This window comes from Parasteatoda tepidariorum, chromosome 2 (genome assembly GCF_043381705.1).
Source record: "Parasteatoda tepidariorum isolate YZ-2023 chromosome 2, CAS_Ptep_4.0, whole genome shotgun sequence".
Classification (NCBI taxonomy): Eukaryota; Metazoa; Arthropoda; class Arachnida; order Araneae; family Theridiidae; genus Parasteatoda; species Parasteatoda tepidariorum.
In genome coordinates, this window is record NC_092205.1 from 65502832 (window position 1) to 65639192 (window position 136361).

Below are 136361 nucleotides of genomic sequence, written 5' to 3' on the forward strand. Positions count from 1 at the left end.
AATTTATTAAAGTAATTTAAAGATGAAATTCTATTTTTAAAGAGAAAAAATGATTTGTGCAAATTTTGTTATTTGGAGTTTAATAGGTATGGATAATAATTGCTGGATTACAATTATTGCAATTTTAATTTTTTGTAGATTTGATGATAATTGATAAAACTTGGATAATTCAACGCCAAGTTTACAATTTATGGTGCTTTAAATTTCGGAAAGATACTACGCAATCTTTCTTCATAAAAAATCTCAGACTACATGTATTATTTGGCAAATAGCCAATATAATTAATCACAATTTAATGTCTTACACTACATGTAGAAACACTTTTAATTTATTTTACGTATTTCAAGCAAAGAAATATAATTTTTTTCTTTCTATAACTGTTACGCTTTTACTATGCAAGCCTTTTTCTTAATCATGCAATTTGTATCTATTTTTAAAAAATGAAAAAAAAAAACGATTGCTAAAAACTATTTTAACTTATTTAAAATTGAAGGGTTTTGAAATAGGGTTCAGAAATAATTAATCTTAACTTTATCTAGACTTTAGACAATTAAGTTGGTATGAAACTTTGCAACAGAAATGTCCAATATTTTTTAACAATGAGAATGCCTGAAATTATAATGTTTTCTCAATGAATATATTCATTTTAATTTAAAAAATATTGCAATTGATTTGACATTGAAACATTACAATTGAATCCTTCATAAATGTAAGTGTGTGAGCGGTTTATGAGATTGGGTAACAACTACGGTATTTTGCACTCCAAAATAGGTATTTCTTTCTTACATCTTTCTTATTCGTTATAATTTTATTATATTTCATAACAAGTGTTGAACAGCCGTCCCAATTCTGAGTTTATGACTATCATTGTTAAACTGTTTAGCCTTGTAATTTTGAACCAAACCCAGGAGACAAGAATACTCCTTTGACAAGTATGGAAATGATCTAGCGTTCGTGGAGGACTTTGTGATGGAACTTACCTTCATTTGCATCACTTGAAGAGAAAAAATTCGAAAATCTTCCTCGGTTAATCCGATGGTAAGGGGATTGTTACTCATCCGTTTACCACTGACTATATTTTTATAACAGCACTTTGGTCGGTGCGAGCAAGGATCAGAATTCGTATCAACGAGCAATCGCTTTAATTCAGACCTGGTTCACTTCACTGGGAGGTGAATGCTCTATCGCTGGAGACATCGTGGTTTTTTCTTGATATGGAGAAAAATATTTTCACTTTGTGAAATATTTGAATACAATTTTGCTATTTAAAATCAATAAATTTGGTAAGTGCTAGTTCATAAGATACATTAAAAATACATTTTAATGCTCGTATGTTCCCTTTTGGAACTACCTATTCAATATAAATAAATTTTGTCAATTTGAATTAAAGATGACAAGTGTTCTCTGGACAAAATTCACTCTCCTCAACAAATTGAAGGCTGCCTAAGCTCAATTTTCTGCTGATGGCTGATGAAAGATGACAACTACTTTATTTCAAAGGGAGAAATGTGTATTTCTTTTAATTTAGATTGTTCTTAAATAAGTTTTGAAGCCCTAAATGGAAGTTAAGTATAAGTTCATGAAGAAATTTCAAATCTTCGTTTTCCATTTATGACACTACCTAATAAATATTAATTTAAAATTTGGCAATTTGAATCTGAGATATCGAATTTTGCATTGTTGAAATTCAAATCCTTCATTTATGTAAAGATTGAGAATTTTCTGTCAATGACAAATGAAAGTTCCTGACAACTACATTATTTGGAGTTCAGAAATTGGTATTTTCATTAGTTTATATCTATGTGGATGGTTGGCAAAAAAATTTGATGTCTTCATTTTGAGAAATATCGAGATCATGTTTTTCAGTACATTGAAAACCAATAAATTTGATAGGTGTCAATTGTTATTTGAAAGTATTTTAATTACGCAGATCCAGTGCTGCTTAATGATAATAAAAAAAAACTATGGATGTTGTATTGTTGAAATTTAAATATTTCATTAGTTTAAATGTTGTTCTGTTGGAGTTCAGATTGTTGTACTACATTTGTAAATCACAAATTGATATTTTATTTGCTTATACCATTCAATAGTATTCAGTTTTCCTTTTGTGAAATATCTAAGCTATATTTTACTATAAGTGAGTGAACTGTCTCCTCATAAATTTTAGCTGCTACTAAAGTTTGGAAAATAAAAATTGTTTTGCTCATAAAATTTATATGAGGGCAGCTAAGTACAGTATGAAACCTTAAAATATCGTGTTTATTACAAGCATCATGTTGATTGATACGATGCTAAGAATTAATACACATTTTTTTTCCTTTTCCGTTTAAATTATTTTCAGAATATGCTGTCAGAATAATGGTTTGAAATACGATATATTAAAATAATTGAAAATATATCTAAAATAAGAAGACTTGCATTTTTTTTACCAATTTCAGTGTCGATTGCTTCAATTTTAAAGTCTAACTGACATAATAATTAAGTATTCTAAATAACAGTTAAAAAGTTCATTGTTGATTGCATTTTATAGTTAAGTAACAGATACATATGACCAATACTACAATTTGCTCTGATTTTTCACTCAAAAATGAATATATATATATAGCACAATAAAAACAAAGAGAAAAACGAAGATAATTAATAAGTTTAATTAACTATACATAAGCTGCAAGTATATAGAACTCATAAAATAAGCTAAAAAATTGAGAAAATATGGAAAAAAATAAAAAATAATGATAAGAGAAGAAAATTATTTACAATAATTTTTTAAAAGTATTTAAAAAACATAATTTTTAATACCTCAAAAAAAATTTAATTAAAATTTGGAAAACAAAACAAAGAAAAGATATAATCTCTTCATCAGCTCACACGATTATATCCGCAAAAGGAGTGCTTTCTAATATTGTATTAATATAGCCAAAGCAAAATATATCAATTCAACAGTGTGAGGAGCACTCAAAAAAATTTTAAACGAAATTGGAACACATTAAGTAAATCCTGTTTTTTTTTTAAATAATTGTTTTAATTATCAAACTTTTTAATTACAAACTTTAAATTATCCTGTATTATATTATTACTTTGCGCGCATCCATTTTCGGGCCCACCCAAAGTAACTAACAAATTAGACACGCTTCAGTTTTGCAGTAAGAACGTGCCATAAGATATCACTTTATTTATGCTTCTGTTTTCATATATTGTAATCTGGCAATCTTATTACGAAAATATTATAAATCATTCTTGAAAGATTCCGGTACGCGTAAGTTCATTTAATTCGCTCCTCACTATGTAGATTTCCTTTCGTGTACTGTTCTCTAATCTCTTTACATTTTATTTTCAGTTCTGATATTTGTTTCATATTTTCATTTTGTTCATATTTTTTACTTAATGTGTTCCAATTTCGTTAAAAATTTGTTTGAGTGCTCCTCACACTGTTGTATTGATATATTTCGCTTTGGCTATATTAATACAATATTAGAAAGCACTCCTTTTGCGGATATAATCGTGTGAGCTGATGAAGAGATTATATCTTTTCCTTGTTTTGTTTTCCAAATTTTAATTAAATTTTTTTTGAGGCATTAAAAATTATGTTTTTTGAATACTTTTAAAAAATTATTGTAAATAATTTTCTTCTCTTGTCATTATTTTTTACTTTTTTCCATATTTTCTCAATTTTTTAGCTTATTTTATGAGTTCTATATACTTGCAGCTTATGCGCAGTTAATAAAACTTATTAATTATTTTCGTTTTTCTCTTTGTTTTTATTGTGCTATGTTATAGTGATCNTAAAGAAATTTTTAATGTTTTTAAAATAAATATAGTTTAATATAATTGTAATTTGAAAAAGTAAATTACTCATGTGCAATTTACTAATTTATTAACAGTTCAAAATTTCATAAAATTAAATTATAATCAGTTCAACATCCATTAAATTCAGATCAATAACTTCCTGACCAAACACTCATTTAACTATACCTGATACTGTTTTTTCTGGCTACTTAAATACAATTATGAACATTATTATTAAGAATATTTTTACTTGGATTGCTACTAATAATCACCACATCTTAGACATTATTAAACAAGAAAAATGTAATTCTGTTGTTAACTTTGATTACCAGGATCTCTATAATTTGATTCTTCTTTCTAAACATAAAGATGTTGTTAAGATCCTAAATTGTGATTTTGAATCTTAGGAAATTCTACTTTATCTATGTATATTTAATAATTACACCGGAGATAAATTTTTGCTGCATTTATACTAATCGCCTAATCGGATCTTGCCTAATTCGGAGGTGAAGAGGTGAGGATTTCAAGTTAAAAACTAGTTTTGCTTCTAAAGAACTGAATTTTATAAAATGACATTTTTAGTCTATGTTTTGTCGAAATTTACAAGCTTAAAAACGTTATTTATAATGAAGAAGTTGTGTAAATGTTGCGATAAACTTCTAGGGGATTTAGGGAACATCACCAGGATTAGCATTGCATGGAACCTCAAGTTCATAAAGGTCATCGTACTCGACTAGGAGCTCAGAAGTACACTAAGAAACAGTTCATAATAAGGATGCTCCACTAGCCACATACAACGCATTTCCGGACACTGGTTCCTACGCAATTTAAATCATGATGATATGCCCTAACTTCCCTAAAAGATTGTAGTAACAAATACGTGACTCCTGTTGTATATAACACTTTTAAATTTGTATATTTCAACAAAAAATAAACTGAAAATATCATTCAGGAAAAAAACATTGCGGCTTGAATAAAGAAACCGATTGCAGATTTAAAATCAACGTATCTAAGTAAAAAAAAAACTTTTAAAACAGAAAAGAAATTTTTCTTGTGTTTTTTTTTGTATTGGAATTATTTTTATTCTGACTAACTTATTTTTGCACTATTATGAAATATAATATATTCAAAATATTAGATATATTAGACTTATAGAGAATTTAATAACTTTTAATTTTCTGAATTGTCTTCATATTTTCTTTGTAGACCGTTAGTGGGATGCCAGGGATCATTTGGATTCATAGACTATCGCTACATCTGTTTCTCTTGTTTGCTATGAATTTTTCTCTCTAAATGGTTCTTTGTATTTGTTGCTGTGGTTTTCTTTTTATGTCATCATTAGAAATAAAACAAAATTCTATTTATGATGATAACATTACTTTAAATGAGGACTTCCAATGATAATAAAGTATAAATAATTGACCTATACGATTGAAGGAATGATATTAGGCTTAATATAAATAAAATAATGCTAATTTTTATCAGCTTTATTTTATTAATACTATTTTCGATCGAATTAATCTGATCATTCATTATCATGATTGATCGATTATTAATTTAAATACTATTTTCGATCGAATTGCTAATAGAATTTAAACAGTTTGCAGTGATATTTATTTATCTACAAACTGAATTAACTAACTCTTCCTGAATTTAATTAAAAATGACTATTATCAAGCAAATTTAATTAAATTTTATGCAAAAATCATAAAAATAAAATGAAATGATAGATATGAGATAATTAAGTAAATATTAGATTTGTTCAAAAAATTAGTAACATGGTTTAATATAATTGTTTAATATAATTGCATTGATACCAGTAAACTTCAATAATTTTCTTCAATACACTGATAACTCAATTGTGCTTTTTCATTCTGCTGCATAGAATATCCAAGTTTGACTTTTTTTCCTTTTTCGAAGACTTGCCAAATATAAGACTAAGACATTTCCCATTAAGGAAGAGGGAAAGTGGCACTGTAATATTTCTCTTCTCTTGTCTTGAAAAGTCATTGTTTCCTTCCTTTTGGTTCTATTTTCGCGAAGATTACCTAAGAAGGTAGAGAAAAACGAAAGAATGTTACGTTTTCTTCAAAGAAGAAATCTAATAGGAATTTCTTATACCAGAAAATGTTTGAAATGGTGTAAAATATTTCAGCTAATTCAAAACAAAAATTTAACAAAAATGAACATGTAGGGCTGCCATTTTAAACTATTATTTGTAGCCTTTAATGTTCATAATAAGTTTCAAGTTTATTAATATTATTAAGGTTACTAATATTCGGTTAAAAATAGCACTGGCTTTTATTCTTTCGGATGAGAATTTTTCAGTTTTCCATGATTTAGTATGAGAGATAAAATAGGCGTTTTTTTAAAATTAACTGATTAGCACCGTCCCTCTATTCACTCCATGTCATATTGAGGATCGCTACTCATTTACAATTATTTATTTTTCTTATGAAGAAAAATTAAAGATCCTTTCGTTCATGAAATATATAATTATTTAATATAGTGTAGGAACGCTTTTTGCTGTGTTAATCGTAATGAAATGAATGATTACCTAGATTTAAAAAATAATTAACCGCACTTGGAAAAAATACTTTGGCTTAGGAATACAGAATGTGTGGCACAATAAGGAATAATAAATAAGTAATTTTACTTTTTAACCATAAAAAGGGATAACCTATTACAGTATAGGTTATTATTATAACCTGTGACTATGGACAGCTCAAATTTCAAGCAATTTTTATCTCTCCTGAGCACTTCGTATTTTTAAAGATGTCGGTATAAATGCTAAGATTCATATCTAGCAACATCTAGAATTTCTTGTTATTAGTTCTTATATTAATTTCATTTTGTCTTATTTCTGACATCAATTGAAGTAAGAGCATAGAAAAGGATCTCAAGAGATAAAAAATTTTCTACAACGAAAGATAAATAGTCCTTATTTCACCGCCCCCCCCCAAAAAAAATCGAAAATAGCTTAAAATTACAATAACTTTCTAACAAATTGGAATTCCTTAACAAATTCGCGAAAGAAAATTGCCCTTTCAGTAACCTGTAGTTTCATTCCTCTGTTGGTGTATTTCTTGTATTTCCCTTGTCTGTAGAACAACCTTGTCCTTTCCTTGGTGTGTAGAACAACACAAAGAGGTTATTCTTACTACAAGTTAGACAATCGATAATTTTGGAACTAATAATTGAATCTCAATGTTTTTTTAATTCCAAAATGTACTTCTAGTACATTTTACTTACACAACCTCGTATTTTTAATTTTACAAGCCTTACAGTTATTGAACAACAAAGCAAAATATTCCGTAGAGGTAAAAATGTGAGAAAAATGTACACGTTATTAACATTCTCCCGCTTTCCTATTTGTATCTCTAAAAATAAGCAGCACTAATTGCCCATCTTTCAAATCTCACAAAAAGTTACAAAAATGTCAAGTGAAGGAAATAAATCACCAAGTGAAAAAAATGATGATTTATCTTTTATTAAAATAAATATGCCAAATTAACAGAGGAAATAAAAAAAGTTTCTTAACTAACCATATAAATTCCTCTAACACTTATGAATTGAAAGAAAAATTGAAAACAGTTTTCAAGCTAAAATTGAAAGACATCATTTAATTCAGTGTTTCAGAAGACTTTAGACTAATTGATATTCGCAGATACAGGAATTTTACACATAATCTGAAAGCGTTTAAACAAAATTTAAAGTTTTGGTACTGCAGCAATGTTAAATTAAACAATAATTATGTTAAATTAACAAAAGAAATAAAAAACTTTCTTAATTATTCTTATAAATTTCTCCTACATTTATGAATTGAAAAGAAAAATAGTTGTCATGCAAAAAGGGAAAAATATGAGTTAATTACGTATTTCAAAAGACATAAGATTAATTAACATTCACTAATACAGGAATTTCATACATAATCTGAAGTTTGTATACAAAATTTGAAGTTCTGACACTATTTTACATACTGTAGCATACTAGATATGATCGACTTGTTTTAACAAATTCTTTTGATGCGAGGTTTGTTTTTTTAAAATCTTGTACCGTGTTTTCCCAATTGTTTGTAAACAATAACCTCATCAATTCGAGGAGTTGTGAGCAATTGTGATCAGAAAAAATTGCTAAATAAAACAATTTACTAAATTATAATTGAACTATTCTAATCGACTATAAAAACAACAAAGAATAATTAATAAGAATGAACACAATGTGAAATAATTAATAAGAAGTAATTTTACTTGTTAACATTTAACCTTTACAATAATAACCTTTAGAAGCATGGCAGTTCGAAATGGAAACAGCTTTATCTTTTTTAAAAAACTTCATATTTTAAAAAATGTCATTAATGACTAGTACTTATGAAGATATTTTCACTACCTACATGAAAAATTCTTTTTAAAGCAACTACTAAACTTGTTTGTGAAAAAGGAAAGATTTTTTTCCAATCTTACCTTAAAAGTAAAAGACAGAACAGCACCTATCAAATTCGAAAAGTTTCTTTGTTTAAGGTAAAAAAGAAATCAAGTGGTCGTGAAACATTGGTTTTGCTGATATAATTTAAAAATAAAAGATATAGAAGTTGTTCACAATTGACCCTGTTCACAATTATTCACGTTGATCCAACAGATTTAGATACTTACATTTGCCCATGAAAAAAAAATTAAGCTGTCATCATTTAATAATTTTGTATGAATAGTGCATCGCTATAAAACACGTTAATTTTAATAATTTCTGGTTACAGGGAGTGAATTAAGGGGGAAATAAGCATTAGTAAATATCAGTAAAAAGAAATGCAGTGGTTGAGTGAATGCTTTTGTAAATGAGTGAAAATAAGTAAATAATTTAAATCAATATTTCGTAAATCAGCTGTTTGAGAAGGGGCGTATCGCTTATCATTGAATGGGCAAACAGTTTAAATGCAGTTTGCAAGAACGTTTGTAAGGAAAATATAGCTTAAATATATATATAAGTTTTTAGATGTCAAAAGCATTATTGAAAAGTTCAAAAAACTTGAAATCTGCCAAGCTTGTTAGAAAGCTTATAAAGTAACTTTTTATTTTATTTTATAACCGTCGATGAACAGCCGACCCAATTTCATGGGTTTACGACTACTTACGTTCAACTCCGTAGCCTTGTAATTTTGAACCAATCTAGAAGACAAGGAAACTCCAGGATCAGTACCCCCAGAGGTATTGATTTGTTGTGGGAACATGGAGGACTTTGAGACTCGACATATATAACGTGCATCAGTCACCATTTACTACACGGGGAGTCTTCGGCCGGCGAGGATCGAACCCACGACCTCTTGGATATGGGCCCAGCGCCCTACCGACCAGGCTATCCCGGCCCTTTATAAAGTAACTTGAAGTTTTTATGTAAATCTGAAAGAAATACTTCAGCTCTTAGCGGTTTAAGGAAAACGAAGATGTCAAACAAGAACCTGATAGTCGCAAGGTTAATCAAACAATATTTTTTGATGGAATTTAAGCAAAATTTCTTCTAAAACTTTTTCCAATCAAAAGATTCCAAGAGAAGATGATAAAAACACATCAAAACAAAATTATTTGGTTAATGTACGGAAAAAAGTGTTTCGATTTGATAAAAAAAAATAATTTTATTTGAATCAGATTACACACACGAAGTAGGAAATAATGGATTTAGATAGAGGATACGGATAGAGATGGAGGGATAGGTGTATAGAATAGGTGTTTTACTAAGTACAAAATATTTAATGGCTGTTTTACGAGAAACAGCTCATGCGATATTAATTTTAGGTTGTTTTTTTTTTTGAATGAAAAGTAGGACCAAATATGAAATTTATATTTTATCATGACGGAGGTCCCAAACATGCAGGCAAGCTAATGAAAATACGGTTTGTAGCCAAGTTTAAATATTGGTTAATAATAAAGTTAAAATAATTATTAAAACAATTGTAAGATTTTAAATATTGGTTTGTTCAGAAAGCAATATTATTATTTCTTACAGATGACTTAATTTTGTTTTTTTACTGCCAACTTCATACTTATGTCAAATATATGAATATTTCAAATATGTCAAATATAGAATTCGTATTCGGCCGCTCATGATCATTTAAAATGCCTAGGTTTAATCTCTAAGCTCGACATATGGGTTCCTCATGTTTGAAGGTCGATATCTGTAATCAGCTTAAAGGAATAATTCATTTTTGAAGCTCATCTTTACTGGAGACAAGAAATAGGCTGCTTACAAAAATATTAAACACAAGAGATCATGGTGTAAGAAAGATGATAAAGCTCACAGCAAAGGAGGTAAAAATCACGCATATCAGTTTTTGCCAGTAAAAAACAACAATTTTATAAGCGTCTATCCAAACTATTGAACCAGAATGAACGTTATATTATTCAATAAAATATTTTTTCACTATAACAAAATCTTCCTCCATTTTCATAAAAATAACGAAATTACTTACCAAACAACCTACTAGAGTAAGAATTTATGAGCTAATAATAGGAAACAGTAGTCCATTTTATGCTTCGTCATTTTTAGGTATGCATGAAAGCATTATTTTTTTCCAGCAAAAAAATTGTGGATGAAGATTTAGCCTATTTAAAAACATCTAGTTGAAATATGAGCAAGTATTCATGAAATTTAGATAAGATTTTTATCCAAATAGTCAACTAATTTCAGAATAGATTAAAATTTCAAAGAAGTGCTTTGCGATCTATGTAAAACATTTCCATCAAAGAACGACAATTTTGTAAGCGTGGGATTATGTTAAAAAGATGGCATGTTAAAGAGATGAGAGAGAGATGGAAAAAGCTATTAAACCAGAATGAACTTTATATTAGTCAATAGAATATTCTTTCACTATAAAAAAAATCTTCCTCCATTTTCATAAAAATAACGAAATTACTCATCAAACGACCTACTAGAGTAAGAATTTATAAGCTAATAATGGGAAATAGTTGTCCATTTTATGCTTCCTCATTTTTGGGTACGCATAAAAGCAATATTTTCTGTCAGTAAAAAAATTGTGGATAAAGAAGATTTAACCTGTATAAAAAAATCTAGTTAAAATATAAGCAAACATTTATGAAATTTAGATAATATTTTTATCCAAATAGTCTATTAATTTCAGAATAGATCAGAGTGTCAAAAAAGTGTTTTACATTCTATATTAACTGAGTAAAAGCTTTTATAAAGTTTAAAGAAGTAAAACGACGCACGCGTATTATTTTGAATTTTGTGAAATCTCGAGAATGTGACATAGGATATATCCAGAGGATGATTAAAGACGTTTTCAAAACGTTCTAGATAAAGAACGTCTTTGGAAACATACGTTAAAAATACTGATTGTTTTAATGTTTACGAGTATAGTCCGATTGCTTTGATCTTTAATGTTATATATACAGAATGTTTATAGATGTTTATACAATCGGAAACGCATGGGTTTATCTGGTTTCAGTTTTTAAATAACAGTTCAAGAAAAAGTAACATTACATTTCAAACATTTTATTACTTTTCAAAGTAAAACTTTTGTTTATGGCATTTTTCAAATTCTATATCTTAGTTGTGCAGTGTAAGAAATCGCAGTATTCACTAGAAAATCTCAAGGAAGTTAGAATTCCTTAAACTTCTCTAGTACCGATGCAACTTCTTTTTAAGTGATGTAGACTACATTACTAAATATAACCTAGATCGGAACAAAACAATTTTAAATAATTCTAGTTTCCTAGAGATTATAGTATTATAGCTTAATTTTATAAAATATGTAGAGCACTCTGTTATAAACGTCATTAAGAAGCATAAAAGTTTTGAACCTACGTAAAAGAGGAAGATTTAAATAGTACTTGAGTACAATAAATTTTGATCTAAATGAGAAATAATGTGCTAAATCTCTGACAAATGTTTAATAAGGTGATTAACAATGCTCAGAAAGGATTTAAGTAATGAGAATAAAACGTGAGAATTTAAATAATGAGAAATATTAACACTATTGAAGAACGCTATTGAGAATTATTTTCATTCAAATTTGTAACGTAACAACTTTTACAACTTACATCTGGATTACACATTATTTGATATCCTTAATTTCTCTGTTACTCCGAACAATATCTTTTATAATTGACCATGTATATTTTTTCCCTTCTCTCTATATATTTTTGATATATTTGTTTCACCAATATTTACTTGTAATTCCTAATGTGTATATTTTTTGAACGCTTAAATGCACTAAGTATCATTATATAAAATGAGTACGAGATCTATAAATCAATATTCAGAAATACATTTCCAACACTTAAATCGTTATTGATTGTACTTAGATTTTCTCAATAATATCGTTGAAAAAATCTCATAACATTCGTTTTTCAAATGGTGAATTTGGTTTTAGCATTTTTCTATCAATTTTACTTGTTAAAACGGACTTACTTACATCATTTACTTCCGAAAAAATCATTTATTGCGAGTACTTTGCGACCGAAAGGAGAATTTTCTTTTATGGCGAAAAATAAAGTAATATTTATTTCCTTCGTTATAATGATGTCATATTTTCCTGTAACAGAGGGTGAAATGCTCTAAGTCTGCTCTACGTAACATAATGTCTAACTTATAAATAAAATTCAAAGCATAAAATTGCCCTTTTTGTATATCGTATTAAAAAATTCGGATTAAAAATAACACTTTGAGATTTTTTTGGTTTTTGTAATAATTCATAAACTTAAATGATGTACTAAACATAAAATTTATATAATGATCAAATTATCTTCGTTTTGTGATGTATGCATACAAAAGTCATGCTTATTTATTATATGCCTAATCAATGCACTATATTTTCTTTCCAACAAAGGTATTTCTTATAAGTGGTTTGGTATTATGTAGGAACAGTAAACAAGTCAAAAGATGATATATATATATATTATGCTCTAAATAAAAATATATAAATATTCGGAGCAGTTGACTACTCTTTTAGGCTGAAATATAATTTAAATTCAAATGTGAAAAATTCATTTACATTAAAATAAAAGATACTTTAAAACATAAAAAGATTTTTTACTTGATTTTATGAATCATCTTAGCTCTTTAAACTAAGTTTGTTTATTTTACGAAATATTTCTTTAAAAACTTTCTTTTCAGCTTTTTTTGTGTATAAACGTATATTTCTTTCTAAAGACTTCATAATTTAATGAGGCAGAAAGTTTTGCTTTCACTAAGGAATTGTATTTTTAAATTGAAATTTGGAATTCTGAAAAATGTTTAACAAACAAGTTTAATAAAACTTCAGACATGAAAGCAGACATTTTCAAATTCTTCAGTCTTCCAAAAAAAATTATTTACGTTATTTACAACTTTTAAACAAAAAATTTACTGTTTTAATTATGATTCATAGTTAAAAATATTACATGTTATACAGAATTATTATTGCATTTCATTTTGTAAATCAGTGTGTATTAAGAGCGTAATGTTTAATTGAAAATAAAAAGCAACGACCAATGTTCTTGACGATTGTTAAACTCCTCTTCAATGACTGTTACTTTATAATAATTTCTTTTCGTATTTATTTTAATTGAATGAGAATATGAATAGTTATTTTTAAATTTATTATTTTCTTCAAATTTTTACAATTTTATTTTGCTGTTTAAAAGTTTAGATTTAATTTGCAAATTATTTTTTGCAGAAAACTGCCGAACTTCTAACCAGTGGTTGGTAGTAGAGCACTATAAATAGTGTAACTTCTATAGTCGCTATTTTTTTCGTAGTTAGTAATGTAGTGAGCTACTTTTTTTTTGAACAAAAAGTAGTGTAGTGAATAGTGCGATACGAAAAAGTGCAGTTTGTAGTGATTCCAGGAAACTACTTTTACGATAGTTTAATAAAGAAATACAGCTCTAACGCAATAAACTTTCCGATTTTGATGGGTACAAGTCTTCGTGGGTCCGATAATGGATGCAATGAAGTACTTTTTCGAACTACTTTTACAATAGTTTAATAAAGAAACACGGCTCTAACGCAACAAACTTTTCGAATTTGATGGGTACAAGTCTTCGCGGGTCCGTCAATGGATGCAATGAAGTACTTTTTCAAACTACTTTAACTATAATTTAGTAAAGAAACACGGCTCTAACACAATAAACTTCTCGAATTTGATGGGTACAAGTCTTCGCGGGTCCGTCAATGGATGCAATGAAAATGATTCTGTGACTGCAGCTGAGCGTTAACAGGAATAACATATTTAGAATCACGTATAACTAATATTTAAAATAGCCATTACGAAAAATAGATAATTAATCTCTTTGATCACACTTTCACATGTGAATGTACACAGAAGAGCCATTACATTAAGACCACCCTGCTAATAACATGTAGGACCACCTTTAGCCCTCAAAACTGCTGGCACCCGCCGTGGCATTGATTTCACAAGGTGCTGATAGGTTGTCTGAGGTATCTGGTACCAAGCGCTCACCAACTGGTCCCGCTATTCCCTCACATTGCGAGGGAGTAGCGTGGCAGCACGAATTTGGTTTTCCAAGTAGGACCACAAATGCTCCATTGGATTAAGAACAGGTGAATTTGGGGGCCAAGACATGGCTTGAAAGTCACTGCAATGTTCCTCGAAGATTCAACCTTTATGACATGGTGCATTATCCTGTTGGTAAACACCATCCCCAGGATTAAGAACAGGTGAATTTGGGGGCCAAGACATGGCTTGAAAGTCACTGCAATGTTCCTCGAACCAATCCATGACGATTCGACCCTTATGACATGGTGCATTATCCTGTTGGTAAACACCATCCCCCGCAGGAAAAACTGTTGCCATGAATGGGTGAACCTGGTCTGCAACTATGTTCAAGTAGCTTACAGACGTCAGGGATTGTTCTAGGAGAATTATGGGTCCTAATGTGCCCCATGAATACATTGTTCCTGGGCGAGAAACCATGAAAACCTGGGGGAACCCATTGTTATAGATGGAGGGTGGTCATAATGTAATGGCTCTTCGGTGTATATTCGTGAAACATGGGTGTTATTTGAAAGGAAAGGAATGTATCTTCGATGTACTTAATTTTTTAGAGGAAATAAGAGATCATTAAACAATTTTAAAGTTCACGTATTTAATTATTTCGCATTTTATAAATTAAATATCTGCTGTTGAGAAAAATAGAAAAAGTTGAAGATCAAATGAACAAATTCGAAAATGTTTTTTAATAAAAAACTGGCTCATGTAAACGATATTCCGTAATTATTTTCTTACATTTGATGTAAGTTCCTCTACTTTGAAGTAATTGCTACAACTCCCAAGTAATTTGCAGTCACTACATTTACAAAAAAGTAGTTGTAATTAACAGAATTTGTAACAAATGGGTGTAATTCAACTACAAAAATAATGTATTTTCCGACCACTGGTTCAAACTATAGATCAAAAAGTATTTGTATTACAAAAAAAGATCGTTTTTAATGATAAGTCGGATTTTATTAAGAAAATATATTTATTTATTTTTTTGAAATTATTCTAATTTAAAAAAAATAATGATTTCCGTATTAGAAAGGGAATAAACAATACTATACGCACCATCAAAATTCAATTATTTAATGTTCATTCTTTACTGAAAGAAAAATCCTTAGACAGTCTTTTGATAGTAGAAAAACGTTACTTTAAAAAGTAAAGTTGAAAATTAACCTGACAAGTTTATTCTACAGAATGTATTACCTTACTATAAAAACAAACTCCCAGAAAATAATTAAAATTAATATCAAACTATTACTGAAAAGGAGTAATTTGAATAATAGATTTATTCCTTTTTTAATGAAAGAAATTAATTTGATCTGTCACAAATGTGCTTTTGAGTTTCAAAATCACAATTTTGGACAGTAAGTTTTTTTTATCCTCGTTTAAGTAAACAAAAATGCTTAAGGAGAGTCAGTAGGGAATATATCAATAGTGCTGAAACTTATCTTTTTCGTTGAACCTTTTCTAAGAAATAACTTATGATATCACTTCGAATTTTTTTGGGAATATTTGAGATTATATCAGTTGTATGCTGTAATAACGTTTTATAGTTAACAGAAATGCTTTTTGAGTTATGAAAGATTTTTGCTCATAAATGGCTGAATTTTTTAAAGAATAAAGAATTCTGAGTTTATAATTTAAAACAAAAATTCTGCTAAGGATATGCATTAATAGTTATCACAGTGTGAACATGTATATGTAAATAATATGAGAAAAAATGAAGAATTATCTTATTTAGATGCTGAGAAAAGGTGCACCAAAAAAGGTAAGTTTTAATATTATTGATATATGCCCTACCGTCTCCCCTTAAATAAATATTTATGTTCCTGCATATTGTTTAAGCAATTGTTTGTTTGAAACTGCGATTGATTTTACTCCCAAAATTCTAAAATCTTGCATCTTTTTATTTTATTTATTTTGCTTACATAAAATATGACGAAGACACAATTTTTTTATGCTTTTGCTAAAAATTAAAATGCATTTGTTTCTAATTTAAAAACTCTTTTATTCGATTGAGTTAACGCTTAAAAGATATCATTTTTATGAATAAAATTTTCGCTTTATTACTACTCAGCAGAGAAGTGGGTATACTTAGTAATAATTTGAGTGAATTTTAAAGAATCCTAATTGAGAAAATCTTAAAAAAATTTATGAAAACTGTTCTAAAACTGATTTTGTTTTTGAAATCAGTGACGTAAAAGTATCTAAGATTTGTCTTTGATGGAACTGAAAAAATGGAATTTCTTGGAATGAAAAAATCTAATCTCATGGAACAGAAAAAATTGCTCCTTAGTGTAATTTAATGATTAATATATTTAATGGACCTAAAACAAAAACGCAGAATTTAATGCACGTACAACAAATAAACATATTCATACAACCATTTTATTGTATTTCTAAGACACATGTATTACTCTAGATTTTCAGAAATACAATTTTATTAAATTTAGCATATAACAGTGGCACGATTTATAATAAAATGGGTATATTCAGTTTACTGAAGAACGTAGGCAAATACTCCATGAATTTTTCCTTTCTATTTCAAATGGAAATGACAACTGATTTTTCTCCAAAAAGATAGGGATTTAAATAAAAAAAAAATGCATTTTTCAGTAAAAATGTCAGTGAAGAAAGGGAACAAAAATAGCTTTCAAACAAATACATGTTATATATCGGTATCGGTTGATAAAAAAAAGAGACCATTATTTTCAGACTGTGTAAGAAAACAACTGAAAGTGAAAGGTTCTGCAAGTCAAAAAAGAAAGTTTGATTTATTGAGGATTTTAGATATGAATAATTATTTTCGTTAAAAAAGTAAATTTTGTTTAATCCCATATATTTAAGCATGTAATTTCAAATGATGGACAAAATCCAAAAACGTTTAATTGGGTATAATTTACAATCGAATACTTGTAACTCGAGATGAAGTAAAGTGATTATGCTTAATTATATGATTTAATTTTATACGTGTAATCGACGTCACGTGTTTTTGTTGCACCTAATTGACTTTTGAATCAACAAATGCCGCGATTTACCTACAATGAAGTTACTTGCATGTATTCAATTAATTAAATTATGAATTTATACATTAGTATACAGAACAAATGTGTTGTTCATTACTTTTGTACTGTACACAAATTCTGTATATGATTTTAATTAGTTTTAATGTTTTTTAAACTTTGCTTAACTTATAGGAGTTCTCAAATATGTTATTTGTTGTGATCTTGGAAGAATGTATAACAAGGAAAAAAATCCTTTTAAAAATATAGAATGTTTTATGTGCTATCTGCCGGATCGATGAGTTCTAATAACCATGTTGATGCTCTTTGGCAGGATAGAATTTACGTAAAAAATGCGATGTAATTGAAGATTATCCGTTTATAAAGGAAGTAAAATATGATATACAACTGAGTGGAATTATATTCATTCGTTATTTTGTTTTTCTTTGTAATCTATAAACTGATTTCATTTGAAAAAAACTTGAAACAAATAAAAAAATTATCTATATCAGTGCATAGGAATAATTTACTATCATTTAAAAGCATTTCCCCAGTTTTTGTCTTCCTTCTTGACCATGCATCCACTACTCTCAACTATTTCCAGCATTTACGTAAGCAAATCCTTTCATTGGTATTTTTTTTATTTTCTGAATTTATTGGAAGATGTCCACAGAAATTATAGGTGAAAAAATAGCTTAGAAACAATATTTAAAAATTAATGCAGTTGGTATGAACTATTCTCCCCACCCCCTTATATAAGGTAAAAATGCTTAAAATCAATTATCTGAAACCAAATGCGTATGTGATAGATTACTCTCTTAAGTTTTATTGAGTTGAATTAACAATTTAACTTCTAGATCAATGTGTCAGTGACATTCATTAGTTAAATAATCTGTGGCTTAATTAGTAGCAAACTTTTATTATCTTTTTTATCAGTTCTTTTATTTCAGGTTGTAACTGTTGGTTTGTTACAGTTTCTTTTTACAAAAACTCATCAATTTTAACATCGAATCTAAACTGCGTGGGGTTATGTAGAGCTTAAACTATCTTAAATTGTGCTAAATTATTTTTTTTATGATTCACAGGCAGTGTTGGAGATGCGCTCTTTGAAAAAAAATGATTTCAAATTTTTAAAAATGTTAATGTCCTTAATTTCTCTGTTAATTTGATTTATGTTAATTGGAAAAAAATCAGCATATCAACAAATCAACAAAATCAACATATCATAGTGTTGCGGATCATAGCAAGGTTAGAGAATTAAAAAAAAGTTAAAAAATAATAATTCATCATGATGTAGTTTTCGGCTGCTTACTAAAGTCAGGGTTTCTGCTTCATCAAAGGAAAATAGGTAGTTAATGTGAAAATTACATAAATAGCAATTTAAAAAGGTACACATGCTTTGCAATATTTGTAAAATAGAAAGTAATTTTCCGAATTAGAATTTTTACAGAAGTTGGATACCTACTAAGAGTCCACTATTGAAACTACATGGTGGCTCAAGAATTGTCACTTCGTAAGATTTTGCGAATGCTAGTAAGTAAACTTGGTCTGCAACCAGAACAATGGCTATTATTTACACGCTCAATTCCTTTGTTTATTAAATATTAAAAGAAGTTAAAACTTAGATTTATAATACCCCTTATTAACCAAGTGTAACAATTGTTATAGTTCCTACAATAACTTTTTAACTCTGACATTCTTCTCATGAGATAACTTCTTTTGCCGACGATTTTGTCCTTTTTATATTATGAGTTAAAGCAGCTTACGCATTTTAGTAATTTTTGCATTTTATACTTGAAATTTCAATGTCGAATGACATGCATGAAATGACCCCTAATACAAAGAATTAAAGTTAAATAGTTGCAAGGCCAATTATTTCGAAAACAATTAACTACTCCGTTTAACTGAAACAATTATCAATGCATCATTAATATTCTTGCTTCCCTATTACGAAATATTGGATGAAATTTGTATTCATTATTTCTTCAAAACGTGTGTTAAAGCTTTTATTATAGGTTATTTAAGTAGAAAAAAATCTATTGTTAGAAAAAGAAAAATTTTTGCGATGATGATTCTAAAAATAGCACCGTTTTGGAATCTTTTTACAATTTTCTATTTTAGTAAATGTTTAACAAAAGAAGGCCTATCAAACATTTTCCTGATATAGAAATTTTTTTTTTGAGCTGTGCAAAAGTTGAGAATTAATATTATCGACTTCTGTAAGCAAATTTGTTCAACATTATCCGTTTCAAAAGGGTAACATTCTTAAAATTAAAGGGCAAGAATAGCTTTGAATTTAAAAATAAAATTGTATGCTCATAATTTTTTGTTCATTTCAAAACAAAGCCAACTGTTGTATTTTTTGCTGGGCCCACATGCGCATTTATTTTTCATTACTCAAATAAATAAGAATAAATAAAAAGAAAACTATCAATAATTTATCATCATTTTTCGAAAAAAAAAGTATGCTTAGTTAAGAGTCAGCTGTTCTGCATGGAATAATTTTGATCCACAGAATACTTTTTATTTCTTAACGAGATCTAATTCTCAGCTCTCTGGCAATAATTCTAAGTTTTCTTTAAGAAAAACTTGATAATAATTTCAAAAAGGAATTTTACTTTAAAGGAAAATAAATTAAAGTACCAAAACAATTGATTAGTATATTAATGGAAAAATAATATACTACGTGGCATAGTAAAGGATAAGATTTTGAGAAATGTTAAAATTTAATTAAATAGTTGGTAAAATAATTCTGCCAAACACGATCAGACAGGTAATTAACAAATTTATTTTAAGGTTATTATGATATATAAGAAGTTGAGAAAATTTAAGATGTTTAAAAAATGTTGACTGCGTAGTTTGTATATTATTGAAATTTTGTCAATTATTGAAAGAACAAACTAAAAAATAAAATTACAAAAATCTGATGTATAATTACATTCTATCAGAAGCATTCTTTTATAAAACTCAACATTCGTTGAATAACATGTTTTATTCAACGTAATGTTTTATTCAAATCTCCTTATTAAGTTTCGAATAAATTTTTAGATATCCAAAAAGGAAACATTGTATTTTATAATTTGAAAATGAGAAAAAGTATTAGCATATCGTTATTAGCGAAAAAAATAGGAATGAAATTTTACTCTATACACGCGTAAGTCAAGGTCCTCCCAAGTTAACCCCTTTTAAATATTAATCGCCCCATTTAAATAATTCTTCATTGCCGTCAAAATGTTTTTTTAAAAATAATTAATTTTAATTTTTTTCGGCTACTAAATAAAAGCAGTGAAACAGTTGAACAGTCGAAAAATACGTAGATTAATTATGTATAAAAAATTAATACCTCATAATTCAAATTTCCTCCTCGACAATTAAATTAAATAATAATAAATAATAAATAAAAATAATTTTTTGCGTGAAACTATCTTTGGGTGATTCGTTTTTATAAGTTTATTAAGCAATAATATAAGTATTACTTGTAATTTGTATTGAATTTTTAAAATATGACTAAAAACGCAAAAAGTAAAATTATCATTAAGGGTTCCAGAATTTCAATCGTTGCCTTGACCAAACTATCAGGACCATATTTCCAAGACTGCGTCTACCTCCTATATTTTGAAGGTTAAGAATCAAAGTGCCAAAATAAATATATGTTTATTCGGAGAAAGTACGTTTTTGTGTCCGATTTCGTAACTTAATTAACAGTTAGGACTAAATAATTAGTATATTAGAAGTCACTCCCAGGAACCATTATGATTGACACTTAGTACGTGAAAATCCGTTTATTATAACGAAAGTTATGTAGGGTAATATCTTGTTCTTGCCCACAGTACGTTTATCGAAAATCAGAGCTTACTTTAAAAACAATAATGTAATTTTTCTAAAACAAAAGTATTCTATTTTAGTTTGCTTTAACATTAATGAAATCTTTTTTCGAATAATTTTTAAAATTTATTTTTCCTCCATTAAGTTTTACTTTATAATCAGATAAAATATTTATATTAATTTTGATTTTTTTTGAAATACATAGATATGGATATTTACCTGCTTTAAATTATATTTTTTCTGAATATTTTTTAAAATAATTTTAGTCTTATGTTTAGCAATTTTTTTTCTAAAAGAATTTATTTAAATTACAAAATATTAGACAATTTTATTTTATTCTCAGGATAAAATACAAATACATAATCTCTGATTTACTTAATTCTTCTTTGTGTTTTAAGTATTTTTGCATTTACTAAAACTATTATGTAAACCATCTTGGAGAACGTTAAATGTAGAGATATTTAGCTTTAAGTTGAACTCACTATCATAGGCAATTCCACGTAAAATTAAACTTGGAAAAGTGTAAATATACCTTCCTCATGCTTAAAACTTTTCCAACTCTAACTGCTGCTTTAGAACTATAAAAGTGACAATATGGCTGGATGTCATTATTGCAGTAAAGTGTACGTAATAGCCACGAATATTTTGGCCCATTAATGTAATTGCTTTTGAGAATGGAAGTTGTGACTTAAAGAAATTTCCACTGTTTATTTAAGTATGAAAATATTTAGTTTATTCCCATACTTGTTTGTTGTAAATTAATATTCGTTTTAATTTTTGCAAGAGAATGCGATTATCAAAATAGTTTATTAAGCTTAAATAGTGTTAAATTTAAAAAATTGATATAATAGTAAGTTAAGATTTATTTATTTAAATTTATAATTAAGGAAATATTCGATAATCTTAATATCGAATGAATTGTTGAGTTTGTAGACATATTTTATTAAATGCATATTTTTGCTCTATTATGCAGATATGGATGTATTCAAAAGATAAATTTTATAAATTGTTATCTTTAATAATCGTCGTTGCCGGCCGGCCTGTGTAGGGGGCGGGGAACTGTCCTTGCAACAGAAAGGTCCTGGGTTTGAATCCCGGGTAAGGCATGGATGTTTCTTTCTCTCTCTCTCTGTGTTCTATGTCCTTTCTCCTTTGTGTGTGAATGTGACCCGCCCTATAAACGGGTTGTGGTTGTGTAAATGGCGTGGCAGAAGTCAAATTCCAGACCATAGATGGCGCCACTGAAAACAGGAACAATCGCCCCCCTACTGCCTAAACAGGCATACGACAAAAAAATAAAAAATAACCGTCGTTGAACAGCCGACCCAATTTTCGGTCGATGTTTATTTTTTTATCCCAATTTCAAAAACAGTTAGCTTTTTTTTAAAAAAATATATCCTTGATCAATAACATAAACAGTTTTTTACCTATCCAGCAATTTAAGTAAAATAAAAAACTTTAAATTATAAATTTTTGAGAATGTAAAATGGTAAGGTATAGAAGCAATCATAAAGCATTTTTTAATTTAAAAACAAAAATCTGTTAATGAAATTGTGAAATTTTTAATCTGCTTCAATGCATCTTTATCAGTTTTTATTACATTCACTGTTTCGTGCTTCTATGGATTATAAAAATAAAAACAGCAATACATTTCTAAAACAAGAGAATTGCAACCAAGTTTCATTCTTGATATTGCATTTATTGACTCACTTTGAATGACATGAACGATTTTCTATCCCTTCTCTACTCTCTCAGATTGCTTTTCCTCTCTCATCTGAAGAAAAGCACTGTGACAGTTTTTGATAGGCTGAAAATGCAATATCATCCACGAAAATATTCTCTCTTGGAATTTAAGGAATTTCATACATTTAAGAACATATATCTTGAAAAAAAAATTGTTTTTATCAGTTAATTGTAAATTATGATGACAAGTGACAAATTTGACATGATTTTATTTCGTGACAAAAATTACTACATAAATAATAATTTAAAGCATAATCATCTTGGTGATAGGTAATGAAATTAATATTATGCAATTATGCCAAAATAGTATTGCTTAAGTAATTAGAAAATATTTGTGGAATTAAAGCTTTCCTGTAAATATTGATTTGGTTCAGAAAGCTATTTTTTAATTAGTCTGGAATTAATCGGATTTCAATAAAATTGCAGATTCTCTAACATGAATTTGGAATTATAAAGAGGCTCATTAGTTTCGAAAAATAATATTATTGAAATTGGTAAAATTGGAAGAATGAAAACCTAGTTTTAAATTTTTTTTCCTCTGAGTAAGCTATCGCTTACTTTTTTGCATCGTTAGTGCTTTAGGTTTTGTTTTTATTTAAGGAACATTTTGTATTTTTTATAAAGATACATATTTTTTACAATAATATAATTTTTTGTAATAAAATGTACGTTTGGGCTAGTTAATTTGTAAATAATCACAGAAATTTCAACAAAAGTGTGATAAATTGCACAGTTAGAGAAATCATATGTAACGTGCTTATAAAATATTTATTTCAACGACTCCTTATTGGTGTTCAAATGTAGCAAATAAACTGTTATTATTATAAAAACGATTCTAAAAAGCAGAATTATGATTGAACTTTATAATTTATTACTCGAAATAATAGATGTTTTCCACTAATTTTATATTGTAGGCTCTTAAATGGCGCCTTTCAAAATACAAATACTAAAGTTTCTGTGAAAGGAGAAACGTCTTAAATTAAAGTAACACTTCATAGCCAACAATTCTGTTTGTCTGCCTAATTAATTAAATTTGATGACTTATTCGAAGTAGAAATTGTAGCTTTTGATAATTTATAACTTAATACTTACATCAAAATAAACAAAATAAATTTTATATGGGATTTCAGAGCCCAAAAGAAAAGCATATGCAAATAAGAATTCAACCCGATTAACGAAAGACACTTTGGATAACTTCCTTTTAAGCTGAATTTGTATTTCTTTCCGTGGAAACTTATTTCTTCCAGGATACTAGGAGAAACTGAAAAAATAGAAGAAACTGGACAAAATCAAGGAAACTAAAACTTACCTATATAATAGTTTAGAGATAAGAGTAATATGAATCGTTTCAGTTTAAAGAAATAATTTAATATAGCAAAAGAAATTTAAATGCTTTCTCATTTATATAAAAAAATTTAAACTGACTGTTTATTATTTTCATATGCAATGCAGTTTTATATAGTATTTTAAAATTGTTTTATCAGTTTGTGATTTGGTTTTAGGTCTCATTTCCCTTAATAAATCTGTACATTTATATCAAAATCATTTGTGCTTATATTATTTTTTTGGTTTACCGAATATTTTGTCTTTTGATGGAATAATTTAAAAAAATAAAAATAATGTTAAGTAGCAGAATATTAATTTAAAAAAATAGTTCAAGAAATCCTTATTATTCAGTTAAATTTTTAAACTTTTTATTTGGAACATTCATATTCAAAATATTCATGAATATAATATATTAAATATTTATTTATGTAATATCTATAAGCTTTGAACATTCTTATAGTGTTTTTCTTAATTATAAAAATTGATAATATAAAAAATAGGGTATACTACGAGGAATTAGTCCTCTATAAAAACAATAATAAATTAAACATGTAACGTATACAAGTAGAGGAAAACAAATGAAAGAGTTGACGAACATTTTCCTTGAAATTAATGGTAGTTATATTATTATAAGTGCTCGATTAAAAATCATTTCAGTTCATGTTAGGAAGAAAGGTGCCACAATTATTAAGATATAAAAGAAGTTTTTTTTTTATACATAAAATGTTTAAGAGTGCAATAACTTATACTAGAGCAGCAAAAAAATCTTAGTTATTTATTACAATTATTGGAATTCATTAAATCATTAAATTATTTACAATTACCCTTATAATAATAGTTATACGTATTTACTATGGAATGATTTATTACAAGAACCCGAGTATTTGCAAAAGAAATATTGAATTTCTTATTATTAATATTGATTTATTTATTATACTATTGTATTTCATTTTTATAACAATTGGGATCATTTATTTAAACTGTTAAAATTATTTATTATAACTATTTTGAATTAGATACAATTAAACTTTTTGAATTATGTATTATAACTATTAGAGTTGCTTATTATACATTTTTAAAATCAGTTAATAAAACTGGTGGAATTATTTAGAATTATCCTTAAAATTATTATAATTATTATAACTATTATAACTTAAAATTATTATAATTATACTTAAAATTATTATAATTATTATAACTATTATAACTTACAATTATTATAACTATTATAACTTACAATTATTATAATTATACTTATAATTATTATAATTATTATAACTATTGTAACTTAAAATTATTATAGTTGTACTCAAAATTATTGTAATTATACTTAAAATTATAATTATTATAATTATAGTTATTTATTACAACTAATAAATAATATAATTTTTATACTAATTTTAAAAATAAAACAGACAAAAATAAAACATCAATAAAATATAGACTTTCTTATTATTTCTAAAATATAGTAGGAATTGTGATAAATTTTAATGCATCCAGGATTATTTAATTATAATCAAACAATGAATATGTCATTCAAATGGCAATTTAATTTTAATTGCACTCAAGAATAATTGAACACAAATGCTGAATCGAGTAAGTATTTAAATTAATTAGCTTCGCAATAAATCAAGCAATGCTCATATTACAAATGTTAAGAAATTTTAAAAGCAATTTCCTTTTACGCTTGCTCTTAATAACCATTTAATTTCATTAGTTTTCTCGACATTTGATATGTTTTTGTTGAATAATTTTGCAATTTGAATTATTCCGCATTAAAGTTGAAAATACTTTTGTCGTACTACAATTAAACTAAATTATATTAACCAGCTTTCTATAATTAATTTCAAAAGTATGTTTGGAATTATATTTTTCTGTAACGCATATATTTCAAAACCACGATCCTCATTTTCTGTATAAATCATTCAAATATTTTAATCGATCTGTAAACATGAAAATCTCATTGAAATCATAAAAAGTTCATGCAATTCCCATTACGGATCTTATACACAAAAAGGAGTGAAATAGAGTTTATTTTTACATTGTAAAAAATACCTTTTTGGTAACATTATAAATATATGTTTTTTTATCACCAAATTTGAATAGCTATTACACCACAGTTCTTAAACTTAGAATAAATGTCCCCATAATTGATGTTTCTTATAAATTTATGGGGTAATATTTCTATAATAATAGGTTATAATTATTTTATTTGCGTAAATATAAGCATGATGAGTAAAATAACGTTTGGAAAACTTGATGTGGTAAACGAAATTTTCAACCGAAGACAAATTAACCGAGTGTGACAAAAAATACATTTTAGTTAAAAAGTTAATTTTACCTTTATAATGCCTTTTATTTAAAATTAAGTAAGCCAACATTTGCGTGTAAAATAATGAATTCAAAATATCTATTTAACATTGATAGGCAAAGTTTAGCAATAAGTTATTGATAATAACATGTAATATGATGTTTTTCTTAAAACTTTTTTAGCAACAAATCATCAAGATTGTTCCTATTGAAAAGTAAAAAGCGAAGCGTGTGGATGAATAGAAACTATTATACATANTCTTTATTTTTCTTGGACCAGTGTTCCTGTGGCCCCACTCATACGACACGTGCACATGGCAGCAACGTACCAATCTGGTGCCGCTCTTTTTGGCTGTCTGCCAGATAATCTCATCGTAAAGTGTTTTTGAAGGTAAATATTTTGTTTCTTGAATTTCGCAGAACCATTTTCAATTTTTTAAAAAGTTAAACGGTAGTGTTACTATTTTAAGCATGTATTTATATTTGTTTGGGCATCTAAATTAAAATGTAAAATTGTTACTGTATATATATAATTTTTGGTTGTAAACATACATTTTATGTATTCACAGATTTTAATTTTATTACATTAATGCGTACTAGATCTAGCATGGCTGAAGCAAAACATTTTAATGTAAATATTCAAAATTTTACGGGAGACAGTGAATCTATCTCCTGGTTTCTTGAACAAATTTGTGAGGTAAAGTCTTTATTTGGATGGTCAGAAGAGGTGGCCCTTCTCTTTTTAAAGGGTAAACTAATAGGTACAGCAAAGGAATTTGTAGCCAATAATCCAAAGTTTGCAAATGCCAATTTCGAAACTACTTGCAAATATTTGAGGGAGTATTTTGATTCAGAATCTAATCCCACTAATAATCTTTTAACACTAAATCAATTGTTTTTATTACCCGGCGAGAACATCAAATCTTATGCTCATCGCATTGAATCGTTGGTAGCTAAAACATACACATCAGTTACTGATAGTAAAGCACTCAATCAGATTAAAGCCCTACAATTTATTAATGGAGTGCCACAAAATTTAAAAGAAGCCCTAATAATGGAAGACACTAATGACTTTAATAAATTAGTTACTAAGGCTACAAAATTCTCAGCTGCAAAGGCCACTCTTCAGACTTTTGAAATGCATAATATTTATAAGCAACCAACTGTAGTTGAAAATAGTAAATTTGATGAAATTCAAAGACAATTAGATTCTTTAACTTTAAAAATTAATCATATTAAGTGTCAATTCTGCTGTGAAGCACACAGTCTGGCTGATTGCCAAAAGTTTAGGGATTCTTTTCAACAAAAATCTGTAGAAAGTTTAAATAGTATTAATTCTACTGTTCAACCATCTCACTCTGTTGTGATATGTCATTTTTGCAATAAGAAAGGTCTTATCATGGCACAGTGTAGATCATACCCAGCTACGATTAGACCTAATTCTAATTTTCAATATCAGCACCCCAGGTATATCACTCCTAGATTTCCTTACCAAAATAGATATCCAGGCAGTCGTCCTCAAAATCAGTTTCGACAAAATTTTAGGCAAAATTTCCAACGTGACAATCAACAAGCTTTTCAGCAGGGTGGTTTCAAGAAAACTAAACAAAATTCTAATATGAATACTGTACCTAAACAAATGTATCGGAATAATTTAAACTAAATTTGAGGAATCTTGAAGGTGACCTGGTTTCCTCACGTTCACAGAACTGTTCACCGAAGAAAATTTTTCATAATTATGTGGATTCAAAAATGTACTCTGAAGAATATGCAAATGTTGGTGAATTTCTTGATAGTTTTAATAATGATAAACCCCATGAGATAATTTACATTAATAATGTTTTTGCTCAAAAACACCTTCCGATCATTAATATTAATTTTGGATCACAAACTTTTAAATTTTTACTTGATTCTGGATCTAGTGTCTCTCTCATGTCTACAGATATATACTCAATAGTTAAATTAACCAACAAAACCCGATTATTGTCAAGTAATGTAAAAATTCGTACAGTAAATTCTGAGTTGTCATTTTTGTTTTGCTCAGAAATTTCATTCAAAATTGATAAACATCATTTCAAAACACCTTCTTATGTTTCTAATTTCTCTCATAAAATGTTTGATGCAATTCTCGGCTATGATTTTATTACCAAGCATAATGTAAAGATTTGCCCGCATGAGAATATGGCAGAATTTCAAAACTTTAAAATTAATTTATCTGATATCAATGGAGAATTTTGTAATAGTATTGGTGAATCTAAGGCCATTCTCAATCAAAAGATTATTTTGGAATCTCAACAATCTGCTCAAATTTCTTTAAAAATTGATAAATTTAATAACCAACATAAAACTTTTCTTTTTGAACCCGAATTGGATAACCCAAATATTGATATTTCTGCATCGTTACATAATGTAAGGAAAGCGAGGGAAGTTAAATGACGATTAATCTATGCACCCTCAAGTTTCAACATCCAATTAAATCTTCTTTCTCTACTTCTATTTGCAAGATTTCGATAGTGTTTTTTTTCCCGCTTGAATATTGCTTTGCATCACAAATATGTAAACGTTTTGTTTTCTATTTAGATTTGAATTCTGAAATTACATATTAAAAGCGATCTTCATGAAACATCCTGTTTATTTACAATCATAAAATTTTATTTAAAAATTTTCGATTTATTTAAAGTAAAAAAGAATTCGAAAAAAAAGAACCCGTAAAAAATTATTTGCAAAACTGAAGCGTTAATATTTTATATTTTCCTTCCAATACATTTTGCTTTTATTGCAAAAAAAAAATTAAAAATGACACGTATGCAGTTATTTTTGAACATGTATATGCTAATTTTGACTAGCCTTAAAAAATATACTAACAGATTAAATTTTTTCCAGTTAGTAATAAAAAGTTTAGAAAAATTTAACTTGAAAATATTTAAAGTAAGCAATGATTAATGTTTCGCTAGTACTAACTTGCAAAACTGCAGTCACTTCGCAGTAAAAATTAAATGTCATTCTAAATTCTTCTAATTTTGTTAAAACTGGAACTGCCTAATTTCTTTCCGTAATTAGCTGAAATTCTCGTTAAAATAAATTAGTCTTTGAATGTAGTGAGGGACTCAGTATTTAACGAATTGCTTTTTCTCCTCACGTGCGTCATTTAGTATATATGTCTCCTCTATAACGTTGTAATTAAAAGTAGAGCAGGTTTCTATTTTGTCAATTAGAAACAGTTGCGTATAAAACAAATCTGAATTTAAATATATTTTTATAAAATCAATGATATTGCATCAATAAGTTTGAAAAAAAAATCAGATTTCTGGTTGTGAAAAATACTGTAATCAGGCATTTTTCGTTTTTAATAAATATTTGGATTTTATCAATAAATAATACGTTGTATTTAACTAATCTGTTAACTATGTATTTCTTAATAAAGTTTATTTCCCCACTTTGCTATTTTGAATATATCTAAAAAATGGAATCTATTAATAATATTTTTTCTAGAATATATTTTAGAAAATATATTTTAGAATTTAAAAGGACATTCCAACAATACCAAAAAGACATTTCAACAAAGCTGAGAAAAATTGGTCAGTAAAAAGAGAAAACAAAAATTTTCTTTTGCTCTCTCATATATTTTGCTAAAAATTATATTTGACATTAGAATTAATATTTTTGAAGAAACATATCATTCTACAACCATTAAGAAACTTTTCTTTAATCATTGTTCATTTTTCACTATTTTTTATTATTAGTTACACAGACAAGGTTTGAAATAATTAATTTAAAACAAGATAATAGAATATTTAAAACTTAAGAAATCTTGAATTCCAGTAAGAAAAAAAACGACAGTTTGAAAACTGGAATCGTATTTTCTCTTTTCAATTTTAGGAAGTATCACGGTTTCTTTATATCCTGTGAAATAGTTGAAGATATAAGTCTAATTATATATTTTTATTACCGGTTAATAAACTACAGAGCTAGACTAGTTGATAGTAATAGTAAAAAGAAAGCTAGACTAATTCCTATGCTAAAAAAAAAGAAAGTTGATTTACGTTTTTCATATATTATTTTTTCTTTCAGAGCAATTTTTTGACTTTTTTTTTAAATATTAATAATTTGATCATAAAATTAAGCATATGTGACATAATTTAGCAACATTTTGAAATAAGTTTCGCATTTAAAACTATTTAAAGCGCAATTTACTTTCAAAATTTGCAATGAGAGCATAATTTTAAAAATAATTGCGTTTAAAAAAAATATTATAACTTTCATGTATAATTTCTAACACTCACAACAAACAAACAGAATTTAACAAAGTGAATGAGATATAAGCATTTCGTGGAGCTTCCACTCACTTTTATTGTCTCATTAAAGTAGGGGAAAAGTACAGTTGTATTGTTTCAGTCACGATCGTAACGGTGTCATTTTCTAATTTAAAACAATTTAAAACGATTTGAAACACAACTTATATTCGAAATTTGCAATAAGGACATAATTTTAGAAATGATTTCATTTGAAAAAATATTACAACTTTCATGTATAATTTCTAACACTAACAACAAACAAACGAAATTTAACAAAGTAAATGAGATATACGCATTTCGTAGAGGTTCCACTCACTTTGACTGCCTCGTAAATGTATGAAAAAAGTTAAGTTGTATTGCTTCAGTCGTGATCGTAACGATATCATTTTCTTATTTAAAACGATTTGAAACACAGATTACATTCGAAATTTGCAATAAGAACATAATTTTATAAATAATTATGTTTGAAAAAAATATTTCTACTTTCTACATAATTTCTAACAGTTACAACAAACAAACGGAATTTTAACACAGTGAATGGATTATACTCATTTTGTAAAGGTTTTACTCACTTTTATTGCCTCGTAAAAATTGAAAATGGTAAAGTTGTATTGCCTCAGTCACGATCGTAACGATGTCATTTGCCAAAATGCTACCTATTTGTCAACGAAATAAGAAATTTCAACCGAATTCATGTGGTATAATTCTGACAATTTCGTTTTCCTAATGTATACGAAACTGAAGCATGGTACATTGAGTTAGGAAAAAATTTTATATGTGAAAACCGAGATATATGTTAGAGAGTTTGGTTAATTTTGTTTTTATATATTAATGTTTCATTAATTTATGACCATTTTTCAAATTAAAAATTTAGAATTAAAAATAACTAAGTCAATTTTCTAACCATATTTTAAAATATAATTCATATTTTTAATGTAATGATTTCTCTGCAATGTAAAGTCTTTTCAATTTGGAATTCAATATAAGCATCTCAGTTGTTTGTTTCAAAAAGCTTTACTGTACGATAATTTTAACAATATATTTAAATACTATTTTATTTTTGTTGATAGATATGATTGGGGAAAAAACAAAACATTAACAATGATGAAATAAATTTATTGCAATAACCAATAGCAGTAATCAATTTGTTTAAAATTTTTAATATTTTTTTATGCACACGAGTTTTAGTGAATATGTGAAATCGTGAATATAATAAAGTGAATATAATATAATATAATATATTATAATATAATATAATATATATGAATATAATATAATAAAGTTAAATAAAGTGAGGGTAGTACCCCTTTTAGCTGGTTCATAGGGAAGTATTCTCAAATTTCTCAGCTCGAAGTAACAGTCTGTTCCTTAAGGGTTTTACAATAAAGCTTTTTTTATGTCTTTTTAACTGCAGAATTGTTTATGTTCAAAAGCTGATATTTTAAAATTATTATATATATATTAACATAATGCTTAAAAAATTATTTTCCTACTTATAAGTTTACCTTATAAGTTTTTTTTATTATTTCCTTATAGTATTGTAAGGCATTTCACTCACAAAATTTTTAAGAGTGTCTTAAATATTACATTTTATAAAGAATTGATACATTTAAAATGTTTTGCGAAGAAAAACTGTGTTTTAAAGAAACCCAGCAATTAATTTTGATAATAACTTTCAAAGAAGAGGATTTGGATATTTCGCAAAATTTCACCGCTTTTACGATTTGTTGGTTTAATAAGCCCTCTTAAGACGTTTATCATTTTTCTAAAAAAAGGGAAAAACAGTGGCTGGGTTTAAATAATGGAGATTTTCCCAGATAATTGTGTCCCTTTCCTTCTTTTGCTCGAAACTTGCTTACTTTATTTATGTTAAACGTTGCTTGTTTATAAATGAAAAACATTTCGTTTGTAATCCATTAATACACAATTTCTTGCTGAAAATAAATGGTTTTTTTAAGTGTCTTATGCTCTCTTTTTGTGCCATAATTTCTCAGATACTAACGTTTCCATTTATAGAGAATTGTAAGTACATGCAATTATAATTTTTATACTCTTTAACTGTACATCCCGAGTTACGCGTAATTTTGAGATATTTTTAATTGTGATTTCAATTTATTCATTATTACTTTGGTTAAATCCAACACCTGAATTTTTATCACATTTGATTTTACGCAACCTTCTCGATACACTTATAATCATAATTGAGAAGAAATATTTTATTTTTATTGCTGAAAAAAATTTTAAATTACCAAAATTTAAACATTGTAACAGCATAAAACTGTAGTTTTTTATTATGATTTTTGATTTTTTTCCCATCTTTTTGTATCATGATTTCTTAGATATGAACGCATGCATTGATATATGTTTAAAGAGAATAAACACGGGAGGCGAACTTTGTATTTTTTAACACGCTTTGGTAAAATTTGAAACTCAAATTTTCAGTACATTTGGTTATCCAAATTTGTTCCGATTTGCGTATAATTATGTCTGAGAAAAATCTAAAATGTAAACTTTTTACCTATTAAAAAGGTTTGGTAGAAAACATACTTTACTTTTATAATTTAAATCGCAATAATTTAAACATTAAAAAATTAGAAAATAATATAAAACTTTATAATTTTTGATTTCCCCTCCCCCTCATTTTTTAACTTCATGAAACGAAAGAGTCCCAAAAATTATCGATAACACCTTTATTAGTGATTATATGTTCTATAATATTTCAATACTTATACAGTCCTTAATTTTTTTCTTTACTAATGCAATTCGAGCTAATGTAAATCTTCAAAAATTAAATAAAACATCATTTACTGATAACTATTTTTATCCTGTAAGGAATTAAAAAATTATTTAATTTATAAATTTCGGTTCATTTGCTCACCATTGTAGTTCATATTTATCTGACATAAGTATTCTCCTGACACTTATGTGTAAAGTAATGTGTTACTTTTTAGTTTTATATCATTGTGAATTTGTATATAAATTTGTATAAAGTATTGTATTTAATATTTCATAACTTTTGTTTTGGGAATAATTTTTATTAAAGTTCGTTTATTGATTTTACGATAAGTTATTAACCTTTATTGCACCCATTTAAATATTTTTTTAATAACTTAAAATCCTCCTAACACTTACGAACGAACTGTTGTTAAAAGAACGAAAATTCTGTGATGCTGCGATTTCTCTAAGATTAAAGTAAATATGTATTTCTTTTTACCATTTATTTCTGAAATTTCATCTAAATACACTCTAAAAAATTTCATATCAAACAACGGTGAGGGCAGTTTGTTTGCATCCTTTGTAAAATCCATTTTACCGTACATAAAATCCATTTACTGTAGCTGCAACTTTAATACTGCAACTTTGATACTAATTTGTGTAATAAAATTTTTAAAAATTTGGTTTTTTCACAGTTGGTTAGGATTAAAAATATTTGCAATAATGTTGAAAGTTTTCGGGAAGCTGTGAATAATTTTTTGAATAATTTGAGTAATAATGATTTTCCTTTTAATTTTTGTTATGTTATGATTGAAGAATTCTAGTTTTTTATATTTTTTTCTTTCAACAGGGCGCAATTCAAGTGTTAACTGAGCAGCCCCAGTTAAGCATTCTATTAATATGTTACTTATCTTTTCCTTGACTTCTTTTTTTCAATCTGCGCATTGTCATAGAGGGCATTGTTTTCTTTAGTTTAAAGTGTTTCCTTTTCATTCGGTTTGCTTGTGAAATCGCTGTTTGACCTGGTTGAAGTGAGTTTTTATTCTGATGATTTTGTTTGAGTTTCTTTTCTAAATTGGTTCTTTGTATTTCATGTTTATTCCGGNTGGACTTCTATGCAAAACCATCGGGGTACTGAGGGAGTTAATTTAAGCATTTGCTTCTCCCTCAATTAGAAATGGTTTTGTTTTTATGGCTACCGGGGCCGGTACCCCCTGAAGACGTCGGGTTCGGTGGTCATATTTTTATTTTTATTTCCTCCGTTTCCTTTATTGCTATATCTTCATTTTATTTACTTTAATTTTTCATTCTACAAATACGAAACTTCGTAACTCCTAAATCATGTAAGCATAAATCGTAATGCAGCATTAAAAAGTAACCGCTTATCTATAAGATTCATGTGTACCCATCTTCACGATATACTATTGATAAAACAAATGCTTTTAAACATTATCGATTTTCTTATTTTACAATAATATATATCTGCAATTCAGTATTTTGTTTTCCTACAAAAAGCATGATATAACAAAGGATTACTGTACTCTGCGAAAAATTCCGTATCAAACTACGGTATAAAGTGCAAACACTTTGGATGCATCACTCGTAAAATCCATTTTTGCCGTAAAATATTATAGCATAATTTCTACTCTAATATTTATTCAATTTGAGTGATTCAGTGATTTTACGGTTGTTATTACTGTAAAAATTACAGTACAGTTTTATTGTTCGGTAACATGTTCCGGAAAAAATAGATACAGATCTGGATTTTTTAACGGTGTACCATTTCGCTTTAAGACGGTAGCTATCTATTTTAAATAGTTTTATTAACAGTTAAACAGTCTGCACTTGTAATTTGTTCAGTTCCCATCTGCACTAGGATTTCAAATTTTACTTGTTCCAGCGAGTTATGGAGAATTTGAAAGTATTTAAAATTGTGATGCGCTTGTTATTATGATTGAGGCAGGGAGTTTCTATTTTTATTTTTTATTAATTAAATTTCAAAAAATTCAGATTCAAGACGTTTAATAACGAAGCTAACAAAATGTAACTTAGATTTTTTTTCGATTTGAATTTGTGTTATTTTTCAGCACTTCTTAAATATGCTAAAAAGATTCTTTAAATTAAATATACAATTTTAATTTGAACAAAATATGCAAATTTAATATTAATTATGAATATGCAAAGCTTTGTAATAATATAATTTTGAGCTAATTAATATATTAAAATTAAAACTATTAATACTGTACACATTAGGCGGTGTAATTTCATTATGTTTCAACAAATTAAATACACTAAAACAAAATAATTGAACAAAGTTTCGTAAAATATCTCAGGATCTATAGAATCAAATATCACTTTTTTATTCTTAACAAGTAACTTTTTTAATCAAAAATAATTAAATTTAATGGGTTTTAAGCCAAATTCAGTTAAAAATAAAACTAGAAGTTAAATTCTATAGGTCAAAAAACATTAATTCAATTTTAGAACAACCGTAGCAAGTAAAACAAGTAATCGACAGGAAAACCCAGAAGGCACGCACTCTTGACAAACAAGATCTGGTAATCCTCTATGTAGCCCTCAAATGTTTATCTTAAGGATTACTGAAAGCGCCTCTTGAATTCTGTTGAGGATTATTTAGAGGGTATTTCAAGATAATGTATACGCTGTTTGTCGCCTTTTACAATGGTATGTTTTTGAAACACACAATTGTAAGTTTTCGAAATAAAACTTCATAGACAGCCAGTAGGTTGTTTTAAGAAGAAGTAGGAAATTTTTAATTTTGCTGAAATTATTCTTATAAACAACTTTTTAAAAATTATTTAACAAAAAATATTGGTATCAGTAGGATGACATTCAAATGAAATTATTAGAAGGATATTCAAATTATATTATTAGAAGGATATTCAAATGATATCATTCGAATGATATTCAAATGATATCATTGGAATGATATTCAAATGATATCATTGGAATGATATTCAAATGGTATCATTCGAATGATATTCAAATGATATTATTAGAATGATTTTCAAATGATATCATTAGAATGATCTTCAAATTATATCCAAATGATATCATTAGAATGTTATTCAAAAATGAAATACTGAAGACAATAGAAATATTTTTTATCATTTGATACTATGAACAGAAATAACAGATGGACAATACAAAAGGGAAAAAATTTGAATAAATTATTCATGGATACTTTTCCTATTAACTTCATTGACGTCTAATATTTTGCTCTTAGTGATGAAACATAGGAAGATCATATCTTTGTTTCGCGAAACCAGTTCCATGTGCTTCCCAATGTTTCAAGATCATTGATGGATTCAAATAGTTTTTTGCTAACATATATTCGAAGAACACACGTATTTTTACTATGTCTAATCGACACTTTTAACTGTTCCTTGATACAAAAGGACATTATTTGCAGTTTAAACTCTATGGCGGTATGGTGGTTTGCTCTGTCTTGTTGAAATAGTCACTCCTTTAATTTGGAACCCTATGAGAGAATCTCAGAATTCCTCACTTGAACATATTTTGTATGTTGTCTACCATTGAGAAAGGCCTGACTTGTTTGTGTTTTCCTCTATTTTCAATTGTTAACCAAGGAACTGAACTCCCTCCTCCTTTTTTCAAGTCGAATAAAATTTTTGTTTATTCTTCAATACCAGTAGTTTTAATAACCATTTACCCTGAAGATCTTTAAATCTGTAAATATTTATAAAGTTCATTCTGTCGTCCTTGAGATGTTTTCTTTGGTTCAAAATAAATAGTTTGTAATGTGTGTTTGATTCAACTTCGGATGATACTTCCGCTTTTTGAAAATTGATTTTTGGATCGTTTTATGTAGTTGTAAATTATTTGCTTCGATACGTCTCCTTGACTTCTAGCTCTTGCGTCACTTTCAAAAATTCTTTTCAATCATTTGAATCCTTTCTCGAGAGACCTTAGCTTATACCCCTACTGGCCTTTTTTATTTTTTCATCCTGATAAAGTAAAGTGGATAAAGTGCTTGATGAAGTTAAATACTGTATACTTGTGTAATGTTTAAGCAATCTTACTAACACCTGTACCATCATTTTTCATGTAAAATATTTCTTATTTTGTAAATTATTTAAGTGTTTTCATTATGAAACAATGACAAAATTTTAAACAAAAGAGACTTTTCTTGACAAAATTGGCTAATTTTTTTATAGTTAATATTTCACTTGCGCAAAAACGGCGAAAAGAAAATCTTTAGCAGATATCCTCATACTTGTTTGTAATCGGTGCGACACAAATTTACTAGTTTACTTTATTAGTATTAGTGGCAGGCATTTTATTTTTACGCAGAAATAAAACGTTGTCAATAAAGCTGCATAAGTATCTGATTGTCAAGATAAAATAATTTATAAAATATCCATTATAAATTTTTCGCAATGAATAAAAAATAATATTTACTTGTAAAATTTATTAGCTCATTTTTCCAGTTTATTTAGTCATACTAATAGTTGTCATTGTTTTATAACACTAACTGATCAAAAATTGTCAAATAAAAAAGTAAGGATGGTTATTATATTTTATCCATAAATTTAAGAATTTAAATCCTTATAAATTTTTAATATTTCTACTTTTTTTTTCTTTGAAATATTTCTGGAATATTTAAGAAATTTCCCAAAAATGTAATAAACATTCTTGATTTTTCTCCGACTGTTTCAGAAAGTTGACATTTATATTTTCAAGGGGGACTAAATAATACGCCCATGCTACTTTTAAAAACGTTGTACACCTAGAATTAGATATATTTTATATTTATCATAAACGTAATTTAGATGTTTTGTGCTGTAAATTATTTTTTGATCATCAAAACGTTTTTTTACTTACATCAAATTTAGGACTTTTAATGAGTGTTACATTTGAAGAAAATAAATAAAATTCATTTTCAGAAATGATAACGTAATATTATCGAGTTAATCTACCGCTCAGGATATTTTGACTTAAACTAATGCTTAAAACTTTTTAAGCCTCTTTAAAAGCACGTGTCATTATTAATTTTTGAAACTTTTATCATCTGCTTAGCTTTCAAAACATAAATAAGCTAAATCCTCCTGATTAAATTAAAAATATTTAGTTTGAAATTTAAATTCGTTTGTTTTAATTTTATTTACTTCAACTTTATCTTTCAAAAAATATGACATTTATGCTCATTACTGAGTTTATGCAATTCTATAACAATTATAAGTTATGTTTCTTACTGAGTGATGCAATGTTATTGCAATTATGTATATTACTGAGAGCATACTATCATGATTTATAAACATGCATTGTGAAAATGTGGGATGTCTAGATTTTATTTGTAAAAAGGCCCTAATTGTTTATCTAAATAACTGTTTTGGTAATTTAGAATGTCAACATTCTGAAATAATTAAAGCAGTTCAGAACATTAGCGAAGATAACATTTACCTAAGAAAGATAACATTTCCCTAAAAATTTCAATAAGATACCAGGAATAGTATTTTTACCTTCTTTCTTCTGATAACAACTGCTCCAGTACAAAAATTCTTTTTCTCAACGATAGGTAATAGTTCAAGAAGTAGCAACATTGGGATGGAAATGATAAAAAAAAGTACTATTTTCTTCGCTATCTGCAAAATTAGAGGCAACAAAAAATATTTCCAAGGGACATTTTTCTATTAAGTATCAGTTAGAGGTCTATTAAGATAGAAAAATAATCTCCGAGATAACTTATTTTAATTTGGCCGAGTTAACTTGGTGAAAGAAAAGGCATTCGACTAATGTGCAATCGAATTCATCTAGGACATTTTTTTTACAAAGAAACTGGAATTTTGCCATTTCTTACAATAGGCGATCATCTGTTGTAATCTCGCAGGTATTCGTGAAAAGATTATCTGGCGGAAAAACGATTTTCTTAATGTTTTCACGCTTATTGTTCTTTTTTTAACGATGCTAAATTTCTTCGAATTCATTTTGATCAGTACTTTTAGTGAAATTGTTTTTATTGGAAACAAATGGGATAAGATATTCTAACTATTTAGTTTTCTCTAACCATGTGCGAATTCTGCAATTGGGCAAAGCTTTTTTACATTTTAATATATTTTATCTTACGAAATATTAATATTCAAAAGTGATATTTAATGAGTTACAGACTGCTATCAACTATTAAAGTATGTATAAAAGCATAGATCTACAAACGTGCTTTTGCATTTTTCTGACAATTTTGTATGGTAATTTTAAAGATGTAGATTCTTTTCATTAAACTGTATGAAAAATCACTGAGCTAGAGTGATTTAATTTTTAAGGTTTTGCTTTTCATGTTTAATAATTACAGCAGGACGTGATTTAAGTAAATAAAATAAATTTAAATGAATTACTTAATGCCATTAACTGAAGTAACAATAATTAAAAGTGTAGTAGGGGATCGGTTAGAAAACATTATGCTCGCTAAGACTTCGAAGATATTTTTGAAAATACAAATAATTACTTTTTTATCATTATAAACAAAAGTAACACTCGAACTGACAAGCTTAAAAACAGCGCGCTACTTATAGATTTGATTTTTAGTTTAACAGAACTTTAGTTCAAGACCAAATGCATTTTCGCTGAATTGTGAACTGTTAAACATAGTTGTGCGTCAATCTAAGCACTAAATAATTAATTCCAAACCAAACTGTAGTAGTTTATCACGCAAATACGCGATTATTGTCTCCAGATCATCACGAAAGATGAATCCTAAACAGGCAACTATATCTCATTTATGTAGTTCTTGTGCGATGCTATCTGCCAAATCAGCACCTGTGAAAATTAGTCTGTGTTGCTCGGTTGCTGAAAAGAGTTTCAAAAGGTTTTGCCTGATTTAGCATTTAAAAGAAAATGATCTAAATTCTCTTAGAACTTTTTTTACTCCTTTAGAAATAGAACTAAAAGTGGACAAGCTTCCAACAACCTCGGAGATCCTATGTAAATTAAGCATACGTTAAAGACAGTCAATTATGAAATAAGAGTTGGTGCATACTATATCACACCTTAAGAACTGCGGAGATGTCTATTATTATCACTATGGTTTCAAAATGGGTGACTGAACCATGTTCATTCGAAAGGTGTTGTGGTCTAATTTGCCGGTAAAGGGATACCCAGTCATGGTGCTTTTGAATGAGATTAAGTGGGACTTTGAACAATACTTACTCTGTTCGTAACGCTAAATCGGTTATTTTTTAAATTTTTGCAGCGAAGCACTCAAACTATCAGCGAAACAAATTGCTTTGATATCGTACAGGGTACTCTTTTGTTCCAAAATCAGTCTTTCTATAACAGATTCAGCGTTACATCTTTGGAAAATGAACTAATCGTGTTCTCTTTTCAAAAGAAAACAACAACATTTTAAAGAACCGGGTATTGCTTTTATATTTATTATGATCGGGCATGCTCCACTCATAACGCTTTCGGTTTAGTTTACTGGTAGAGAAGCGTCTGGTCGTGGTTCTTTTGCACTAGATTACGTGACCGCTCATACTCCATTCATGACTGTATCAGTCAAGTTAATGATAACTCACTTTCCAACACCAACTTCGTAACCTTTTCAGACTTCGTAATAGTTACAGTAAGCTTATAAATTTCCTTTCACTTGCAAATCTTTAAACAGCTTTAGTTTTAAATGATCTAAAGAAATATTACTTAATGTCAGTGAATGGATATAAAGCATCTCAGTTGAATGAAAATGCAAATGACATAGATGCAGTTATTAAAGAGTTGTAAGTAAACTATTTAAATGCAAATGCAATTTTAAAAGTCGTACCATTTAAGAAAAATCGGATTTCCTAAGGCTCTATTTTAATTAACAATCTAATGGAAAAGAATTTCAATCCTGAATTTCCGATAAAAGTCTTTTTAAAGTACCAAAAAAGATATAAATTACATTCTTTAGTAAAGAGTTTCATCTATAGTCATATTTCTTAGAAGCTATCAAATATTCTTTCTTAAGAAAGATAAATTAAATATTTTTGAAGACAGAAAATCAATTTTCGTTCTTACCTTTGTGGTTTGTTTCAAATTTAATGTTAGTCTTATAGCAATATTTTAAGAATATTTTTTGTTCATCGCGAAGAAAAGATAATTTTATGGTTCGTGTTGTAATACTTGATCATAAAATACATAATTTAGGAGGGAAGATCATGGCTCTTTTTATATAATTTATTTACTTTTTCTGTTCAATTGTATGATATAAATTTTCAATGAAGCAAATTTTACTGATTTTAAATTCGCTTGCATTACTATAAAATAAGTCTAGATAGTAAATTATCCAGAACGCTTTGTTTTTATGCAATTTAGCAAAAAATGATTTTTGATATTTCTAGTTTTCAAATTAGATGAAATTAAAGTAGGAAAAAATTTCTAACTGGAATAAATATTTAAATATTACAGTCAAGACTTTTTATTTGAAGAAGCAATGCTGAAACAATTGAAAATGTGGATGGCTAGTAACAAAATTGTTTCTGGATTACTATTTCCGATTTATGTTTACTTTCGCACTATCGTTCCGCTTTTTGAGTTGCATTTGTTTTTTCCGGAGTTATCCCTTCATAAACGGTTGTTTTTTCTGACTTCTTCATTAGCTAAAATATGGTGTGAAAATAAAATTATATCTTAAAGAGGTAACTCCATGCTTAAACAAATTAATTGCCCAAAATGGGCGATAATAATCCGATGATAGAAACTCAGTTAATTTTATTGTTGATTGTAATCAATTATACAATTCATGTTATATGATAATGCGATCTGATTAAATATACTAAACCTCGAGAAGTGTCATAAATAGTAATGTAATTCCTTAATCTCAATAATGAAAATTTCCTTTAATATACTGAGTTCATTATCTCGTGGATTCTACTGGGGGACAAATTTTTTGTTGAATTCATACAAATACTTGATCTTGCCTAACTCGGGTGAGGGGATTCAAAATCTGAAATTAGTTTCGCTTCTACAGGTACCGATTTCTTATATGATATTTTTAGTCTATTTTTTTTCAAAATTTACAAGTTTGAAAAATTTATATATAACAAGGGGTAACCTAATTATTTCAGGAAACTTAATGGGGAGTTAGGATACATCATCAGCATTAAAATTGCATAGAATTCCATGGTCGGAAATGTCACCGTATATAACTATGGGTACTTTTCTATTATGAACAGTTCAGAAGCATATGGAGAAACAGTTCACAACAGGGAAGCGCCCCTAACAAAGTATGAAGACATTTCCGGGCATGGGTTCCAATGCATTTTTAATCTTCATGATGCACCCTAACTCCCCTAGAAATATATCGCTATATTTATGCGACACTCTTATAATAATGCTTTTAAACTTCTACATTTAAACAAAAATAGACTGAATATGTCATTTTTTTTTAGATAGGACAGAAAAACCAATTTCAGATTTCAAATCAGCAATGTGAAAATATCAGAATATTGAAGATGCATTAAAGATCTAATGCAACTGAAAACAAAAAAAAAATAAAATTCCCCTGCGTAATCTTCAGCTGACGTTAAAACTCTGCTATAATTAAAAAACAGATTGAAACATTTGAATAAAAATTTATCTTACTATATTTATTTAAGACACATTTCTAATCCACTCAGTGCTAAAGTTTCTAAAAGATAATTCAATAACATATGCTTATTAATAACGTTTTGTAATTTTATTAATATCATTCAAATTTCGTACAATTTATTTGAGAAAGTACAATTTTATCTATAAATAATCAGTTTCATATAAATTATCTTTGACCAACGTATCTCTCTAATAATTGAAGATAGATTTAAGTGTTTTAAATTATACCTTTTATGAGGTGTCTTGGGATATTCATCCACTTTTAGATGCACCTGATTTTAAAATTTTTTTCTGCACATGCGCTGTATAAAGCAACTACTTCAATTACTCTTATCTGGCGCAGTTTTTTATTATTTTTTTAATTTTAAAGCAATAATTTTGTTATCAGTTTAAAATTGGTTCAAACGCTTTGTTTAATTTTTTTTAAATATTTAAGCTCTAGCTAAAGTGGCACTAGACCTAGTATATATTTCGGACATTTACCAAAAGTCTAGTCACACTAGGTCTGGTTAAGTGCCATTGCCCGGTATACATTCGCCCGGTATATCCTACACTGATGTTTTTATAAGGTCAGGTGCCATTGCCCGGTATACATTTGCCCGGTATACCCTACACTGTGATTTTTTTTAAGGTTCAGTGCCACTGCCCGGTATACATTTGCCCGGTATATCCTACACTGATGTTTTTTAAGGTCAAGTGCCACTGCCCGGTATGCATTTACTCGGTATACATTTCAAAAAATAAAAATAATTGGATTTGTTGGCGATGATCTCGTAAGGCGATGAGGAATCATGCATAGTACAGGTGAGGAAGGTATTAACCTCGAGGGAAAAGTGGATGAATATCCCAAGGAACCCTTTTATGAGCAGTCCTTTTCGGAGAAACATATCGAATGTTAACATTATTATGACTAAAAGTCGTAAATAAGTGTAATCAAATATTTAAATTTTTTATGATAAGATGGTGTCTTTATTAAAAATTAGATATAAGTGTTCCACAGCANGGGGATTCAAAATCTGAAATTAGTTTCGCTTCTACAGGTACCGATTTCTTATATGATATTTTTAGTCTATTTTTTTTCAAAATTTACAAGTTTGAAAAATTTATATATAACAAGGGGTAACCTAATTATTTCAGGAAACTTAATGGGGAGTTAGGATACATCATCAGCATTAAAATTGCATAGAATTCCATGGTCGTAAATGTTACCGAATATAACTATGGGTACTTTTCTATTATGAACAGTTCAGAAGCGTATGGAGAAACAGTTCATAACAGGGAAGCGCCCCTAACAAAGTATGAAGACATTTCCGGGCTTGGGTTCCAATGCATTTTTAATCTTGATGATGCACCCTAACTCCCCTAGAAATATATCGCTACATTTATGCGACACTCTTATAATAATGCTTTTAAACTTGTACATTTGAACAGAAATAGACTGAATATCTCATATTTTCATTTTTTAGATAGGACAGAAAAATCAATTTCAGATTTCAAATCAGCAATGTGGAAATATCAGAATATCGAAGATCCGTTAAAGATCTAATGCGACTGAAAACAAAAAAATAAAATTCCCCTGCGTAATCTTTAGCTGACGTTAAAACTCTGCTATAATTAAAAAACAGATTTAAACATTTGAATAAACTTTTATCTTACTATATTTATCTAAGACACATTTGTAATCCACTCATTTCTAAAGTTACTAAAAGATAATTCAATAACATATGCTTATTAATAACGTTTTGCAATTTTATTAATAGCATTCAAATTTTTTTATAATTTATTTGAAAAAATACAATTCTATCAATAAATAATCAGCTTTATATAAATAATCTATGACAAACGTATCTCTCTAACAATTGAAGATAGAGTTAATTGTTTTTAATAATACCTTTTATGAGCAGCACTTTTCGGAGAAACATATCGAATGTTAACATTTATGGCTAAAAGTCATAAATATGTTTAAGCAAATATTTAAAATTTTTAGGACAGAAAGGTGTTTGTATTGAAAATAAGATGTTAGTGTTTCACAGCAAGAAAAAAACTACTTTTCTACTTTTTTAACTTCGTTCAAATTTTTAAAGGCATTTCGATTGAAAAAGTAACTTTTTATGGTACGGAATAAATTTTAAAAAAAAACATGACAAACTTTGTTTTGTAATAATACATCTTAATGATGCATTTTATTTTAATTTCCGAAATTTATGCTTGAAACTTCTTTTAATCGATATTCCACTCAAGAAAATTAAACAAGGTTACAATTACTTTAAGAGTATATGCGATTTCCCAAAGCAGGTATATGAAAGATTTTTTATTTTTTTTTATAGAATGCGTTCATTACGGGAATAGGATAGACATGAAAATTTAAATCAATCAAATCATGCTGATTTTAGTCTGATTCCAACCAAAATCTCAAACAAGATTTTTCCATAAACACAAGATTGTTTTTTTTAAAAATTAAATTAAAATAAATTAAAAATTTATTAAATTTAATTTTTTAGTTATGTTCCAATGATTTAATCGCTCTCGCAGTAATTTGTTCGTTTATATACAAGTTACATAACTGTAAAAATAATGAGAATACATCTGTGAGTATTTGAACTCACATTTTCATTTGTCATTCCTTAATGCCAAATATTTATAAAATTTAAATTGCTGAATCTTGATATTTTGTCCCTCTTATTTCTAAAGGAAAACCAAAAGTTTCGAATAAATATTTATTAAAGTTTACTTTGGAATTACTTATAAATTCTTATTTTTCAGTATGAAAGAATATTAGAAAAGCATCCTATTTAATTTAGCAACTGTTTTTATTTCTTTTGTATTTTTATGAAGAAAAAAATTTAAGTTTCAAATGTATATTTAAAACTTATTTTATACGATACGCCACTCAAGAAATTAATGCAAGATTGTATTTGCATATATTTCCTTAATAGCATCCAATGCAGATTAGTCTTCTGAACTTTGCGAAGAAAAGTTTTTAATTTGAACCTTAAAATTTTATCAAGTCTTAAGGATTCGAGTTCGGTTAATGATTTTCAAATCCAACCACTCTTAGCCACCCGCTCACCTGCTTGGCATTTTCTTAAATAAATGTAAGAATCACTTGATTCTTGACTTTTGTTTAACTCAGGTAATAAATTTTATAAGATATAAATATTTTCATTATAAGATCTACTAACTGCAGCCCAAAAGAAAATCTGAAAAAAGAAGACTAGTCGTTAAATGCTAGTTGTAAATTAGCTTCCAGTTACGGCTATAATCAAAACTGTAATTCTTTACAATATACAAGCTCATATGAGTTATAGCAATAAATTTTTATAATTAAAAAAATAATATGTATTTCAGAAAAATTGGCTAAAATTTTCTCATGCAATGTGCTTTATTTTCTTTAATATGAAACTTTTCTAACTGTAAATATATTGAGGATGTAGTTTCAAATGTTTAATATTATAAGTTTTGTATGTCATACCTTTCAAAAAATCTATTTAGCTTATAATAATTTTTGACCAAAAATTGAAAAAAAATTAGTGTGTGAAATTATAATAATGAAGCACATAATTAAACGCATGTATTAAACATGTAAATATATTGTGATAAAACTTATAAATAACTATTATGTAGTTTTTGTTTGATAGAAAAGCCGAAGCTCTTTACAACAAAAAACTCCTATTATTTTCATTTTTTGCTTTTAATTTAAATTTTGAAACATGTTAAAGGTATTTCGATTGCAAAGAGAACCTCTAATAGCACGGAATGGGGAAAAAATTCTCATTTAATGAAAAATCCATTTCAACGATGCATTTCACCCAAATTTCCGCAGTACATGCTTAAAACTTCTTTTAATCGATATGCCTCTTCAGAAAATGATACAAGGTTGCATTTGTTTCGTTAATAGCATCCGATACGTTTCCTGAAACTTTTATAAGAAAGAATTTTTATTTCTTCTCAAACATACGATAAATTTAATCTTTTTCCGATGTGTTTTGAGTCGTTTCAAAGGATTGAAGATCTCACAATTTTATTTAAACTTTTGTCCATAAAAAAATTCAATGATGTAAATTTTGAATTTATGTAAAGGAAAAAGAATTTCTATATAATATTGGCAGACGACTATATTACGTTTCAAAACCGTAATTTATATGTGAGATACATTCTATTTATGTGAGATACATTGTGAGATACACTGATAAAATTTTCATTCTAAAATTATGGTAAAATAACTGGCAGCGGCCTGTCCATCCGATTAACCGTAAAGTTTACGGTGAAGAACATTTTTTCCCTTTATGGCTTTGAAACTATTTACAAAAAGTATGGTTATAAAACCATAAATACAAAATTATACGGTTTTTTAACCATTTACAGCTAGCATTTTTCAAAAATGTTAAAAAAATAAAAAATTATTATTTAACTAGACATAGAAGCGGCTTTTTGTAAGGTAATAGGCATTGGAGAGTACCGGAAGCGGGAAATTCTTTTAGTGTTGAAGGAAATGGAGGAAATAGTGTGGTGTCAATGCTAGGACTCGAACACCAATTCTGCCGGTCATGAGATTGACAGATAAGCCAGCTCGGCTATGATATGTAAGCAGTTGTAAGGAACTGAGAAGCTTCATTAGGCGGTTCTAGTTGGTGCGATAAAATTTTGGTTGCTTAACCGTACTGGGTAAAAGCAGTTAATAAACAGTTTTTCTCTAACTTAACAGTTTGATTCCCATTTTATTTATGGTTATTTGACTGTTTTGTTTAAATATGGTAAAATAACCATTCAATAAGCTGTTATTTAACCATTTTTTCCGAGAAATTTCTAACAGTGTACATAATTATGTGAGATACTCCACTACGTGTTTGAGTATTAGATATTTCCATGCATAAATTTAATGGTAATCTGTGATTTATGCATCGTATGCAGGATGCTTTAATACTATGTCAGCATCGAGCAAGTAATGTTCTTAATGATATGTTTTACATTGGCTGATAAACTCTCTCTCAGTGGCGCGACAGCCCATAGAGGGCCAAGGCCTACTGTGCCCATCTCAGTTTTCTTGACCTTGGGCTCTGGGGTGCAGGAGCAGATGTTCCGGTCAGGTGGTCAGCCGAACGCGGAACCCCCAGTGTTTAGTTCCCAAGCATGCTTGGTACTCATTTATCGACCCACTGAAGGGATGAAAGGCTGAGTCATCCTTGCCCGGCCCGAGGATCGAACCACGTTGGCTGATAACTACATGCAAATACATGGTCTTCCAGTCTTCTTAATGCAAATGCATGGTCCTTAAAATTCCGTCCAGAAGGAGTTATTCTGTCTTCACTGTTTATGGGAGATTTTTAGTGAGCCTCATAGCTACAGAGATACGAATTCTTTATTTGAATCAACTCGGTCTCGTACAGCAAATGCTTGATTCGAAATTAAAAAATTCAGACATAATAAGTCCGGTGACCTAACTATCGAATGAACTGAATCACCAACGCCCTTAACTATCTGACGTGCGCCTTTTTGATTCTGCCTTCCAACTACATCCTTCCAACTTCTCTAGCTCTTACAGTAAGATATCGATAATAGATGGACCTGATAAAGCTGTGCATCAACACTGTTGTGTATTATATCAGAATAAGTTAGATGATTCTTTCTGTTCGTCTCGTTCTGTTATGTTTAGAATTTTACTAAGAATTACGTGAGGATATGATTATGTTTTTGCTTTTAATGCATCGCAACAACCGAAGCACATAGAACCTCTTATAACTTTGTCGCACTGACAATAAAATCCACTGAATCTATTTGTACAGTGTATTATAAAGGCTTATATCTAAAAGGGTACTTACGCAATTTGATTATTATGAAATCTTCTTTATTTGCTGGAAATTTACTATAACTGCAATGAGGAACTCACAACTTTCAGACCATATAAAAGATTTATTGTAATAACAGACAAAAAAAAACCAGTTTTATATAATTTCAAAGGATGAGATGAAATGTGTGAAAAAGAATACATCAGAAATCAATGAATATTTACTTTTTCGGCTCTTAATTATTAATTTTAATTGCTCTGGGATTTTTATAGATTACATCAAAATTTATTTTTTCAAAGAATTCATAAATTATTAATTTTCTTGAGTGCATAGTTGATAAATCCTTCAGACTCATTTACTAGCCTAAAAAATATCCAAATGATGCAACATTAATTGTTTTTAATCAAAATATTTCAAAAGCAAAATGAAAATTATAATTATTTCAAAATGAGAATCAGCTTTGAATTAATTCACATTACAGAAAATATAATGCAAATGATCATACAATATCTGTGATTTTTACTCAATCAGCCATGACTTTTTAACGAGCAAAAAAACATTGAAAATAGCCATTATTATTTACATAAACTAAAAGTAACATAATGCTGGAGATAATTTTAAATCTCAGACGAATAATTTTCTAAAACCAGAAATTTAACATCCATTACATTGAAATTCAGCATTGAATTTGTATTGCAGTGAAAGGATTCAAAAAACATTTCTCAACAATTTAAATCTCAACTTTCTTACAATTTAAATCTCAACAATTTTTTTTTAAAACGTTTAAAACTTGCTTCTTTAGACATAATGTTTTAAATAATGTGACAGGATTGGTTATGGCTATTCTTCTATAAAAAAAAGTAAAAACAACATAAACTGAGCATAATTGTTAAGCTCCAAACATTATTTTTTACAACTAAAAATTATATATTTTCTATACTTTTTTCTTAACCCAATCCAGTAAATTTTAAAAAAGAAGAGGATATTTTAAGAATTCATATCTATTCTATTTGAAATAAATAAGGTTAACAATTTAAAATATGGAATTTTGGATTATGGCCCAGTCGTGAAAAATTTATAATTTTTTCAAAGCTTATTAATAGCTTATTCAAGTACCATAGAACTAAAACATAAAAACGTTCAAGATTGTATGAACATTGTCATTTTGAACTGAAATTAAAAGAGAAGGGAAATTAGGAGTTACCTATCAAGATATACTGAAGAAGATATGAAATCTTTGTAGATTCAACTAACTCGTATTGGCGTTATATGAGAGAAAAAAATATGAAATCTGTGCATGGTTAGCTCGACGCGGTAAACTCTGATGTGCCCATAATAGATGATTATATGTATGAGGAATCAGAATATCACACGATTCAACTTATCAATGTATTAATACAAACCCTTGAAACACGAGTCAGTTGGCTCAGAGGATAGAGAGTCGGCCTCCCAAAGAGGTCCCCAGGTTCGAATACCAGCGATGGCTGGTTGATACGAATTCTGATGCGCGTCTTGCAGTGACTACAGTATATACATAAAATGTTCCCCGCGGTAGACCGATCATGGGTTAGAATCCCTTGCCGTCGTGCTAAGTGGGAGAGGGGAGGTTGCGTGGTTTTCCTCTCCATGAAAAGACAAATGGAGGTTAGTTCCATCAAAAAGTCCTCCACGATGACTAGTTTACCCCTATTCTTGATCTAGAAGTTCTCTTATTTTCTGGGTAGGATTAAAAATTACAAAGCTACTGAGCTGAACATTGTAAGTCGTTAACTCAGAATTGAATAGGCTGTTCATCGTCTGTAATAAAGTAAAATAAAACCATAAGTATCAATATAAAACCTGCATTACTTTGACTGATTAATATAAAATGTCTGGGTTTTTTTCCAAAATATGTATGAGGCACATAGTATCATTGATCAAAGTTTTATCGAAACAGTCAAGTTTTGTTATTTTGAGTTATACTCCTTAAACTATAAACTAATTTTTCTTTAATAAAAACTATCAGAATCGAAAACATTTTGAGAAAACAAAGTTAAAATACTCGTGGTAAAAATTTTGATATCCTCGAATTGTAGTAAATTTCAGCAACTGTCAGTTCCATAAACGAAATTCTGTCTCCGTGAGAGGGAAGCTTTTTAACCTTATCACATCATTGTGTGGAAACGAAAATTGGGCAATTACATGCGGTGAACGTGACTTCTGTGTCGGCAGTAATAATATAAAATTACTCAGAAATCTTCCACAGAAAGAAGAAATTTTATTCTAAAAGGGTTTCACTTTTAGCTAAAAGAGCATTTTCTGACTGTTGACGCTTTATAGAGAATTGAAAGCAATACATTTCATTTTTAGTACCTGAGGACTATTAAATTGTTGGGGAAAAAAAGGAAATGAATGCGTCAAACTTTTATCTCATGTTTTTCAATTATGTGATAAGTTAACTTATTTAATTATTGTCTTCATTTGTTCTGGTGCTAACTCTTTTGGTTTTATTTCAAAACTGGGTAACTTTTGTTTAGTAGATTGCATTTCTAAGAATTGAAAGTTTTTGGCATTTTTATTTACTTTTTTAAAGTACAAAATAACTTTTGCTTACCGTTTTAACACAAGATAAATTATTAATATGAAAAAAAAAAGCACGTAGGATACTTTCGCTAATTCTAAAATAAAAAGGTACAGTATGCTTATTTTTATTTTTATAACCGAGTTTAACAGCAGACCCGATTTTTAGGGTTTACGATTTCTAATGTTCAACTCCGTAGCCTTGTAATTTTGAACCTAATCCCGAAGACAGGGGAACAAGTGTTGGGGGAAAAACTTGCCTTCGTGGAGGACTTTTTTATGAAACTAACCAGTAATTGCGTTACATGGAGAGGATAACGACGGAAACCTGTCAGGGTTAGCCTGACGGTAAGGGGACTCAAACCCATGACCCGTCTACCAGTGAGGATATTCCCTTACTCACTTTTTATGTCTTTGCCATTAAACGGACAAACAAAGTCATCGGCACCGGAGTTCAACTGTTTAGAAACACGTTTTTTATATTCTAGTGTCTGTTGACGGATTTTCATCGTAAATTTCAAAGCATACAATAACGAGTAACACGAAAAGTACTGTCTTTATTCTCCGATTGATTAGTGACAATTGAGCAATCACGCATAATTAAGCTTTACCACCGATACCATCTGCGGAGCCTGTTACGTTTATTCACTTTACAGAAAAATAGTTACCTAACTTCTCAGACAAATAATGTATGCTTTACTGAATAATATTTAAATTAAAGCACCGTCGTAAAAGTTTAAATTTAAGTGGGTTATAGTGGTTTTTACAAACTTTAATTTCTAAATTATAGTTTGAAAAAGAATTTAAGTAGAAGACCTACTTTCTTATGCCAAGATTAATCTCGGTTGTAAAAATTGAGTTACTGATCTAGTTCAACACAATCTAGACATAGGTCAAAATATAAAAACATTGGCTTACCATAGCCGCATTATATGCATATTTGATGGTTTCGAAAAGTCGCTTTCTCGCTAACTCTTATTAAGTTTGAATTCTAACGTTATCTTAAGCATTGTTGTGCTACTACTAAATAGTATTTTTTCCTTTTGATACATGTACAGGGTGCGTAGTTAAATTATTCAATAAAAAATAAGCACCTTTTAAGCATTTTTCAATCACTCAAAAAATATTTTCAAGCACTTTAAAAAAATATAACTAGGTAGGGTTGGAAAGTTTTTGACAATTGATGATTTTACCGTCATGTCAAAAAAAAATGACTATTGTCAGAATCATGATATTTAGAATCATGTAAAACGAACGACATTTTCATGCGCTAGGGACTGACAATACGCCGAAATAGATTGGGGTTAAATTAATTGTGAAAACGTTGAATAGAACAAATGAACTGTGTCTTTTTGCATAATTCGTAGCGAAAATCAGCATGGTAAGGGAAAAATCTCATTTTGAAAAAGGTAAAATTAAGCACTTTTTAAAAACACCCGATGAAAAAAGTACCTTTAAGGGCTTTCAAGAAACGAAGATCAAAAATAAGCACCTTTAAGCACTTTTCAAAAACGCTACCCACCCTGATATAGTTAATGTGAATAACAAAGACTATAATATTGAGATCGGGGCTCATGGTTAAAAAGTCAGAAATGTATATGCATATGTCATTTCCCGGCAGCAGAATATGCAAATCCATTACAAAGATGCTCCCTTTAGAAGTGGAAAACATTTACTGCGAAATAAACACAATGCAATATAGTTCACCTTCCTGTTTTTTTAAACATACTTGGTATTAATATTTTTTTAAATATTTTATGAAAAATTTATTTTGCACTGAGCATTATTCCTCATAAATTTATACGAAGAACATCTTAATTTTGAAAAGTATTATTTAAAAACTAAATTCACTTTTCCATCAGCTTTATAAAGAATGCACCACATCGAAAACTTTTATAACTTTCATAACCTAAGATTTTTATTTTGACATCTAACATCACCTTAGTTTTAGAAATGATAAGTAATGTGCGAAAGGGATTTGAAACATGTTTTGAAAATCCAAGAATATTGGATTTGACAGGATGTGAGTAAAAAAAAAAAGAATCTGTTTTAAGAGGTTAGGTATCACTTGGTTTTATCCCTTTAAGTTCTCAAATGACAAAAAATATAACTTCTAAGCCTTTCTTTTCTCAGTGGACTTTCNGATGTATTCAACATCTTAGTTTTGAAAAGTATTATTTAAAAACTAAATTCACTTTTCCATCAGCTTTATAAAGAACGCGCCACATCAAAAACTTTTATAACTTTCATAACCTAAGATTTTTATTTTGACATCTAACATCACCTTAGTTTTAGAAATGATAAGTAATGTGCGAAAGGGATTTGAAACATGTTTTGAAAATCCAAGAATATTGGATTTGACAGGATGTGAGTATAAAAAAAGAATCTGTTTTAAGAGGTTAGGTATCACTTGGTTTTATCCCTTTAAGTTCTCAAATGACAAAAAATATAACTTCTAAGCCTTTCTTTTCTCAGTGGACTTTCCTCACGGATACCGTTAAAATAGTTTCTAAAGTAAGAAAAATGAGTAAGTTTAGACACTTACAGCTTGAAGGTAAGACCTCCACTTGATTTATTTGCTTTGCAAATGTTTTCCTAACACAGATAGCTTACCATATGATTAATAAAATAAGTTCACGGACTACACATTGATTTTATTCATAAGAATGACCAATTAATTATGATATCGTACGCTATTAAATTTCTTAACACTCGAAAAATATAATGAGTGCTGTACATTTCCTTCCTTTCTTGACCAAGCCTTATCATGAGTCTTTGTGGCTCAGAGCACTCTCCTCCCAATGAGGTGACCCAGTTTTGAATCCCATCGGTAGCTGGCGTATATGAATTCTGCACCCGGTTCGCGCCGACCACAGTGCTGATGCAAAATATCCTCAGTGGAAAACGGATCTCGGGTTAGAGTGCCCTTTCGATCTGTTTAGCCATGGGAGGATTTCATGATTTTCTTCTACTTGTAACGCAAATGCGGGTTAGTTCCTTTAAAAAGTCTTCCACCAAGGCAACTTCCTCCCAGTGCTTGATCCAAGAGTTTCCTTGTCTTCCGGATTGGGTTCAAAATTACAGGGTTACCGATTTGAGTATTGGTAGTCTTAAACTCAAATTTAAGTTGGCTATTCAACAAAGGTTATGAAAAAAATAACTTTATCTCAAGTTAGAGAATTTTAGTTTTTTTTCTTGTTTTCTTAAATAAACAAATACAATTTACTAGCAACTACCATGGATTCAGTTTTCAACAGAGAAAATTAATCTTCACTGCTGTTCTTAGACTCTGTTCTCTTGCTGTTTTTGAATGAAGAAATTAATAATAAAAGGGAATATAGTTGTATAATACGTTTATTAACGTCGTATTTGTGTGTTTGTACCATAGTGTTTGTTATATTAGATAAACTTTCATATCAGTGTATCTCTCATTTGGAAATCGTCAGTGAGATTTTCTATTCAGGATATAGCTCAAACTGCGTGTTTAAGGAAATGGATGCAGCTTAAAATGCGTAGAAAGTGAATCTAGTTCGTGTTTTAAAAAATAGTATTTTGACGTATTCATGCAAATAGGGCCACACCGAATTGCGAATTTATTTGAAATCATTAATTATTATTTTTTTTGAAATAACAATACTTATTAAAGAAGCTTGAAAAACGAAATCAAATTCTATGTCCATTTCCTTAAACAGCTATGTCCATTTTTAAACTGCGCATTTTTAGTTGACTGTAAGAGTTAGTTGACTGTCTTATATAATAGACTAAGTATTTTGAGCAGACTATTTTCCAGTCCTAACTTTACTGAACTTTTTAATATGAGCCTTGCGAATTTTTTAAAATACGAATTTTCAGCTGTGCCAATTTATTTCAAAGCATTTTTTAGATGTATTCATTTTCTTAAACAAGTATTTTGTGCTATGATCAGAATAAAAATCTGTCCGATAATATGTAACTTTTGCATTCGTTCCAAAAATAATGAACGCGGGTACCAATCGACAACCTTAGAATTGTTTTCCTCCGAGAAATGTATTTATTTCTTGTACTTTTGTCTAGACATTACAAATAAGGGGAATATTGGCAATATCTCCACATAGAATGCATCAGTTTTCTAATGATTTACGAAAATGCGCATGAAAATTGAAAACAATTTATTTAATTTTGCTTTCCTACCTAGAAAAGTAATTTTTTTAAGTCATTTTGTTTGAGATCATACACATAGACAAAAAAGTATTCTAATAAAAGTACCTTTTTCTTACCAGCATTACCATACAATACGGTAATTTTACCAGTGTGTAAATCATTATGTATGCTTGTCCATAGTGATAAAACGATTATTAGACACACGAATTCGGTTGTTAGAACTTTTTATGTAGTTTCTACAACATTCAAAAAATTTGCAATATACATAACCTTTTCGCTGAAAACCTTTTGTAATAAATTGAAAATTCATCTCCATAGCCTTTTCTTTAGTCACACCAATGACTAAATATTTCTTGATTTTTTAAAGTTATTGAATTTTATCTTTATCATTCGTTGTAAATATGGTTATGCATTTCATTTTTTCACGTAAATTAATTACAAACACGTAGCTTTAAAACTTAAAAACATGACTTTAAAACTTTGAAACATAAATTTAAAGCAATTTTAATATTTAATAAATGAATAATTTGAAATAATTTATTCTTAAATTTTGTATAGACTTTTTGCTGAAAATTTATTTATCATTTTACAGTTGTTGTTTTCAAAATATTTAAAATATTAGATCTCTGGGGAAAAATCACTTAGCAACAGAAATTTCACAGTTTTTATATGTTACTTATATTATAAATCATTAAAGATAAACCAATACTCGCAGTGGATTTCAAAATTTTTATTCTAAATTTATTATGACATATAGATAGATTTATAGTTGTACCATATCTGATTACACATTTTTTATACCTACTACACATAGTTTTAAAATTTTTTATTAATAATTTTAATATTCCTGTATCTCAATTGCATAATTTCTTTATGTTTTTAAAGTCATATCATGTAAAACGTAAATCGATGCAATCTTATATTAGCTGCAACATACTTTTTTTTCCAGTTACATATTACAAATAAATACTTCTTTAAAAGCAAAGAAAAATACTCTGCTACTTAGCATCGAAGTTTTGTAATTCGTCAAAAATTTCGAAATATACGTAACGTTAACCTCACTGGTTCCAATTTATCGATGCGATACAATGAGTTGAGAAAATTATAGATTTATTTAAAGACTGGTATTTTTGTATAGATAAATATAGGATTCACTTTAATATTAATTCCGATATTATTTATTAATATTCCAACACGCCCCATCATTGAAGTCGAGATTCTTGCATAAACTTCAATTTGAGTCTGATTTATGCATGTGTATTAATACCATTAACACATCTGTAACCATTTTCAAAACCCTTTCAATGGATTGTTTTTAATAAACTTAAATGTATGTGATGCATTAAAGTTAGTAATTTTAATGTATGTGATACATAAATTAAAGTTAGTAATTTTAATGTATGTGATACATAAGAACCCGAAGGTTGAAAAACACTTTAACGTTAGAATATCTCAACGGAAATAGATGCACATATTCTCAATCAAAAAAAGTTAGATATTTGGTTTTTTAATGTTCCTAACTATATATAAATAATCCTTTTACAAATCACATTGCTTGCTAAATTAAAGTAGTTAAAGTTAAATTATACTTACATGCAGCTAAAGCAATGTTATCCATAAGTAAGTTATCTTAAATATATTATTATGCATTAAGAATTAGTATTAAAAACTTTTATCCTTAAATTCGTAGCGTATTATGCTTACTTTTTAATAAAGTTATTTTCACGTTTTGTCATGTTACTTACTTTTGTTATGTTACTTACAATTTTAGTCAAATTTCAAAAATATTTTACTTTCTAAAAAAGCTTTAGATTTTTTTACATGATTTTTGAAAGCCTGGAGAATCTTGAAAATATTACATTTTGCAAATAAACGAAACGTATATTTGGTATCCAAAGGAAGACGGAGTCAATTTTGTGCTATGTGCAAATCAGAACAATGTGATTTTATTTCTTTGTCAACCAGTTTGATTGCTTTGCATCAATCCGGTCATTTTTCGCCTTTAGTTACGCGAAAAATATTTTATATGGCATATTAAATGTTAAGCTATTGCAATGTGGTATAAAACAATATTTGTTCTAAGTGCTTAGAGTTATATTTTAAAAGTTTTATCAATACTAGGTGCGGCAGGAGCTTTCATTGTATTGGAAGGTAATGGGTTGTATTGCTCCTATATTCTGACGTCATCAGCCAAACCGTAACTAATCGAGCGAACTTAAATATTAATTACGAAATAGTAAATCCACTGAACAAAAATTGGTGTCTATAGTCATAAAATGGCAGGTTTCATTAAAACAAATACTACACAGGTTCCTCATTTCAGTCCAGATTTTCTCAATAGTGATTTCTCGGGTTTCGATCGTTTTTTTAGTTTCAGTTTCGCTATTTATTTTGTCAAGGATTCTAAAAATATATATTTAGGGGGAAGTTTATTGAATATCATGTACACTATAAAAAGCGGATCTGTTTTGAAGCTTTGACTAAATAAGTTGGTCTACTAAGAACTTGGAGAACTATGTTTTATGATATTTTAATAATTATGAAAATTAGCTTTATAATTAAAAGAATTAGTAAACTATTTACAAATAACCTTTTCAAACTGAAAACAAACTTAATTTAGATTATTAATAATTTATGCAAGTAAATGGTATCATACAGCATTCAGAACTGAAAATTTAAATGTCTACAAAATTTTAACTTAACGTATTCGTTTACTAACATCTTCAATTATTGTTATGAATTGATCATAAAAATTACATCTCACTGAAAGCTTGCCAAATCTTTATATGTATAGCGTATGTTAAAAGGCAAAACTCCAAAAAAGAGTAAGAAAGTTCAAAAATAATTAATTTAAAAATTTTAATGTAATTAATGTTCGCAATTACCTTTCAGTGAAACATGAAAACAGATAAAAATACGAAATACTGAAATATATATATTTTTAATACAAGTATGATATTCTTGGTAGGAAAAAATATGAAGAACTGCACATAATTTCTTTCCCCAATACTTGAGTTTTGTTCCATGGGTATTCTAAATATATATCTTTTTCAGGATGTTGTAGACCATGTCTAGAAACTCTTCGATGAATCTGTAAAAGGAATGCGAAGTTTTAGTTTGAGATTCCTTTGATCGTGTGGATTTTTTCCATATATAAAGACTTAAGGTGTCTGCCTTCGCTTGAAAAACTACTTGTGAACATTTATTTTTTCCTAAAAAGAATAGTTTTTCGCAAAATATATGTATAGTTAGCTTGATTTGGTTATAAAATGAAGTAAAAAAAATCCCGGTTTTATAAATTTTTCATTTAGCATTGTAAATTTTTCAAAAATTGGAAAAGAATTATCAAAGTTTTAGGCTTACATAAAAAATTTTAGGCAAACACTGCTTCTTAATTCTAATTCTAGTCTAAATTCCAGTTTGTTTCCCACTATATCGTATTTTGTCCCTATACTGTGTTATGAATTAAAAAAGCATTAAAATTTTACTGAAATGTACTACTTAGAAAAGAAAAAAAATGCTTTTTGGACTTTTTTGTATTTATTTAGCTGCTATATTGTTAATGCTAAGGCAAAAGTAAAAATAAAAAGTTTTAGCTCAGACCATTTTAAATATAGTTCGCAACATTTCATCTTAATAATTCCCATTGGCTCTCAGCAAGGATGCTTACCGGGAATCCAAAATGGGGAAATGCAGTTCTTGAGAAAAAAATTTCTTATCGATATTGTGGTCTTTTCATCCAGTTTTTCACAAACGGTTGCTTACAAATACTCATCGTAAAGATCCGATTTAGTAACAGTAAAAAAATCAACTTTATGATGATTCATAAATTATATTTATAAATAATATCATGAATTTATAAATAATATTATGATGAATCTGTAAATTTTTGAATTATTTATTACAACAGAAATTACTGCTGGTGTATTAAAATGTCGCTTTTGGTCACCTTAGATGGCCACAACTAAGTTTCTTACTATCAAATAAATAAAAGTAACGCATTTTTAGAATTCTAATATCATGCACTTTTAAAAAAATGGGAGGAAAAAAAATCATATTTTTTCTGAAAATCTGACATTTCAACGTAGAAAGTCTTGCAAAAATAGTGTAAAATTGTATCTTTCTATTTTCAAGATTTTAAATAAAAATATTTAAAAATAAAAAAAGCGTATTATATTTAGAGTTTTTATGACCGAAGGTTACAGCCATTTGAGCATTTTTAAACCTAAGTGGACCGGCGGAATGAGAAATAAATGCTTTCCTAGGTCAGCATACTCTGTATGAGTATACGTAATGAAGTGTATACATGCGTAACAATACGAGATATAATAAGAAAGTACCGTATCTAATGAAAATCACAATCATATTGGGCCGCTAGAGTCTGAAAGGCCCCTTTTATGTATGATACTGATACCGTGGGTTGTGAAAGAAGAATTACAAGATCACGTATGCGTGATAACAGATTTTTGTAGCTTCTTTTCAATTTTTAAAATCTTTTTTAAATCTATTTTAACAGGAGTAATCAATAAAAATTTTGGGCATTTAAATAAGTAACGTTTTTTTTTTAGCAAAATAGAAACGGGTTGTTACGAACCAGGTTATTTTTCAAACGAAATTTATTCACCTTGAGAAAACTGCTTCCAATCACGTGCTTGATCTTTCTGAAATTTATGACAGAAGAACTTCTTTTCGTTCTTAATCTAAAAGGTAAAAATATTAACACTTTATTGAAGAAAAAATAATTTTTGGCGTATGCTTCAGGGAGATTCCAATTAAACTTTGACATTCAAAAAGTTATAAGAAAAGATCTTCTTGTCAGAATGAAAATGCGTGAAAGAGGAAAAGATATGGCATAAATAATTAGTTGAAGAGAAAAATGTTAAAGGTGTTAGGAATAGTTGGCACTTCACTTAATCTCTCTCATATATATATATATATTATAGAAATTTCACAGTNATTAGCAACGTTTTCTAGTATAGTTTTTTTCAATTTACTACTGAAAGTGATTTCCAAGAATTTTTTGCATTAAATATGAATAATTTACAATGAATTTCATGGTGGTAGTTGCAAATGAATAACGAAATAAATTTAATAAATAAGAAATTAATATATATATATATATATATAAAAACTTAGTTCCGAAGTAATTATTTTAGATTTATTTTTGATCCGTTCTAAAATGGTTGTAAAAGTTTTAAACATAAACTGTGGTATGGCACCGCATACTGTCATACTAATTATTAATGACGGAGTGGGCCTTTCGAGCATTAGCATGTACACAAGGTGGTCCAAATCTCATGGCAGGTACATTAGGGGATGATAGGACCCAACTGGACAAGCGAAAAAATCCATACTATCCATGATCCGAACACAAATTGCATCGTGCTTTCCAGCGACCGACGTAAGAAAGCTGTTCGCAGCAGCTCTCTTTATTCGTTCTGGGGATCATTGATGCGTACTAAAATCAAGAGAAGGCTGAGATGCATTTCATGTACAGAGCTGCAGACGGCAATGCAAGGGAAGCTCAAATATAGTACCGAGAACTAACGTAACGCTGTAGATATCATATATCCGGGGTGATATCATGTAACGCCATTTTTTTTTATTTCCAATGCAGCAGGCGATACAGACATTATCCTAACGCCGTACAGAGATCAAAATAAAACAAAAATACAAATACAGAAGGAGCTGCGATTCTGGCCATTTCCAACTACTCTCAAGCCCCTAGCTCTTTGTCTATTGTGAAATGTAGATCTTTAATGACAGAGATAGGTGAAAAACATAAAACGATTGCCTTGGGATGGATGGATCCCATCCCACTGTGGTATCCCTGGCAACGAAAAAGCTGATGCACTGGCCAAAAAAGGTTGCTTTATTAATCAAGCCTCAAACAACTTGGTTAGCTATAAGTCCACTTCATTAATGATTAATCATGCAATTAAGACAACACATATATCATTGCTAAAAGAACAAACAAAAGAAAAATCGTGGGGAAAGACATCTTTAATCTCCCCGATTGCCCAAGAAGCAGTGCTGTAGCTGCCTTTCGTCTTGCTACCAAGCACGATTGCTTATACGACCATCTTTTCCGTCTTAAAATAGTGGATAACCCTGCCTGCCCCCTCTGCCGCAGTGGTGCGACGATGAATGCTGGACATCTTCTCAACTGTTCAGTTCTCACAAAGAACTGCATCTACTCCCGATACTGGGAGGCCAGAGAACTTTTGTTCAATTTAAGTTCTTGAATTAATTTTTGTGTTTGATGTTTTGCTTTTGTTTTTGTATTTTGTATATTTCATCTCCTTCTGTATGTAACGCCATAGATATCATGTATCCAAGTCTTGTTGATCCAACCAATAGTCCGGCCCACTCATCCGATTTGTGAGCTATGGACTGATTCTTCTTGGGCCGTATGAAGAGAATAATCCAAGACAATGGTCTCATAAATTCTGCCCAAGAGCTTGATTCCCGGATATCCGTAGCTGCTGACACTAAGGGTGTTGCCTGGTGTTTTGGGCAGTTCGTACTTCGACAGGGTAAAGCCTACGTTAATGTAGAAAACCACAATTTTGAGCAGTTCCTGTGAAGAGGGGCTTATTGTTATTCAATTTCATTTCGGAAAATAAAATGTTTTATTTCATCTCATCGGTTTCTTTTTATTCCATCTCTACCGTTCTTGTTTCCCATTACTTCATGACACGACAGCATGTGTTGTGCTCTAGCGCTTTACGACTTGCTTTCTAGCCTGGATTGTAAAGTGATACGTGCTAGTCTAATTGTATTCTGCCACCCTCTAAAGTATGTACCATGCATTTTGGGACACCCTGTATATTATGCGATAATCAAGTTATGGCTCGAGAGGTGTGTGAGGACGAAGTATAATATGTAATAAAGTATTGTAAAAGAGTTTTTTTTAAATCTTTTCTCATGACAGAGAAGGGAGTAATTTTGATACTTCTGCTGTCTACTATGCCGAAATATCCAGAGGTCATGCTCACAATATTTTGTGTGATTTAAAAGCCTCTGGACAGTTTTTAAATAACAACTAAAATTCAACACATGGAAAACTGAAAATTTTGCCAACATCTCTTGAAAATAGTTACAATTGAAACCAAAGTACTTCCGCGCAAACAACTACTAGAAAGTGAACAGATTTGATTTATATATTGTTTAAAGCTTATTGTTATTGTTTAAGCTAAACTACCTAAATAAATTAAGGTGTTAGGATTGGAGGAGGGGTTGAAGAATTAGAATATTAAATAATGTGCATTTGACATAGTTACCATTAAAGTTTATACGCTGTACAAGATAATTTTGATAGGTGACCAAGCTGTAAGCTCCAGGCTGCTAGTAGCTTAATAAAAGAGCTTAAGTTGCAATTTGGAAATTGTAAAGTTGTCATTTATCACAATTCAACTGTTCGGCTTTAAAGATATGATCTTAATAATTTAACTTCTAGTTGTGAGATCTGGTGAAAAGTGTTTTTATTAGTGATACTTTTGCAACTTAGGTAAACTGGTATCAAACCACGTTCCTAAAGTCTGATTGACTTCGATCTAGCTCTCATATAGTTTAGCTGCTAGCTCTTTTACAGATTCAAACTTAGGCAGATTCAGGCTTTCAACGATGCACTTCTTTCTAGAGCACTTCTTGAAATTCTCATAATTGCTAAAATATATTTTAATCTTTGATTATTTTTAACTATTTTAGCATTATAGTTAAATAGAGATTTCGTTGTTGCTTTTTCATAGTATTTTTTTGGATTTAAATTCCACAAGTAGCTAAAATTATTTACGTTATGACTAGTTAAATTCTCTTCAACTCTATTATTTGAAGTATTATTTTTATCATGCTATTTCGATCCCATCTTTTTTAAGAATACTTTGTTCATATTTCAGGTTGTTTTGATAAGTAGATTTTTTCTAAAGCTTCTAAAAGTCATATTAAAGTTTCATAATCACCTCGTTTTTGATTCTTTATGCTTACCTCATAACTAAAGTGTTTCCTTTTGTTACAGAATAATGGTTTAGACATAGCGATATAAAATCTTAAGCAGGTTGAACCAAAGATCATTTACAATAGTAGCATAAACATTAGTCGATCGATACATGATTCTTTTTATTTTATCTCATTTTCTTGCCACAGTCCTTAAAATAAAAATAAAAACATACATTTTTATATATATATGAAAACATTATTAGTTCTGAAATTTATTTAAAATTTAATTTTTAATTTTAATTGAAAGTAAATTAAAACCGTCAAAGCTTCAAGCCAAATATGTCAAGATTTGGAAATTGATAAAGTGTATAAAAATAAAAAAGTGCATTTTTTTTCAAGATGCACATTCATTTGAATATTAAAAACAATCATGCTTGAATATAATTTCGATTATTAGTGAGCAATTCAATACTTATTAGTCAGTCCTTTAATAAGAAAAATACATGTTTTTTTTTCTGCAATAAAATGGATTTTTGTAATGTTTAAAAATTTATAATTTGATTAATATACGTTGAATAGATTATTACATTGCTTAATACACACTTTACTTACATTCATATCTATTTATTGCACATATTACTTGCATTTATGTATGATGTCTAGATATAATATTAAAAAAAAAATCAGTATATTAAAAATTTATGTTAGCTTAGCAAAAAAATTAAAAAACCTTAAGAACAAAAATAATTCACTTGCAAAGGAAAGTTTTAGCTATCAGCACGGGGAATTGGTCATTAATCTATACAACAGTCTTTTTTATTTTAGAAAAAAGCCCAGTGCAATTAAATATATTTTATAAATAGTTTTTTACCGTTGCCTTAACAAAAATAATTTTACACAAAATTTTGATAAAAAAAAATAGAATTTAATGCAAACTATCACATTTATTATTTTTTTTAATTCGGATTTATGCAAAACTAAAAATATTTCATAACTAATTCTGGGCTTAACGTTTTATCTAGTTTATATAAATTACTTTTACTATTAGTTAGTTTCTAAATAACTTTCTACCGCGACAACCATGATATAAAGCTGTGTACTCAATTCGTACTTATATTCCATCTTCAATGACTGTTACAGTATCAGGCTACGGACATAAAGATTCCGGATTCGATCTCAGTCAGGACCAAAAATATTCCTCTTGAGCTCCCTCTGAGCAACGACAGAGGCGCAGCTCTCCCACTCCTAAGACAGCTGGCAGTGCTAAATTATTTCACTTTGTTTCATGATTCGTCTCTGTTCGAGGCATAAACAACATCAAGGGCAGTGCTGACGAAAAACTTTTCCGAGCATATGCATACTATTTTAATAACTAACTGTCAGTGACCATATATTTTTGCAAAAAAAGCTACAGTCAAACCTGTTCTTTAATGTTATAATTTTGAGGCCATAATTTTATCTTTAAGTTCTTTTTCTTTTATATTTAAGTTCGTCTGGAACACTTCTTGTTCTTGCTGGTTACTGACTGCAAACTCTATAAATATCATTTTTTAACAATTATAGTAAATTATACGGAAATCCACACTTAATTTTGAAATAAAGTTTTTATTTGCATCCTCCAAACGCGCCGTCGTCAAGTATTAATTACTGAATCCCTTATCATGACAAACTTCCTCACGATATTTCCATTTTGTCGAATAAATATTAAACATGCCTAAATATTTATTTAAAATTTGTTGGCCACTTTTCCAGGAGCACCATATTAGGTGGACCAACGTTGCCCCCTGACTGAGGACACATAATATTGAGAATGCCTTGCCCGGGATTCGAACCCAGGTATCTTTCTGATGCAAGGCTAGTTCCCTGCCCCCTACACAGGCCGATCAGCAATACGAATAAGTAAGATGTAAGAATGAAATCTCTGTTACTTGTATAATGTAAGTTGTGTCTTATAAATTGGCTTTATTTTCAGTTGTATGAATTTAAACCTCAGTTTGTTGAAATTCTGCACATTTAAAAAAAAAAGGAACAGCTGGTCTCCAGAAGCTTAACTATAAAATACTTTTTTTAGAGAAACAAAATAGTATTTTAGTATTCAAAAAAATTTCAAGCACAAATGTATCTAAAACTATTATTTTTAAACTCTAAATCTTTTTTTTAAATTTTTAAAATTTAATGTTTTAAAATCTTTGTTTGAAATCTAACGAATTGTAAAAGACAATACTTACAAATTTCAACAGACAATAAAACTGATTTTTTGGTTTTTAATTTCACCTTATTATTTTAATAATTATTTTCTTATAAATTTTAAACACAGATTTTAATTTAAATTTCGACACTAATTCTCGAAACTCGAAGTTGATTTTTTCACTTTCGAGTATTTTCCACTAAATAAAACTTCGTGCATTATTGAAAATTAATATGTACTATCTCATAACTGATCAGTACATAGTTGCAATTTAGTTTATTTTTATTCTTTTTTTTAATTTTATCTATATCAAAAAATCTATATAATATAAATTTACAAAAATTAAAACAAAGAAAGAAAGTAATTAAAATAAATAAAATAATGAACGAAAATCTGTACCCTGAGTTTATTCCGTAATTTGCTCCATGGACTATTCTGGCGAAATGGTCGACATCTTATTTTGTCCAGGAAGATCACAAAATATAGTTGGTGGATCCACAAATGTTACAGTTTTTATTTTCGCTGTTTTAGTTATCTTTGCCAAGTCTGTTTCCGATGTATTGCTCATCTGAATCTTGCTTTCAGTGATCTCAACTAAATCGAACATTGATTGTTCTTTAATGGATTGGAGAGATTCAACATGATGTAAAATTAATGTTGTGGGGGATTCCCTTAAAAGGTATGGCTTTTGAAATGGACGATCTTCAATGGAATCCCTACGCTCCTCCTAGAATGGAATAAGTAATTTAAAAATATGCATTTTAAATTATTATTATTAAAAAGATCTTCAATGGAATCCTTACGTTACTCCTAAAATGGAATAAAGTATTTCAAAAATATGCATTTTAAATCATTATAATTAAAAAGAATTATTATAGAACATGAAAATATAAAGACGATAGGGTGATGGATGGGACATTATAGGTCAACATTAGAGAATTTGGGTATCGGCTAGTGGCCAGTTGTTGCATTTTGCACAGTGTCCACTTTTCGCAAGTTTAAAATTTTAAGCAATTCAAAAAATCTGTTGATATATATAATGTATAAATTATCATTTAAGACATTTCTCAAAATATGGTAAACATTACAAGGATCTCTTCTAAAATAAAAAATGTTTAAGAAACAAGGGCGAAATTAAGCAATGTTCAGAGTATTAAAAGATATTCATAATTCTGTATTTATTTTTTAGAAAAAAAGGCACATTGGGTGTATCTTTGACTAGAAAAGGGGCTATCGGATACTGACTAATCGTTTTTTAGTGGCCATTTGTTATATTTTGTCACCTTGTGGCAGTTGGTGACCACTAATTTTTGCCCTATTTTGGAAATCATGAAAAATATAAAGTAAAACTGATTTAATTGCAATCCTCAGGAAAAGAAGAAAAGAAAAAGCAAATTGAAGATTGTTAAAAAATCGTAAGAAGTGAAGCTGTTAACCATTAATCGGAAGAGATGGAAAATGATGACATTGACCTTATTTTTCAAGCTGACCTGATGAATTATTCGTAAATAAAATACTTATTAAGTTGTATAATTTAATTAGGCTTTTAAAAATTTAGCTCTAAATTAGGGACACAGGTTTGCTTAGATTTGAAAAGAAAGTTCTTTATATATAAGGATAGTTTTAATTTGAAAGGTTGTTGTAAAAATAAAGCACAGTTTTAGATATTTCAAATCGTATTCAACTTTAACTTTTCGAAAATTGGGTACAATCTAAATATGATGCTAAGTCGTATCATATTATCCAGGAATATTATCCTTCGTTAAATCGATTACATAATACTTCGATTAACTTTACCGAAACACGTTTAAGTTTAACCATTAATATAATATGGAGTATTATGTAACCATTCTTAAGTAAACCTTTCCTTAAGTAACATTTAATACCTTTTTAAACTAGGCAAATTTATGGCAGAAATTCTTCTAATAAGATTCAGCATTAATTCAATTTTTCAGAGAGTATAACTATATTCTTTAATTCTTTTTTATTTCTGTTTTAAATATAATGCATTCATTCATCATTCGTATACTAGTGGAGCAGTACAGCAAACTAATTCCCAAAGTCTTAAAAAACCAGCCCATTAATTATTTTTTGAAGGAAAAAACTTCAAATATTATTTATTAGCTCCAGTTACGTTAACCACTTAGAATTATTTATCTCTCATCTAGCTCATGGCAGCATACAAAAGTGAAAAATGTCAGCATATATTAATAATAATGAAGATACTTAGGAAAGCGTTATTGTTTCTCCGAACAATACTAACGGTTAAAGAGTTGCATAGCGCAAGAGTTGCATAGTGGTAGTTTTCCGACAAATCGTAGCATCGCTTTGGGAAGAAAAAAGTTTAACATAAAGCAAACACTATGTAAAATCTCTCTAATTTTGTAAAGTTGCATAAACTGAGAAATAGAATACAATATTAAATCTTGTAATAATAATAATAAATAACCTAATAAAAATTTATGAATATATTTAGAATATATTTTTAAATAAATTCAACTATCGCAAACTTTGCATAATAATTTGAAATAATTTACATAATTTTTTTTAAAAGTCAAACTCATTTTAGTCAACTATTCTCTCTCTGAACACAAAATATAGGTTATAATGCTAAAAAATATGCTTACCTCTTGTATAGCTCTTTGTATTTTCCTCGCCATTTTTATTTTATACTTCTGATAGTATATCCCTGCAAACAGTACTGCATTGAGAACTAATAAAGAGCATCCAACAGCAATTGTTATTCCTAGAGCTGATAAATAGACTCCTCCATCCAGTCCAAAGACAGAAATATCGGTGGAATTCATGGTCGGATAATAGCTTTGATCTGTCTTATTATTATCAACCGCCGTTTCATTAAATATCGGCTTTTCATCAAAAGTTGGCATGCTCGAATGCTGGATGATATTTATATAGAGATCACGAACATTTCCATCATAAGAAGATCGATTATGATGTTCGTGAAGCATATGGTGTTGATCTTTTGTGTAGGTATCTGGAGTGTCCAGTGCTGGTATTAAATTCAGCCAATAAGAGAGCTTGTGCGCATTGTAGTGATCCTTTATTTTGGGTCTCAATGCTATGGAAAGAATATAAAATAAATACAAAGCTGTGAAAAGAATACAGGGGGTCATGTGTTGGCCATACATTATTAGAATCATTGTTAAAAGTAATAGCATGTACTGTAAAAAGTTCCGGATTGAATTACGACTCAAAATACCGGCACTTTGGGTGCATCATCTGTAAAATTCATTTTTGAAACACGTAAAATCCATTGGTAAAATGTCATACTGTGATTTTTACAGTAATTTTCATTTAAGATCATTCAGTGATTTCAAAGGTAATTATTACTGTATAATTTACGGTATGCATTATTACCGTATAAATTTCTGGTAAATTACGGTTTTTTGTCCGGTAAAAAAGGATTTTACGGTAAAAAAGCACTTTGTACTGGAATTTGATCTGGAATGTTTTGCAATGTACAATAAAGTATTTTTGATTGATATTTAAAGGAGAAAAACAAAAGCGCCATTAAAGTACAATGAATCACTCAAAAATTTATTTGATTAAAGAATTGAAAGACGATTGCTAGAAAGATTTTCAAGTTTCATCCGACAATCAAATGGTTTATGATGTCGCCTTTAAAGTTTACTCACCTGGATTCGATTGATTTTAAAATCATTTTTGTTTCTTTTCTCGTTTTGATATTAATCTGTAATTTCTAATTTGTATAGTTTCTTACTTAATTTTTTTAACAAGGATTGATTGAAAAATAACGTATTAAGTGTGGTCATTATGGAATTCCATGTATAAGAGCAGATATAATGTATACTACCCTTAAAACATTTGTAATAAATATTATTGACAGAAAAATAATTATAAGCATGCATTACAAACTCCCTTCGTTTCCATACCAACAGAGCAAGCTAACCATTTAAAAATGTAGTATGTATGAAAATAGAAAAACATAGTCACAAGTTGCAGTAAACTGACACTTACTAAGGAATAACCAATACTTAGAACCTCAAAATAAATCTAGATAATAATCAGAAATAGATCTAGATAAACTATAAAAATTCATAATAAAATAATAAGAATAATATTTAGCATTTTATAATTAAAAACAAAGAAAAATTTAAAAATCATAGAGAAAGGATTAGGAATTAAAATTAGCGAAAAGGATCTAGCATAACTCTTTAAAAAAGCTTATTTTGATTTTTGTTTAAATTTAAAGCTTTTGGTGTTATTATCAACTGTTTATTTTCCAAAATAAATTTTATTTGTTTAGTTACAGAGCATTTTCTAAACCTGAAATAAAGTCATATAATCTTTGACAATCTTCTAAATGTTCTGTTATAAAATAATATCAGTGCAAGTAAAATAATGGTTTTTATATTCAAGTGACAAAAAACTATTTTCGGACTATTTTTAAATTTATTTCTTCTTATTTCACTTTCACAACATCATTTAAAAAAAATAATTGTTCAAGGAAAAAAACAGATTGTTTTTAAATTAAAGGTTGAATACATTATCTGCAAACGATTAGAAAAAAAGCAAATGATATGTAATTGCATTTTACAATAGCTCAAATATTTCTTCAATAAAAGGAAAAAGAAAATCACCTTAGAGAAAAAAATGCAAATATAGAAGAAAAAAGAAAGTTAGGTATTTATTTTTCTTACCTTAATATGAAATATTAGTGAAACATTCTAAATGGAGAAATAATAGCCTTACAAAAAGTGCTGAAATTTAAAAGAATAATGGGAAAATAAATACTTTTGGGTGCTGCTTAAGTGACAAAAGAAGTGTTACGACGGGAGTTTTCCAAATCGTGGATCTTTTAGAAATTCACTTAGTTTACGAAAGTGGCTTTTGTGTCTTATTTTTATATGAAGAAAGAAAATGGGAATTTGAAGAATTTGTGAATGAGTAGAAACAGAAGATTTCGAAGAAACTCAACAATTCTAAATGTTCGTTATTTGAAATGTATAACATGTCTGCTAAAATAAATTGGATTTATAATCAATCACAAATGTAAAGCTAAATTTTAAAGCATTGTAAGATTTTTCTTTAAAAAAATTAGTTTTCGATTGCCTCTGCAATAAATATTTGGCTCCATTTGATTATCTTAAAATAACTTAAAATAATTGAATATCGAACGAAAAAACAAATAAGGATTACTATTTTAAAAATCAAATACGAATTCGAAAAATTAGAGTTCCTTTAGAATAGGCATTCTTACTTAAATTTCAACACAAGGCAGATTTTTCTAATTTTTAGCAGTGCTCAAAACAGAATTTTAAGAGTTACATTTATTGTTCGAAATGATTTAAAGTTCAATATTCTACCATGAGTGTTCCGACGTTATTTTGAGTCCAGCGATTTTCGCTCTAATTGATTTGAATTTTTTTACCATGACTGCTCCAACAGTAATTTGAGCCCAGTAATTGTTATTCTAATTGATTTAAATCTTATTTTCAAACTGAATAAATAGTTTTTATGCTATCACTCAAAGACAGTGCGATAAAATAACCAGATTTTACCACATTTACTAAATTTTATCACAAATAATACCATAATTTATTGTTAATTTTACCGCACTCATTATCAAAGAGCTTTTGTTGAAAATACAGAGTTTTTTGGTATTCCTATAGAGCCAGAAACATAGTAAATTCAGCCGTATTCTTGTAGTTTTGATCGCTTTTTTTCTCAGAGCAAGTGCCCCATCACATTACTATAACTAGAAACTTTAACTAACTAGTTTTTTCCAATTAAAATTCGAAAAAATTAAAGGAAATCGATAAAGCGAATAACACCCGTATTCACCACACCGAGTTAAATTCAAGAGCAACTCGGGGATCGGTATATCCACGGTTCAGAGTTACTCTCGGATGAACCCTCGCTTTTTATTCTCCAACCGTTTTCAACAGAGGATTTCACAACTCGAGCTTAACACTTGCATGAAATATAACGAGGCCTTTGATTGGGCAAGGTAAAACCATGTGACTTTGTATATAATATAAACACGTGCATCGTGCATAAACAAATTAGCGTGAGTATCGCTAATTTAAGTGGAGAGGTTTTAAAAAACGATATCTTTCAAAAAAGTCTATTTCGTCTAACTCTTCTAGGTCATTATTTCTGATAGTTGGGACATATCTTTCCCCTCTTTCAACAGTTTCAAGAAATTCAAGATGTTCAAGCTCAAACGCAGCGATAGAATCCTCCATCTTTTTTGTTTACAAGCTCCTCGTCAATAGGTTACCCTCCGATAACACGGCAAAAACGGAGGGTTACCCGGAGAGTCAGAACTGTCGATGAAATCTGCGAGTTTGGCGAAATTTCGGCTAGAGAATAACGTTTCGCACTAAACTCGTGATTTTACTCTTACCCATAGATTACCCGGAGGTAATCCGTGTTGGTGAATACGGACGTAAAAGGAAATAACTATGTATTTTAATTAGTTCATGATAGCTTCTTACATATGCTTAGGAACTTCTGGTGACTTGATGTGAATTCAGGCCATATGACTCTCTCAAATCGTCCTCTACTCATATCTATATTAATATCACCTATTTTGGAACTAAAGTTTGGATCTCTGCAATAGTAAAAAAAGGGTATTAAAGGTAAGATAACACACACGACAGAGGAAAAAATATGTCAAATTTGAAGAAAATATGACAGTAAGAAAATATTAAGATTAAAATAACACGGCAAGTTAAAATACGAATATAACTTCAAGAGAAAATATTTATTTGCATATTAATTATTAATAGATTAGTATCTTTACTAATAATCTCAAGCACTAAAAGACAAATTAGTTATGCATATTAAGAAATATATATTTTTTAAATACCTCTTTATTAATAGTCAATGGGTAAAATAAAGATAATTTTTAGAATTAAAAGAGAAATTCGGGAGGAGGAAAAAATATGTCAAATTTGAAGAAAACATGACAGTAAAAAAGATATTAAGATTAAAATAACACGGCATATTAAAATATGAATGTAACTTCAAGAAAAAAGATTAATTTGCACATTAATTAGTAATAAATTAGCTTCTTTACTAATAATCTCAAGCACTAAAAGGCAATTAGTTATGCATATTACGAAATATATATTTTTTAAATACCTCTTTATTAATTGTCAATTGATTAAATAACGATAATTGTGAGAATTTAAAAAAAAAATCAGGTGAATTAAAAAGTACAAAATACAGTACTAAAACTATACTTTCTTCCACATATTTTTTAAGTAACTTTTTTCTAAAAAACTACATAATTTAAAAAAATAACTTCCCAAAAATTTATTATTTAAATATAAAGTTATATTTCATTACTTAGAAGCTGCATTACAAAGGCTCAAATGAATATTTAATTTTTAACTGCATAATATCTACGAAAAAACAAATGAGAGAATGAATCGCATACTGCAAGTTATGATTGAATCCATAATTTTAAATCTTAGTTTAAATTTCTCTTATTTGTATTCCATCAAGTCAGTTACTTTCAAAGTATTTGATACTTACTTATTCAATTTTCTTTTAAAGTAATTGCAGAATTTGGAAAATAAGTTTACAATTAGGAACTTAGAATTGAACTGAAATAGAACGTAATGCTATTTAGAACGTAATGCTAAAATGAACTGTTTTATAGACTTCTTAAAAAAATGATTTTCTAGATTTTTTTTTCAGCCTTCAGCTCCTTTTTGTTGCTTTCCAAATTCAACCAGGCTTTAGCATACACTACGACCGCTCTATTTAACTGTGATCTCTCACGTTTCGTAGCGTTTTTTATCACTTATTTAATTATTTGTGATTGGTTCTGGAAATCATTTTGCCTTTTTGATAAAAAAAAAACTTTTCATACTTTGTATATTAAGGGTGGTCTTTAAGAAACACCCAGTCGTAATGGGCTTTATATACACTAAGCTCTTGAATTTTTAGTCATTTGGGTCGTATATGTACATTTAGCCACCAAAACTAATTGCTCTATCATATGTGTCTAATCTTAGCCTCCAAAGAAAAGAAATGCTTATTGTATTGAACTGCACTGCTACGATAACTGATTTATTCTATAGACCCCGGATGTCTCAGAAATAAAGACGCTGAACTCTTATTGCGGGGAACTGGAGTTCTAACCTCAGTAGCGACTTGAAAACCATCCAGCTTCAGATCGATGGGTATCACATTACCACATTCATACAGTTGATCACGTAATCCAGGAGCTAAAAAATGCTTATTGTTCTGAACAGTAAAGTCATGATGACTGATTTATTATATTGAATCGGTATGTCGCAGTGATAAAGGCACTGAACTCTTATTGCGGGGAACTGGAGTTCTAACCTCAGTAGCGACTTGAAAACCACCCAACTTCGGATTGATTGATGGGTCCACATTCATGCTGTTGATCACGTAATTCAGGAGCTAGAAAAATGCTTATTGCATTGAACAGTATTGCTACAATAACTGATTTATTCTATTGAGCATGGGATGTCTCAATAATAAAGGCACTGAACTATCATTGCGGTGAACTGGAGTTCTATCCTCAGCAGCAGCTTGAAAACCATCCAGTTTCAGTTCGATGGGTACCCCATTACCACATTCATGCCGTTGACCACGTAATTCTGGAATCATAACCTTCATGAATCCCTTGGTTCATAGCGCGAATACTTAACAATAATGCTTAGGTTGATAGGATCTTGAGATATATAAAATCCAAAACAATATATTACAGTTCACGTTTACGTGTATTAAAATTGTAAAAATTTTTCACAGATTTCTTTCGTCATTAGTGTGAATATTAATTATTGTGCCGTCCTATAAAAATTACTAAAAATATGTGAAATTTATGTAACTTCATACGACTGTTAGAAACTTTTATATTTTAGAGTGTAAATTTATTTAATTAATTAATGTATTTTTTATACCTGGTTTTTTGTCAATACATAACTTGAAATTAGAAATTTCTGAAAAATTCGGAAGACATTGGCATATTCGGTAGCGTCTGAAAAATAAATTTAAAAAAACATGATAACGCCTAAAGCTGTTTTTGACATGTCTTTTCTTTTTCGTTGGTTATCCTTAACGATCGCAACATTTGCTGAGTTTTAAAGAAGGATATTTTTTTTGTTTCGCTGATATATTTATTGATATCAACTTTGAAAAATATTTTTATATATATTCAGGAAAAAAAACTGTTGTCATCAACACGCTGAGTTGAATCACAAATGAGGTTGAAAAACTGATTTCTGGAACTTTCTCAGAGTTCGTCATTTTTTCACTGATAACATTTGTGTATATTTTTTTTCTTCAAAATTCTTCGATGATAAGACATTTTTTTTTATAAATATAATAAAAAATATTGTGATAATGCATTTTTTCTCCATTTTCAAGTAGTCTTGATATTTTGATCACCTGTTATTAAATAAACATTTGAAGAGCATTAACACAACAAAAGAAATGAAAAAAATATTAACTTCTGATAAAAACTTTAGTATTCAAGTTATTAAGTAAAACTTCATTTCTTATTTTCAATCAATTTAAAACTACTTTATGGGTTATCAAAATGTTCAAAGAAATACTTGATTTCGTGAGTTGCTTAATTAAGTTAACTGAAATCTAAATTAACTTTTATTTCTACCCAATTTAATTAAATAGAAAAATACTCACATTTCTATAGAAAGAATTATATAGGGGATTACTGACAAAAAAAGTAATCTTTTTTTTTCAAAACTAATTTATTCACTTTTGTTTAGTGCAATTAATTTCTTACTGTTAATGTATAGTAAAAAATAATTTAATTAACTAAGTTCGAAATTTAAAATTAATTTAACACCATTTAGTGCGATAATTAAATCCCATTTTCTTTTCTTCGCAGATATTAGAATGCACGCATGATATAGAACTCGATTTACAAATAGAATTTTAATGCCAAAAAGGGAATTTCTTCTAAATAGATTTAAATTAGGAAATTGATTAATGAATAGTTTATTTTCTTTATTTATTTATACTTGTTTGAATTTTTATACCGTTTTATTCTTCCGACATTTTATTTAAGCCTTCTTTTTTATACCATATTTTTATTTATACCTTCAAAGCCGTGAATATATTTCGTATCTTCAAGTTAAAAATCCCCCTTATGATTGTACTTTTTTTTTTATCTGCATCTGGATTTACATTTAATTTTCGTTATTTAAGTTGAAACATATCGATACGATTTCTCATTTTTATTTACATCTTTTCTAGACTTGGATTTTAATTTATTATCTAATCAAGGAATGAAAATTACTTACTCAAATTCAGAAAAGGACAAAAAAGGAAAATAACATTTAAAATAATAAGTCAATATGGAAAAGCGGTAAAAGCAGCTAAAATCAAATTTGCCTTATTTCAATAATTTAGATAGTTAGGAAAACAAATCAAGCAGAAAGCGAAAAATATTTAAAGATATGTATGTTAGCAAAACAACACTTCATCAGGGGACACATTGTTTGCCAACATGAGACAACAAAGAAAGAAGAGATTTTAAGTTTAATTATTTATAATAATAAAACAATTTTCTTTCAGGTATTGGGAATTTCAAAATTACATTGGAGAATAATATTTTTTCTTTCAATTACTGTAATTATAATTTTTTAATTGAAAGTATTTTAAAGACGTTCAAATAATTCGGCCGATATTGAAACAAGGATTAATAGGTCTATGTGGTGAAGTATAAGATTTTTTGTTCCTGAAGCTCATAGATGGCAGCACTTTCCTTAAATTTTTACTTATTGAAAGTTTTTGCTTTATTTTTTAAAATTTTTGAAGGAGGTCAGCACTTGAATATATTTCTAAAGATTTTTTTTAAATATTTGGTAATTTATATTTTATTTTGATTTGGTTTTTCGAACTAACATTATCTTTATTTATTTTTCTAATATAAGGGCATTTCATTATTATGTCTTTCTCTGTGTCCTTTTGAATTGTGTTTGTATGTAATTAATTTTTCATTGCATTTATATTTCAATTTTTGATTTTTTAATTGCTTTTGCTTATTTAGCTTATCCATTATGGGGCCTTAGTCAGTTTTTGGTACTACCACTGACAACAGAAAGGCTCCTGTATGTTGGGAGACAGTGTGTCCCCTGATTAAATGGTATTTTGCTAACATTCATATCTCTAAATATTCCTCGTTTACTTCATGATTTGTGTTTCCAACTTTCTAAATTATTTTATTTTATTAATCATAATTATTTTGTTAAGTTATATCAGTTGAATTAGGTTGAGAACTATGCTAATCCGATTACACCGCGTAACTATTAAAATATTTAGTTCTTGTTTGTTCGTAATATTGTGCGCAAAGAGTTTACTGTAATCACCAGTTGACTTGACTATATCATTCTGAGGTTACATTAAATTGAACGGCCTGTTAAACATAACTATCTTTCTTAACTTGTTGCAAAAGGACTTTTTTAATTTATTTATACCAGTATCAATTTTTATACCTTCTTATTTATGTCTTCTTTTTATTTATACCTTTTATTTATACCGTCTTTTTATTTAAACCTTCAAAGCCATGAATTTTATTCATACCTCGCCGATATGATACTCGACGATATGATTTCACATTTACTATTCATATATGCTCTAGCTTTACGTTAAATTTTAGTTGAGTATTTAATTTAGAATATACCGATGTAATTTCTCATTTTTATTTGCATCTTTTCTAAACTTAAATTTTATTTTAAAAATCTTAGTAAATTTCTTCAAGTTAAAATTCAATAGAATTATATTGAGAACTGTGTTAATAAAAATAACACTGTGCAAATGTTAAAATGTGAAGTTCTCGTTTGATCATAATATTGTGCTGAATAAATTTACTGTTTCACAGTTCAGCAGTACGTATCATAGATTATCAGTATCGCAATTAACCAGTACATATCTATGGATCCTGCAATGGACTGATTGTAAGAAAATGGGTCTCAATTGAACACCGAAGTTAAGCATCATTGGCTGAGCTCATCAAGCAGGTGGGTGACCACTTTGATCAGCCTGCGTAGAGACCAAGGGTGCGTGGTATCGGTCATCGTTAAACTGTTCTACCGTAAAGTGCTCAACTTCACACGCAGGTTATTGGACTACCAAAGCGGAGGAGCCATTCCATTTGCAGTGTATCAAAATTGTGATGGCATGTGTTCAGATTATCCTCAGGGATGTTTACCAAACTGTCTCCAATAGCCCATTGTGCAGCTCTAGTGTGACGCAAATAAAGTACGTGCCTACCACATGTCTAGGGTTAGATTAAAATGGATAGAAAGTAAAACGTAGCTATCTTTCTGAACTTGTTGGAAAGTAAATCTGTAGCAATCGCGGTTCCTTTGGTAGCACCATTTGACATTTACCATCCGTTCAGCACACGAAGAAAGAAATTCTTGTTAAGTTACCGTACTGTATGATAATGAGTTTTCAAAATTTTTGTTCTTATTACCATACATTTCACGAAAAATACTAAACTGAAAAATAAATTTAACCGAATAAATGGTTTTTATGCCACGCACTAAAGTATCATGATAAAATTACCGAATTTTACCGCATTTCCCAAATTTTATCATATATTATAACACCATATTTGCATGAATTTTACCAAAATCCTTAATAAAATGCTTCAATAAGAATTATCGAGTATTTTTTGTAATTTCATGGAGCGAAACACCGCAAATTTTACCATATTCCGGTAGTTTTGATCATAGTTTTTCTTTTTTTTCATTTTTTCGCAGTGCGAGAATGAACAGTAAAATGCCGCAAATATACAAACTATTATAGTGCACGTGAAGATGAAAATATAAACTTTGTTACTTTTAAACTGAGGCTATTTTATTTTACACTATCAATTTAATACTTTTCCTATCTTTTTTTGTCCATATACTTAACATAACATGTTACTTAAACTAAAAGTTTAAGAAAAATAGCACCATACCCATATTTAACAAAATTTGTCCATCTCATAATGGTCATTTCTGCCAAAGATACTTCCTCAGCTGTAAAATTAGTAGAAAAATGAGCAAGAGATCCCACTAAAGGAGCTCCAAAAATGTACGCCAACTCTTCTCCTGTGACGCAACCTAGTCTTGATAAATAATCTCCTTCTTCTGTTTGATGAGCAAATACATAGAAAAACGTCTTTTTCGGTAAGAAAAACAAAGTCTTATAGAGTGAGGAGCTGGCTGTAGATTTTGGATTGCTGTGAAAAATTCCCATTTTGATAATAGGTGAAACAACTGTAGCGTCACTCAAAGCTTCAACAGCACTTCTAAATATGTCAGTGCCATGATGGTGTGGCATGGACCAGTCCATGTATTCATTAATAATGGTCAAGAAAATCTAAAATTTAGGAAAAAAAATAGAGTAAGAAAATAAACTAAAAATAAAAATAACAGAAATAAGTTTTTATTTTATTTAAAATTAATGAGTATGATGGTTGTGTTAGTTCTTTTACATTGTATTTTATTACTACCAGTTATTTTCTGTTGTTGTTGCTTCTAATGTCACTAGGACAAGCCAAACTCGCCAGTCGTTTGAAAATTAAATTATCTTTTCTTTTGTTTGACAAAAGAGCACCACAATGCTGATAAAGCGTCTTAGCTCAGAACCCCATTAATTGCAGCACCATTCAGCTCCATCATGCAGCACCACTCATTCGTGAGGCCACCTCCTCAATTTAGACGTAGATCTGAAGGGGGAAGGAATATTTTCCAGATCCCTGTACCCATTGTACTGTTAGGCGACCGATTACATGACCTTCGATTCCATAGATTTTTTGAACACTTTATATTGTATTATTCTCAAACCACTGGGCTACCACGGCCCTAGTTATGTTCCGTATAGAATAATAGAATGTTCTACCCATAATATTGGCAGTTAACTTTTATTTCTAGAATATAAATTTGCTTTTTATCGTACTTGAGAAAACAAATTCTGTTTAAAATGTAATAAATCTCTTTTAAATAATTTAACAAACATCAGAAAAAAAAACTTAGGAAAAGCATATGTTTTTCATTTTTATACTTTATTTCATTTCAAATTAGTAAATTAAAAACTAATAGGAAATGATTTTTTTAATGAACTTCATTCAATAAAAATATCCCTTTTTTTAAGCAGTATATTTTTTCTTATTTTTTTCCAATAAAGTTGATGCATTAAAGTGTACTATTTTTGTGAAAATATATGTGAGATTTAAGTGAATAAACAACGTGCTTTATGGGAACCATAATATTCCATTTCAAATATTTAGCGTTTGAATAGGTTTCTTACTAATAAAATTGTAATTCAGAATTAGTTCCGGTCTATATATTCTTGAAAATAGTTACTGCGTGTGGAATTTATTTTCCATCTGAAAGTTAAGTTCTAAGTATTTACATAAAACAGAAATTTGTTTCAGTATTTCTGGGAACATTATTGCTAACAAATATTTCGAATTTGCTTGAAAGGAATTATTATTACTCCCTTGCGTCATTTTATGTAGCTGAAGCAGTTAAGAAGAATTGTAAAACTTTAAAAGTATACAAATTTCGTATGCAGTTTGGAATACCCATTTATTGTCACTGCATTAAAATATAAAACAGTAACACACAATGGAAAGCATATGATTTATATGAGTGCATTTTATATAAATTACCTGATGTAAATGATACGTATATAGATTCCTGACTAGTGTCCTTAAAATCCTGTCTCTTCTATGAAAAGTGATTCCTCTGAGTTCTTCAGATGATGAGAACGTGAAATAAGATTCTACTTTAGTTACACCAAATATCAAATCATAACTGAGAAAGAGCTCTGGCTTTGACTGCATTAGATATAGGGGATCACGTGTTATAACGATTCCATCAATTGTTGGTCCGAAGGCACTTAAATGGTCTGGGTATGGCATCATGACTGACATAATGTCTTCCAGACTTCTTTTCCGAAGGCACTCGATGAGAGCCATGCTCTCGTGTATTGGACAGAGAAGATATTTGGCAAGTCTTTGAGTATGAGCAATTGCATCTTTTGCAATAGCCCATGGACACAAGGCGGAACCACTTTGGAGAATTGCTCTATGAAACAGACCTAATAGAACAATTAATCAAATATTATACAAAATGGCTTATTTTAAATCTAAGAGAATATTCTTTACTTATTTTTTCAATCTGCTATGTTTTGAATACAATAATACAGTTATGAATACAGTTATAAATACAGTATAGTGAGAAAAAAATCCTGCATAATTTTTTATTTAATTATCTCATGTTCGCTTACCAGACTCAATTTTAATGGTTTGAGGGCCTGATCTCAAAAGTTGAAAAAGAAAATGAAATAATTTTTTTAACTTGTAATGTGCATTAGTTATAATGAAAATAAAGAGATTTCGAATTATACAAACTTTCTCCAACACTAATCCATTATTGACACAATATTAAAAAATAATAATTACGCATTTTAGTAAATAAAGATTACAGTTCTTTAGTATGCATTATTCTAGCTTTTGATGATTAAATTATCACTTTTATTTGAAGTATGGATTTGTCTACTAACATGTTAAGGAAATTGGCTACTTTGAATTATTTTCATAAAACCTGTCCAAAAAAGGAAGGAATCAAGAATCGTAATATTATTATTATTATTATTAATAATAATATATAATAATAATATATAATAATAATATATAATCGTAATAGCAATAATAATATATAATAATAATATGTAATAATAATATATAATAATAATATATAATAATAATATATAATCGTAATAGCAATAATAATTATTATTTTCCAAGTCAGTGGTAAAGTAGCATTGCTTTATGTTTGACCACTTTTCGAATTGAAAACCGTAAATATCAAATAAATCATTTCTCGCAATGGGCAATTTATACATCGTTACCCCTTTATTTTCTTTTACCTTTCGCCATGGGTGAAAGCATAAGTAAATTAATACAGGCAGCTCCATGTCCTTGTCCAAATGCTGTGACGTTGTTAGGATCTCCGCCGAACTCAGCAATATTGTCTTGTACCCAATGTAAAGCAGCTACTTGGTCCATTAAACCATAATTTCCCCTTGCAGAACGATCAAGAGCTGGTAAAAAACCTGAAAGAGAGCAAATAATATGCATAGTAAATAGTTTGTTTCTGAATATTGAAATTTGATATTGGTAAATTCTATTTTCTACAACTAAATTTTTTTAGTTAATATTCCTAAAGCACAAAAAAAAAGTTATTTGAAATAAAATTAAAATTCCTTCGGGAATTAAAATAACTTGAGACTTTCAATTATTTTTTCAATTTTATTATTAACTTTCAACAAATGTTCAATTTTTTTTAATTATAACTTTTATGAAACGCGTCACTGCAAGTATCAAGCATACAATTAATAGGGACGATAAATATCATTCTTACTCTCTTCATGAAATTTATTATTGCCTGAAATGAATTTCTAGTAGCTTTTGATGTCTTGTCTATATCAGTGCTAAATATCTCCAAAAGTTCGGAGGGTGAGTTATGCTAGTTCTGGCATCTGTATAAGATGTCCTCTAGTGGTGAGCCTAGTTGTTGTTGTTATACATCCCCAAGATCAGCAGGGCTAAATCAGGTCCATGATTTTGTGCACCCTAAAAATGTCCAATAACATCACTGGATTGTTCGATATATCTAGTCTCGTAAGCCACAGGCAAGCAAGGTTCTGGTCAGGGGACTCCTGTTCATTATAGCACATGGCGCAGGTATCAAACCACCTGAATATTTTAAAGATCTGAAGTGACCACTGTAACTAGTGACACACGAGTGGGCAGAGTTTAAATAGTGTAGCCAGAATAGCCTGGCAGTCGAAAAGATGTTCTGGTGTTAATTGGATTAGTGGGCAAGATCTGCATATGGATTAGTATCCGGTGCTCTTGTCTGGACATATCTTCATATCCTTGAGGTGTCGTGTTCGAGGTCTTGCTGTTATGAAAAATAGGTTTCTAGGATAGTTAGGGTATGGAATGGAAAGTTTTTTAAAAGATTTCTAGAAAAGTTTGCACTTTGCATTTCTAGTCTATAGCTAATGTGATTTGTAAATGTACATTTACAAAGCACATTAGCTGTTACGTGTTTCTGATCTAATCTACAATCCTTATTAAATGTGCCTAGTCGTCTAACAATTGTAGTTAGCAGTAAAAATAATTCACAAAATATTTATGAAGCATATTACCAACCCAAAATTCCTAGCCTGTAATTGATGGTAACTACAATAACGTTTCCATAGCTGGATAGAACACGCCCATCGTAAGGATTCCCGGCATTCCACTCGTAGGACTCTCCGTGTATGTAAACCATGACTGGCAATTGCAGAATTTGTCTTCCAACTGAAAGAAATAGCAATTTATCAAGCATTTAAATTTGTATGCATTGCCTACATTAATAGAAAATTCATTTTACAGTAAGTCCTCTACTAAACAAAGTAATTACGAATGGACTTACTTCCGTTAATCAAAATACTCGTATAATTGAAGCAATTTCGCATTTCAATTAATTTTCTTTGCTAAACTCTAAAAATCAAAGAATATTTTTAGTAATAGAGCTCAACAGTATAAGTAGTTAAAATAAAATTTAAATTCTGCTTAGCCCTACATTTAATTGCTACATAGTTTCATTATTGGATAAACGATTTGTGACGCACCGCGCGACATCTAATTCTGTTCCGTTATTAGCTGATTTCATTAGCTTGAAAACTACATAAGTCTTACTTCGAATTTGATTCTCGCAATATTTTTTTTGTGCAGGTTACATAAAACACTTCCTTTTTGAGTTAGTGAATTGTCAACATAAATTACATATTTAATAAAAACAGTTATAAAACAATGAACATTATAACTTACATATGCCTTCTGCAAAACCGGAGCAAAGAGCGTTACTTGCTACTCGCATAAATTGATAAATTCAATGCTATCATGCAATGAAAAAGAGTCAGCAAGGAATACAAAGGAGTATTGGGATAGTCTCATGTATAGAAGATTAATGATATCATACGACATTGCGATATTTAACGATATTATGATATATTATTATAATTTATGATACATTGATTGTTCAATATGCTACTGTAATTCCAAAATAAATACACTGGTACGAAAGAAAAATTGCTCTTTTTTTTAATGGTTATAGAAATAGACGCAACAACTAAAAGTTTATAAGAAAAAACTTATTGTTTGCACACTTACCATATAATGTCACGAAAATATTAAATAAAATGGTCCTTAAATATTAAGATGTAAGCATTTTAATATTTGGAGTGGTAGGCTTGAGAGGCACCTTTTCAAGGCAAAGGGGTAGAAGTAGTTTAGCAATCTAGGTTCTTGCCTGGTTCGATAATTGTGCACGAAAAGCTATAGATTCACGTATTCAGTTAATGAACCAAAACCTGAAAATAGCATAATCGGGAACAGCTATTCGTTTCTGTGGTGATTACCATCAGGAAGAAGTTTTTTTTTTAGACTCTTCCTCTGAAATCTTAAAAAAAATCTTATAAAGTTTTTCATTTTATGCTACCTTAGTAGCTTTTATAGCGTATTAAATAACATATTCTGTAGAAATCACGAACTATCAATTTTCTGACTGTTGAGGTAATTTGGTTTTAAATAAAACTGTGAGTAAAACAGGAATGATTTTTCCATTATCAATCTTTAGCTATTTCCCGATCTATCAGTGTTTAATTATGAACCACAATAAATATTCCTAGTCAATTACTTATTTTTATTTTGTTTCGAAAAGTGAGTGTTCTGCAATAACAACATTGTTTAGAATGAGGAAAAAAATCATTATACATAAGATGAAATATTTTAGTGTAAATTGTCTGGTAACCTTCAGAAGACAGTGTTTTACGATTTTCGAATTAACAGCTCCCATTTCATTCTATAAAATAGCGCCTCTAATGTTTAAATTCGGGGAAAATAAATTGTTCTGTTTCCTTATGCAGAACTCAGCAAATTTCTATTTTCTTCTGTTTTCTTTCAAATGAGTTTTCAAAAGATAGATATAATTTTAAAGACTTTCTGTACATTATTAAAAATCACGGATTTCGTAAGAATGACACATATTACATTTTTTTTCCAACATAATGCGTTTCAAAATGGAGTTAAAGGTTCAAGCCATCGCCTGAGGTTGTTAAAAAAATCAAGCAGTGCATTTTAGCATATAATTTACATAAATTAACTATTATTAACTAACCCACAAGAGTGAGTTGAAATATTAATTATAAACTTTAGTAAATGATTTATACAATCGAATATTCTGAAAATATTGCAGAGCAAATATGTCTTATAATCTTGTTCATAAGGCTGCCTCATTATCTTCCTTAAAAAAACTTGCTAGCTCTTATTTCTATCTCTAATAATCTCTAATACAAATTTTATCAATAATTTCTATTTCATTTCTAGTGAAGCTGAACTCTTGTTTAATGGACGCCTTACTGTAATTAAATGTTAGCATTTACGTATAAAAATCTACATATAAATTTACATAAAAATAACATATTTAAAGTTGAATCTGAATGATACAGTTAAATAATAATAGCTAAGGGAATAATGTGTTGTGTCACTCGGGGAAGAAAAAGTATGGTCAAAACTACCAGAATATGGTAAAATTTGGTGTTTTTCAGGGTCTATGGGAACAATAAGGAGCCCGATAACTTCTACCAAAGTTAAATTAACAATAAAATATAATATTATAATATTTTTCAAAATTTGTTAAAGTGGAAAAATTTGGTAAGAACTTGGGATAAAAAACATTTATAAGCTTAAATTTTTATTGCATGAATTTTTTTATGCATTTCACATTTTCAGAGTATTATTTTTTGTTAATATTATGGACCAAGATGGTAATATCAAGAACATTAATAAAATAATTGAACGTAAGCAAGCTATTTTAAAATATTGAATATTTTTTGTATCGACCTCGTTTATCTAACTTTACTTCATATACTTAGTGCATAAATACGGACTTAGAGCATAAAAACTTTAAAAAAATATGTACACTATGCTGAGAAAAGAAAAGTTCGGCCAAAACTTTTAGAATACGGTAGAATTTACCATATTTATGGCTCTATGGGATCACCAAAAAGCTCCTTGATTTTTACCGAAGTGCTCTGGTAATGCTTTTAGTAAAATTAACAATTAAACATGGTTTAACAAAATGAGATAAAATTTGTTAAATGTGGTAATTTTGTCATGATATTTCAAAACATGGCATAGAAATCATTTATTCAGATAAATTTGCTTTTCAATTTTGTATTTTTTACTAAATGCGAGGTATTAAACACTAAAACTTTAAAATCCGGAATTCTGGTAAATCATTACCATATGAACGAAAAGTTACCAAATAAATAGTTTAAATATCGCTTATTTTGGTTCCATTAACCAGAATTATGATTTGTTTTACCATAAATGTCATTACCATACAGTAAGATAATTTTGCCAGACATTTTTTTCCGTACATATATTTAAGAAATCAAGTAATGCATTTTATTAAATGATTTACATAATTTAACTATTAAATCGATCAACCTATCTGCCTGAATGACAGGAAATAGTAATTAGAATGATTAAGCCATTTTCCGGAAAAAAAACATTCCTCTTAATAAAAAGAGCTATAAAAATCTAATGCTATCGAATTTAATTCCTTCTCTAAACATTAGTATAAAGTAACCTAATTTTTGCTTTTAGCGCCTTCGCAATTAACGTCAAAGCAATTCGAATATTCCTGATTATGCTAAATTACTGAGCAAACAAATATTCTTGTTTATATTGACTATTCAGTCATTAACTTTCTTAAAGACTTGCGAGCTTTTATCTCCATCACCCAAAGCTGGATAAATCGCATCAGCAATTACTATTTCCTTTCTGGCACAATCGCACTCTTGTTTTAATGGACGCCTTACTATTAAGTTCACACTTTCATTGATCCGTCCTTAAAACATCCTAAAGAGAATCTTATTTCCTTAGATCAGCCTTCCATTTCTGATATCATCTCCTAAATTACTTTCAGTGCAGCATTACGCAAATGAACTTAAGCATTTCTAAATTACTAATTTTCTTGGGATTTATCTTTACGGCTAAATTTTTCTCAGTGACATCTTTTCAGAAGTAAGAAATGTAGTGGACGTGACTCTCAATCTTGTAATAATTGTAAAGATAATCGATTGTATTCATTGTAATATTTATTATTAGAATTTTAAGTATACTTTAGAAAATACAGCCAATTTTTATAAATAATAATAATCTAAATATTTTAATTCTTCTTTAGATCCTAGCATCGTATTTTTTCAAAAATAAATAAAAAACCTTCTACTTGGAATAATTACTTTCATAGCAGCATTACGTAAATGAATTTAATCATTTTTAATATACTAGTTTCTAGAGATTTATCTTAATAGAAAAATTTATCGCAGTGACATCGTTTCAGAAGTAAGAATCGGTATAGGCGTGACTATCATTCATTTGATAATTGTGAAGGGAATCTTTTGTATTCGCTGAAATGATTATTAGTATATTTTTATAGAAAAGAGTGAAATTTTTTTTAAATAATACTTCACATATTTTCCTTGTTTTTTATCGTCTAGTATTAAAAATTTTTTTTCAAAAATTTAAAAATCTTCTAAATTACTTTCAGTGCAGCATTACCCAAATAAATTTAACCATTTCTAAATTACTAATTTTGTAAAGATTTAACTTTATAGCAAAGTGTTTCTCAGTGACATCGTTTCAGATATGAAAAAATTTAAAGGCGTGACTATAAATCGTGATAAATGTAAAGGGAATCAATTGTATACATTGTAATATTTTTTATCAGAATTATAAGTATATTTTTTTAATAAATGCAGCAAATTTTTTTTGAACAATAATAATCTAAATATTTTCCTTCTTCTTTAGTTCCTAGCATTGTATTTTTTTAAAAAATTAAAAAAACTCTTCTGAATTACTTTCATAGCAGCATTTAAGGGAATGAATTTAATTATTTCTCAGTTACTAAGTTCTAGGGATTTATCTTAATAGAATAGTTTTTTCAGTGACACCTTTTCAGAAGTAAGAAATGATATAGGCGTGACTATCAATCTTGTGATAATTGTGAACTGAACCTGTTGTATTCATTGTAATATTTATTACTAGAATTTTAAGTATATTTTTTTATAATAAAGAGTGCCATTCTTCTAAATAATAATAATCTAAATATTTCCTTGCTCTTTAGCCTCTAGTATTGTATTTTTTTAAAAAAAAATAATAAATCTTCTAAATTACTTCCATAATTAATAATCAAAATAATAACTATTATTAAAAATTACGTTTTGAAAAATTTGTTACTCAATAAGAACAAATAAATGAGAAGTAATTTTATTGTTAACGAGGTTTATATTATTATAACAATTCTAACAGGAAATGAATTTGATTTCTCGTAAATAATTTTTTTACATTTTGAGGAAAAATAAATATAAATTCTGGCAACACCCGATCTCTCTCTTTCTCTCTCTCTCTGTATATATCTATATATCAGGGGAAAACCAAAAATGGACTCANTTTTTGTTGCTTCGATTTTTTTTGACAAATCATGCACTAGCTTATAATATAGAAATCTCGAAAGAGATTGATGCATATTTCTACAACAATGGAGATATTAATTGAAGAAAACTTTATAAAATAATTAAGAAATTGCTAAAAATTTTATCAATTTCCCCTACAAATTGTAATTCAGAAAGAAACATGCGATAAATATATCTTTGGATGAAAATAGCTTTTTCAGAGCTTCAAATTTCATCTCTGTTGTTACAATTCTGCGCGTTGTAGATCAGTTGCATGCCATTTTTTACAGCAAGCTTTATTGTGTTTATAATAGCTTTAATTAATTATCGAATTAACAATTGTTGAGAAAATAATTCTAATTAATAACTCCTGATCTTATTTTTTAAGTCATTTACAAAGTTTTTTATTACTATTATTATTATTTTTATCGTACGTTATGTACTTTTTTGTCAGCCGTTTGTAATTTAAATTTTCAGATTCTTATAGTTTTTGTAAAGCAAAACAAAATGTAACATAATCTAAAACGCCGAAAAAAAGTGTTAGCGTTGCTTCAATATATTGAATATAGCAAGAAATATATCATTTTTAATGTATTCAATTTTGGATAAAATTTCATCAGCAGTAAATACTCTCTTTCCACTGATTTTCAAGCTTAATTAATGATTTGCTAATAAGTTACAATTTTATTAACCAAAGCTTTAGAAAAAAAGAATCTCACTTCCTTAAAAGAATCTCATTTACTTACATTTGCATTTTAATTCAAATGCCATTTTCTGAATTACTGTCAGAATAGAAATGCGTAAATGAATTCTTTCACTTTGTAAAAAGAAATTAAAAATTATGGTCAAAATGACTCTCAGTAAGGTGATAAATTTATATGGAATTAACGTATTCATTATCAATGGAAAAAAATAGTAATAAAATATCTGCTATTCCTGAAATCTTAACTATTTTTATCATGTTAATAAACAATTAAAACATTTTTAAACTCACATCTTCTTTAATTATACCGAATATATGCAATCCAATTTAGCATGGCAGGTTTTTGGGAGTAATTTAATTTGAGACTGATAAAGTTTAGAAAATTAGTTTTCCGATCCAAGCTTAAAATTCTTAATTTTTTTTGAAAGAAAAAGGTTAAAATATTTTAACTTTTCCAAGCATTTATTAATATTTTATTAATCTAAAATGCGCTATAAAAATATAAAATTGAAAGTTACCGAAAAAAGCAATCTATAGCGTCTACCCAAATAATTGCTCTATGTAATAGTTTTGTTTATTAATTTTTTTATTTATAATAGGGCATAATAAAGATCTTAAAGGTTTCTCAAAAGTAGTAGTTCATAAATTAATTACTGTAAGCTTCTTAAAAAAAGATTAGTATAGCTTTCTTATACTTTCCATTTAGAGAAAAACAACCTTAAATACTCAGATAAAACTGTTGATGGAATTTCAGCTTTTTGTCCACTTCGTGAATGCAAAAGTAGAACCATGAATGTTCATACAGTTGAATAAAGAATGATACCAGAGCCCTTTTTTTCGTAAAATATTGTGAGAAAACAAACCTTTTTCAAAGAAAATTTACGGCCAACCCTTTAAAAAAGGTTTCTTTTGGCTTTGAAAAATTTCGAGAGCATTTTTACCGAAGAATTTAGAAATCTAATGGGTAGTGTACATGAAAAATGACACGTAAAAACTTTATCCTGCTTGGAATTTCTGTAAAACAACATGAATAAGTAATCTCAGTTTTCCGATCAAACATTCCACAGCTACATCGTTTGGTAATTCGTGGTAAAGTATGGTTGTTTGTGGTAAAGTTAAAACAATATCTTAATTTGTGACTAAGAATTAAAATCTTGAAAAATATGAACTATGATTTTATACATTGCTGCCTTTTCTCGCTGTAGACTGGATGCCTTTCGAATAGCCTCAATCAGATGCCATCGGAACCATTTTTAAAAAAAAAATAGTTTTAAGTTCTAATTTCGTTGTTTAATAAAATTCGATTTTTATTTCCCACCCACCAAGCATTTAAGTTGTGATTTATGTGTAGCACTTGTAGAAGCTTCACAGACAAACGCTATTTAGAAACGTTTTAAATAATAACAGCATTTCCCATTTTAACAACAAGCAAATTGCAGCTAAAATAATGATTTATTTTAATTAATAAATGAACAACGCGTTCAATATTTTTCAACAAAATTTATCTCAATGATTTAATTTTATTAGAATAATAAAATATGTAACTGCTATCTTTATAGCTTGCCACTGTGACAACAACCTATCACGAGTAGAAAGCACGCATAAATTCTCCAGCACGCAATGTTTCCATTTTGTCATGAGGCTTTTACGAAACATCTTACCAAGAATTCTTGATCACAAACAAACCCTGAAATACAAATAGTAGATAGGCCAAAACCGCATTTTTTGGAGCCAAGAACAACTATTGCGGTGACAACAATTATTTGAATCACAATTTAATTAATAGTTGTTTATATTAATTAATAAATAATACTTCAAATATTTTCGAAGAAAAATTATTTTAACGAGGAATTATATTAGAATAATATGACGAGTAGCACCAACCTACCCGATAGAACTAAATCACCACTGTGACTAACACGACCAGAAAACACGCCTAAGATTTTCTGCTAACAATGTCTCTGTTTTGACACGAGACTGCCAAATGACACGAAAAATTCAACTTGACACTTGTTGATTACAAGCAAAATACGATTTTCCCAAGATGATTCTCTGCCGACAGTCGTTTAAAACATAGATTGGTAGAAACCATGTTTTGTTTGTTCTTGATCACAAACAAAACACGAGTCTCTGAAGAAGATTCTCCTGCAAGAGTCGTTTAAGACATAGATTAGTAGAAACCATGTTTTGTCAACTCTTGAAGAACTCTTCAACTATCAAGAAGAACTATCAAGAACTCTTGTCAATATGCTGCACGTCGGGCTCAGGGTAAAATGGAAATGCTGCTTGCAGTCGGCCTAAAAAACTAAGTTAGGCACAATCCGAAACTCTGCAGTATATTATTGGAATAATCTGGGTATTTTATAACAATTTAACATAATTATTGTATCATAAATTTTGAAAACATTAAGCATCAAATTTTACGGTCATTAAATATTTTATCTTAGTTAAAAAGCGAGAAAACTGAGTTTTTTTTCTGAGATTTTCTCTTCATATGAGATTTTTAAAGCTTCTCTCCGTCATGAGCATTCTTCATGTTAACTTTATAATTATACTCGATTACTAATAACGAAGTTGTTACTAAAATATCAAACTAAATTGTCTTTAGTAAACTTTCGGGCATCTTATTCTGAATCGGTCATTCGGTGAATCGGTCATTCTTTTGTCTATCAGATAGAGATTATAGCTTTCTCCTTAAAATAGATACAAGTGTGTTGCCCTTTTCTGTAAATATGTTGTTCAGAATTTCCATTTCATTATTATTATTCTCGCTTCTTTCGAATCAAAATTTTCATTTTCACCTTACAATGATACTCGATTATAAACAACAAAGTTGTTAGTGAAATATTACACTAAATTTCCTGCTACAGTCCTCCGTTCAGCTTATTATTTAATTGAATCGGTCATACTTTTGTCCATTAGGTAAGGAATATAGTCCACGTCAAATAGATATCTTAAATGTGTTGTCCTTTTCATTAAATATGTTGTTCTTAATTTCCGATACATTATTATTATTCTCTCTACAATTGTATCAAAATTTTGTTTGTTTTTCAAGTTTAGTTTATAATGATACTCGATTACTAATAACAAGGCTTTTATTGAAATATTAAACTAATTTTTTTCAATAGATTTTCGGACAACTTATTTTGAAACATAATAGGCTATTTTTTTGTCTATCAGGTAAGGATTATCGTAAAATAGATATCATAAATTTGTTGACTTTTTCCATAGATATGTTGTTCGGGATTTCCAATACATTATTCTTATTCGCTACGTTTGTATCAAAATCTGGATAAGCTACCATTTACTATTCCTAAATCTCTTATTTATTGGAAGTTTTTCTATGGCTAACAGGCTATTTTCGAATACTAAATCCATAAACAGATATATTCAAAGAAACTTATATTTCAAAGGGCATGAAGCAAACAGAAGGACATATACTTATTTTTTTATCAGAATAGCCGGAAAAGAAGCTCATGAAATAAATTTCCTCGGGGATGTTGTCTCGTTCAGTTCAAAAAATATTTAAATTCGTATTTTTAAGAGTTACGTTTATTATCTAAAATATATAAAAACATCTAGATGGTGCTTTATATATATATATATATATTTAAATAGCTTAAAATATTTTATTATAGGATTTTGAAAATGTAAAACTTTCAAAAAATCCCAAATTTGGATTATTTGAGAAAAATAAATATTAACAACAATCAGTATGAAATCATTGGAAACGACCAGAAATAACCTTAAACTTGTGATAGAAATCACGTTATCAATTGCAATAATTATTATAAAAAGAATGTAATCATAAAAACAAAATAATCATAATAATAAAATGATTCTCGCTTACAAATATAGAAAAAAATTTGTGTTCCCGTGATAGAAAAAAATTTGTGTTCCCGTGTCGTGAAATTTTGTCAGTGGGTGCAAAGAGGCAACTTTACTATCCCCCCCCCCTCCGCCAAAAAGTTGATAAACAATTTCAATTAGTTCATAGACGAGAAACACTTGAAAAATGAATTCTTTCCATAGGTTTAGCATTAGGCATTGTTACAATTAAACTACTGACTCTTTTCCTTTTCAATTATTTAAAAGACTGTAATACCCAGCTCAACTCATGACTGCAAAATATTCATCATTGTTTTACCGCAATATATCGATATTTCTTCAGGAAATTGAAACTTAAATTAATTTTTTTAATTCATGAAGAGGTGAGAAATTTCGTGAATGAAAATAAGTTATAATTATAAAGCTAAGATTTTGTTAATAAAATATATTTATCAAGAAATGAACATTCAGTCAATAAAAATTTCCCATACCTGTAATTCCAATTTTTAGTTAAAGTAGTTCATATGTCATATATCTCTTTGTTTTAATGTAATTTTGAATCCAAATATAAGGGCAAGTATTAAAACAGGCTCGACGTCAATGACTTGCCTGTGTAGTTATGTAGCATCAGATAAAAGGAGTAAAAAAAAAATCAACAAAATTACCATCAAAACAAAACCCAAACTTTAAATTTAGCTACCACTGATGATGGTTCAACAGAATGGTTTCATGCTAGCAAAAGGTTTGCATTTACAATAGTGCAAATTTTTATTGTAATTAAAAAAAATGTTCTGATACATACTTGAGAAAAAAAATTCATATTCTCAGAAATACAGTGCATAATCGTGATGTTTACTTAATTTTTTAATGTATATTTTTCCCCTTTTCCTAAATCTCAACCTATCTTTATAAATTTATCTATACATTTTAGGCAGTCGACATATAACTTTTGATCAGTCGACATATATCTATTATTATCAAAACCATTTCTTTTTGTAAACGAGTATTTAAATAACAGTTGGGGAAAACCTTGATGCTTTTACGGCAACCCATCATTTTTTCCACCCTAAGCAGCAAAGGGGGAGAGTAATAGTACGAAATAAGAATATTTTTGAGAAATAAATAAATTTTACTACTTCTCTTTGCAACAGAGGGCATAGAGTCATTATTTAACGTAGAGAGTGAGAAAAAATTGTGAAAAAAGGAATTAAAATTGCGATTCATTTTTAAAACTTAAAATTTGAATTGTGCATAGTTTGCGAATAAAAATGGCAAATATCAACTCTGTAGTTACCATTTTGCGGTCTGAAAGGTGGAGCACGTGGTATTTTTTTTATTAAAGAGTTAATAGTTAATTATTTTTATACTTTCTAATTATTGATTATTTTAATTTTTTATATTATGGTAAATAACACATTTTTATATCATGGTAAACCACACATAGTAAAACATAAAGACCGCACGCCATTTTTGTTACGCTTCTAAACCAGTGGTTCTCCATTTAATTCGGCTGTGGAAATAAAATGATTGACCTTGTTTGATGGAACCACGAGACTTAATGAATAAATTTCCTTAGATATTGTAAATATACTAATTAACGAAAGACTATAGATATCATGGAATATATCATGGTAAACCACACATAGTAAATCACAAAAACCGCACGCCATTTTTGCAGCGCTTTTAAATCAGTGGTTCTCAATTTAATTCGGCTGTAAAATGATTGACCTTGTTTGACAGAGCCACGAGACATAATGAATAAATTTCCTTAGATATTGTAAATATACTATTTAAGGAAAGATTATTGATTATTTTGAAAATACGTTATGAACTAAATTGTATTTATCGTTTTGAAAATATTTTGTGAATGAATGAAATTTTTTCATCCTATCGTTTTATTAATATTAGACTTAAAATTGAGTTTCACGTCAGACAGTTGAATTCAAAAGTCTAAAGTGGAAACTATATTCCAGTTGAATTTAGTGCATGTATAAACTGAAAAATGAATGAGCTAAAATATGGTTACTATTAAAATAAGAACGAAAAAGGAAGAACATTAAACGTTGAATATGATTCTCTTTCAGAGAGCATACTCCTTCATTGTGGAATCTGATTATTTTCATTCGATGTGAAATACTAATGGAAATTTTCTCAAATGCGTATGTACTTTCATAATTCATTAATTATATAGTTATTTGGGGAAAAAAACATTGTTTTGAGCTTTTTTTCTTTACAAGCATTTCAATTAAATAATTTCAAACGGAAATATTAAATAAATAATGGTTTGTAATTGGATTTAAATTTAATTACTGATTTAGAAATTATATCCCCAGTGACCCTTCCAAGGAACCCAACGATTCCACCGAACACCATTTGAAAACCACTGTTCTGAACCATCTGCTTATTTTTTACGCTTACGTTTTTTTTAAAAAAACGTGTTTCTTTGTAGCTAAATGAAGAAAATTCAAGTTAATTGAAATAGTTAAATTAAATTATTCATAATTTTTACCTTAATGAAGAGCATTTGATAAAGCATTTTGGTTAGTTTGACCTCAACTATAATAGCTGTTAAAAATGGTTAATTTTTCCCTTTATCAGGCATTTTTGGAAGTTTCTTGCACCATTTTTATTAAAATAATCCATTCTATCAAAAACGAGGAACTCAAGCGTTTTGAGGAGCAACGGATTAGGTGTTATCAATATCAGTTAAATGTTTTTTTTTCCAATGCTCACCTGTGTTAACATCCGTCAANGATCAGTCGACATATATCTATTATTATCAAAACCATTTCTCTTTGTAAACGAGTATTTAAATAACAGTTGGGGAAAACCTTGATGCTTTTACGGCAACCCATCATTTCTTCCACCCTAAGCAGCAAAGAAGAGTAATAGTATGAAATAAATTGAGAAATAAATAAATTTTACTACTTCTCTTTGCAACAGAGGGCATAGAGTCATTATTTAACGTAGAGAGTGAGAAAAAATTGTGAAAAAAGAAATTAAAATTGCAATTCATTTTTAAAAAATAAAATTTGAATCGTGTATAATTTTTCAAATAAAAATGGCAAATATCAACTCTGTAGTTGTCATTTTGTAGTATGAAGGGTGGAGCACGTGGTATTTTTTATGAAAAAGTTAATAGTTAATAATTTTTGCAATTATTGATTATTTAAATTTTTTATATTATGGTAAATCACACATAGTAAAACACAAAAACCACACGCCATTTTTGAAACGCTTCTAAACCAGTGGTTCTCCCTTTAATTCGGCTGTGGAATATAAAATGATTGACCTTGTTTAATGGAACCACGAGACTGAATGAATAAATTTTCATAGCTATTTTAAATATACTAATTAAGGAAAGACTATTGATTATTTGAAAATACGTAAGGGACTAAATTGTATTTATCATTTTGAAAATATTTTGTGAATGAATGAAATTTTTTCATCATATCGCTTTATCAATATTAAACTAAAAATTGAGTTTCACATTAGACAGTTGAATTCAAAAGTCTAAAGTGGAAACTATATTCCAGTTGAATTTAGTGCATGTATAAACTGAAAAATGAATGACTAAAATATGGTTACTATTAAAGTAAGAACGAAAAAGGAAGAAAATTAAAGATTGAATATGATTTTCTTTCAGAGAGCATACTTCTTCATTGTTAAAATTGATTATTTTTATTCGATGTGAAATACTAATGGAAATTTTCTCAAATGCATATATACTTTCATAATTAATTAATTATATAGTTATTTGAAAAAAAAACATTGTTTTGAGCATTCTTCCTTCACAAGCATTTCAATTAAATAATTTCATACGGAAATATTAAATAAATAATGGATTGTAATTGGATTTAAATTTAATTAATACTGGTTTAGAAAATCACAGTCTCTAATGACTCTTCCAAGGAACCCTAGGGTTCGGCCGAACACCATTTGAAAACCGCTGTTCTAAACCATCTGCTTATTTTTTACGCTTACGTTTTTTTTTATTAAAAAAGTGCTTCTTTGTTGCTAAATGCTGAAAAATCAAGTTAATTGAAATAATCAAATTAAATTATTCATAATTTTTACCTTAATGATGGGCATTTGATAAAGAATTTTGGCTAGTTTGACCTTAACTGTAATAGCTGTTGAAAATAGTTAGTTTTCCCCAGTTTTGGAAGTTTCTTGCACCATTTTTATCAAAATAATCCATTCTATCAAAAACGAAGCACTCAAGCTTCTTGATGAGCAACGGATTCGGTGTTATCAATATGAGTTAAATGTAATAAAGAATTTAAATACTCGCCCTGTTTCATTTCTGTAGCCAGGTAATATGTGTGAACATTTTTTAAAGTATATAGTTATAAAAAAGAACAAAAATCAAGAAAATTAAAAATCTATATATCAGTTTAGAATTTAGAAATTTTAGCAATGAAAAGATCTAATCTTGTTTTCAACTCATAAGATTATAATCGCTAAAATAAATTTTTTTCTGAATTTTACAGCGATGCAACCAAACAAAAAACGAGTTTATTTATTAAAAGAAATTTTTAAAAGAGTAAGTAGAATGAACGAAAACATTTTTCTTTTCGTTTTAAAAAAATATGAACGTTAAATTCAGGTGATTTTAGCTTAGCATTTAAAATTCCTTCTCCTCAATCTTAAGCAATTAAGAAGTTTCCTCTAAGCTCTCTAAAAGAAACGTCTTAAGTAAGGTAAACCTAAAAACAAATTTTGTGTTCTCTTTTAAAGAAACAAAGAATCTTTCTTTTTGCTAAAGAAAAACAATTTAGTTTTAAATAACACTAGATCCCACATTTACTTCTTACTCTTTCATCCCATAACCGCACCATTTTTAAGACTAAATTTTCGAAGAACTATTTTTTTTAAATATTTTTTTTTTTATTTTGTATTTAGAAATAGGGATAGAAAACTGCACAAGCTCCTTTCTTACTCAATAAATTATGACTTAAATGCATATCCAAAATACAAATATATTTGTTTCAGTTGGTTAATTCTTAGCTAAGCGCTTTAATACAGTAAAATCCCGATAGCACTCGGAAATAATTTTTTTCCCTATTGCATGAGATTTAACAGATCTTAGGTACATTCTTATCACTGATTTCAAACCTGAAATCAGATTATCTTTTCAATCTACATTTTTTTAAATGACATTTTAATAATGACATTTTTGTTGAAATGCACAAGTTTAAAAGTATTAAATATATCAGGAAGTCACGTAAATGCTGCGAGAAACTTTTAGAGAAATTAGGGCCACTTAATCAGAATATATATTGCATGCAAACCTATTCCTGGAAATTTGCCGTACTCCGCTAGGGTCGCCTCCCTATTATGAACCGTTTCTTCGAGTGCTCCTGAATAGAGAATACACCCAGTCGCGTACAACGAAATTTCAGGGCATTGGTTCCTATAAAATTTTATTCCTGATGATGTACCCTAACTTCTCTAGAAGTTTGTCACAGCATTTGCACAACCCCTGTTAAACATAAAATTTTTATATTCAGTGAGCAAAAAAACAAAATATTTTTTTTCCTTTTATTTCTCCTTTTCAATGTTTCTTTTAATTCTTCTTTTCGATATTTCTTAAATTTCTTTATGGTAATTATTCTTTTTTTTATAATTGAAAAAATCAGTGAATGGTACGTGATATTTTAAAAAGATTGAAAAATATATGTTTAAGAATATAGTAGGTACGATTCATTTTCTTTTAAAAAGAAATGTTTCATTCTACAAATTTATGAGTTACGTGACTTTCTTTAGATAAAGATAACTCGCAAATAGTATCCAGATGTTTCTATACATTCTGAAATGGATTTTCACAAATTCCCCATAAAATGTCACTTAACATGTTCAACTCTTGCAATCACCAAATATTGCTATTATATTCCTTTTATTACTAATATATAACAATTTTACGATTTTTACCATCATACATACATCTAATACAATAGTCACCTTTTAAGCAGAATTCGTAATGTCCTTAAAAACTGTAATAGTGGCAGAAAAACTAAGAAGATAAAAGTATTTTATTAAGATTGTATTCGCCGCAGTATTAAATAATCAATTTCAATGTATACTTCAAATATCTGGCAACAAATTTTTAACTTTTAACTTTTCGTTATTTTAAAGTTAAAGATGACTTTTATATTTCAATATCGTTGCCTAGATTTTATAAATGTTTTAAGGACAGCATGAAGCCAGTTGAAATAATAATTTGGAGATGCTTGATTCTTTCAGCGTAATATTCAGATCAAAATATTGATCAGGAAAGATCCATTATACTTGATGGTAGAAACTTTATTGGCGTCAAAGAATATGAAGAAAATAAAAGCCCATTCTTAAGACTCGCATGACGTAAATGAAGAAAAAATTGATATAAAACAGATATGTGAAGTTGCAACGAAAAAGCATAAATAAAAGTTGAAAATAAAACCACAGTACTCCAAGAGTTAAATCAAATATCAAAAAATCAAAAATGCATTCTCACGTTCCATGGAGAAGATGGTGTGAGAACTAATATCGGAAAACATGGAGAGAACTATATCATTAACAAGAGAATCGGCATTCATGTGAACAAAACAAGATTCCCGGGTGTCAAGATGAGCTGATGTGGCAGGTGTGGTTAGAATCTTGTCATTATCAAGATTAAATTTATCCCCAAGATGTGCAGTAATAGATTTATCGTTTTCTTGAAGAGGGACTTCTCTACCGTGTTCTTTTAGTCTTTTGAGCGTGCTGAACGATGACTTACTTCAAATGTTGCCATTCTCAGGGATCGCTAGAGGTTAATGACTCACGACGTGATTTTTTGAGTGATCAAAACATACCGACATTTATTTAAATTTTCATATTTTTTGAAGATAAGGAGATTTTTATTTTCCCGCTTAAGTTTCAAGGGATTATTCATTTTATGACCCAGTATATTAAATTAAAATATTCAATGTGATATTAAAATTAGTTTTACGTAAGATAATGATTATGTCTGTTAGATTGAAAACGGAAACAATAATAATATATAATTCAAACTTTCCAGAAAGTACAAAGCATTTTATTTTATCTTATTTTACTTATTTATTTATTAATTTATTTTTCGTCTGTTGCTCTGAAAACTATTTTTCAGGATATTAAACATTTCTGTCTACACGTAAAATTTCAAAAGTCGAATGAAACAATACAATGACCACTCTACCCTGGAATCAATGTTAAGTATAGTTATAAGTCAATTATTTCGGCATGTTAACGTCTCTTGCCTTATTCGAAATTTTTGGAAAATATATTTTTCATTCATCGATCCAAAATCTATTCAAGATACATTTTAGTACATACTTACTGACGTATTTCAATAGAATTTATATTTTACCCTTTATTTTGTTTTATTAATTTGGTTAAATAACTCAAGTTGTATGATTAAATGTATGAATAGTAAGTAAGATGACAAACGGGACTTTTCACTACTTTTCCTCATTTTTCCTGCCGCCCTTAACAAAATAAAGGAATAAGTTTAATTTCTAACGATTAATTGTTTCTCAACTGCTTCAAGCAATTAAATGTTACGCTCAAACAGATTTCAATTCCGGGGTTACTTTAATAATTGTCACGTTTCAATTGAGCATAAAAGTAACAGTAACATTCTTGTTTTTTTTTACAGTAAAACAGAAGAACAATTTCCATTTATAATTTCGAAAGAATGTATTTCATAAACTATTTACTAAACATATTAATTGCATTGATAAAATAACTTGCTACCCTAAAATCTCTTAAAATCTCTCATATTATCATTGAAGAATTTCTAATGCTAAAAAAAGAAAAACATTTTTAGATGATGGTTCTAAAAATTGCACGGTTATAATCTTTTTACAATTTTCTATTTTTAGTATTTGTTGTTTAACAAAATAAGGCATATCAATTATTTTCCTTCTATAGCAATATATTTTTGAATTGTGCTAAAGTTGAGAAAGAATATTAACAACTTTTCAAGCAAATTTTAGCAACATTATCCTTTTTGAAAGGGTAACTATCGTAAAGTTTGAGCATAAGAATAACTTTGAACGTCGAAATAAAATTGTGTGTCCATAATTTTTTGTTCATTTAAAAAACAAAGCAAACTGTTGTATTTTTTGCTGCGCACATATACGCATTTATCTTTCATTTCTCAAATAAATAAGAAACAATAAAAAAAAGACATACAATAATTTATCTTTATTTTTTAAAAAAATAATATGCTTAGTAAATAGTAAATTGTTATGCATCGAATAATTTTGATCACCAGAAAATTTTTAATTTCTCAAAAAGATTTAATTCTCAGCTAGCTATAAGATAAGCTGTAAGATTGAGAAAGTTTCAATTAAATAGTTGGTAAAATAATTCGACGAAACACACACGATCAGGCAATTAACAAATTTATTTTAAGATTGAGATTTATTTTAAGATGTTGAGAAATTTTAAGATGCTTAAAATTTTGACTACGCAATTGCATTAATAATTATAAAATATACATTGAAGATACATTGATATACTTGAATATACATTGAAACATACATTGAAGAAATTGATAAGCATATTATTCCAAATCAATGCATACTTTGAACTATATTAAAATTGTATCAATTATTGAAAGAACAAACTAAAAAATAAACTTAAAAAATGTTGATGTTTAATCACATTCTATTTTAAACATGCTTTCGTAAAACACAACATTTGTTGAATAAAGTGTTATTCAATGAAATGTTTCATTCTAATCGCTTTATTAACTTACGAGTAAATGTTCACACGACTAAAGAGAAACTTCGTATTTTATAATTTGAAAAAAGGATTACACAAGTCTGTGAAATTGAAGTTTTTGAAAGATACAAGAGAAGTTTTTGTTGGTTTATATGCTATTTGATGTGCTGATTTCGAAAAAGACCTTCATTTTCCCCAATCACGTTAGGATTTTTTGTAAAATCGATATTAATGTTTTTACTAAAATCCTATTTGGAAAGGAATTCTCTCAAACTATTTTGTATGTACTATCTGGTAATTGTCGTCTTCATTCAGTTTGATCTATGCAAAATTTAATCTTGTGAAAGTAAATTGATTTTTGAGTGATCGGCTAATTTTTTATTGGTAAAATAAATAAAAATACTTTTGCCAGATTGAACAAGTCACGTCTGGTCGAGAGAAAAACAATAAGTTCCTTTTGTTTAAACTTTTTACATCAGTTTCTAAAAGAAAATCACAAACATATCATTTTGATTTATTTTTATAAACATAACTTGCGCAAAATAAACGATTGACCAAGAATAACAAATAATGTGTAGGTGAACATAAAAGTTTGAAACAAAAAACAAAACAAACAAAGGAAAGAAAAGTTTCTATTTAAGTACACTAAGTATATTAAGTCCTCTGAAATTTATTTTTGATGATCTTCCTTGATTATTTATTTGGGCTCCATATCTTTGATATCTTAAAGGAACCTTTCACCTTGTTCCTCGCTGACAGCTCCTCAATGTTTTTGGGGAAAGTCCACATGTGAGTGAAGGAAATGCATTTTTACACTCATGGAGCAACCCAAAGTTTTAAATTTGTCCTGCATTTTCATTACAATTTCTTCATAATCAGGATTTTTGTAGTTACCCAGAAATTTACTGACGACATCTTTGAAAGCTACCCAAGCTTCTTTTTCCGTGTTCCCGTCATGTTAATCTGAAAATCTTAATATTTCATGAGTTTGTGGATATCTGGAGAAACAAAGATTCCCCTTTTAACTTGACTTGAGATAAACCTGGAAACTTTTAGCGCAGGTATTTTAAACAGTCGCCATCTTTTGGAACAACCTTGACAAACAGCTTCATTACACCTAATTTTATATGTAGCGGAGGTAACAATACTTTCTTTGGATCAACTAAGCTGTTTCGAATACCGTTCCAGGTGGCTGGGTCAAGATTGTGTTTTTTCGGCCATTCTTTTTTGACCCACTGTTGAGTCTCGTCACGGCTGTCCGACTCACGAATGAAACATGGGAACTTTGTAAATCCACCTTGTTGACCTAGAAGCATGGAGATAACTTTCAAATCACCACAAATGGTCTAAACTGTGGTCTATAGATTTTATTTTGCCTAGGACGAGAGCCAGGTTTTCATAGCATTCTTTTAAATATACCGAGTGTCCAACTGGTACAGATACATACTGGCTCCCATGATGAAGAAGGACATCTTTGAGGCTTTTATTGGATGAATCTATAAACAGCCTACTCTCGTCTTAATCGTAGATGATATTAAATTTTCTCATCAATCTAGGAACATCAGAACAATAGACCAAGTTCTCCTCTTCATCAAAGTACTTAATAAATTCCTTTTTTAGATTCCTGTACCAATAAAAAGATGTTCCTATGGCCAATAACTATTTTTCCTTCAGTCTGAAGGCCAACAGTTCAACTGCCTTTTTCGAAAGGTCCAGATCTCTAGTCAGATCATTCAGTAGAACCTGAGAGAAGGACTGAGGCGAAGCGGCTATAGATGGCTTATATCCGAGATCGGAGCCTTGAACTTCAGGATATTCCGAGTTTGAAGACTCTGAAGAGATGACTGGCAATTCAGTTGGAGGCAAAGGTACAAGAACATCAGATCCATGAGGAACGGGGCGTATAGCTGATGAAATGTTATCAGGATACGATATTAGCCATTGATTTTTTCGATTATACTCACAAACATGGCAGGAATAAAAATAACAATCATCAAAGTGGTTTTTGGGCTCCCTCCACATCATAGGAACTCCGAATTGTAAAGCAGTCTTTGTTCCTTGGTGCCATACGCGTAGATCATTGAGACACTGCACACAAAATTTAAGAGGAGCCCACGATTTGTCCTGGTCTCCGAGTTTCATGCCCAAATATGCAAGAAAAAGTTATATTACATAGTTAATAATGCTCCTCAAGCGATTTTGAACAACACTATATTCGCCGAATATATGTAACAAAAGTCATCTAGGAAATATTCACAATGTCTCGAACTCACTATTACTCTTGCTAATGTTCCTGAGAGGTCAGCGAACCTAGATAAGAATTCTCGCGAAGCTATTGGTAGAGAGAGAGTGTGTCAGAGAGAGGGACGGTGATCGAAAGATGTCATAGAGAGGTATTTTTATAGATTTAACCAAAGTAGAATGCTGGTCAGGCAGGTCAGGCTGGTCAGGCGAAATTTTTTTAAATGGTAAATATTCATAATAAGGTCAGTAAAATTGAATTTTTCAGGAAAACGTGACGTGATAGAAATGTTTCATTATTGTTTTTCATTTCAGCTCCAAAAAATACATAAAGTTCAGCTATCTGATCCCTTGTACTTTTTTCATCGCAGGCCTGTGTTATCAATTGGTTATTAGCTAAGAAAAATGATAGTTTATTCAACGCAAGCGCAAGTTAAGTTCCTCCGAAGGTAACCACATCTAAATATTTATTCATTGTTACCAAATTATTTTTTTTAAAATAATTAATTTTTATTTTTCTCGGCTTCTACCAAATAAAAACTAAAACTTCAGATTTTACAATAGAAAAATACGTTGATTAATATGGTATGAAACATTATATCGCATAATTCAAATTTTTTCATCCACAAGTAAGTTCAATGATAAAAAATAATAAATAATTAGTAAAAAATATTTTTTGCATAAAATTAGATGGCGGTTACCCTCTATATTTAGAAGATTAAGAATTCAAATAAGTAAAAACAAAATACGCTTATGCAGAAGAAGTGCGTTTTTGAGTCCAATTTCGTAACTTAATTAATAGTTAGCACTACATATTTTACTTATTTAAGATCGCCATTAAGATTGTCACTTAGTACGTTAAATTCCGATCCGAAAGTTATTCAAGCGGATGTCATTTTTTATTTGTTGCTCACTGTACGTAATAGTTTTTTAATTTACTATTTGTTATTACTGTAAATTAGATGCAAAACAAAGTGTTTAAAATGTACACACATATATAAATACAGTTTACTCTCGCAAAGGACTGATCATTTAAATACGCTTCCTAGTAAGAAACCGAAATAAAGCATAACAGCCTATCGTCAGTGTGCGGGTGGGTAACCATCTTGATTAGCCTGTGAAGGAACTGACAATTCGTGGTACTGATCTTCGTTATGCGGTTTCACCGTAAAGTCAATTTCACGCGAAAGTCGTCTGGCTACCGAAGCGGGAATGCCATACCCTCGGAAAGGATGGAAATTGTGATGGCATCTCTTCGGTTCTTCCAAGGGGATGTTTCCATGACCACCAACATTAGTACATTGCTACTACATACCCCAGTGCTGCTATAACTACAAAGTATTTAGAAATTACTGTTTGTGTGTGCAAATAACTTTTTTTTAAAGATTTTTGAGATTATCAGCGATTTTTGCAAACTGCGGTTTGCTACATGATTCCGCAGAAAAAGTGTTGTTCGATCATCCATCTTCACATAGGGAATTAATTCCCAGTCAAATGACTTGGTAAATAAAGATTAAACCCACCAAACTGACTGGATTGCCTTTACTACATTATGCATACACCAGAGATCATAATCAAGTTTAGTCTTGAATAAGCAAATGAGTAAGCACTGGGAAGCATTCAATTCCGTTCATTGATTTTGTGCATCTGAAGAGGTATCCAATGGATTTTGCTTGTACAAAGATGTGCGTATAATTATGCATTTTGTGTGTGTACATGTACATACAAGCTCTTGTCAGTTAAAAGAACAGATTGAACAAGTTTGAGAAGGACAACACAAAGATACGGTTGTGTTTGAATCTTCTACCTCCAATCTTCATACCGTTTGGAGGAAAGATGAAGCCGATTGACCAATGATGCTTTTTGCAAACACATAAATATGCAGATTTATGTATTCAATTAAAATCATGGCTTATGAACCTTTGAAAAATTTAAAATCATACAACGCAAATTAGAGAAGAGCAATTCAAGGATGAAACCGGCAATCCACTACCTCCACATTTTAGAGTGTTAAATAAAATGGGAGGACAAATTGGGCCGGAATTCTGATGTGCAAAATTTTTAAATCAATTAAAATAGAGTTTTGTGCTTTTAACTTTTACCTATCTGACATCTTTTTTATGTTTGGTATTCTTGTCTTTGTGGTAAGTAAATTTTAATTATTTTCAAGCTTAAAACTTTTTATTTACAAAGAAATCAAACGCAAATAGATTTTTGAACCAGACTAATAATTTATTAATTTATTGTGACATCTGTTGAAATTAAATGGATGCAAGTTATTAATTTTAAAAATATTTAGGCATTCTTATTAATAATCCTTCCTAAAATAATGCATGTAAATATATTATTTCAAGGAAAAAAGCAACATTAAAAATATTATTAATGCAAATAAAACTCTTTTTGTAACAAGATCCATCATTACAGCAAGTACTGTTTTTTAAACCTTTACGAGAATCCAAGGCTGTTTTTTCTGGGAAAATTTCAGATGCCGGTTCTAGCAATACAGTTTTGAATTTGATTTTTCCTTTCATGCGATAAGTTCCTTGTTTCAGTTAAATTTTTTATCTTATGTTTTTGTATATATTTGTTATGCACATATATGGCAACGTTACTTTTAAAAAGTAACGAGTAAAAGTACAAGTATTTTTAAAAAAAGTAACGAGTAAAAAGTAAAAAGTTCTTATTTTAAAAAGTAACGAGTAAAAAGTACAAGTAAAAGTACAAGTACTAAACAAAAAAATTAACAATTCAAAAGTACATTTCTAGGTAATCGAAAATTCAAAGTAACCTAAAATTTTATTGAATAATATTCTTGTGTTCTTTAATGTATTTGCAAAATTGTTGCTATTTATTTAATTATTTTGAATTTTGAAAGTTATGGACATTAGTTTGTTTTTAAATTCATTATAATATAACTTTATAATATAATCGTATAATATAAATTTAAAATCAAATATAATTTTTATATCAAACTTTTTATGGATTTGAACGAAAAAGAAATTTTATCTATTGATTTTAATTTTTAGTTTATTATTTTTATTTATTTAAATTACCATTGATTTAAGATTATTTTACTCTATAGAAACGCGTTTTAAAAGCACAAACATAAACAAAGCAAACTCGGGGTTTCAGATAGCTTTGCGATCTTTAAGCTATTAAAAAATAAATGAATGCGCAGTATAAGTTGAAACAGAACAGTCTACAGTTTTATTTGTAACAATGGCTAATGCTGAAGTCATGCGAGAAAATTATTTTCCGAACATTTCTGCCTAACGGAATAATTAAAATTTTTAAACGAATTTTAGTATCAGCGGCTTTGAGTTTTCAAGAGTAAAAATAGTAATTATAATAGTTTTCAGTGTCACAAGTAGTTTTGAAGTTCTTAGAGATTTGACAGGGCGTTGTTTGACACGGTCGGGCATAAACATAATTTTAGTAAAAAATGTACTAGGCAAAAATGTATTTAGTAAAAACCGTATTATGACAAAACGTATTAGTGAGTTCAAAAAGAAAATTGAAAAACGTAATAACAAAATCCAACATTTTTTATTTAAAATGTATTAAACAAATGCATAAAGCTCGAAAATGAAGGAAAATAACTTGCTAATTAATATTTTTATTCATTTTGAAAAATAATTACATTTCGAAAGCCATTTTTTTTAATTTATTTATTATTATTTTTCTTAAGAAAGCTTACCGAGTTTTAAAAAAAAGTAACGATTTCATTCGACATTTCCGTTACAAATACTTGTACTTTTTCCCTAAAAAAAGTAGCGAAAGTACAAGTAAAAGTACTAAATTTTAAAAGTAACGAAGTACAAGTAAAAGTACGTACTTTTTACTTGTACCGACGGTGCAAGTAACAAAAGTAAAAGTACTGCCATATATGGTTATGCATAAAGTAAGTTAATAAACTTTTACGTTTAGGCATCTTGGATTTTATCATAAACTTAAAACTTTTTATAAATTTTATTACCAATTTTGCAATTTTAAGTTTTACTCCTTTTAAAATATTATAAACATTATCTGAATTTAATTTTTCATAGTTGCTTTACTTTATTGATTATCTCACCACCAGATTTTTATTGATCCGTCAATTATTAATGTAAACTAAATATTGAATTCTTACTGCTAGCTTATGATAATGAAAGATTCAGGATAACTAAAGCCACAATAATTTGTTTATTTATCTTTTTATTATGACTTAAAGTTTTATCAAAATTTGAAATATTTTAGCTTAGTCCAAATGCAAAACTAAATTTTCCCACAGTTTATTATCATCTAATGTAAATTTCCTTAAGTCTGCTGTTGTCTTAGAAAGTGATGTACGTAAAATTAAATAAAACTAAATATTATACTTGATAATGAATCTATATATACATATCATGATATCTTACATTTTAAAATTAAAATAATACTTATTTTAACAACTAAAGGGATAAACAATATTTAAATTTTGAAGAATATAAACACGTTATTTAAAATATTTCTAAATATCATTTTCGAAATTTGATTTTCGTTGAAATTTTTTCCTACAAGCTTTCAAAAAGTCATTTACGTTTCAAAGATTCATATCATTTACTTAGTGAATAAATACATGCGAATAGGAATCTTTAAGTGAAATTTTTTTTAAAATCTTTTTAGCAATTTTTTGTACCGAACAGTTTATTTTACGTAAATGAAATTTGAATAATTGTTAAAATAGAAGAAAGAAACAGTTCAACTTAAAATGATAAACTAAGACTCTCATCAGTAAAAATTAATTAATCATAATTAATCACAAATTTAGCAAAAGGCCTTTGGGTCATGAGCTTTAATTATTATAACTATGAGCTTTTGGTTATGAGCTTTAAATTTTTATAACTATCTCCTATTATATCTACCTTAGCTTATTAGCCATAAATTAGATAATTCCCTTATGATTACTTTTCGTGGTAACATTAAAATAATTCTTGTACGACAAGTCAGTCTTTTTATAATTTAGCGACATTCCCTTTAATTTTAGCATAATCCCCCCTTTTTAATTTGGGTGTGTGTTTAGTCCCAGGAGTGTGACGTGACTGTAGAAGATTTAGAATGAAATAATTCAAAAGAATCGATTGTAAAGAACCAGTAAGCTGAATACAATTTTAATTTTGACTAATAATAATTTTTTTTAAATCTAAGCTACTCATTTTACTCCAGGTTGCTTATAGTTAGTGAATTTTTAATAACTATTCGAAACAATAGTTATTAATAGCATTATAATATATTAGTTTAATTTCGAGCAGCAATTTTCTATTGAAACTAAAATGCAGTATATTACTTTCTCAATTTTATAATGAAATATATATTATAGTAATAAAAAAATCATTGTATTCTAGAAAATATTAAAATTCCAGAAACAATAAATATTCTAGAAAATAAAAATATTTTTCCAGTTTTTTTTCTCAGACAATAAGATTTTAATACATTGTGCGAGAAAAATAATATTTTATAAAAGTAAATGACACTGAATATGGAAATGCCAGAACATTTCCAGCTCTGCTTACCATTTTGAAAAATCCCATGGATCTTACAAAACGTTTTCCTTTCTTTTTTTTCCAAATGCTATGTGAGGGAACTATTTGTATTGGTATCTATTTATTAAAAATTGCTTTAAGCAAAAAAAAATTCCTTTATTAAAAAAATAAAATGGCTAATTTTTAAAACCTTTTTTTTTTCATTTAGAAAAGCTCATAATTTTCAAATGAATGAGATACGTTCTTGGACTACTAGTTTACTTAACAACCAGAATTTCAACATCATAAAAAGAAATGGCATTATCAAATTCAATATGTTGAATAAAACGGAAAAACAAAAATGTGAACAAATATCTTAATTTATTTACCAAAGAGGAAATTTAGTAATAACATATATATTGTGAATATATGGTATTATAAAACGACTGTATGGAATTAATTCAAACTCTTCAATTTTACTTGACAATTATTTATGGTGTTACTGTAAAAAAGACATTTATAATTATCGTAAATAACAAATTTGAGAAGAAAGATTTAAATAAAATATATATACTTAATTCTCAGATATTTGAAACCAGGAATTATTTCAAATTCAACAATTAATGTAAATTCTTTTATCTTTCATTAAAGCATTTCTAGTTATTTAAGTAAAGATATCATCCTATATAAAATTTTTCCAATGATTCTTTTTTTTATGAAAATTTCATAAAAACTAAATATAATTTCAATTGTTTTATTTACTAACGTTGCTGAACTTTTTAATTGAAATAATCATTAAAAAAAACTATTAATTTTATTTGTTAAAAAAAACACGAACTGAAAGATTTTTTATTTTTTATAAAGATACATAATATTCAAAGCAACGGAATAAACAGTCTTTAGTTTAAAAATGTTTAAAAGCAAAATTATAAATGTTATTTTATTGCATTGATAAGATGTGTATTATCCTTCGCTTCCAAATTCAACTTCTGTTTTGGAACCGAGTTCAAATATACTAATCTTAATTTTAAAATTTATTTTTATTTGGGTTTTCTATTTTATTTGCACGACATTGCTCATCTTACAGTTTGTAACTTTCAGAATCGTATTTAATGTTCTAAAGAAATGTCTTTCGACTATTTTTCTGACTGGTTCTGTAAGTATAGGTAACCTTTTTTTATTAAAAAAATTATATAATTGATATTAAACATGTTCGAGTACTAATAATTTTTAAATTATTTATGTTGTTTACTATTAATTACATTTACTTTTATTCTAGCACATTTTCCTCTTTGTATTTTTACACATTATATAATGTTTCATCCTTTAATGCACATTGAAACAGCCTAAAGTGCAGCATCAATGACGGGAGAAGTTGTTTAGATATTTTAACGAGTTACTCTTTGAAATATTGGTACATATAATTCTTTATTTTAAAAGGAGAAATATGCAATTAAAATAAAAATCTTAAGAGAAATATTGGAATTTTCAAACTCATGCTACATATGCTAAAAACTTAGTAGCAGAAACAATCAGTAGCATGTAGTAGAAACAAGTTTGTGAAAAATTTGTTTCGTATTTTAATTTGCTAAAAAAAGTACACATAAGAAATTATAAATTAAGCTTGGTAAAAAAAATAACATATATTTTAAAATGTGAACGAAATATTTTAATTGAAATGTTTTCATTGCATTCTTAAAAGTTATGAAAAAAATGTAAAGTTATGGAAGTTTAAAAATACGTATAATAGTAAAAAAAAATATTTATTCATGAACTTAGTGATTATAAAAAATAAACTTTTTATTTAACATGCATTTGTCAGAAACAATATACATATCTCCAGTTTTTATAAACTGATTTTATTATTTATTTATTTTAGATAGAATCATTAAATTTGATTTTCTGAACTAAAACTTAAAATTAAAAAGAATGATAGAACTGACAAGATTAGCTCATATTATATCTGCGGGCAATAAATATTTCTGTAAAACATTTTATTTAACTAAATATATTTTAACCTGAGAAAACAAACAAAACCAAACAAGCAAAAATTCAGAAAACTGTAGCGAATTTCATTTAATAAAGCTTCATTATTGCTTAAAAAAATAAATGATATTGTGTTTCAAACATGGAACGGGTAATGTTTCAAACATGGAACTATGTAATGTACTAATATTTTAGTAAAAAGGAACCCTGGGTGCATCACCCGTTTAATCTATTTGTATCGTAAAACTTTATACCGAAACGTTGTAAGTTTATAAAACAATAATAGAAGGACTTTAATAGTAAATATAATTAGAATAGTAAAACTTTATAATGTTTTATTATTAAATTGAATTAGTGGTTTTATAATAAGTATTACTGTAAAAATTATGGTCCATTCGATTGATTTTTCGCGAAACTTTTATGATAAAAATAAATTTTCTGGAAAAAAAAGTACCGGTCTCCTGAATACCAGTACTTTTCACCATAATTTTATCCTGATTTTTTTAAAGCGTGGTAAAATTAATATTTTAGTCATTTACGTTTTTGTCCCTATAATAAATGCGTTACGGGTTAAAATAAATTACAGTCTTTAATGAAAATAATAAGAAAATATTTCTTAACTTACCTACTGCTGGTACATAGATGTTTAAATATAAGCAATCTTCACTCTGGTTGGCCAAAAGTGGTAAAAGTCTCTGAAGATATCTCAATCGTCCTAAGGGCATTTTTCTTAATGCATCGGTCTCATTTTTAATGTCCGGAAATTTTTGTGGACACACAGATCCGAAACTGTCTGCCAACCTCACACCTTTCCAGTGTGGTGACGTTACAGGTGGCATAAACCTTAAGGCTCCAGTTGGTGCTCCAGCATATGGTACTCCTAAAAACACTTCGACTGGTTGTAGTTGCCGATTGGACAAAGTACTGATAAATCCTCGTAACATACCATACCTTGTATGCACCACTCTTGTACTCAAATGCCTGGAATCCAATTCCATTTGCTTAAAGCTCACAGTTTTGAGAATTATCAGCAACAAAAGAAGAAGTTCTTTAAATATATTTGGCAATACACCCATTGTAAGTTTTATGCCTATGTGTTTTAGTGATAGAATATGTTTGATTCTGATGATATACTATGTCATGCTTATGTAAATGCAAAATATGCATTGTTGTTTGCGTGGAAACAATTATGTACAGAATTTATTATACTTAGGGTATTTTCTTCAACTCTTGAATTAGAAATTTTATAAGTAGCTGAATAATCATCTGCATATCTATAATCATATGTATAGAATTTGGATTAATATAATTGTTTTATTTTCGGCTAATAAGGTTTACTATTATTTTATTTCGCAGTTTTTATTATAAATTTATGATTTAACTAAACAACTAATAGTTAATGTTTTTAAAAAATATTTTCCTATACTTTTAGTGGAAAAACTTCAAAATATTTCATGAGAAATAATTAATAAAATGGTCATTATTTAAATTTAGCTAAATTAAAACTTTATATATTTTAATAATTTTAATTTAAAGAAGTATATAGATATATAATATTTAAATTTTATTTGGAAAAAAAGTAATGATTTAGAAGAAAAAATAGCGTTAAAATTCTCAAGTTAAAGAAATGGTCATTATTTTTCAAAATATCATAAAATAGTTTCGATATATTTTAACGACCAAACGATAATATATCTAGTTGAAAATCGAAGGAAACCTCTTCGAAATAAGTTCTGAAACTTAATAAAAACATTGCCTTTTTCACAAAGTTTTAAGATCAGCATGCGATCGAATGTTTGGATGAGATTTTGCTCTTGCGCCTCTAATCTAAGCCTTTAGCTTCATCCAACTGACAATCGGAGAATATTCGGAATCGAAAGAGAGAAAAACGATAGCCGGCAGGTTCCACATGAAGCGCATGCGTTAGCTGGACTAGAGAATACTTTAGAAGACGCGTGAATTGGCTTGTTCAAGTTCTAGTTTAATAAACTCCGGCGTCGCTCCTTTAATTTTGAAACTCTCTTGAAATATGTATAGCACGCTAGCCATCTTAAGTAGAAATTCATTATGTTAATCTTTCGAAAACTCATTACCTTAGGAAACATCTTGTCGTATAGTGAGAGTCCATTTCAATATATTAGAGAACTTGAGGTTTGTAGTCGTAACGGAAAATTATGATACTCCACATTTTAAGCCAATTAAAATAGGGAAAATGATTTTGAAAGTGAAGGAAAATCTAGTTGAGAATAACGGAATGAAACTTTGCTGCTTAAATTTTCACCAGAAACTCAATATTTCACTTTTAATTAAAATGTAGTAAAAAATCCCCATTTTTCTATTTCTCCACGTTTTTGATTAAAAATTTTCCGAACACTTTTACAACAGTTCTCTAATATTGTATTCTGTAACTAAAATTAATTTTAGTATTGATGTTTTAGAAATAAAACTATTTATTTTAATTACTTCTTAAAAGTACAATGAAAAGTAAATTTAAAAACCATTAACGTTTGAATATATTATATGCCATGACGCAAACAAAGCTCCTATTAAACAAAAAGGTTTCTTTTTTTTTAACTAAATGGCTACCTTCTTCTGTTAGCTTCTACTTGATTTTTGAAAAGAATGAAAGATGTTTGATTGCTGTGAAAACAGTGCTGTTTAATATAAGAATTTTCGTAATTGGCGTGGCGTATGTGTTACTCTAGGTTAACACGGTTTTTAATAAATATTTTTTAAGATTAAGACGAATCAAGCTCTTTTTTAAATGCATCAACTTGCCGCTTCATAATTTAAATTTAAACATTTAAAATACTTAGAATACACTATTAAAAATTTATTTAGCAATACAGCGAGAAAACCTAGAATATTTGTTAAGTTCCTCTTGTTATAGTTCAAACTCATATAACTGAGTGTTCCGCTAACACGAGGAGGGTCTTACCCAGCTTCGACTAAGATTTGATTTCTCGTGCTAGAAGCTGTTTGTCTGATTTGCACTTTCTTCGCTTATGTTTTAGTTTGTTAGATTCCACTCTAATACAATGTGATTAAAGGGTTCATATCTAAATAGTCGTACTTTATTTCGTCACACTAGAACTGCCCAATGAACTTTTGTCGATGATTTTAAATCCAACCCTCAGAATGATCCGAAGACATACTATCACAAATTTGATCTTCTGCAGAAGGGAAGACTCCCTGATTTGGTAGCTCGACACCCTTCGCGTGAAGTCGAACACTTTAAGGTAGAACAGTTAAATGAGGACAGAGCGTTCACCTTCCAATGTGGTGAACCGGGCTCAAATTCCAGCTATGGCTGGTCGATACGAATTCTGCACCCGGCTCATACCAACCACAGTGCTAACGTAAAATATCCTCAGTGGTAGACGGATCATGGGTTAGAGTCCCCTTGACGTCAGATTAACAGTAGGAGATTTTTGTGATTTTCCTCTCCGTGTAACGCAATTGCGTTATAGTTCCATCAAAAAGTCCTCCGCGAAGGCAAACTTGTCCAATACTTGGTCGAAGAGTTCCCTTATCTTCTGGATTTTGTTCAAAATTACAAGACTACGGAGTAGAACATTGGTAGTGGTAAGCCCAAAAAATGTTCAACGACAATTTTAAAATAAATCTGTTGTATATTATATTAAATAAATCTATCTAACTCTTTGTCTATTAATAGTTAAAATGAACAGTTTGATGCATAAATGTCAACTCTACAAAAAGCATACTGCTTGGTGCATAAATTTCGACTTCTTGACCCTAAGTTGTAAAGCTTGAAATGATTTAAACATGTTATTATTTGGAATTTAAATAACTAAATTATGTACTACATAAAATGCTAAAAAATAAAAAAACATTTAAGAAACATACTATATTAAGCAATAAATGATTATAACAACAAGCAACCAATATATTACAATAAATATACAGTTAAAAAAAAATTGTTATGANGGTATGCAAAAAAGGTATTAGAATTACTTTTTTTACATAAATTTTATTTATTGAAAATTTTTAAGTAAAAGTACAAAATGTGTGTATTGATTTTGAAATTAATCACATTTATTTTACTTCTCTAGATAAATCTTTAAAATTTAGTGAATAATTGGTGACAGCATTTGTCAGTAATTCCTTGAGATGTTGGTTAGTTAATACAGATCGGATTCACGAATTTTAAAGTCGAATAAAATAATTCTCATAAGTGCGCTGTTCCGAATACTGAAATGAATCGACAAGCAGCCTTTCTCAATTCAGGATGCTTCGATTCTGGTGCAAATTTCCAAAATTCAATAAGCGACTTCGACTTATATTTTAATTGTAGAGCTTTTTCTTCTTGCATCTCTATTTATTCGAATTTTCCAGATGCTTTTTGTGTCATAATTATATTGGAAATGGAAAACTCACCTTGAATTGAACAACGTTGCACTTAGTATCTCACATTTGTTCTCAGTAATTTAAAAGACATTTTGAAATACATACGGAACGATAGTAATTTTTTTAAATATAATAGCACAAAAATGAAAAGGGAACTCGGGTACATTTATCGAGAGCCACAAATAATCCTTCAAAGAGCCGCAGGTTGGCTATCCCACCCCTGTTATATGCCATGACGCAAACAAAGCTCCTATTAAACAAAAAAGGTTTCTTTTTTGTTTAACTAAAGGGCTACTTTCTTCTGTTAACTACTACTTAATTTTTGAAAAGAAAGATATTTGATTACAGTGAAAACAGTCCTGTTTCACATAAGAATTTTCGTAATTGGCGTGGCGTATGTGTTATGCTAGGTTAACACGGTTTTTAATAAATATTTTTTAAGATTAAGACGAATCAAGCTTTTTTTTAAATGCATCAACTTGCCGCTTCATAATTTAAATTTAAGCATTTAAAATACTTAGAATACACTATTAAAGACTTATCTAACAATACAGCGAGAAAACCTAGAATCTTTGTTAAGTTCCTCATGTTATAGTTCAAACTCATATAACTGAGTTTCCCGCTAACACGAAGAGGGTCTTACCCAGATTCGACTGAGATTTGATTCCTCGTGCTAAAAGCTGTTTGTCTGATTTGCACTTTCTTCGTTTATGTTTTAGTTTGTTAGATTCCACTCTAATACAATGTTATTAAAGGGTCCATATCTAAATAGTCGTAGTTTATTTACGTCACACAAGAACTGCCCAATGAACTTTTGTCGATGATTTTAAATCCATCCCTCAGAATGATCCGAAGACATCCTATCACAATTTTGATCTTCTGCAGATGGGAAGACTCCCTGATTTGGTAGCTCGACACCCTTCGCGTGAAGTCGAACACTTTAAGGTAGAACAGTTAAATGAGGACAGATGCCGCTCACCCTCGATTGTTTCGCAGGCTTGGTTACTACCCGCTCACTAGTCGTGGCCTGTGATGCTTGACTTCGGTTGACTTGTGATGATCTACAGGGAACCGTATCTAATGATCAGTTTCTACTGAGGGACCTTTAATTTCAAAAAACCCGGAAAGCAATTTACAGTCTTAACTTGTTAATTTGTTATTACTTCACACAAAACATCTGATAAATTATTCCCAATAGATAATTAAGTAAAAAACTGCAGTGTAATGCATTCATTCTCAATGTTTTTATGTTTTTCATTAAAAGAATATTTTTAGTGGAAAATACAACTTCGGTAAAAAAACCTACAGTAAGATGTTTCAAGATGAAGTAGCATAGGATGCTTCAAAGTATGTTTTTGTTACCTAGTGAAAATCGTGGAAATCTTTTGGCTCAGGGGATAGAGCGTTCACCTTCCAATGTGGTGAACCGGGCTCAACCGGGCTCAACCAATGTGGTGAACCGGGTCGATACGAATTCTGCACCCGGCTCATACCACCCACAGTGCTAACGTAAAATATCCTCAGTGGTAGACGGATCATGGGTTAGAGTCCCCTTGTCGTCAGATTAACAGTAGGAGATTTTTGTGATTTTCCTCTCCGTGTAACGCAATTGCGTTATTGTTCCAACAAAAAGTCCTCCGCGAAGGCAAATTTGTCCAATACTTGGTCGAAGAGTTCCCTTATCTTCTGGATTTTGTTCAAAATTACAAGACTACGGAGTAGAACATTGGTAGTGGTAAGCCCAAAAAATGTTCAACGACAATTTTAAAATAAATCTGTTGTATATTATATTAAATAAATCTATCTAACTCTTTGTCTATTAATAGTTAAAATGAACAGTTTGATGCATAAATGTCAACTCTACAAAAAGCATACTGCTTGGTGCATAAATTTCGACTTCTTGACCCTAAGTTGTAAAGCTTGAAATGATTTAAACATGTTATTATTTGGAATTTAAATAACTAAATTATGTACTACATAAAATGCTAAAAAATAAAAAAACATTTAAGAAACATACTATATTAAGCAATAAATGATTATAACAACAAGCAACCAATATATTACAATAAATATACAGTTAAAAAAAAATTGTTATGATTTATCTATTTATTTTTTAAATAAAAAGCCAGGAAGTATTAATCTCATCTTTTTAGAAAGCACTATTTACGAAAAGATAATATTTTCACTTCTCCAGTTTCTGCATGCAAAGTATCAAGATGTTTTGTTTAGAAAACAGGAACCGAGTAATTCTCTTAAAATTGAAATTAATGCTTAAAAAAAACTTTAAGTGAAAAGAAAAAAGATTAACAAATGAGTATGAGATCTACAAGGGATATCTTTCTTTTTTCGTAAGAAAGAAATGATTGTTTTAGTTCCTCATTTAGATTCAAGTTCTTGTTCTCAAAAATAAAATTACAATTCAACAAAAAAAAATTCAGCATAACAAGGGATATTTTAAGAGCCAGCAAAATATCTTCCTCATTTAAATTCGCACTTAATAAGGAAAAAAATAAATTATATATAAAAACAAAAATATTTTAAAATTTATTTTATTGTATTTTGAGTGAAATTCATAGAAGTATTCATTTCACTTCTTACAATTTAAATAAATACAAGATTTAAATTTTCTCTTACATAAAGCCCGAATGTTTAGTAAGAAAACTAAAGTCTACAAGAAAATTTTGTTTATAATTTTTTTAGCTATCCTTTTAAACTGAAATAAAGTTTACTAATGTTTATAACACTCTAGGTTTAACGTTGTTATTTATTTTTTATTAATTTAGTTGCGTATATTTTAGGATTTTTGACCGCATAAATTAAAATAAATTATTTTTCCTGGTGTGTTTGAAAAAAGTACAAAATAATAAAATGTAATCCCTTCTCTATTACTATACAGTTAATTTATATTTTATTGAATGTTTTTATTGACAATTACAGAATTCATCTTTATTGCATTTGTTTCTAATAATACATATTTTTATAAAAGAGAAAAAAAAGGAATATTTCAACAAAACACTTTATTTCTATTAAAAAGGATTTAACCTAATAGAATGAGTAATGTGAGAGTTCAATATATATGATAATCACCTATTGTTTGCATTGAAAAAGTCAATTGAAAAAATGTTTTAAAGAAAATTTTTCGTGATTTTCAATAACGAATTTATCTAGCTCTTACTTTTAACCCTCGCGCGGTCTCGTCTTGTTAAGATACATTAATTGAATGTGAATGAATACATGAAAAATTGCGAAAAAGCTTTTGAAAAATTGCTTAAAAAATTGCAGAAAATTACTCTGTTAGATTAGAATTTCTGAAATTATATCTCTAAAAAACGATTGAATCAGTCTGTATGGCTAGTCTGCATAGTTACCTTATTTATTTGGCTTAGTTTTTAATAATAAAAATAAGTTTAGCAACTAATAAAGTTTTAGGAAAAACTATTAAGTTGAACAAAATGAAAAGCAGAAATATAAACATGCCTTAACATTTTTATGAGCTCACCTTAACACTACAAAAATAATTTATTCAACAAGATTTATTTACGCAATGTTATCATGCCCGCAGTTTTAAAAAATTAAATTTGAGTTGCTTCAGATTTTGATCAATCATTTATTTTACAATCATTTAAATACTTAAATTGCGTATCGTAGTACCTTTAAGAGATTTTAGAATCGTTAAACTAAATGTACAGTTGCAATTAGTTCATTTAATTGTTATACATAGTACACTCATAAAGTCTGTCTAATTCATAATCTGGGTTCACTTTAGCAATTCAAAAGAATGTTATTGAAGTCAATAAAATGTTTCAATTTTTAATAAACTGAACAGTGATAAGAGAATTAAAATTATTCGTGATATTTAAGTTCAAGTATAAAAAACTATATTAGTTTACTAAATTAATATTTTTATGAGAAACATTAGTTTAATAATTTTTTCATGTCTTAATTTTTTAAGCAATCTAATTTAATATCACTAAAGTATATTAAGTTTGTATTTTGTAAGATTACTTAAGTAAATATTAGTTCTGTAGTAAATATTAGTAAATATTGAATCTGATAAATTTGAGAGTAAATTACTATTTTCATGATAGTTTCAATATATTATTATACAATTAGCAGTTATGCAAATGTTCAACTACATTAATAATAATAAACCAGGTGACCTTTCAGAATTTGGTTTCGTCATAAATTTTTTCTGGTACGTCAGTAAAATTAAAGAATTAATTTAACTTTTAAGGATTGAAACTTTTGAAAGGTTATAAAAGGATAAACTACAATTAAATTTTAAGCTGGAAATATTAATTTCGGTTTTGTACTTATCAGAGATCTACAAGAGTCTAATTCATCAAATGCTTGGAAACTTAATACGTATATTACCCAGTGTCTGTGATTAAAGTTATCGTAAAAAATTGAATGTGCAATTCCATGAGATAAAATACGCGTTGTTATAACATTAACAGAACGGAATCGCTCGGTTAAGGATTACAGATCAAATATTTTTTACACTAACTGCATTTTACTTCAATGCTTCCCCCCTGATTTTAAGAAACTTTATCAACAAAATATATACTATAAAGCGTTATTGAAATTAAAATCGTGTATAAGTATTATACTTCGAAAAAGTATTGTAATTAGTTTTTAATGCAAATTTCGTACAAATCGTGGTGTTGAATTTTTTTTCAGAATTATTAAATTTTATTCTTCAAAATTTAATAAAAAGGGAAATAAATCTTTCAAATAAACTTTTTGAATTTGTCCTAACCAATGATTATTGACAATTTATCTTACAAAAAACTTAGATAATTATTATTTTCATAGTTATATTTATTATATAATTTTCACCAAATTTTAAAATAAATGCTAAATAAATGGTAACTTCAAAGATTTTAAAATAAATTTTAAAAAAAGACACTGCATTCCTTTGATAAAAATAAGACATAAGATTACAACAGTCTTTGAAAATTGTAGTAAAAATTAAGGAATTTAAGTATGATCAAAATTTAATAAAAGAGTAAAAACTCTTCCAAATTAACTTTCTGATTTACATTATCTTAGTTGATATTCTTCACAATCATAAGGTTTATTTTTTAAACAATGTTATTTTCTTAGTCATACTCATGATGTTCCGCTCAACAAATTTCGAGATAAATGGTCAATTTTTAGAGTTTGAAATTTTAAGGAAATGGTAATGCTTTTTGTTAAAATTAAATGATAAAAAACTAAGACAGTCAAAATATAGAATTAAAAAACAGTTAAATGAATTCAGGATATGATTTAATATTTTCTGAACAAAATTTTAATTTTAAAATCAAATTAAGTTAAAATTTTATTTTGAAAACCGATTAACAAAGTGCCTCACATCTTATCACCATTACGAATTAATTTTAATTCCTCTGAATAAAAAAAAAATTAAAAACTTGTTACTTAAAACCACAAAAAAATTTCTTCATTATTATTAGAATAATAAATATTAAAGCCAAACAAGCAGAATATTTTTGATTGGCTTCGTTGAATTTTTAAATTTATATTAAAGACAATTGTTAACGATTTTTAACCATACAATAAGAAATATCTTTAAAGTTTCTTAACACGCTAGAGTTCTTTTAAAATTATATTTGACTGAAAAGTTCAATTAATTCCCCTTGCATGAATTTGCTTAATTGAACAATGCGACTAATTATTCAGAATATGCAAAAGGGAATAATAAATTTATGCTTATCAGTGGAATATATCAATAAACTTAATTTAAACAAAGAGGAGCGAAGTAATTAAAACACCTAACTAAAGATACAAATAATTTCTCCAGCTCTGTTGGATGAGTAGTTCTAAGAGAAACAAACCTAATTTAGTGTCCAATTAGATCATCGGTTGCAGTTAAAATGTCATCAGTTGGAAAATTGGGAAAACAAAGATGGATTATTGTGATAATTTTCTAACTCGGAGAAATGCCCCGTAAAAATGAAGACTAATTCAAGATATGAAATGTTTCTGCTCCATGTTAAATTATTGGGTACTTATGAAAAGACCAATTTGTTTTAATTAATGATAATTGACTTTAATAAAATACGAGCTATCAAAACATATTTATTTTATATTAAAAAGGAGTTAAAGATCATGTAACTGAAAGTAACGAAGGCGACTCTAGAACCTTTGAGTCTCAGTTCGACGTCTAATTGCGAACATCATATCTTGAACCAACACTTAAAAATTAAAATAAACTTAATACTTCACTTTTAAAATATAGTGTAATATCTTTTCTTGATCTTGTTAAAAATGAATGAGCATAAAAACGTGAAATATGTTGAAAATATGCTTTAAACCGCACTTTCTTGATTGGCACAAAAATATATAAATGAATTTAAAAACAACTATCTACTTCTGAAAAAAAAAAGAACATGAAGATATTTATAGAAAGTACTGGCAAACCAAATCTCTGAATCGAATCTGAATCGAATGGGTAATATTTGGTATTCAACTTGCAACTTTGAGTACTTCACACGCTGGAACTTCTTCTATTGCTATTCTACTTCTGCTGGCTATTCTACTTCTTGCTTTCTTTTCCAATTTAGCATTTTAATTATTTAACAACATGAAAAGTCGCTGTCACCAATATGTTGCAGTTACGATTAAGACATCCATTACTAGAACCCAGAGACATTCATAACTATAACCCAAATCGAACCGTTACAAGAACCCAGATACTTTCATTACTAAGACTTAAATACACCGAAGAGCCATTACATTACAACCACCCTCCATCTATAACAATGGGCTCTCCCAGGTGTTCATGGTTTCTCGCCCAGGATTAATGTTTTCATGGGGCACATTAGGACCCATAATCCTCATAGAACAATCCCTGACGCCTGTAAGCTACTTGAACATAGTTGCAGACCAGGTTCACCCATTCATGGCAACAGTTTTTCCTGCGGGGGATGGTGTTTACCAACAGGATAATGCACCATGTCATAAGGGTCGAATCGTCATGGATTGGTTCGAGGAACATTCCAGTGACTTTCAAGTCATGTCTTGGCCCCCAAATTCACCTGACCTTAATCCAATAGAGCATTTGTGGTCCTACTTGGAAAACCAAATTCGTGCTGCCACGCTACCCCCTCGTAATGAGAAGGAATTGCAGGACCAGTTAGTGAGCGCTTGGTACCAGATACCTCAGACTACCTGTCATTACCTTGTGGAATCAATGCCACGGCGGATGCTAGCAGTTTTGAGGGCAAAAGATGGTCCTACATGTTATTAGCAGGGTGGTCATAATGTAATGGCTCTTTGGGGTATATTCACTTATAGAGCACAAAAACCTCCATTACTAAATCCCTAATACATCCATTAATAAAACTCATATATTCATTACTTGAACCGAAAGACATTCATTACTAAATGCTATTTTTGTAATGTCCAGAAAATAATTTTCTGTGTTATGTACTGTTTTCTTTGAGACATGACTTTCCAATGTTTTCTCTCATTTATTTTTTTGTTTCAATATTCTTAAATTTCTATATGGTAAACAAGAAAAAACTCTTCAGTACGAATTTCTTAATAATTTCCGGTTTCGCTGTTCATTAGTTTTCAATTAAAATAAAAAATAACAGATTGTAAATATCAGTAGTGAATTAAAGTATTGCGTATGTTATATTATTGTTAAGAGAGTCATTCAATAGTAATTCTTGAACTGGTCACTTTAAACAAACTTTTTCATAATTATTTCAAAAACAATATTTTTGCACTCTATAATTAGATTGCTTTGATTTCTGATTAAAAAAAAATGGTAACTCGATAGTTTAAAATTCTATGGAAACACAAATAAAAGGGTTCAATATAGTTTGTATGGGGGTTAGGAATTTTTAATAAGCGGTCGAAGTGTTTAATGAAATAAACTATATAAAATAAGGAAATAATGAATAAAAAAGTCTTATAGCCATTTTACTTATATCGTCACCCGTCTTCTGAGTGATAGTGAATCACGTTTCCATGCCACAGGTCCTGGGTCCGATTTTCGGACCGGGCAAGGTTGTTTTAGTTGTGTACTGTTACCTCTAAAACTTAAGTTTACGTTAGCTATTAATCAATATAAAAAATTTGGTAACAATTTTACCCAGGATCGAGTAAAAAAAAAAGTCAATCAAGAAATTACTTACAACATTAATCATTTGCAAACGAATTTATTGATACTTAGTTTTTCCAAAAAACATCCTAAACCATTTCCGAAAGTTATTATGCAGACATCACACACGTGCAAATTATCAATTACTTATGGTCTAAAATTGAGCAATATAAAATTATCTTTTTAATAAAAGCAATTAAAAGTACATGACACATTACTCGATATATCAAGTAAAAACAATTAAAAATAAAGACATATTATTCTTTAAAACTATTCTGAAATTGAACTTAGAGTTTTTAACTTTGCACCGAATTTTGTACCAAGTCCTTTGAATGTTCACCGGTACTGCAGCCAGAACTCGTGGGTCAGGTCAACACTCCTTTGTCTCATATGCAGCACACAGAAACTCATTTACCGCTTTTTTCTAGTATTGCAGCTGGAACATGTGGATCAGCTTTCTGATATTAAGCACCCAAACACTTTTATTATTCGTCCCGAAGGCAACACTACAGGAACAAGATTGTCACCACAGCATTTCCTTTTAATTCATCGACACAGGTACTCTTCCCAACAGGAATTTTTCATCTTACCAGCAGTGGGAGGAATTGGAAAAGCAATCCGTTTCTTATTTAGTGGCTCCGGTCAAACTTTTCTCTCCACTATCACTAATCTTTTTTTCAGCCATTCTTAACCACCTTTATCAACGTATCAGCAAAGCGAATGAATCTCAGTCTGACCTCTTTCCACTCACGAGCAGTAGCGCAACACCAGTGAACGTCACGCAAAAAATAGTTCAGCGATAAAAACAGTCATGAATGAAATAATATTTTATACTATTGATAAAACAATACTAATTTGATATAAATAAACTTAAATAAACATAATTCGACCAAATAATTCCTTATTTAAAAAGATAAAAATTTAAGATAAATATCACTATTGTGATTTACTTTAAAACTTATCATATTGGTGCCACCTGGATGCAAATCATGTTATACACAATTAAAACTTACAAGAATTTGATAATAAGCCGAGCTAACTAGTGCTGTCACCTATTGAGGCAATAGGAGGACAATTTCAGTTTGAAAAGTAAACTAATCTCTAAAAGTATTTATTAAATAAAATGTAATAAATTTTTATTTACTACAGTTGTGTTATCCTATCAGTGGGTCGATAAAGTAAGGATCAAGCATGCTTGGGGACTAAACACTGGGGTTCCGCATTTTCTGACCACCCAACTGGAACATCAGCCCTTGCATCCCAAAGCCCAAGGACAAGAAAACTGGGATGGACACGATAGGCCTTGGCGCTTAATCAGCTGGTGTGTCTCTGAGTTTAGTTTAGCTTATTCATTTCAATACAACAAATTTCGGAGTTCTATTTAACGTTGTTTTTAACATCATTTGAACTATGCTGATTATTTTCCTAGTCGTTGACGATAATAATTTTCCAATTTTCTTTTTCCTTTCTAATGCACATGCAAATCTAAAACAGTTTTATCTTAAAAAAAATCACCAGTTGTTCTTTATTACAAATAATTAATCCATCACAAACTAAATTTTCTTCTTCAAATACTACCCTTTATACTAAGAATCTAATAATTTAACTTCCAGATAATTTAAGAAAAAATTTCGAGAATTTTTTAGATATTTATAGAAGATAATTACTAAAACTTTTATCTATAAAACGCAATGTCAGAGGAATCTTCAAAGAGTTTAATTAATGGAGCGAAATAAATTTAAAGCAATGAAAACAACTTTTTTTTCATCATCAAATAAATTAAAATGTATCAAGGAACTGCAACAAAAAGCTTTTAAAGAGATTATAACTTAAACATCCTCTTGATTGGTTCATTTTTTAAGAACAGAATGAAGATAATAATGCCGGTGAGATGACTGCTAGTCAGGAACATCTGTTTTACAAAAAATGCCTATTATACATTTTTTATGTAATATTGCTCGTAGAATTCACTTTAGTTTATTAAGACGATTAAATTATAAAAACTGGTTAAATTCGTTGTTTTATAAAATGAATTTTAAGTTTGAGAAAGTTGTTTTCGGTTTATGTGAAACCTAACAGCATGTAATTCTACAGTCTTTCCATTATTGTACTACAGGAAAAAAATTTTGGAATGAGATTCAATAAGGTATACAGTAATTGAAGTAATTCACATTATAACGATAGCATTGCTTATTTTTGTGCATCAGTATGAGTTTTTGTGAACAAATAATGACATGCACTTTAGAATTTATTTTTCTAAATGAGGTAAAATAGTCCACTGTACTTTGAACCTCCAAATATAGTACCTTGGATCTTTGCACTGAAAAAGTTTCTGTTAAAAAACAAAATAATTCAGTAAATTTAAGTTCCAATTTGGATCCATTGCCAAAATTAAGCATCATTGGCATGAATGGTAGAATAACGATTTTTACGCTTTTTCCAAGCGAATTAATGTTTACTTATTATTATTTTTAAATGAGACAAATCCAAGATTATAGAAATTAAAAATGATCTCATTAGTATTGCAAATACAGGGTGTCCACTAAATCACTGATTCATTTTGAACGGGTGAGAAAAAAAACTGTTTTAGACAAAAATGATCTTCCAGCTTCATTGTTTTTAGAAAAGGAATGAATTGTAAAATAAGCGTAGTTTTAAAAATAGTTTACCATAGCTCGCCGTCAATCCACTATAGGAATACAGACAGAACAAACATAAAAGGCATGTACTGGACTCCCTATTCCCCGGATTTGAATCCTTGTGTTATGTTTCTGAGAAGGCACTTGAAAGAGGAGGTTTTCCAGGAAAAACTCCACACTTTTGTGGACAGTGAACAATCAATGCACACAATTGCTGCAAAGGGCGGCTATATTGAAAATATTGTTAAGTTGTTTTTAGCTGCCAGCGCCATCTAATGGTGAAATTCGGGACTATTTTTAAAGCTATGCATTTTTCAAAATTTACTAATTTTCTAATAATAATGCAGTTCAATAACAAGCCAATAACATGCTCAAATTAGGTCGGCCATTTAATAGACATCTTGTATATAGTTAATTGTTTCAAGTGCTGTGTCGCAAAAATGATTGAGCTTTCAACTACGTATTACTTAAAGGATTAACTTCTTAACTTCACCGACGGTTTCTCAGATGAAACTCTTGACAACGGAGAAGCTGGTGTCAACTTTACTTTCCCAAAGATTGGAAGCACAAAGCAATTTAATATCGTAGGGGGCAAAATAGCCTCACACTACACTTGTTAACTCATTGCCATTCAAAAAGCCCTAGATGAGTATATAAATCTTGAAGAAAAAGAAAGAGCCAAAGGGTTAATCATCTTCAGCGACTGTGGAGCTGCTTTTCAAGCAATTCAAAGGGGTACTTCACTGATAATTATAAATATACACAGTACACTTCGTATGATTTTCCATTTGAAGAAAACATGTAGTGGATTCCCGCGCATGCTGGATTAATGAAAACGAGATGGCTGATGCCTTGGCAAAAGAGGCAAGACAATTAAACAACAGCAAAGTTACTTGTGTCACTCTCAGCGACATCAATTCAGTGACTAGGGCAAAATTCAATGATAGGAAAATCCAAATCAAACACCTAATACCTGAAATCAGTACCAATAGAACTCTCACCAGCTCACTAACAAGACTCCGAACAGGACACTTTAGGGGGATGAAGATTCATGGTGACGGAACAAGGACTTACTGCCTCTGCAAAAATTGCCCAGACATAGAACTAACCCTCATACATCTTTTCAACTGTCCCGCTATACTGGCGCAATTGCAGCCAATAAGTGACAATCCGCGGGCAGACTTAAATGAAGAAAATTGCCTTCAAATTGCAGATGTTGTATATAGGACCTTTGATCACATTTGAAATTATTTTCTGTCCATGACACAACAGCAATCAAGCATTACTAGTGTGTATAAAGAATTCCGTTTATGTTATTGTTCAAACTCTTCTCTTTGAGACACAAAATATCAAAGACTTATTTTTTTAAAGAAACGAATAGTTAATCAAATTTAACACTACATCAAGTGTATGTTGTACCAAAAAGTCGACAATTTTTAAATTAGAAATGGAAGAGAAACTTTGTAAATTTAAGTGCAGTTAGATCGAAACTGATTTCGTTTAAAGAGACCTTGCAAAAAATATAATTTTCTGTTTAACAGATTCAATATATTTTTCTATTATTTTTTTTAATCAGAGATAAAGATAGGCCAGTGATTAAAAGGATTAGGATAATTATTTTGATTAGATTTTTTTACATTAAGTTGCTTAATTATTTAGTAGCATTAAACTATATGGAATCGAATACACGCGTGGTTTAGTAAATACTCTAATTTATTGCTCATGAGTGAATTTATATAAAATTTAAATTCTTATGAGTGTTAAATGAAACATTAAGGCACACAAGGAAAGAAATATAGAAAAAAGGAATGAAATAATAAAAAACTTTTTTTCTATTATTTTATCCAAGAACTTAAAGAAATTCCAAATTATATAATATTAAAAATCAAGAGTTTAATAATGTTTCTCTTAGAGTTTACAGCACTCTTAGTTCCAACATATCAAAACATATAGCTANATACTAAGAATCTAATAATTTAACTTCCAGATAATTTAAGAAAAAATTTCGAGAATTTTTTAGATATTTATAGAAGATAATTACTAAAACTTTTATCTATAAAACGCATTGTCAGAGGAATCTTCAAAGAGTTTAATTAATGGAGCGAAATAAATTTAAAGCAATGAAAACAACTTTTTTTTCATCATCAAATAAATTAAAATGTATCAAGGAACTGCAACAAAAAGCTTTTAAAGAGATTATAACTTAAACATCCTCTTGATTGGTTCATTTTTTAAGAACAGAATGAAGATAATAATGCCGGTGAGATGACTGCTAGTCAGGAACATCTGTTTTACAAAAAATGCCTATTACAATTTTTTTTATGTAATATTGCTCGTAGAATTCACTTTAGTTTATTAAGACGATTAAATTATAAAAACTGGTTAAATTCGTTGTTTTATAAAATGAATTTTATGTTTGAGAAGTTGTTTTCTGTTTATGTGAAACCTAACAGCATGTAATTATACAGTATTTCCATTATTGGACAACAGGAAAAAACTTTTTACAATGAGATTCAATAAGGTATACAGTAATTGAAATAACTCACATTATAATGATAGCATTGATTATTTTTGTGCATCAGTATGATTTTTTTGTGAACAAATAATGACATACACTTTAGAATTTATTTTTTTAAATGAGGTAAAATAGTCCACTATATTTTGAACCTCCATATATAGTACCTTGGATCTTTGCACTGAAAAAGTTTCTGTTAAAAAACAAAATAATTCTGTAAATTTACGTTCCAATTTGGATCCATTACCAAAATTAAGCATCATAGGCATCAATGGTAGAATAGCGATTTTTACGTTTTTTCCAAACGAATTAATACTATTTTGCCATTAATTTTGCTTTTTGATACATAGCTTTTTTTTTTAAATTTCAATTAGTACCTATTGAGCAGTTGCAACTCAGGTGATAGAGTGCTTGTGAAGAAATTATAATCGGGGTACCAATTTATGGTGAAATGGAGTATTCTGTGCGGTTGGAAGTTTGTATGGTATAGTGGACTAGTTGAAGATATTGACAAATTGAAGATTGTGATGAAAACAGGGGAGATGATGAAAATAACACTTGAAAATGAAAACCGGATCATAACTGATAAAAAGCTTTTATTTAATATATTTGCAGAGCTCGAGATACAAAATATAAATATGAAAATGAGAACCGAATCATAAAAAATGAAAACGAAAATGAAAACCGGATCATAACTGGTATAAAGCTTTTATTTAATATATTTGCAGAGCTCGAGATACAAAATATAAATAATTTGCATAAGACTTAGTTAAATAAATTTTTGCATAGTAATATTAATAAGGACAGGCCATGGGAGACAAATCCCCCATGACCTACGTAATCAGGAGCCAAATTAAAAGTACGTGTAATTTGTTCCCGACGCAAAAACATGGATAGGAGATCTAAAATTGGCGATTTATTAAAATATAACATAGCCAAAACAAAGCCAACCAGCATATCAATATTGGGTTTAAAAAATACCCAATAATCTCCGTGTAACGCAAATACTTCTTAGTTCCATCAGAAAAAGTCCTCCATTATGGCAAATATCTTAAAAAACTTGATCCAGGACAGGAGTTCCCTTGTCTTCTGAATTGGATTCAAAGTTACAAGGCTAAGGAGTAGAACATTGGCTGTCGTAAACTCAAAATTGAGTCGGCTGTTCAACGACAGTTATAAAATAAAATAAGCAATGTAAATACCATGAATTTTTATTTTTTATTCTCATTAATTTCAAAGTTTACTCACAAGCTGAAAATTACGGAAAAAGAAACAGTCTTGGTAAAACTTAAATGATTATCAATGCTGCAGCAGCTTAATAGCATTCTCAAACAATAAACTTAGGTTTACTTATTATTATTTTTAAATGAGACAAATCCCAGTTTGCGAATCTAAAAATTATCTCATGAGTATTGCAAATACAGGGTCTCTACTAAATAACTAATTCATTTTGAACGTGTAAGGAAAAAGAACTGTTTTACACAAAAATGAGCTTCTTGCTTCATTATTTTTAGAAAAGCAATGAATTGTAAAAAACGCGACAGAAAATACAGAAAAAGCATGGACTGGACTCTCTATTTGCCGGATTTGAATCCTTATGTTCTGTTTCTGAGAAGGCACTTGAATGAGGAGGTTTTCCAGCAAAAACTTCGAACTCTTGCGGACTGGGAACAATCAATGCATTTCTATGCATGTGAGTTCCTTTTGACTGAGTCATTGTCATGCTTATGCGGAAATTTTATTTTGATATAACGGCACGTAATTGCTGCATAGGGTGGCTATATTGAAAATATTGCTATGTAGTTTTTAGCTGACAGCGCCATCTAATGGTGGAAACCGGAAATTTTCTTAACACTATGCATTTTTCAAAATTTATTTCTTTTCTAATGACAATGCAGTTCAATAATAAGCCAATAACATGTTCAAAACGGGTCGGCTATTTAATGGACACCTCGTTATATTGTTAATTGTTTCAAGTGCTGTATCGCGAAAATGATTGAGCTATAAATTACGTATTACTTAGATGATTAACTTCTTGATTTCATAAGTCTAAGAAATTAAAAAAATAGTGTTAAGAATATGAGAGTAATAATGAATATTTGAGGCATTTTGCTTTGTGACGAAAAAATTACAACAGTATTTAACATTTTAAGTATTTATTCAAGTGTCCATTTATTTATGGTGGGATAAAACATTTTTCTATGTAATCTAATAAATATAATTCTCTTACGTGGCTCCCAAATTTTGGCTGTATTTCTTTTCCGCCGGTGGCAACGTTTGCTTTGTGTTGTTTACGCTATTATTTCTCTTACACGGCGACGAAAAAAAGCCTCATTACAACTCCCTGAATAGCAACGCTAGAAAATCGACCAGTGATTGCCACTAAAAATGTCACATGCCAAATCTAGCTGAGGAGACTCAACATATAGCGCTTTTAAAAACGGAAACTGAAATAAACAGAGAGCATCAGCTGCGGCAATCTCATGCTATTAAGCTAGGCAGAAGTGAGCAGTCTTTGTCGATAGATTTCTATTTTAGTATTTTGTCGAAAGCGCTTTTTTTCACGAATTTATATATTACGAATTTATTTGACGATTTTTGATTTAGATCACGATGTATACTATAGCACATTTCTAATAGCTTTAACGAATTACATGTCATTTATTTGAATTCAAATTTATTTTAATGACTTAGTATTTACTAAACAGATGTACTTTTTTAAAAAAAAAAGTTTTCATATGGATTCGAATGATTGTTTTGAATTCTTAGAATTTCGTGCATTTGCAATGTACTTAAGTTAGTAGCGAGCGAAGCGAACTTGGTTTGCGAAGCATACCATATAAGATTGCGTAGCAATTTTCGGGGGGTGGCGAGCGCTAGCGAGCAGGGGGCGCAGCCCTCTAGTTCATTCATAATACTTATTTCTCTTACGTATTTTAACAATGATAATGGAAAGTCATTTCAATTATTGTGATCAAAGACGTGCAATTCGTTATTAAAATATGTTTTGTTGTTAAAATTCTTATTATTATCAATACCACATAGCTTCATGCATTTTATTCAAAATGTTCAATAAACAATTTTTACACTAATAGATTTAATATAAATGATTACCAGCAGATGGTATTGCTACAAAACAATAAAAGTATTTTAGGGTGACATTTCAATCATTTTAAATCATTTTTATTCATTGAGAGTATTACTAGTATGTATAACGCATTCCATTTATAAAATTGCTCAAACTCTTTTCTTTGAGACACAACGTATCAAAGACTTATTTTTTTAAAGAAATGAATAGTTTATTAAATTTAACACTAAAGCAAGTGCATGTTGTACCAAAAAGCCTGCAATTTTTAAATTATAAATGCAAGAGAAATCTTGTAAATTTAAGTACATTTAGATCGAAACTGATTTCGTTTCCGAGACCTCGCAAAAAAAATAATTTTCCGTTAAACAGTTTCAATATATTTTTCTAAAATAGGTAAGCGATTAAAAAGGTTAGGATAATTATTTCGATTAGATTCTTTTACGTTAAATTGTTTAATTATTTAGTAGCATTAAGCTATATGGAATCGAATACACGCGTGTTTTAGTAACTACTCTAATTTATTGCTCATAAGTGAATTTATAAAAAATTTAAGTTCTTATGAGTGTTAAATAAAACATTAATGTACACAAAGAAAGAAATATAGAAAAAAAGTAATAAAATAATAAAAATCTCTTTTTTCTATTATTTTATCCAAGAACTTGAAAAAATTCCAAATTATCTAATATTAAAAATCTAGAGTTTAATAATGTTTCTCTTAGAGTTTACAGTAGGGGAGAGTGGAGTCAATTGTTACATTTTTTAGTTAATTATTTTAAGCTAACAAAAAATCCAATATATTATTAGTATTAATTTACAGACGAGTAAAGTAGACTATCCTCTACTAGAAAAAAAATACCTTATTTTAAATGTTATTATATTAGTTATTAACAATTTTTGACAGTCGTGCACTTGTTACAATTGTCCCCACTTACGGGGTCAATTGTAGCAGTTCATAAATTCAACTAAAACATAGTTAATTATACATATTATCATAGTTGTGATATATTTTTTTATTGATCGAAACAGTAGTGATATTTTAGGAGTAAAAATAATTATGAGCAGAGACCTAAAGGGTTAAACTTTTAACTTTAAGGGTTAAAAATTTTAATTTATGCTGTGAAAGATGACGAATAAAATAATGCTCATGCAACATAATATAAATGATATAGGAAACTATTGGTGGTTCTTAAAGAGTTAAATAATGGTTTGTAGACATATGATTATTTATTTTCAGCTGTTCAATCGTCCCTTTACATATCGTTACAATCGTCCCCAAGACGCCATTTCAGCTTCATTTGCTAAAAACATTGCTAGTTAATTAACAAAACTGATTCTTTTTTATTGAAATGTTAATTAAGGTGTCCATTTACATATTTGGTTAATAATTTTTATTTGCTTAAATATAATTACTTTGTTACAATGTAATATTCTAATACCAAAAAAAGTACTTACGTCGTGTGAAAATATCTTTTGTGATGTAACTCTTTCAAAAGTACATAAAAATGGTTGCCAGCAGGGTTGAACACGTAGATTTATTAAGTACACCTTGTGCGCCACCTAGGAACCAAATCTCGAACCGGACACTCGAAATTTTTGCTCTGTTACAATCGTACCCTGTTACAATTGACCCCACTCTCCCCTACTCTTAGTTCCAACATATCAAAACATATAACTATTTTGTTGTAGTTTCAAAGTACGAAAATACAAACGGAAAAAGATAAAATTTTCTTTTTAATAAAAAAACTCAAACTTTTTTTCTATTTTCATATTTTTCCAGCACCTTCACTAGTGACAGCGAAATTAAAAAATCGAAACTGAAAATTCAAACATTTAATAATAAAAAAAAATTCCGATAAATTTTTGTTTAAAACGCTTTTTTTTCTCCCTTTAACTACTCGCTTATCTTTTTCTATTAATTTAGCAATATAAACAAATCATTTAAAGTTGCTTCCTAAAACCTTTTTCTTATTTCTTTTTTTTACTTTTTGACAATTATTATTTTACAAAACGAAGTAATTGCAATATTGTTTTTACAACAGAATTTATGCAAGAAAAATCATTCAAATTCCCTACCTATACCATGTCTTGCCTTTACATTAGAAACTAAATTAATTTATTTGTAATGAATTTTGTGTACAAAAAAAATATTTTTTTATTTGGCTATTAAAAGGAAAAAGTCCAACTTGTGTTCTTCCTTCTTGAATATAAATTACTTTTCTTGATCATTATAAATATTTGAGTCAATAAAGTATCTTAAAAAGCAATCATTACAAAAATTAAAACAATATTACTGTTTAAGCTTATTGATACTTAAAAGAATTAAAGCAATTTACTTTTTTATCTTATCAGAAATTTATGTATTTTATGAAACATCAAAACTTTCTTAAGAATAAAATTAATAGCATAAAACAACCAATTTACTTTCCTAGCAGCATAACATCAAAATTAGGCTGAGCAAATGGTAGGGAAAATTGCCTATCAATTGCATCTGTTTCCTGAAACGCATTAAAGAATAACTTTTTTTTTTGTATTTATGGTTTATTTTGCGATGATTGGATTTACTTACTTAGATAACATGCTAAAAATAATAAATAACATTTTTGTGTTGTAAAAAATGCGAATGCTTTAGTGATTAATATTTTTGGGAAAAAAATAAATGCAATCGTTTCCTATGTATTAAAGAAAACGATTCGTACTTTCCAGGCTCTCCACAACCGATTTGAAATCACTTTTTTGTAAAAGATTTGTAAATACAAAATCAAAATACAAAATATTCTAATACAAAATGCATAATACAAAATATTTTGTTTTTGTGTTTTGAATTCTCCTTTTCCTGGACTTCTTGCAGAACCTTTGGAATACAGAGAGAGCAAGTTTTGGACATTTGACGCGCACTCCTGATAGAAAAGGTTTTGTACTTTTACGATTTTGGGGGCTGGTAACCCCTGACGACTTCAGCTTCTGTTGTCATTATTATATTTTTAATTTTTTTTCTCCATATTTTCACTGTTTTCTACGTTAAAATTTGCCGTTGGTCGCAAAATCGACCAACTATTTGAATTTTGCAAAATTTGAGCAAAAAATATAACCAACAAAAAGAAAGGAAAAAACAGTTGATCAAGTGACGGTTTAAAGTATTCAAAATTTCCATTTTACGAAAGAACCAATTTGTTTCTGTATCGCGCATTGTTGTTATGTCTTACCATCAGTCAAGTGCTTACCATTTTGATGGTTAAAATTTTCCGCTCACATCATACAGATTTTTGCTTAATAAAAAGTTTAAACCAACAAGTCCAGGACAAAACTTTGAACAAAAAAAAAGTGAAACGGTTTGCGCAGCAGCAAAATCACTAAAGCCATTTGTTCTACATACTATTCGATTCATAATCATATTTTGATATTTACTTTTAGAGTTAATAAAAATTATTATTTGTTTTCATTAAAAATATTTTTTTTTCATTTTAAGTTTTGTTAAAAGTTTAAAAAAATTGTTTTTGCTTCTCTTTTTTAAATTATTTTTTATTAATTCGGGATCAGTTTGCATTGTATGAAAAGTTCTAAAGCATTAAATTGAGAATCAAAATAAATTTGCTGTTATGATTCGCTTATAACTAATGTAATTTCCTATTACACAAACTTAAAATAACTTTTCCTTTCCGGTTAAAAAGGTAGATTAAGAGTGCTTTTTAAGAGTGATAGGTTAGATAGTTTTAGGTTAGATAGTGATAGGTTAGATAGTGATAGGTTAGATAGTGATAGGTTAGATAGTGATAGTTTAGATAGTGATAGGTTAGATAATGATTGGTAAGAGTGATAGTGTAAGAGTGATTTTTCTCAATTTTCCTGAAAGTTTTTAAAAGCCCACTCAGGTATACCAAAATCCTGATATCTTGATTTTACGAGTATTTTATTCACAGGGAAAACAAACATTGATAGATGCATTTTCTTTTGCTATATTAATACCATATTAGAGAGCTCTATTTTTGCTGATATAATGGTGTGAGCTGATGACTAGATTAGGGGAGAGTCGGGTAGCCCCGCTCACTTAAGAAGTATTGCTTATATTCTGTATAATACTGAGTAATAATCAACATTTTTGTATGTTTCTATTGTTTTATCATCTAATTAAATAATTCAAAAAGAATAAACTAAAAAAGGAATAGTTAAACTTAAAAAAATAGAAATTTAAAAAAACATGTTTTTCAGCTCTTTTCAAAATGTGTCGGGTTGCCCCGCCCAGTTAAAAAATTGTGCTTTTTTGGCTATTTTTTCAGGTGTAAATGAGAATGACCAATGTATTGACAATAGATAAATCTCATTTATCATTTTTATCATAAAATTATTTTATTTATTACATATTTATATACTTTTAGTGAATTCTATCATTTAATAACAACAA

At 28.6% G+C, this 136361-nt stretch overlaps 1 protein-coding gene and 1 long non-coding RNA gene across 4 annotated transcripts in view; one reads left to right on the plus strand and one right to left on the minus strand.

Moving 5' to 3' along the window:
- LOC122269297 (uncharacterized) overlaps positions 1–5150 on the plus strand; it is a 25127-nt gene extending 19977 nt beyond the window's left edge. The window contains exon 2 of the long non-coding RNA XR_006225110.1: positions 4993–5150. This is a non-coding gene — a long non-coding RNA (uncharacterized lncRNA). The remainder of the gene's footprint in view (positions 1–4992) is intronic.
- A 53354-nt stretch (positions 5151–58504) lies between these two features.
- On the minus strand, positions 58505–112455 carry LOC107453573 (neuroligin-4, X-linked-like). 3 transcript variants are annotated; one of them, XR_011636167.1, is made up of 11 exons: positions 111865–112455; positions 82918–83067; positions 81627–81812; positions 80365–80795; positions 78667–79070; positions 72191–72306; positions 68336–68787; positions 66108–66435; positions 63569–63729; positions 60207–60282; positions 58505–58673 (listed from the first exon to the last, which is right to left on the minus strand). XR_011636167.1 is itself a non-coding variant. In XM_071177679.1 (9 exons), exons 1-8 carry the CDS (start codon positions 112313–112315, stop codon positions 66139–66141), a joined length of 2487 nt encoding a protein of 828 aa, XP_071033780.1. In that variant the 5' UTR covers positions 112316–112455; the 3' UTR covers positions 60193–60282; positions 66108–66138. The 3 variants fall into 3 exon arrangements, 1 of the variants encoding a protein (XP_071033780.1); XR_011636168.1 differs by lacking the exon at positions 63569–63729 and having other exon boundaries at positions 58545–58673; XM_071177679.1 differs by lacking the exons at positions 58505–58673; positions 63569–63729 and having other exon boundaries at positions 60193–60282.
- Positions 112456–136361: the final 23906 nt, after the last annotated feature.

What these genes read in the sequence shown, in the direction of transcription:
- LOC107453573 (XM_071177679.1), bottom strand. Translation starts at nt 112,315, where the DNA reads ATGGGTGTATTGCCAAATATATTTAAAGAACTTCTTCTTTTGTTGCTG. An exon ending in GCTTTCACCCATGGCGAAAG is followed by an intron (nt 80,796 to 81,626) that starts GTAAAAGAAAAT and finishes TTGTTCTATTAG; the next exon opens with GTCTGTTTCATAGAGCAATT. An exon ending in CCAGAAGTTCCTAAGCATAT is followed by an intron (nt 68,788 to 72,190) that starts GTAAGAAGCTAT and finishes TTCTTTCCATAG; the next exon opens with CATTGAGACCCAAAATAAAG.